The sequence below is a fragment of the Mustela nivalis genome (genome assembly GCF_964662115.1).
Source record: "Mustela nivalis genome assembly, chromosome: 1".
Classification (NCBI taxonomy): domain Eukaryota; kingdom Metazoa; phylum Chordata; class Mammalia; order Carnivora; family Mustelidae; genus Mustela; species Mustela nivalis.
Window position 1 is genome coordinate 11,205,408 of NC_139020.1, and position 144,179 is coordinate 11,349,586.

A 144,179-nucleotide genomic window follows, 5' to 3' on the forward strand; every position below is an offset into this window, starting at 1 on the left:
TTGAATTCAGCTGGGTGATACTGATTTTGGATTTTTGGCCTCTTGAACTGTGGGAGAATATGTTTCTGTTAAGTCATCACGTGTGTGGTACTTTGTGAGGGCAGCCCTAGGAAACAAATATGGTCGCAGGATGGGATTCATTTATTCCTAGTAGTCCTTACACAGAGGGGATGGCTCTTTGAATTTTCAGATTTATGAAGAGGGCTCCTTGAGACCCTGCCTTAGGTGAGAACTGGTCTTTGTCTTCGGTCCCCTCAGAACTTGTGAGAGACTGATACCCACAGGGTTTGTCAAATGCCCTCAAGGTGAATCGTGACACTTGGTCAGCTTCTGTAGATTTTGGCCTCTGGATATTCCTTCCTTCCTTGTTAGGAAATAACTACAATTTTTTTTTTAAGCATTACTCCAACATTTCAGTTGATTTCATCTAAGGGTCAGGAAGGTTGTCTAGTCAGCCATGTTGTGGGAAACGGAAGTCAAATCGGCATTCCTTATCATCAAGATTGCCAAAGGATAGACGTGTCCATTATTTACTGTGCTGAAGGCAAGAGCAGATCGCATCATTAAAGAGGTGGTTAAGAGATGAAAGGAGTACTTAGGGGGATGGGGAATACAAGGAGAGGGCGCTGCTTCTCAGCACTAAGAAAATGTCTGTCAGCAGTGGGAGTTGGGGAGGGTGGGCAGCGTGAGGGGAGCAGACAACAGTGCATTTCTCAGTGTGTTTTGAACCTTTGGTCGCTGAGGTGATCCTGGTTCCACCCTTACCACACAAAATACCTGGGGTCTTTCCCAGTAGGGCAAGGCATCAGTTGCCAGCTCTCGGCAGGGGAGGACCCATAGTTTTCTCTCCCTTTGTCTTTGCACCTCGTGTCTCCGATCCTCGGTAGGAGGCTGTTAGTCCCTCAGGCTCCAGTTAGCCAATCTTGGGCTTCAACTCCTTTTCCCTAAACCCTTCAGGACCTCCCACTTCTGAAGGGAAGGTGTTTCTGTCAACTCCTTCAAGTAGGAAACCAAGCAGAGAGATGTCTCATGCCCACCTTCCTCCTGCATGTGCTTTTTTAGGCCTGGGAAATCCACATCCATGCCGTTCCACTCTTGGTGGCCTGCTCAGGGTTTTATTTTTAATATTTAAAGATTTTATTTATTTGAGAGAGAGAAAGAGGGAGGTAGGGAAAGGGAGAGTGTGTGCACACGGACACATGAGTGGGGAGAGGGGAAAAAGAGGCATAGGCAGGAGAAGCAGACCCCCTGCTGAGCAGAGGGCCGAATGCGGGACTCGATCCCAGGACCCCAAGATCAAGAACTGACCCACAGGCAGACACTTAACTGATGGAGCCACCCAGGGGCCCCTGCTCAAGGTTTTAGATGCAAAGATGAGAACTGATCGGGGCTGATACAAGCAGAAAAGGAGTTTGGAGATGGACATGGAGAGGAGCTCACAGATTTTCTAGAAGAGTTGGAGGGAAATAGCTTTAGTGGGGATCCAAGCAGGAGCAATGTTCAAATCAGACCCCTTCTGGTGGGGACGTCAATGTGCTGGTGTGAGCCCCGGTTGGCCATTGGCTACTTCTCCCCAAGCTCCTGCTTCTGCTGCTGGTGCCCACCTTCTAAGTCAAAGCTGGGCTGGAGCCTCTAGGCCAGCAGTGAGGGGTCTGGGAAATGAGAATGCAACATTTGGAGCCCCCAGAGAGAGGGAGAGTTTCACATCTGCAAGGGGGGAGATTCCTCAGACACATGCAGGAGAGTCAGGTGCGAGGGGAGCAAAAGAATGCTGAGAGTCCACAGCGGGGAGAGGGTGGGTGATGGGGTGTCTCTTTTCTTCTCTCCTGAGCCAGATGCCTCCCCAAGTTGAGTGCCCCTCCCACGTCGATGCGTGTTTAGGAAGTAAGAGCTTAACTGGGGAAGAGAATCAATTTCTCTCCCCTGTCTCAAGATGAGCCCCAGACCCCAATTAAGATGTCTGGGGGCACAAAAAATTGAAAATATGGTGATCCCTCCCTCACAGTGTTACTGAAAATAATTTAAAAATACTGAAATGTAAAATGAGTGCAAGGAAGGTCAACGATCTTCTCGTCTCCAGCCCTACCCCCACCCCGCCTTTCCCCCACTTCCTGAGCCCATGACATTTCATTTTAAGAATGTCAAGTCATTCCAAGAAGTATTTTCCCCCATTTTTGTGGCCTTTGAGGAATCTGTTTTATTGGGCAATCTGACACAGAGGAAGGGACACTGGTTGCTGACCAGTGTGTGGGGTTAAGGTCATACCCATGAGATTGTATTGCTGATATGAAGAGCTACTGTTTGTTGAGTGCCTACTGAGTGCCTACTGGAGACAACACTTTTTTTTTTTTAAGATTTTATTTATTTACTTGACAGAGAGAGACACAGAGAGGGAGCACAAGCAAGGGGCTTGGAGAGGGAGAAGAGGCTTCCTGCTGAGCAGGGAGCCCAATGCAGGGTTTGATCCCGGGACTTTCGCCATCAAGATCCGAGCTGAAGGCAGACGCTTAATGACAGCCACCCAGAAGCCAATTTTTTTTTTTTTTTTTTAAGATTTATGTATTTTAGAAAGAGACAGAGAGAGCATGAAGGGGGAGGGGCAGAGGAAGATCAAGAGAGTGAATCCTCAGGCGGACTCCGCCCTGAGCGTGGAGCCCAGCACAGGGCTCGATCCCATGGCCCTGAGATCATGACCCCAGCCGACTGAGCCACCCAGGCGCCCCCGGGGGTGGTGCTTTTCATGGAATATGACTAATCCTTAGGTCTTTTGATTTCCATGTCCAGATGAGGAAGCTGAAGGATCACACGCTAGCAGGTGCCTGAGTGGAACCCAAGGCTTCCTGGACTGATCGCTCCCAGATACCATTAGACCCCCCCCCCCCCCCAGCATTGTTCCTGTGTGACGGAGGAAAGGACCAAGGAATACCTGTGGAATGGACACAGGAAATAGCAAATGAGAGCCTCACGCACTATCTGCCAAGTACCCAAACGTGGCACCGTTCACGCATACAGATGAACTAGAGAATAAAACTGTACTAGAGCACCAGCACTATAAAGAACACGTACAGGTAGCAAAATAAATCCAGTCCAAGTATCCCTGAGAATCCCAAAAATTCGCTCGCCACCGTGACTTGAGGCTGCTTTCCGGATCCGTCTCTTGGCCATCTGGCTGGATTTTGCCGCATCTCGTTTTTTTATCCCTCATTTTAAGTATTTTTGTTTCTTCTAATTAAAAATTGTTCCTCATAGTAGTGAGCAGAAGAGGCTGGAAATTATACTCCTCAGTGATCAAGAATTTTTTTTTTAATCATTGAGGCCATTATAAAGCAACACATTCCCACCGTGGAGTGTTTTTTTTTTTTTTGCCAAGCGAGCCTTTAAAATCTAGCTCTTTGGTTGTTCAGATCTTGTCCTGGAATCTGAGAGTTTTAGATGCGGGGTTTGCTCAGGTGGTTTCCTGCTGACCCTCACAGGTGGGCGAGAGGAGGAGGGGGGTGCTGTACCCCTCGGTGTGCACTCCCTCCTCGGGGACCAGCTCGGAGGACCCCTGCCCAGATGGGGCCTCGGGGGGGCTGCCATTGCCAGGATTCTGCCTGCTGTTTTCCGAGACTTGTGTAATGACACTCAGTTTGTCGAAGATTTCATTCTCATCAGCGGGCGGAAAGGAGAAAATCAGAAGCGTACTGTGATGAGGATGGCCTAAAAACTGTGAGAGGGATAAAAAAAAGAAAAGAAAAAAACCCACAAAGTCAGTGATCAAAATTTCCCCATTCCTTTTTCTGGGCTTACACAGATTTTATATGGAACTCCTGGCTGGAGAAGGCTGGCGTAAAGCATGTGACAATCACAGCATCAGAGTTCCTCAAAAGTTTAAAAATAGAATGGCCATACAGTGCAAAATTTCACTTCTGAATACATCCCCAGAAGAACAGAAAGCTGGGTCTCAAAGAAAGAACCGGAAGGTAAGGGCAACGCAGGTGTCCGTCAGTGCTGGCATGGACAAGGAAAATGTGACCTATCCATACTGTGGAAAACTATCCGGCCTTGAAAAAGAATGGATTTCTGACACCTGCTATGCAGGGTGTTATGCTAGGTGGAGTAAGTTAGACACGAAGGGACGAATGTTGTATGACTCTACTAAAGGTGAGGTCCCACAAGGAGTCAAATTCACGGACAGAAAGTAGGAAGGATGGGGGGTGCCGGGGGCTGCAGTGGGGGAAAGGGGGAGTTCTTGTTTAATGGGGACAGACTCTATTTGGGATGATGGAAAAGTTCCGGCGACGGACAGCGGCGCTGGCTGCCCACCAGTGTAACCCAGCATGAAGGCACTTAACACCACGGAACTACGCACTTAAAAATGGTCGAGATGGCAAATTTTACGTTCTGTGTGTTTTACCACAATTTCTAAAAATTCAACCATGAATCTGCACCTCAGGCCACCCTCTGATGATGCAATCAGGTCCCCCTCTGATAATTTTTCTTGTAAATTGGGAGGGACATTTTTTTAGACCGATCCCAATGTTGTGGCATAAATGTGGCCCGAGCGTCACCTCCTCTAGGAAGCAGCACGTTGCAGGCACGGGATGAACACGTCTTGGAAAAAGAACAGAATCTCCCACGTGTCCTCCGGCTGGTTTAAGGGTCCTCTTTGGGGCTCGCCAGCACCCGATGGGTCCGTAACCCTCAGTCCTGCACCGTGGAGAGCCACGAGTCACGTGTGGCTTACTCACCACCTAAAATGTGGCTAGTCAGAATCCAGATTCCGAAGGCTTTGTAGGAAAAGAGAAGGTCAGTATTTCAAGTATTAAAAAGGCTATTCATTACGTATTGAAATGATTATTTTGTATATACTGGGTTATATAAAATATATCATTAATGTTAATTTCGTCTTCCCTTATTTACTTAAAAAAAAAAAAAAACCCAGACATGGCTACTAGCCAATTTAAAACACACGTGGCTCGTGCTAAGTTTCTGTGTAGTGCATTTTATGGGTACGGCCTTGTCAGTTTCCCTCCCCGGAGCTGGGGGTTGGGGGCTGGTTACAGGCCAGAACCTGAGTCTAACCATCTGGGTCTCTCCCGCTCTTTGAACCATGAAAGATGCCCAGCTGTGTTTCCCCGAACATCTGCTGACTTCAAGTCTGCCAATTTCCCTCCTTGGAGCTCCACCAGTGTCTTCAGGACAAGGTGGAGACAGTCTCAGGGCACTGTGTCTTTCCTTCTCCCCTCCGCTGCTGACTTGTAGCTTCACCCCGACAGTCTGCTGCCCTCGTAATGTCATCTCCACACTCAGCCCTTTGATGGGACTTCATTTAAGCTGTTGGCAGTGGCACTGCCCCTGGTGTGGACCTGTCAGGATTTCCACCTCCCACCTTCTGGGTCTCCAGCAGCTGATGGAAGGGGGGGTGGTGGCAAGAGGAATTAGGTCCAAAGGAGGACACTGGGGGCAGAAGGAACTTCCCCAAATCCTTGGGTCCAGTGGATTCGTAAGAATGGACTAGAGCCATTCTCGATTCTCCAGGGCAAGGGGACAGGAAAGAAGAACAGAGGAAGACGTGTTGTAAGTCTTAGGAAAGCAAGGACCAGGCTGGTCTCCGGGTGGGAGACACACACACACACACACACACACACACACACACACACACACAGTCTCAATATATCCTATTGGATAAACCTCCCTATGGCTTCAGTGCAAAGTCTCCATCCCCACTAAGTCTCCCAGAACTTTCAAGTATTCTCTGGGCCATGGTGAGGGGACCCTTACATCGTGCCTCAGGCTAGTGAATTTCATGATGCAATGATCTCAGTCTACATAGTTTCCTGGCGCCTCCCTCGTTCTCACCACCCCCCTACCCCAACTCTCCCCTTCTCCAGCACCTGCCGGCATTTCTCAGATCGATCACAGTGGCTGGCTCTGCAGGTGGGTCTGCAAAGTCTTCTAGCCTCCGAGGGGGCTCATTCCAGCCAGCCCTTCGCTGTGCCCATCTCTGGCTTTGACTTGCCTGGACGCACGTAGTCCCATCTGTCCTTTCCTGTCTGACCCGTCTCTGTGATGGCGAGCCAGAAGCAGAAACAGCAAGTGACTTGCTGTGCTTCCTGCCCCATCTCAAGAGACTAGCTGTGTTTCCTGCTCCATCTCCACTTAAAACACTTTCCACCCAAACAATGGGTCTTTCCCCCTTTGTTCCCCCTGCTTCTCAAGAGCTCACAGAGGCCTCCTGGCTCATTCTGGCACCGCCATCCTGGTGAACACCTCTTGTTAAAAGGTCCCTAGCCACTCAGAAACACTTGCCTGGGGTCACGTGTCTCACTTGCCACCCACCGTGGCTGCTGCATGGCCCAGACCAGCCCTCACTGTGGAGGTGCTTGTGCCCTAGCCTCTGGGGAACCTGGGGCTGGCCTGGCTTGCAGCAGAGTAGTCTCAGAAACTGCGCTATAGAGAAGAGAGGGGCCTTGACCGTGCAACTGTGTCCTTCCCGGTGGTAGTCTATAGCCCCCAACTGGGTGGTCTGGGGACCAGGCCTGGCATCAGCTATCATGACAATGTGACCACGGGACCAGAAGGGATAGAAGTGACAAGGCTGTGGATGGGCACATGCATCTTGGAGCGTGGGACACTCCCTGGGACGCAGGGACCTGCCGTATCAGCAAAGTTGTAGGGGCTCCGTGGGGGATACGAGCTGGACGTCCTCTCCAAGGTAAAGAACCAACGATGCTCCCCCCCCACCCCCGCTAAGAACTAGCGTGACGCTAGGTGGGCCTCATGGGTCTGGAGGCAGCATGTTCTGCCCTGGGAATGCAACTCACAGAGTGACACAGGACAGCTGCCACGGGCAGGAGAGGGCCCTGCGGAAGGTATGGGCCACGGAGCAGGGTGCCCTAGCCACATCTTGTGGCTGGTTGGTGCAGGGCTATGAAGGCCCAGCATGATCCGCCAATGATGACACATCAATTGAACGTGAACTGGCTACGTGCTGTGGCAGGTCCCCAAAGGGTCTGTGGTGGGAAAAGATGCTGGCTGGAGTATCTGTCAAATCCTAAAAGTTGAATCACGGTGCAGATCACTACAGTTTGGGGACTAGGTGAGGCCATCACACAGCAGGGAATTAGACCCTGTTGGAAAAACAGCTCCAGGGAACTGGGAGAGACAGTCCAGGACACTGGGAGCCTGGGCCACCCAGAAGTGAGTCACCCTCATAAGGCCTGCTGAACCCACCGGGTCCTACAGCGAGGTCTCAGGAGACATAGGCATGGGGCCCAGCCTCCCACACTATGCACCCCTGCGGTACCAGCACGTCTGCCTCTGTTCACACCATGACCACAGGGGTGGGGGGCGGGCAGTTGAGGGAGTGGGAAAAGGTCAAACATGGTTCATGGGAAGTTGGGTACAGCACATGTGCGCAAACCCAAAATGGCCTGTGGTAGCACCAGGGGCTGAACTGGACGGCCCTGCATGGCAATGGAGAGGAGGAAGCCCTCCACTGGTGCTCTTCTTGTGTTGGAAGAAAAGTGGCCCAAGATTGGGCTCCTCCTGAACTCACAGGCAGAGGTTAATGGCTAGGCTGGTGCGGTCAGGGGACCAGAAGAAGAGAGACGGGAGGGTCAGGGAAGAGGAAGTCTGTGGGAGAGGCCTGTGTGTGGACTCAGGGAAGCGGCTCTGTGTTTCTGTGTCATTTCTGAACTCCGAGAAGGCCCCAGGGCCCCCGGGGCCAGTCAGACCTCAGTGGTGCTGACCAAGGGCCTGTGGAACCGGGACGGCATATCATTCCTCAAACAAGCTTCAGCTCCAGCCAAGGGGCTCTGCTGCCCCTCCCAGGGTCGCCAACTCAGAATGTGACTAATTTGGAGATAGCGTCTTTACAGAGGTAATTGAGGTAAAATGAACTCCTTTGGCCTCAAATCCAATATGGCTGGTGTCCTTAGAAGAAGAGGACATGGGACGCAGACACACACAGGAAGGACGTCACGTGAACACGAAGGCAGCGAGTGGGGTGATGTGTCCACGAGCCCAGGGATGCCAAAGAGGGCCAACAACCACCAGAAGCTTCCTCAGGGCAGACACAGGAGTGGCCCCGCTTACCAGCGTTCCCAGAGACCCAGTCGGGGAACCTGGTGCTCCCTGCGCTCGCAATTTTAGGCTCTGGGAGTCCGGAGCAGGGTCAGCAAACTATGGCGAAACCCAGGAATTCAGCACGGTTTTAAGAGTTTTAAATGCCTACATTTAAGCGGGTTTATAAGTACTTATACAGTATCTTGATTTTGCCTCTTGGGCTACGAGGCCTAAAATATTTGCTCTATCTGGCCCTTCAGGGGAGAGTTAGCCGACTGCCGGTCTAGAGGGTTCCCAGAGGGAGGGCCTTTCCCGCAGGAGTCCTGGTAGACTTTAAGTTCTGGTCGTCCCCTCTCACGTCAAGAGCTGGCTGGCAAGGAAAGGCCTCCTCTCCAGCCCCGGCCCATCCCAGGCCTACCTCCTTCAGGTGCTGCGGCAGGCAGTTCCCCGGGCAGAAGGCGTGTTTGGTCTTCTTGTACAAACACCACAGCAGGGCCGAGCAGCCGAGCAGCAAGAGGGCCGCGCACAAGGACGCTGCCAGGACCACGGCCACAGTCCAGGGTGGGGTTGTCTCTGTGGGGACAGCAGGGGGTGGGGTGCTGCGTTAGGCTGCAGTCAAGGACACCTGGGTCACCCGACCTCCGCACTCCGTCACCATGGCAATCCCTGAAAACGGGGCCAGACGCCCATCTCGGGAGGGGGCCGGTGAGGAGGAAACACGGGACACCTGCTCAAGGATCCAGGGGTTTCCAGCAAGTGCCCCCCCCACAACCCTCCACCCCCTTCCTGTCTTTTTCCAGCTTTGGTTTCGGGCACGACTGCTGACATACCCGAGGAGAACACTTAGCAGGGACTCTGAGCAATGAGCCTCCCCAGGTTTCTGGAGAAGCCTCTGCTGCCTGGACGCAGGAAACGGGAGCCCAGAGCCCCAAGGAAATGCATGCGCTGTGGGGCTTTGTACTGAGAAGGGCAAAAGCTCTTGGCATGACACCACCATCCGAGCCCTCCGGCCACTCAGACACCCACCTGAACTCCAGTGTGGCCTCTAGTGGCCTTGCGGCTGGCACGACCTAGCACCCACTGTGGGTTTCTGTCTGGAAAAAGTCACAAAAGAACTCGCCGCCTCTTCTGCCAACACCTGGCCTTCCTTTCCTAGAGCCTTTGCTATCCAAAGCTCATGCCTGTGAATCCTTCCTCCGCCCCTTCAAGATGCACCTGTGTCTCCTAAAACCCAGGGCTACCTTTCTCAAGGACCTGCAGCCATTCCTCTAAATTGCGATCTTCGTGAAGGAGACCCCCTGTCCCCCAGCCTTGGCGGGAAGGGGGAGCCTGACTTGATAAACGCCAGTTGGCATTCGACGCCGATGGAGCAGCGTGGACGCTGCCCTAGGCCCCTCTCAGCTGCTATGTGATGTGTCCGTTCCCCGAGCCCCTCTTCTCTGCCCCTCTCTTGCTCGTCCTTTAAAACACCCGGGTAGCTCTTTCCCTCCTGCAAGTCCTTACTGAATAAAATCTGTTTTTACTGCTCTACCCGCCAGCTTTGTCTCTGACCCGGGCGTTTGTGGTCCCGGCTCCCCGCATTCAGCACCAGGCGCCTTCTCCTGCTGCCCAGGGCCACCCACCCTCCCAACGCCAGGAGCCTGGCAACCGGCACCACCCTCCTGATTAAAACCCAAAGCTTCTGGGGCCCAGAGAGGACAAGCCAATGAACCCTGCCCTTTAAGAGTGAGTCTTTTTAGAAGGGAGTCCTTTTATTTGCGGAGAAAATGTCGATTCCTACTTGCCCAGGGCAGACCGAAGTTCGCCGGGGCTGGGTTGGCTGCCGGCCCCCCAAGCCCCACACTGAGCAGTGCGCGCCCACAGGCGTTGCATGTCTGAACCCATGTGGTGTTTGTGGTGAGGGGGTGGGAAGCAGGGGTTGGGATGGGCCTGCCCTCCTCCCTCGCCCCTCCTTGTTTCCATTCATGCTGGCAGTGGTCTGGTCATCACCATCTTTCCGGCCTGGGCCCTGAGCTCAAGGGACCTCCTCCCAGACCCCCTGCAAAGTCGCCTCACTTGCTAGAATTGAGGAGGGGCACCTGCCAGCCTATATTTTCAGCACATTCAACCCAAATGTGTCTGTTCTTGGTGAACGCAGGGTCACAAGGTGAGCGAGCCAGACGGAGGGGCCCCCCCACTCAGCGGACAAGGATTAAGCCCCTGAGCCCACCACAGTCGCTGGAGGGCCGCGCCCGGTCCCCTTGTGGTCCAGGCAGGACGTGTCGCCATCGCTGGTTTAAGGATGCTTCACAAGCACACCTGGTCAATGGCAACAAAGTTCAGACGATGCCTTTGTGAGTCACCCCAAGAGAGAACGGGTCATTGCTTCACAAGGGCTGGGCCTTAGGGGAGGACCTAGGTAGAGGACCTAGAGCTCCCCAGAAAGCTCTCTGACTTCCTTCAGTTCCACTTGATGGTGTGGCCCGGAGGACTGACTCTCCCTGTTTCACCCGCAGGGAAATTGTGCTCACCTGGGGAATGAGTCCAGGGGCAGTAAATTACGGGAAAGGTAACCTTCTCTGTCCCCATTCATTTACCAGCTGAGTGACGCTGGCCAAGTTGCTTCACCTCTCTGAACCTTGATTTTCCAGTCTGTGAAAGGGGTAGATCCTTACAAGGTTCTCACGGAAAAATGGGTTGTGAGGTTCAAACGAGCTATGTCTACACAAACCTAAAATGTTTGACAAAAGCAGGTTTTCCATGGGTTATGCTTTCCTTTTATAAAATGCTTGGGTTTTGTCAGTTCCTGGGTGATCGTTTAGAGTCACAAAATATTTGAAATATTTCTCTCATAGGCCAAATTGTAGCTCTCAAAGCATGTCTTGTGACATAAAGGTCTCAGGACCATTAGGGATCCTTCACAATGTGACTTTAAGAATGTCATTACTAATAATGACGGAGCCACCCAGGCACCCCACAAAAAGGATAATTCTAAGACCAGGGATTCTCACGATTCAAGCAGCTTGGGGGCTCCCAAGGTACAGAATTCTTTTTTTTTTTTTTTAAAGATTTTATTTATTCCTTTGACAGAGACAGATCAGAAGTAGGCAGAGAGGCAGGCAGAGAGAGGAGGAAGCAGGCTCCCTGCCAAGCAGAGAGCCCGATGCGGGACTCGATTCCAGGACCCTGAGATCATGACCTGAGTTGAAGGCAGAGGCTTTAACCCACTGAGCCACCCAGGCGCCCCAAGGTACAGAATTCTGATTCACGTAAGAATGATTCAAGAGAGGACTAAAATGAGAAAAAAAAAAAAAAAAACCCCAAAACACACAACAAAACAAAACCAGAGAGAAGTGCTGTAGAAATAACGTGTGGCCTGGAAAATAATGCAGCCCACGAAGGAAGGGCTTTCCATTATTTAAAGGCATTGCAGAGAGGCTCGGCCAGCCCAGACGTGGGCAGGTCCACTGGGACACTGACCTTGGCCTTCCAGATGATGCGAGGCACTGAACTGGGGGCCACAGAAAAAGAGAATGACAGAGAAGTCCCTCCAGGAGGACAGGAGGATTTTTTGTGTGGCTCTGTAGCCCTGAGAAAATGTACTACTATGATTACAGAAGATTCACGTGCCTGTGTCCGTGAGACGGGAAAGAATCCCGGATTCAGGCAAACACTTAGTGCATTTACAAAGCAAGGAAGCGACAACAGCATGATTCAGAGGGGCGCCTGGGTGGCTCAGTGGGTCAATCCTCTGCCTTCGCCTCAGGTCATGATCTCAGGGTCCTGGGATCGAGCCCCGCATGGGGCTCTCTGCTCAGCAGGGAGTCTGCTTCCTCCTCTCTCTCTCTGCCTGCCTCTCTGCCTACTTGTGATCTCTCTCTATCAAATAAATAAATAAAATCTTTAAAACAAACAAACAAACAAACAAAAAAACATGATTCAGAAAACTCCAGGCCAGTGACCTTGAAGCGGATCTCCAGAAAAAATAACAAACATCCTGGAACAGATAATTAAGTGGCTAATTACCAACACATAAAAAGGATAAGGATGATAACTGAAAACAACATTAGGGCTTTGAGAAGAAATGAGCTCAAAATGGCTGCTTCCCCCCTTTTTTTTGGACAGGGAGGATTCGTTGTGAGAGTATGGCATGTGAGGGGCTGGTTTTTCCCAGGCTGTGATCCTTGGAATGCTGATCCTCAAAAAAGGGTATTGAAACATCAGATATGCTAATGGGGCTCATATACGGGGGCGTTTTTCCGAGAGGCCCCATCATTTCTAAGCACACCTGATTACGGGGCTCTTATTTCGAGAAATATCCAGACGTCGTCTCGAACACAGTTGACACAGCTTTGCACTTGGCACTGGCTGTGTCCATTTTAGCTGGTATTTATCAGTTTTTTTACATTTACATTTACAGCGACTTTTCGGACAAAAAACCAGCACAGCTTATATAAAAGTCTGCTCTCTTCTGATGGGTCAGGGATCAGCAAGCGAGCAGCTGAACAGTATAATGGAAGCTGTATCCTGGAGCGCAAAGCAACGATGGGTAAAGATCCTCAAGCTCTTTCTGGCAAACGAGACGAGACAGAGCAAAGCTGGGCGAGAAATACGTTCAATGACAAAAAGCAACACTCAGGAACTTGCTAAGTGGAAATGACGAATCAGTGGAATCGGAGCGTTGCAATCTTCGCCGAACTGCACTGAGACACAGAGGACGAAAAGTTTTGTTCCCTCTGGAAGGAATTTCTGCAGCCCCTAGGTCTTGCTTCCAGGAGGGCCTCAGTAATGAAAAATGGCCAGGAGTGGGCCTGCGTGTATTCATCCTTCCACGGTCTGAGCTGGCTGAGTCTCCCGAGGATGTCTTTAAATAATAAAAAAGCCTGTTGTGGGGTGCCTGGGTGGCTCAGTCGGTTAAGTGTCTGCCTTCAGTTCAGGTCATGATCCCAGGGTCCTGGGATCGAGTCCCACATCAGGCTCCCTGCTCACCAGAGAGCCTGCTTGTCCCTCTCCATCTGTCTGCAGCTCTGCCTACTTGTGCTCTCTATCTCTCTGACAAATAAATAAATAAAATCTTAAAAAAAAAAAAAAGCCTGTTGTGTGGGTGCAGACATCCAGGGGGCAAGACCGTATCGTCCTGTGTGCAAATGCAGTATGTCTGTATGTAAATGATCGCACTGTATGGCCAATGGTACTCTTCCCACCTCTCTCTTTCTTCTTTTCCTCCTTCTCTCTCTCTCTTTTTAAGAAATAGGGAGCAGGGGCACCTCGGGGCACTCAGTCTGTTAAACGTCTGCCTTCAGCTCAGGTCATGATCCCAGGGTCCTGGGATCAAGTCTCACATCCAGCTTTCTGCTCAGTGAGGCACCTGCTTCTCCCTCTACCTCTGCCTCCTGCTCTACCTACTTGTGCTCTCTCTCTTTCTCTTTCTTTGCCAAATAAATAAATAAATAATCATTAAAAAAAAAAAAAAAGAACTAGGGAGGACTATGAGCAATTGTGTTGAGGTCCTGGAAGCCAAGACAAGTGGCCCTTGGCGGGGACAGTGATCAAGGCCTCTAAGCTCTCCCTCATGTGTCTGAGGGGCTGGAGACATGCAGCCCCGCGAAGGGAGTCTTCTGGGTAGTGTGGTGGGGCTCGACCTTGCTGGTGGTCTTGGAGGACTGATAAGATTTGCACCAGGAGAGCTGAGCGGACAGAATGAGCACAGCGCGGATGAGTGAGAGGAGGTAGAGCCCAATGAATGGAAAACACGTCCATCCATCCCTTTGGTCTAAGAGGGAACGAGCTGCCTCAGAAGGGGGTGGTCTCCTTCCAGCAGGAAGTTGATCAGTGAGAGCCGACCTGGCTTGCAGCTGGAGCCAGACGGGTTTCTAAGGGACCTTCCAACGCTCACCCTGGGTGGGGGTCTCCGGAACGATCTGAAAGGCTCGGAGGAGGCAGAATTACAGGTGGTGCGTCTCAAGACTCACCGTCGTCGGCTGTTCGCTCACACACAGGCTGGCTCCATTCCCCACTTTTGTTCCGATCAGGAAGAAACCCTTGAACTCGAACACAGTAAGTCGTCCATGGCTCAAGATCTCTGAGGACCTCAAAGTCATATTGACAGGTCTTCGGCCACTAGGAACAAAGACAAAAGTAAAAACAGGCCTCTGTACCTCCTCTCCCCGCCCAACCTTCCCAGTTATGATCTTTACTTTGGGCTCAAAATAGGAAGCTAAAGGAAGCAGGTGTTCCTCCCCGTTCATCTCCAGGGACCCTGAGATGACTCTGGTCTTCACAGACCACTTCGTTTCCTGAACTCTCTAGTTTAGATGCCATACAAGCCACCCCACTCCCTTTTGAAAAAGAATCAGGTTGTTCAGGTTGAGTTGGGTCCCCTCCCCCATTCATATGTGGAAGTCCTAATTAGTATTTGGAAAGGGACTTAGTTGGAGGGAATCATGTGAAAACAGGCTTGTGAGGATCAGCCCTAAACCAACATGGCTGGTGTCCTGGTGGGAAGAGGAGATCTGGACATGGACACATAACCCCCATAAAGACGAGGTGGAAATGGGGTTGTTGCTTCCAAGAGCCAAGAAGCCAAGAACTGCCAGGGACCCGGGAGCTAGGAGACAGGCATGGAACAGAGCCTTGCTCACAGCCCTTGGAAGGACTCTTGCTGCTGAACCCTGGATCTCAGATTTTGAGCCTCCGCGACCTTGAGACAACATGCTTTTGTTGGGTTTGGGGAAATCTGGTATAGCAGCCCCAGAATGGTGACTCCGGACCCTTGGCGTGGGGCTCCATGTGATTTCCCTCCTAGGTCAAAGGCAGGTTTTTGACCCTGGCAGCCCAGCTTTCTTCTTTGAATTGCTTTTCCACGTGAGCCCCTGAAATGTCCTCATCCGGCAGGATCCAGTCTCCTCTGCAAGGAACCCGCCACGGACTCCCTGACTCAGCTTAGTGGGATCCTAAGCCATCCTCACTGATGATCTGTTCCTGAGTTTAGAAAACCAAAACAGTTCCCGGCAAAGTAAAGGGAACTAGAAGAGTATATGCACCCACGTTTCCATCATGGTTCTTGGTTCTATTTTCTGATAGAAGGGTCCTATTTAAAATGTGTTACATGAGGGGCGCCCGGGTGGCTCAGTTGGTTAAGCATCTGCCTTCGGCTCAGGTCATGATCTCAGGGTCCTGGGATCGGGTCCCGCATCAGCCTCGCTGCTCAGCAGGAAGCCTGCTTCTCCCTCTCCCTCTGCTGCTACTCCCCTGCTCATGATCACTCGCAAATAAATAAATAAAATCTTCAAAAAATAAAATATGTTAGGTGAATAGGAATTTCAATGGAAAATGAGCACAAGCTTTTTTTTTTTTTTTACTTTAGTAATTGGTTATTTTCCTTTTGGCGTTGGGTTTGTTGACAGCTTGTCTCTCTCTATTCCTTTATTGTAGGAGAAAGCCAAGCTCATTGACAACAAGAATTTGATTATACCATTGACTGCATGAAGAGTATGGTATAACTTCCAATAATTAAAAATAAAAAATCCTGGCTTTCATTCCTAGGGACCCAATGCCCCTACAACCTTGCAGTGCTATTTTGTGCAGAGATTAAACTCAGGGTTGATCCACACTGGCAGGCAAGGAAGGACAGACGTGAAAAGCCCCATTCAAGTCCCCTCTGATTGCCTTTCTAGCCAGCTTTCACACCCTGGAGAATTTCTGATTTTATTTGCTCACATGCTCCCATCAGGAAGAAACAGCATTTCCTGAAGCCTTTTATGCTACGAGTTTACGAACTGGATACGGCAGCCTTTTAACACTGCATTCTAGAAGGGAACTCTATTGTCTTACTCTTTGCAGGCTGTTGTAACAGAACACCACAGAGCAGGCGGCTTCTAAATAAACATGTAATTTCTCACAGCTCTGGAGGCTGAGGGTCCAACACCAAGGCACCAGCACACCTGGGGTCTAGGGAGGGTGGCTTCCTGATTCTGAGCCAGCCGTCTACACGCTGTGTCCTTGGCACAAGGACCTGCCAAGGGATCTCTCTGGGGTCCCTTTTATAAGGCTGCTAATCCCATGGCTCCCAAAGGCCCCAACTCCTAACACCTGCACATTGGGGATTGGGTTCCCACATGTGAACTTGGTGGGTGACACAAACATTCAGTCCAGAGTGAATTTAAACCAGTCCTGGTGACTTTGCAGACACTCGAGAGGGAGGACCTGGGAAGCAGGTGGCCTTTCCAACACTTGGCATGCCACAACAAAGTCTTCCACACGACGGGCACAAGTGACAGGACCAATGTGTCACCAGATGCCTATCCTGTGGGCACATTCTAGATAAGAAGCTAAAGGTTAACTGGGTGTTGCCTTTCAGGTTTGGTGTGGGAGGCCCTCAGGCATGGTAGGCTATGGAGACAGAGCCTTAATAAAAGTACACAGCTAACCTTTGAGTGGGTCAAACCTGTCTTACCTTTGCATCCCAGAGCTTAGCGGAGATATCTGCATTTTGTAAGTGACTATAAAACTCATCGTTCTTTATTGTTTTCTAGGCCCCCCCCCCAGGGCTTGACTATAAGCTAAATCATCTATTTTGTGAAGGAGGCTGATATCCTGCATCATTTAATGGAGGCTTTTGGAGGGGGTGATTAACTTGAGATTTTGGGGGCCTCTGCAGTAGGTACACATACACTTATCACATCATTCCTATGACAACACACAAGGGTGACACTTTCCTCCCCAACTCTTGAGAATGAAGTGACAGAACCAACATTTAATATAGAGGAGGTAACATACATGTAACTTAACTTACGTAACATACATGGATGTATCTATGGACCATAGATGGCATTCAGCTCGGAAGCACTAAGTATAAGGAAAAGCCTCACCATGGATGAATAAAAACAGCCCAATTGTGTCTATATAAGGGAAAGGAAAACCCCTGTATCAACCACAAATGTTGTTCAGATAAAGGGTCAAGTTTATTTTTTTCATTGTCATTAAATCCCCCAAATCCTGGGAAGTAGGTAATTATTTCCACTTTATTAATGAAGTGGGTTAAAAAAAAAAAAGATTTTATTTATTTATTTATTTATTTATTTATTTATTTTAGAGAGAGAGAGAGAGAGAGAGGAGAGAGCATGCATGCATGTAGGGGGAGGGGTAGAGAGAGAGAGGGAGCATCTCAAGCAGACTCTGTGCTGAGTATGGAGCCCAACATGGGGCTTGATCCCTCGACCCTGAGATCATGACTTGAGCTGAAACCAAGAGTCAGACGCTTAACTGACTGAGCCGCCCAGGTGCCCCGCCAAGTGGGTTATTATGCCCATCTCGTAGACATGAGGAAGCTGAGGCTGAGAATGTGATTAAAGTCACAGTGGCAGAAGCGACATTCCAACAGGGTCTGACTCCTAGCTCAGGAAACATCCCCTGAAGAGGAGGAGAGCAAGGGGGAATAGTGGGGTCAGTGTGATACTGTTCATCCAGAATCCAGGGGAGGGGCTGCCTTGACCATGGGCTTGGCTGTTCTGTGGTGTTCATGGGGCATAGTGGTTTATACCATAAAACAGCAGTCATGCAGCTTGTCACCTGATTCAGTGGACCCCAAATTCTGCCAGCCAAATGTTGAGTCAGCTCTACCCACCTTCTCCTACAACTTCCCTTCAGGGAGGGAAAGGCCTGCTCTCACAGCTAAACACACTGGAAGTCTGCTCTGTGTATTTCCTATGGGGCCTGGGAAGCACGAGACAAATACCAGGTATACGTCAGACTGGGAAGCTTCTGGCACTCAGAGGATCTGGTCTTAAATCCTCTGGAACGTAAGGTGCTACCACCTTGTGAGATCCTGACTGGATGGCTTCCTAGCCTCCTTTCTCCATTGTCATGGCCTCAGACTAACACTAGGCAAAGAAGGGGAGCCTATGTCTGAAATGCATATGATTTGCTGAGCTTACCTTTTCATCAGAACCATTTTTCCAATATTGCACGTTATAAACCCATGAGTTATAAATATTCCTCATGGTCCATGTTTCAGGCTCATTCTCCATTTTAGGGGCTAAGAAACGCATGTGTAAAGAATTAGCAAGTACTTCTACTTGCATTTCAGGTGGTCCGATCATGGCTAAGAGGAAGAGAACAAAGCAAAATGACAGTCAAAAGTCACGCTTTAAAAACATCAACATTTATTTTTCATAATTGGGCAGACCTACTGGTTGACTGAAGCACCCTGCTCTTTGATGTAATTTTGCTATGACATTGATTGATGTGGTCAAGGAGGGTAGCTGGAGTTTGTTTCTTAAACAAACAAACAAACAAACAAACCTTGATAATATTTTATTTTATTAATCAAGTTTAGCCCATTTATATTTATTGTGATTTCTGATATATTTGTAATTATTCCAACTACATTATTTTGTGTTTTCTACGCAGGTGTGTGTGTGTGTGTTTCCTCTTTTTTCTTTCTATTGGGTTGAATTTTCTTTATCTCTTTTGCTGGGTTGGAAGCTATAGATGGTAATTCTACTACTTTTAGTGCCTAACATACATAATCATATATACTTTCCAACAAAGTCTGTAGCTGTTTCTGCCCAATGCTCTTTTACCGGATATTCATGTGGCTAGTCCCTTTGCTTTATTCGGGTCTCAGTTCAAATATCACCTCCTCAGAGAGACTCTTTTACGGCCCTATGTAAAGAGCAGCTCCCAACACATCCTACCCCAGAACCTTGCTTTATTTTCTTGAGAGCCACAGTCACATCTGTCATAAAATATGTATCTGTTGGTTTCCCTGTCTTCCCCTCCATTAGAGTGTAAGCTTCATGAGGGCTGAGATTCCATCTTGCTATTATAACTTCTGCACTAAGAATCTGCCTGTCTTATAGTAGATGCTCAATAATAATTGCACAATGAACAATAAATATCTCTGGGTGACTGCTGTTTGAGTTATATCCTGTTTTCTTCTCTGACTGCTGTTATTATTACTTTTTTCTGAAGTTGCTAATGGGCCTGCTTCCAGCATTCTGCCTTGTCTTTAATCTGCTGGTAGCTAAAAACCAGATAAGAATATTTATTAGATACCTTTTCAAAGTAAGTATAAACAGATTCTATGTGACTTCTTGCAGCACTTTCCTGTCATATGAACTTCAAGAGGCAAGGATCCAAAGTAGGGTAGCTGTTGCTAACAGCATGAGCACAGGGGCTTGGCTCGGAATCTTTACTGGGCCACTCCTTATCTGTGTGACCTTTGGGCAAGCTGCTTATCTATACGGTATTAATTTCTAAAGGGAATTTCTGCAGATGGGCCCAACATAGGAATTGGAACCAGGCAGGCCCTGGTAAGTCACTTAGCAACTACAGGAGCAGAAACCTGTACTATGTTTTGGAAAATTGACTACTGTGAAGCTGCTAGTATTCTTTTAATGTTGATTTTTCTTAGCTTTTGTAAAGATACCTTTAGAAAAGATAAAACACTTTGAGAATTTCTGACTCCAGAAATAAGAGTTTTGTTGTCCAAGCCTGGGACAGAATTGGGAAAGAAGGGAAGGATATCCTAGCTGCAGGCACCACCAGGAAAGGCGGAACTGTGGGAGCCATGAGGGTCCAGAGCCAGAAGCGGTATAAAGACCCTGCCCCACACAGACACAATCCTCGCAGCCCTTCTCCGGAGCTTCTCCTTGGAAGGATGCCCTCGAGCTTTGTTCATGAGGTTCTTGTCCCCCCTTATCCTCTTCCTGTCTCAATTGCTATCAGGTGGTTTAATCAGTTTCTAATTCCTGATGTTCTAATTATGTTCACCTCATGACCTCTGGTGAGCCCCCAGGACCCCCCAGATCTAACCTGGGAACACTCTGTTGGGTGCTTACCAGCCAGCCTGACCCAACGCATCTACCATTAGCTGAATCCATTGCTCTGTCCTTCATTCTGAGCAGGCTGGCTGTCTGTACCTGATCTTCCTGTCTCTACCCCTGCCCTGAATAACCTTTATTCTTCGGCCTGTCATGTCACATTCCCTTCCGGCCAATGTGCTACATCCATCCTTCCGGTTCTTCTTATTAACAACATTGGCCTCAACTCATTCTTACCCACAAGGCATTAACGTTAATAGAGTTACATTTAATTATTGTGTTAACTTTATGACCATCCCTTCCTGTCTTTCCAGCCATGACATCATTATATTGCCTAAGCTCCTTGAGCAAGGCCACCCACTCTGTGGGTGCTCAAAAAAAATTCCTCCATGACCAGGCTACCCCAGGGGGAAAGAAAACCAAGATGTGATGATAGCATCAGGACAAAATGGAAATCAAAGTGGCTTACTGTCATCCAGCGGACAGAAAGTGATGTTTATCCAATCAGAATGCTCATCGGCAAATTCAGCCCTGACTCTCAAGGTGTGATCACCATACTTGGAAAGACTTGAGAAATCACATTCCGTCAAGGTAGTCCTCGTGCACATATCTTGGAATTTCTTATAACTGTAAAACCAGAAAAATAAAACCATGAAAGTTCTCACTTCAGTCCCTCTGGGGCTCATGGGTGCTTTATAAATCCCTACTACCAAAGGTTAATGGAGGAATAGCATGTGTTATTTATGTGAGCACTTCCTCAATTGTGCTTCATGGGATTTTAGTGATTCTTGAGATATCATAAGTTGTTTAAAAAATAATCTGCCCCTGGGTGCCTGAGCGGCTCAATCAGTTAAGCCTCTGACTCTTGATTTTGGCTCACATCATGATCTCAGGGTCCTGAGATCGAGCCCCAGTTGGGCTCCCTGCTCAGTGGGAAGTCTGCTTCTCCCTCTCACTCTCAAATAAATAAATAAAATCTTAGAAAAAAAATCTGTCTGTGGTCAAACGATTTGGGGCAGAAACTAGTTTAAACATAAAGAAGAGTCTATCTTCATAACAGAACTTCCTCAGCAACATTTGTATCCTAGTGACCACATGTCTCTCCAAAATGGGCTTGAGTTTTCAATATATTCGACCAAGAAATCTTCCCTCCTTGATGATGCTATTTATGAAAGCGGAGGGACACAGTCTGTGAATACTGATATAACACAGATTGGCCAAAATAGGTCTGTTACAAGAATTTCAAACAGTGTTCCACAAATGATTTCTGCAATTACTCTGGAAAAACTACGCAATGATTCACTCTTTTTATTTTTTTAATAAACATATAAATGTATTATTAGCCCCAGGAGTACAGGTCTGTGAATCGCCAGGTTTACACACTTCACAGCACTCACCATAGCACAAACCCTCCTCAATGTCCATAATCCCACCCCCCTCTCCCTACCCACCTCCCCTCAGCCCCCCTCAGTTTGTTTTGTGACATTAAGAGTCTCTTATGGTTTGTCTCCCTCCCGATCCCATCTTGTTTCATTCATTCTTTTATTACCCCTAAACCACCCTCCCCCTCCACTGCATCTCCACTTCCTCATATCAGGGAGATCATATGATAGTTGTCTTTATCCAACTGACTTACTTTCCTAAGCATAATACCCTCTAGTTCCATCCACATCGTCACAAATTGCAAGATTTCATTTCTTTTGATGGCTGCATAGTACTCCATTATATATATATACACCACATCTTCTTTATCCATTCATCTTGCAACAATTCACTCTCACACAGATTTGTTTTATACAATGGGTTTAGAACAGCGCTGGAGCCCTGACACCCACCCTTGAAGGGAGGGTGGCAGACACGTGAAGTTGAAGAAGGAAAATGATGTCTGAGAAGCCTGACAGGTGTGAGTGACCGCCTCGTGGCCACCTGAGGAGGGCACCCGGGCTCTAGTCTCACAAAAAGGGGGGGTTTTGCCTAACTTGTTCCTCAGTGTATCTTCCTCTGATTTGGCTGTCCTTAGAGGGGATAACAAAGCTGATGATGATAAAATAGTAACAGCCCACTTGTCAAGCACATAGGTGTCAGGCGGGGCAGGAAGTGTTTTTACCTGTATGACCTCAAGTCCAGGAGGGCAGAACAGGGATCACTCCTATTTTAAAGATGGGGCGCAGGGATGGAGAACCTGAGAAACTTGCCCTACAGAGCTGGGATCAGCTTGACTTCAGAGCCCACAGTCTTAGGTACCACACCATACCTCATCACGTCCTTGGTGATGCCCAGAACAATTTCTGGCTAAAAGTAGGTAGAGATAATTGGGCTCAGAGTAGTCTACAATCTCCTCTTTTTTCGTACTATGCCACAAACATTCGTCAATCCAAACTCTTCATGGGCTGCCTAATATCCCACCGTTTGGAGACTCCAGAGGTCATAGCATAAAGGGGGCTCTCTCTCCTGAGGTCACTTCCTTCATTTAAACTAATGTATCAAATGGCTGGAACATGGAACATTCCAGAAGTTGTTTTGCAATAACTTCTCTCTCACCAGGTCATTTTTAGGGCATCTAGACATATTTTTCTCCCCGTTAAGTACGTCGTAGAACCCATTCCCCACATTTACATCTCCTTTTCAAAGATGTTGCCACATTCAAATCACCAATCCATTCTCCTGAAGTGTGCCGGCTCTGCTCACCCCACCCCGCACACACATGTAAGAGTCTGTGCTACCCAACCTCTCAAGCTGAATTCCAAACAAATCTTTCACAAGCCACGGAAAACAGCTATCAGATTTTTCAAGATCAAATTTCTTCCCCAGGGACACCCCAGCACACGCTTTGTTTGCCCCAGCATATCCCACGCTCAATCTGGATGTCCGTGCAAGGGACACGTGGCACCAGGTTGCTGGGAAGCCACTGGGAACTCATGCCTACAAGACTGAACATCCCAACCAAAGGCCTCTACTACAAGGGCACAGAATGGAATAACAAAGAATAAACGGGTGTGCAGGGAGAGAGAGATAGGGAGGAGGTTAATTTTGCAGAGTGAAATCTGTGGAGCTGTCAAGACCGCAGAAACAGACATGAAATTATCAAACCAAGGAGTGGTAGAAAATACACAGTGGGGAAAAATACTGGCCGAATCACCTGTCCTAAGTCCTTGAGGAAACCGACAAATTTGATGAAGGACTATAGGTCAGATGGAAGTCCAGCCCCAACATGAAAGGTGCCAATCTCAGCAGCTACACGGGGTGATGTAAGAGATCATCCTTGCTCTTAGGAAATTCTTCATGAAATATTAAGGGGCAAAGGCCATGATGTAAGACAAAGAGAGACAAAGGAAACATGGCAAACCTTAAAAACCGGTGAATCTGGATATAAGCTATTTGGAAGTTCTTTTGCACTGTACTTGAAATCTTAAAATCTTGAAATCTGATCTTAAAATGAAATCTTAAAATTCTGTTAGCGGGGAATTCCTTAGAACTAAGAAGTGCCCCCAAAAGTCAACAAAGACGATCTTATTCATCTTTCTATGTCTTCTCTGCTTCGACAGGCCTGGGATGTGTTTGTAAAAGAAATCTGGATGAGAAGGAGTGTGGGGTTAATGGGATCTGGGACTCTATGTTTCTTCCTGCTTCATCGAAGTGACTGTCTGTCTTTGTTTCTGAGTCACACTGGAAGCAGGTGTGTTGGTTCATCACCCTTTGGCCTTCTGCTGCTGTTTGCACTTGGTATCAAGGTGTGTCCCCTGCATGTAGCCCGTGGTGTATGATGGCAAATATGAGGGCGGGCTGGCAGAGGGAAAAACAGACAGGCGGGGCCGGTCCTGGGAGATCAGAGCACCCCTGAGATAACCGTCTCGGTGACACTCACCCTTCCTTCGTAAGCCTCTGCTGCTTTCGGAGGCTAGAGCTTTTCACAGTGAGTAGCTAGCTATCTTACCTTCTATTTCAGGACAGGGCCACAGAGTAATTGAGCACCCATTATGCAAATTATGTGCACCCCCGCAGCGTGTCAGTGTTCTGTTATCATCTGCTGGAGGGGATGGGTGATAGCATGGCAAGGACCCTCCTGTTTTGCATACCTCAGCTTTCCTGGATGCCTCCCACTTGCAAACTGTTGACTTCAAGAAATCCTGCTCTCATTAGTGGAGATGATCTCAGTGACGCTTTTTCTCTTAAAAAACATCAGTTTTGGGGCACCTGGGTGGCTAAGTTGGTTAAGCCACTGCCTTCGGCTCAGGTCATGATCCCCGAAGTCTGGGGATCGAGTCCCCCATCGGGCTTCTCCCTCTGACCTTCTCCCCTCTCATGCTCTCTCTCTCTCAAATAAGTAAACAAATAAATCTTTAAACAAACAAAAAATCAAGTGTGACAAATCCCATATGCTTGTGTGACAACAGGCTACTGCTCTGGCCAATGACATCCATAGCCACGTGATCAAATGTCCGTATCTACCTACCAGTGGCCCTGTGATCATCAAACGATAAGCTATTCCAACAAGAAAAAGTTAAAAAAGATTTTACTTGTCTCTTTTCAGAGAACAGAACTTTCACAAGAATCTCCCAGACAGAGAGAAAAAGGTCAGCAGGGAAGTTCCCTGTGGGTTGTCACGGTCATGTAGGCGATGGCAGTCAGACTCTTCTTTCCTGTGGTCCGGCCTAGTGACCAGCTCAGGGCCTTCCTCCCAAGAGCACCCCAGACTCACCTGTGGTACTGAGCTGTGAAAGTCAGATTCCCTTTGGGAAAAGCAGGCAACTCCCACTGTAGAATGTTCTTGAAATTAACTGAGTTCATTCTGACATTTTCAGGAGGTGGCACCATTCCTAATGCTATAAAAATAAAAGGGAAATGTCTGCATCTCTGTTCCTCAAAAAGGTTGCACTAGTAAACGGCTCTATCCAACACTCGGGTCTCCTGTATGGCTCCATGTCTTCGAATGGGCACGTGGGGAAGGAAAAAGACACATATGAGCTGTACTGAGGAGTCTGGATTTTACCTGAAGAACCACGGTGGGGGGGGGGGTCGGTGGTGTTGGAGGCAGGGGTAGGGCAGAGAGCAAGAGTGAAGTGGAGACAGAGCGGGGTGACCAGGATGTAGGTGGTGGGAAGAAGGTGTCAGGGGCGGGTAGATAGATTTCAGGTATATTTCCAGAGCTATAGATTCTAGACTTTCTGGTACATTTGGTGTGGAGAACTTAATATTCATTCCTGGCTTAAGCATCTGAAGCCCTGATTGGGGTTGGGGGCAAGGACACCAAGAGTCCCATTTCTGCTGCATTAGGTTTGAGATGGGGAGAGATATGCGCGCAGAAATGTCCCAGACAGCCGGAGAGAGGAGCCTGGTTCATAAGTGAGAGATCTGGGCTAACGGCAGAGATCATTTCTAAACTTTTTTTTTTTTATTTTTAAGATTTTGTTTATTTATTTGACACACAGAGAGAGATCACAAGTAGGCAGAGAGGCAGGCGGAGAGAGAGGAGGAAGCAGGCTCCCTGCTGAGCAGAGAGCCCAATGCCAGGCTCAATCCCAAGACCCTGGGATCATGACCTGAGCTGAAGGCAGAGGCTTTAACCAACTGTGTCACCCAGGCGCCTCATTTCTAAACTTTTTAATAGAAAATATCAAACATACAGAAAAGCAGACGGAAGAGCATGACAAACCATCGCCCGCCCAACCCCCGAGGGGACCAACAGAGATTCACATTTGAGTCACCGGCCTATAGCTGGTGTTCAATACCAGGGTTCTGCTGGTCTCCCCTACAGGGATAGCGGAGGGCCCGGGCAAGAACTGGGCTCTACAGAGATCTGGCAGAGGTGAAGGATCCCAGGGAGAAACAGCACGAGAGGTAGGAGGAAAACCAGGACCGAGTGGTATCCTGGAAGGCCGGGGATGAGTTCATCAGAAAGGAAGGAGGGGTCCACCGTGGTTTGAAGCCGGGCAGGAAATTGAGAGGAGGGCAGAAAAGGTTTCAGTGGATTTAGAGCTCCCAAGCCACAGAGCTGTGCTGTTGGGGGGCGGAGCACCTCTGCTGGTGTGCTGAGGACTGAATGGGAGGCCCTTGGTGGCCGGCCCTGGCACCCGATCACTTCCAGTGCGCCTCTGGGGTCCGTTCAGGGGTTACCCGGGGGCCACCGCCGCCGGCGTCCTAGCTCGGCCTCCAGTTCCCAAGCGAACGTCGGGCCGCGGAGCCCGGGAGGCGCGCGGCGCACCGACCGGCCGGTGCCCCGGGGACAGCCCGGCGCCCCCTCCCCGCGGACCCCTCACCTGACATTAGGAGGCAGCCGCCCAGCCAGCTCCGCAGGCTCCGCGGCATGGCCGCGCCGGGAGCCTGGAGGGCGCTCGGGGGGCCGTGCCCCGAAGAGCCTGCGGGTCCTCCCGGCCCCGCGCGGTGGCCGCTTCCTGGTACTGGATGGGCGGGGCTGCACGAGGCCACGCCCCTCCCTGGGCCCCGCCCCGGCAGGGACCAGGCGCCGCGCGTGTGTGTTGCGGGGGGAGGTTTGCTGGCGGGTGGAGGGGAGATGCGGAGCGAGGGGGACCTTGCTTCCCCCAGCGGGTGGGTGGAAAACGCCAGTAGTAAAACGGTTGGAAAATTGTCCGTAGAGTGTCCCGACTGGGGAGACATCTCCCCTAAAACTAAGTGCATGCCTTTCCGAGTTAAATAAATACACTGCAACTCCCACCCAGAGATTCTACCCGGGGTTGCGGGCGGTGGTGGTTTTTCTTGACACCATTCAATATTCCCCAAGTTTTCTGCCGTGAAAACTTTCTCCAAGTTTTCTCTCCTATCCCCTCTCCCTGCAAATAGCAGGGAGTCCCTCCATTAGCAAAGACAGGATCTTCTTCCCCCCTCTCACCCCCCTAGGGATAAACAGCACAAAACCAAGACATTTATGGAGCAAAAGCTTGTTACTTTCACAAGACCGCTTGAGAGAGGTTTAATTTCCTCTTCTGAAGCTTGGGCAGTGGTGAGGTTGGAAATCCCAGAGCAGGGTAATTACACGATGATGTAAGGCGCTGCTTGAGGTGACCACCAGCAACACAGCCCAGAGGATGAATGTTCCCTTACCCCTGCTGGCCGCTGCGCCCACAGGGACTTTTGTGTAACCCCAGAAATGTCAGCAGAACCACAAAGCGGCTGCCTTTTCACACTGTCTAATGAGAAACGACTCTGAAGACACTAGCAAGTTTGTATTAAAAAGTATTTATCCTTCACCAACTTCAGACCATTATACAAAATTTAAACACACACATACACATAAGAGCAGCTATAAAAAGGGCAATTTCATCAGGTCATTAAATAACTCCGTCTCCTCTCACATCTCTCTCCTTTGATACTTTAGAATGGTTGTAAAAATAATCTCGTCAAAGCCCTTGAATCAGAACTCATAATTGTTGTTGTCCTCCTTGTGAATGGATCTAGAAGAAAGGTCTGAGATGGACTGCTGCTCTTGGGGAGAGGGGAATGAGATAGGAGGTCCCACACCGTTGATTCTCCTTGGGGACCGCTCAGGGTTGTCACATCTCCGCCAGAGTCTTCATTCCTGTGTATTTTCTAATATTTCTCTTAGCACCATAGGATCTTGGAGATTACCTAGCCCAATGCCCTTATTTCCTAAATGAAGAACCTGAGGCTCAGAGAGGCAAAGCAAAGTACCCACAGTCACACAGGATCTTCTTCCCCCCTCTCACCCCCCTAGGGATAAACATCACAAAACCAAGACATTTATGGGGCAAAAGCTTGTTACTTTCACAAGACCGCTTGAGAGAGGTTTAATTAAAATAGCAGCAGAGTCAGACTCGAGTCCCAGTTCTTGTCTGGTTTGCTACATGATGTTCTAGAACGTTCCTTCCCCCATCCCCCCCTCCACAGGAACTTTGGTCACACATAGGACACCTGGAATCAGTGCACACAGCGCTTCTTAAATTGGTAAATAGGACCTCCAGAAATTCTGTGTCTTATTTCCTCTGAAGACCTTAAAATAATTTTGCATTTGTTCTCTCGCTTTTTTTTTTTAATTTTAAAATTTGGCACAGAGATTCTATCCCTCTCTCTCATGCAAATGTTTCCTATTAGTCACCTGCCTGACGCTGAAGGTATTTACGCATGAGTTTGTCTTCCTCACTCAAACTGAGGAGGGCTGGTCAAGCGTAGGTGACAGAATGTGGTATGTGGCAGGAACCCAAGACTGGGCTGGGTCTTCCCTCCTTCCAACATGGGCTTCTGTTTCTTTGTGGGGCCCTGCCTTCCCTTCCTTCTCTTTTCCTGTCTGCTTTCTGGCTTCTTCCTTGAGCCTGCTGGACTCACTCCTGCTGAGTGTCTTTCTTGTCTCGCCCCATTCCCACCCTGGCTAATTTCATTACTTCTCGGAAATCTCGCAGGGCCCTGGACCACCCCTGAAAACCACTTGGGACGTGTAAACAACGCACTGAAGGATCCGCTGGTCTGGTTCCGACCCCCCTCCCAGATTGGTAATTTGCATGGAATTTGCATAGATGACATCACCAGGCACCTCAAGGAGAAGCTGATTGCAGTCTCCCACACTGGCCCTCAGCCCTCCGGAACTTTGTGGACCACAGAGGAGAAAGTGACTGTGCAGGGAGGGAAACCCTGGAGGTATTGGTCAGTCCACGGTCATTAAATATTTGGGAATTCACCTCATTATATAGCCATCCCCGATGTCAACATTCGGCTCAGAACTGTCTCTTTTGTCAGAAAGCACATCTTCAGGCCAAGGGCACTCTGCAGAGGGAGTGGGAAAGGGTTGCTGTGTCCCTTCCCCGCCGGTGGCCAGAAAGCTTGGTTCCGGTGTGTGGGAATCCTCTTCTGGAAAACTTGGTAACACTGGAGGGACATCCGAATCGTCATCGAGGGTGCTCACATCGTCATCGAGGGTGCTCACGAATACAGAGCTCAGATTTACATTGAAGACGATTTTGTCCCCAGCCTCTTCCGTGGAGCTGCCGTCCTCGAAAAAGCAGTCCTGTAGCAGTTTCCCTCGCCCGAGGCTGGGCTCTGGTGCCATCAGTGGCTCCCCCTTCGGCTCGGACAGGTTAGGTTCCTCGGTGTACAGCTCCAGGCAGTCCTCCCCGGTGGCCGAGGAGGCAGAGGTGGGACCCGGGAGCCCCGTCAGCAGCCCGTGCTTGGTATAGCCCCCTGTGCTTGTCAGAGGGGCGGTGGCTTCATCGTTGCTGTCGCTTTCGTCGTCGTAATTGTAATTCCATTCCTTCTTCTTCCGGTTAATATGAATCACCTCCACGAAAGCCACTGCTTCCCATGGTGGCATCTCAGGGACTACCCAGGCTGACAAGTTATTAAAATTCTTAAAAAGAGAGAGAGAGAAAGTATCAATTCTGTTTGTTCTTTACTTTCCGACATAATAAAACTCAATGAGAGTAACTGCACAGGGTTGAGAAGGGTGACGATGACATCAGCAACAGCAGGAACAGGGCTAACAACAGGTGTGTACTGTTTGCTTCATATTTGCGGGGCGCTCGTCCTACTGCTTACGCATTATAATGCATTTTACCCTCACAACCCGGCCATGAAATAGGCTTACGCTGCTTCTTCCCATTTTACAGCTGAGAAAACAAGGCAGAGAGGTGAAGCAACTCACCCAAGGTTCATGAGTAGCAGGAGGGGAAGGCTGCATTTCAAGCTAGGTAGGGGGCGCGCCCCAGGAACCAGGCTCTGGCTTTCACTCCTTCCCACCTGCTCCCCTCGCTGCTTCTTCCATGTCAGGGGGGTCGATCCATTTAGATTCTGGATTGCCGAAGTATTCTTAAAGGATGTCAGGGGACTGTGGGAGAGGGGAGATGCTGGGGGTGGGGCGCGATTCCATCGGGGTCCCCTGGACCTTAAAGATGGGGGAAGACCCCCAAACAGGCAAGACTCACATTCTATTCCAGCTCTTCTTGGAAGACAGCACTGCCAGGATACAGCTGAGCTGGGTGAACTCTGGAGAATACAAGGCAGGCTGAGTCTTGCCCTGGAGGTGGATTCTGTCTCTAGGTTAAAACTAACAACGGGGAGGCTAATGGGGAGGAGGAAGCCCACCTGTGATGGTCACTGGCATCGTCCTCCTCTCTATTCTCCTGCGCCCACCTGGGCTGCCCAGTTTGACAAACCTGCTCTTCCCCTACTCTATGCAATCCAGCTTTGGGCTGAATTTTTCTATTGGGTCGTTCATCTTTTTTCTTATTGATTCATAGGAGGTCTTTATATAATTTGGATGCCAATTATTTGTTGATTATTTATATAATTATGATCATTTGTTACATATATTCTCCCTGAGTTCTTATTGCTTTACATCATCAATGACATCCGATGACAAGAAATTCTTAATGTTAATGTAAAAAAAAGAGTACCAATGTTCTTCTTTACGGTTCTGCTTTTTGTGTCTGAGAGAATCTTCTTTACCCCAAGGTCATATAGAATCTCCTGTTTTGTCTTCTAAAACTTGAACAGTTTTGCCTTTCATGTTAGTCTTTAATATACTTGGAACTGATATTTGTGAATGGTGTGAGGTAGAGATCCAACTTCATTTTCTCCCATATATTTACATTTATTGATCAGCCAATCCTTTCCCCATGGCAATATCTACTCATCATTAGTCATGTTTCCCTATGAGTGGGTCTGGTTCTGGGCTCTCTACTTGACCAAATCTTTGTTAATTAATGCCTTGCAATAAGGTTTTATGATTTTCTCCACAAAAGACCTGTACTGTCTTCTATTAGATTAACTTCTTAAAATGTGTGTGTTTTTTGTTTTTTTATTAATTTGACAGACAGAGATCACAAGTAGGGAGAGAGGCAGGCAGAGAGAGAGGGGGAAGCAGGGTCCTGGCTGAGCAGAGAGCCCAAAGCAGGGCTCGATCCCAGGACCCTGGGATCATGACCTGAGCCGAAAGCAGAGGCTTTAACCCACTGAGCCATCCAGGCGCCCCTCCTTAAAATGTTTTAAGAATATTTTTTATTACTAGTGTAATGGTAGTTTTGTTGTTATTTACTAAAAAATTTTCTTTTTAAGATTTTATTTATCCACTGGAAAGAGGCAGAGTGAATAAGCGAGCAAGAGAGCACAAGCAGGGGGGAAGGGCAGAGGGAGAGGGAGGCTCCCCACTGAGCAGGGAGCCTGATGTGGGGCTTGATCCCAGGACCCCGAGATCATGACATGAGCGAGCTGAAGGCAGATGCTTAACTGAATGAGCCACCCAGACGCTCCTGTAATGGTATTTTTAAAAAACTGTGATTCCACTTCACTGTAGGATTCCAAGTTCAAGACCAGGCAAAACTAATCTATGCTGTGAGTAATCAGGACAGTGGTTATTCTTGGTGGGTCCTTACTAGAAGGTGTCAGGAGAGATACTCTTGGGCAGGCTGATGATAGTCTCTTTCTCGATTTAGGCACGAGTTACATGGATGCACCGAGTTTGTGAAAATTCACAGAGCTTTACACTATGATTTGTATTGAATTGTATTACAATTGTATTACACTGTGATTTGTATTGAATTTCTTGGATGTTGAAAAGTGGTTTCATGTTTATTTTTATAATGACTATTTCGTAGATATCAACTCTGTCAAACTTATTAACCTTAATAGTTGATCTCTAGATTCATGTGAAGTTTTTAACTTCACCAGTTATATCACTTATAAGTTATCATCGTCTCTGCCCTGACTCCTCAGACTTTAAGATCCAGGAGGGCAAGATTTTCCATCTGTTTTGTTCACTTCTGTATCCCTAGTGCCTGGAGCATGTGGACACATGGTAGGTCCTCAGTAAATATTTGTTAAATACAAACGCCAAAAGAAACCAAAAACAAAAACAAAAATACCCCAAAAGAACAAAAGGAAAAAATTAAAAAAATGTAAAAAGATGTCATTAAAATTTTTTTAACATGTATTGTCGATTAAACACATATACACAAATACACGAGGTGTTGAGTGTTTTGTTTTGCCATTCCTAGAGTTTTTACTTAAACACAGAGTAACGATTTTTTTTAGCCATTTACTTTTTCTTAAAAAAATTTTTTTTCTTATGTTCACTTAGCCACTGTATAGCATATATTATTAGTTTTTGATATAGTGTTCAATGATTCCCTAGTTGCGTATAACACCCAGTGCTCATCCCAACACATGGCCTTCCTTAATACCTATCACCCAGCTACCCCCTTCCCCCCAAACCACCTCTCCTCTGAAACCCTCAGTTTGTTTCCTTGGGTTCAGAGAGAGGGTAACAATTTTTATTTTTAAAAAGATTGTATTTATTTATTTGACAGAGAGATCACAAGTAGGCAAAGAGGCAGTCAGAGAGAGGGGAGGAAGCAGGCTCCCCGCCAAGCAGAGAGCCAGACACAGGACTCGATCCCAGGACCCTGAGACCATGACCTGAGCTGAAGGCAGAGGCTTAACCCACTGAGCCACCCAGGCGCCTGAGGGTAACAATTTTTAATGGAGGAATACTAGAAAGACACAAGCTACTAACACCTCTTCTTAGTACTTGGGTCAACACAATAAATAATGGAGATATTTTATATATTATATATATATGCATATATATGTATATATGTCTTTTTAAAAAAATTTATTTATTTTTTTGGATGCATCTTAGGGAGGGGAGGAATCCCAGGGAGACCTGGGGGGAGGACTAGTAACCCAGGCAAAGAATTGTTCAAGGAGGAAATGGGTGTGGTGCTAAAGGCCTTTTTATCTCAAGTCTGCAATGAGAAATAGCAGTTAGAGTAGGATTTGCCCAAGACCTCAAGACCAAAGGAATAAACACAGCTCCGACAGGAGGAGGTGGATTAAGGTTGAGATAAGGAGGCAACTGGCTGCTGGCAGAAAAGACTTTGAAAAGTATTTTACACCGTGGGTAAAAAATGTCCATTCTTGGGGCCCCTGGGTGGCCCAGTGGGTTAAGTGTCTGACTCTTGGTTTCAGCCCAGGTCATGATTTAGGGTCCTGGGATGGAGCCCTGTGCTGGGGAGTCCGCTTGAGATCCTCCCTCTCCCTCTGCCCCTCCCCGCTCTGCACACTTGTGTGCATGCTCTGCACCACCCCCCCTTTCTCAAATAAATACATTAAAAAAATAATGTCCGTTCTTGAAAGGCAAGGATCACAGTGTGGGTGAAACGCAGTGCAGAGGCATCTAACCTCTCCTAAGGCGCAGCCGAATGCCGGCTGGGCTCAAACACCAGTTGTAACCAAAAATCTCCCAAAGCGCACCCCTCCCCATGAACAACCCCTCCCCCGGCCCGCACCGAAGAAATAAGACCAAGAGAAAGAAGAGTACAATTTTATCCACTGCGGAGGAATTTAAATATGTGGTTGTTTAAAAATGAGAAGAAAAAGGTGAAACGAGTTCAAACATAGAAACATGAGATCGTTTTGAACGAAAAACTATAAAACGAAGAGGGAAAGACAGCAACGGGATAGAGAAAGTCATCCATAATTTATGGGCACACGTGTCAAAAGACAGGAGGAGGTTTTGGAAAAGTTGTAAGATCAATACCCAGATTTGTCTGAGGGGTTGAAGGTTCTGAGTAGGAAGGGGGTACCCTGGGGAGCACAGATGGAAAAACAAAGACAAACGGGCTGGTTTCACTAATAATTAAAGTAACACAAATGAGAGCAACTGCGGGCGACCTTTATACACATAAAAATGATTAATCAATGTCAGCAGAGCTTTGGAGAAATGTATCCACCTACACGGTCGCACTTGGCAGCATAAATTAATTCTTTATCTTTTTAAAAGATAAATCCACCTGTGTACATATTCCACTGACATAATCCAAACGGAAAGATGATCTTTCCAAAAAATGTTAATGAAGCACGTTACATTATTCATACAGGCCAAAGAAGAAAAAGAAAAGCAAGGAAAAGAAATCATTGCAAATGCCCAATAGCTGGAAAATGATTAAAGGAAAGATAATACATTAATGAAAATGGAATACCAGGTGATCGTTAAAAATATTATGTGGGCAAAGTATAAACAGAGAACAGAAAATGGAAATACAGAGACATATATATTTGGGTATCATTCAGTGATAAAACAGCTTGCTGTTTTTAGAAAATGGGATTTTTTTCTGCTGTGAAAATATTTGAGAGTATAATAAAAATCCTTAAGTTAAAATAAAAATAAAGAAACTTAAAAAGAGACTACATACCAAAACTTTGGGGAAATTATTTCTTAAGCATATATAACCGACCCGTTTCAGTATTATTATGGTGCTTATGAAGACAGCAGCTATTAAAAACATAGCAATTATTCCTCCAATTCTGGCAGATTCTGATAACCCTGTTGATGGAAAATGAAATGATTTTATTTAGAAATAAATTCAGTAAATGATCACAGATGGGAATAAACACTCATTGGACTGATGGTGGAATGAGTTATCAGACAAGCAAATGTTACTATTATTAAACATAGAATGAAAAGTAATCCAAGTATACATAGTTTCCAAAGATAAAAGCGGCAGATTTAATTTTTCAAATTAAAATGTCTTCCAGCTACTTTCTTTCTTTTCTTTTTTTAAAAGATTTTATTTATTTATTTGAGAGAGAGAGAATACAAGCTAGGTTAGGGGCAGGGGGAGAAGGAGAAGCAGACTCCCTGCTGAGCAGGGAGCCCCCCCAACTCCAAGACCCTGAGATCATGATCTGAGCTGAAGGCATATGCTTAACTGACTGAGCCATCCGGTGACCCTGTCTTCCAGGTTTAATGATGGCTCTATGGCTACACTCTCCAACACAATAGCCATGAGCTGCACATGACTCTTTAAATTTAAATTACCAAAACTGAGGGGCACCTGGGTGGCTTGATTCTGGGATCAAGTCCTGCATCGGGTGGGGATGGTGGGGAGGGCGGTTTTCCTTACGCAGCAGGGAGCCTGCATCTCCCTCTGCCTGCCGCTCCCCCTACTTGTGCTCTCTTTCCTCTCTCCTTTTCTCTCTCTCTCTGTCAAATAAATAGATAAAACCTCCAAAAATTGAAATTAATTATCAAAGTTGAAGAGAAACTCCACCAAACTCAGTTTTTAGTCATCCTGGCCACATCTCAAATGCTCCATCGCCACCTGTTAGTATTGTTAAAAACAAAACAAAACAAAACAAAACAAAACAAAACAAAACGAAACGAAACGAAACTCTGGGTCCAAAATGGAGTCACTTATACCTAGTCCATAACACACAGGGTCTCAACACCTAACCTAATTGCGTTTTCACACCCCCCCCCCCCCCCGGACTGTAATCTTAACTGGTCATTCCAGAATTTCCTGCTCAGCACTGCCAGGCAATCCACCTGATATAATAACTTTCTGTCCCCCAAATAGAGGTGACTTCACTCGAAAATTCCTTTTTTCGGTGTGACTTCCTTGTCCTGATTTTAAAAACCTTTCCTTTTCTGTAGCCGTCTGGAGCTCCTCTCTATTTATTAGGTGGGATGCTCCCCAATTCCTGATTTCCGAATTGTTCAACAGAGCTCATTAGGTCTTTAAAATGTACTTGAATGTCTGTTATTTAACAGTATACCCTACAGGCAAAGAGAGGTGGAAAAGAAGAGTTTGTCTGAAAGAAACAACAAAACAAAAATCTTTTAAAAAAAATTCCTTTTGGAAAATTTCAACCTTCTGACTGCAAGTGGCTTTTTAAAGTTTTGTTTCTCCATCTCTGCTGCAATGTAAGCTCCATGAGATCAGGGATATTCAATTTTATTTGTGTGTGTGTGTGTGTGTGTGTGTTTTGTTGTTGTTTTGCTTTTTAAAGATTTTATTTATTTATTTGACAGGCAGAGATCACAAGTAGGGAGAGAGGCAGGCAGAGAGAGACAGAGGAGGAAGCAGGCTCCCCGCTGAGCAGAGAGCCCAATGGGGGGGCCTGATCCCAGGACCCCGGGATCATGACCTGAGCCGAAGGCAGAGGCTTTAACCCACTGAGCCACCCAGGCACCCCTCAATTTTATTTGTTTTGGTCACTGCCATCTCCCCAGCATCTATGAGAGAACCCAGCATACAGTAGGTCCCCAATAAATATTTGTCAAATGGATGGACACAGCTTTCCCTCAAGGCCTTCCTGAAGGAGCCAACCAGGTAATTTAGGACTTGACCGGAAGGGAGACATTTTCCTAGATCTCTGGTCTAAACTCCACCCAGATGAGTACTCCCCTAAGACAGCAGTGTTCACCCCCAAGGCTGAGGAAGTGAACACCTGTCCCAGGAGGTGTGTCAAGAATCTCCCACCATCTGAACCTGTCTGGTTCCCAGGTTGGGCTAGTTGAACGTAGTTCAGATGACAAGTCTGACAATAAGAATTGAGACATCCAATATTTGGATTGTGAAGGACACCTGTACTTGTGCTGTCTTGGGTAACGATACAAGAAGGGAGGCTGATTTAATATGCAAAATGATGTGCTCGCACCATGTAAAGACAAAATGACATGACAACATGCTATTGCATGACTGTTTCTTAGTGGGTAAAACAGAAAATTCAGGGGAGAAACTGAGTCATCACAAAGCATGTCAACCCCCAAAGAATGTGTGCCTTTGGTCTCAGACTTAACTTCATCTTCCAGGTGGGGACTGAGTTCCTGCAAACCACCGTCTGTCATGTCATACTACTAATTTGTGTGTTTATTGGTGAGATTGTGATTCACAATAATAATAATAAAAAAATCTATTTGGTCTTTGTCCCCGGTTCCTGGCATAGGGTTCTGAAATTTCCTAGGAATTTCCTAAGTGATAAGAGCAGGGAAGGTGAAGGAGTGTCTTTTGTTGTTCATATCCAAGCCCCTTTTGACCACACTTGAGTTTACTGTTAAGGAGATGACTTTGGGAAGCCCCTAAGGATGGAGGCTGGTTGCCAGGAGAACCAACTGGTGATCAGAAGGTTGGAACTTTCAACCCTACCCCTGGACCTCTGGGGGCAAGAGAGGGACTGGAGGTTGAATTAATTGCCAGTGGCAAAGGATTTAATCAATCCTACCTTTGTAATGAAGTCTGCATAAAACCCTTAAAAGACAGGGTTCTAAGGGCTTCTGGGTTGGGAAGTTGGGGTGTGAGGGTGACGTGCTCGCTTTAAGAGGACAGAGAAGCTCCCTGCCCTTCCCCCTCATACCTGGCCCTATGTAGCTCCCCACCCAGGCTGTGCCTGGGTCATATCCTTTGGAATCCACCAGGAACCCAGTAAAGAAATTGTTTTCCTGAGTTCTGGGAGTCATTCTAGTGAATGATCAAACCCAGGGAGAGGGCTGTGATTATCTCTAATTTATAGCTGGTCAGTCTGACACCCAGGTGACAACTTTGATCGCAACTCGCATTTGCAGTGGCAGTGGGACAGTCTTGTGAGATCGGGTATCTACCTCCAGGTAGACAGTGTTGAGATTGAGTGAAATCGTAAGACCCTGAACTGGTCTTACGTCGTAAGACCCTGAATTGGTCATCCAAGAGGATGACTTGGAGAGCAGATGGAATACGCAATGGAATACGCAAGTATTCCATGAGGAGAGGAGAAAATAGTTTCTCCAGTCCATTAGTTTCATTTGTTTATAAGGTCATGGTATAATACAAATAAAAATAAAAAAATAATAATACAATAAATCATCTGGTCTTTGCCCCTAGTTCCTGGCACAAAATACCAGTTTCAGGAGTGTCCTTTGGGGACCAAATCTGAGTTTATGCTGACGAGACAAGGCAAGGCAGGGTGCTGGAGAGCTCCAGGATGGGGGCTGGTCACCAGAAAAACCAACCTGGTGATTAGAAAGTGGAAACTTCTAGTCTCACTGACCTTAGGAAAGGGAGAGGGGCTGCCGATCGCATTTAGTCGCTAATGGATGATGGTTTAATCAATCACGCCTACGTAATGAAACCCAGTACAAACTCTGGTCAGCAAGGCTTGGAGAGGGTCCAAGTCGGTGGACACATGGAAGTATTGGGAGGTTGACGCCGCGTGACTCCGAGGGGACAGGAGCTCCTGCCCTATTTAAATGTGAAGGGGGGGTCATGGGAACCTCTGGATTTGTAGCCAGGCTGGACAGAAGTTTGGGTGGCCTGCACCAACTCCAGAGAGTGTCGGAAATGAACCAAATCGGTGGACAGTGAGCTGATGTTGGCGATTCGGTATGAGGACATAAGTATGTAACTTCACTTGGAGTTCACGTTTTTGTAAGAGCTACAGGCATAAAGAATTTATATGCAAGTTTAGATTCGCCTCTATTTGACTGACACTCTAATAATGATCGAAGCTAACACGTTTTCCCTTTAAAGATACATTAAAGGAGATATTTTTTCCTTTAAAATTGGTCTGTGTGTCATCTGACCCTGAGGAACACAGGAGAGTAAAATCACAAGGAGGAACTTCATGTGTCAGGCAGTGTGGACCGTAGGTCACTTAACCCACAAATAAGCCACACCCTTGACTGTTCCTTCCTCTCGTCTCACCTTAGGGTCTGAACTCTGGTAAATGAGCACGTTAAAGAAACTCTAATGGGGGCTGGGAAATTCTGAAAGGCTTCCTTGGTGGAGATGTTCACTTTTGGCAAAACAATCAGGGAACTTGTTACTTCCTGGGCTAATCAGCAGCAGCGAACTTTCCTAAGTCTGATTGGTCTCACTCAAATTTCTCCGTTTGGGGGAAGGCTTGGGAACTATGCTATTTACTGTTCTGATGCCTTTGCAACAGGACTTCTCCGTCTTCCTCAGGAACTATCTCAGCCACACTAGTGAGTATTCCTTCCATGTGCGAACAATAGCTCACCTTCCTGTGAGGCAGGCCACATGGATGAACCACACCCAACCTCCGTAATTTGACCCTTTGATATCTCTGCCTCTAATTGCTTCCAGAATCCCTCCCTTCTCCAGCCCTTGGCTTGAGTAATGGCCAAGCTAAGGGTGCCCAGAACTGAGTTTCATCCTGACTCCCTGAAATTGAAGCATTTCCATTTCAGGAGGACTTGACTTTATAAAGGTCGACACGGAACTGTCCCTCTGGTATGGTACCTTAAAGGGGACTCCATCACTTGGCTGCGACTGACCAAGAGAACACATCACTGTGATGGGCTTTCAGGGGAAGAGATAACTTCCATACTCCACGACTTTCAGATTCTTCTCATTAAATATGTTTTCCCACAGAGCAAAAGCCACACATGAATTTTTAAAAACTTATACCTGTGTCGCGTGCAGGTTGAAGGAGGGTACATTTTATTGGTGATCTGCGTATTGCTTCCAGATTTCTAGGCATAAAATAAACAGATATGCAGTAGTTTGTGTTTGGAAGTAATTTGTCGATGACGTAAGTGAAATTTCCAATGACGTTTTCATCTAGTGCGGGGTTATGCTGTGAAAAGAAGCCAAAAATCAGGAAGATTTTGAGGGAGAATTTCGTTTAGAGGCAGGTCTAAACAGTGTCTTTGGGGATTTGTTTTCAAATCTTAAACTGCCCTAAAATAAAAATATACTGGCTTGATGGGAAAAAGGATTTTTTAAATTATTAGGGACCAGGAATTGATCGTTCAACACACACTTTCAAACCACGAAATCTGGTCTAGAAACTTCATTTTATAAATGAGTAGAAAAAGTTTCAACAAGGAATAAAGATTTCCATGATGTCATTTTACAAGATTATTTTGTCTTGCATTGAGATAACCCAGCAAAAATGAGAAAATAAAAAAAGATTGTCTTTTTTCATTAATGATATGTATCTACCCTTCAGAAGTGCTTTCATATGCATTAATGAATGGGATTTTTAAAATGGTCTGCAAAGTTGGCATTATCTGCATTCTCCAGATGATGAAACTACCGCTCAGAGTGGTTAGGTAACTTTCCAAAGCCACACAGCTTGTCTGTGGCAGATCTGTGGGTGCTGTTTAATTTCTTATCTTTTCCCTTAAAACACCTTGCCTCGTCCTTCTCACGTAGTTCTGTTTCATTTTGGAATTAAAGAGATGATACAAAGGTTGTTCTTCCAAGAAAAAACAACTTCTGTGTAAAGTTTTACAGTTTTCAAAATACTAGCAGTTCTATGAATTAGGATTTCCAGCAGTTCAAATATGGCCTTCTGTAGTAATGTTCTTTTGCAAGTTTCTGCTTAGAAGGAGGAAGAAATAAGAAAAGAAAGAAAGGAAGAGAGAAAGAAAGAAAGAGTGGGTGAGCCCTAAAGAACTAAAATCCCATGCATGGCCAACAAGCAATGAAGAAGAAAAGGGGGAGAGAAGTAGAAACTTCCTGGAAGAGGAATAGCCAACGGTAGCTGAGAAGATCTAGGTCCCACACCTGGTGTTGCCATTATGTGATCTTGATGAAGTGTGAGACACTTGCTTCCTGTTTCCCTAAGCAGGCAGACATGCCCCTGAGCCTGACTATTTTGCCCCACCGTGCTTTGGATGCCCAGTCCCGCTCCAAGCCAAGGCCAACCCCTTCTTGTGCTCATTGATCCTCATCTCCTCTACAATGTCGCTCTGCCAGTCCCCTGGGACATTCCATCTGCACATGAACGTCCTGTAACTTCTTCCATTTTAAAGTGTTCCTCCCTTGACCCCAATTTCCATCACAGAGTATCTCTTCTTCTCTTGATAGAAAAACTCCTTAGAAGAATTAGCTCACCTCACTTTCTCCAATTTCTCACTCCCTTCTCTTTCTGGAATCTATTCCTACCAGATCCTCACCCCAACATTCCACCGAAGTCACTCTTATCAAGGTCACCGGGACTTCCATGTGGCGAAATCCAATAGTCAATCCATAGTCTTCCTCTAATGTGTCCTATTTATAGCATTTGACCCAGTAGATTACTTTCTCCTTCCAGAACTTTCTTCTCTCAGCCACCAGGACATCACTCTCACCTACTTCTCCTCCTACACTGCTGGTTGCTCCTTCCCAGCAAAAGAGTTTGCTGTTTCCTCAATTGCTAGATCTCTACATTTTTGAGTCCTCTGGGACTCTGACTTTGGACATCTTCTCTCTGCATATCTGCCTCTGGATGATTTTGTCTCTTCTCAAGGTATTAATACACACCAAGAAACTAAAGACTCCTGTGGACATCTCTCCAGCTAGAAGCTCTCTCCTGAACTCCAGACTTGGAGCCTTCAACTCCTGCTCAATATCTCCTCCTGGATGCCTTGTGGGCATCTCAAAATGGACATATACAATTCCAAGCTCTTGAGATCCAACCATCTACCTCCTCAGTCCGTAATTTACCCTATTTTAATGAATGGAAGCTCCATCTATCCAGGTGCTCCTGTCTTTTCCTTCACCATACCGCACATCCAACCCATGCAAAAATACTGTCAGCTCCACTTGCAATACATATGCAGAATTTGACCACTTCTCTTTACTGCAGAGAAGTCCAAGCCACCACCAGCTGTCACCTGGCTTCCACCAGGAGCCTCTTTTTTTCTTGATCTAATTTAGTCCAAAGACTATTTCTTTAATGAAGAAGATGCGAACCACCACCATTTTCCCCTTACAGTGTTGTCAATATCCTAATAAGCATGGCACTCTTATTTTAGAAATAATAATCTCAAACAGAATTAATAGCTCATGGGTTGAATATAAATTAAATGCAACTGGATTATGAGCTTTAAAGAAACTTGATACAGTCTCTGAGCTACATAAGCTTATTTCTTCCCTCTGTTATTTTTGTACCCTTCTCCTAATCAAAGGATTAGGGTGTTGATTATAATTCAAGTCGATATTAAAGGGAAAATTATAATTGTATAATTTGCTACTTCCTACTGAGAAGTAGCCATCATAATAGCCTCTTAACTGATCTTCCAAATTCTACCTTTGGCCCCTACGATCTACTCTCAATACACCAGGCAGGATAACCCTGGAAAAGCCTCGGGTCCTCCAGCATCTTCATGACACTCTGAAGCCCCACAAGATCTGAGCCCCATTGTCTCCATGACCTCACCTCCTTCTATTTTCCTGTCTTGGTCACTCTATTCCAGCTCCCCGCTGTTTCTCAAATCCACTGGGTCCGCTCCAGTACCTCAGGACCTTTGACTTCTGGTGCCCTCTACCTGAAAAGAATGTGCCCCTGTATCCTGCAGGTTGGTGTCATGTACAAGGGTTTACACTTGGCAAAGGGCTATGCCCATGTAAGTTGCTCAAGCAGAGGCCACCTTCATTCATTCCTCCATTTGGAATTTTGCCCCAGTTTATACTGAAATTAGTCTGTTCTCTTGGTCTACACCACACTCCTTTCTCTTTCCTGTGTGTCCCCTGATGTGTGTGCGATTTATTCTTTGAAGGAAGACCACACCACTAGGCTAAGTCAACATATTTCCACAATGAATGAACTATGGAGACTTCTTCTCTTAAGCCAGGCCCCATTGCTTCAGCCTCTTTACCCTTCATTGTTCTAGTCATTACAAATGTCTTTTTTTTAAAAAGAAAAACATATTCATGGCCAACTCAGAACTGTTTTGACCACTTACCTTCTTGACAATCTCCCCTGACTGTTCTTCGATGATAAGTGATAGGTGAAACTGTAATAGTTCTTCTAGTATCTTGGGAAGGACGGGTGGAAAATTCACATGGACGTTAATGTGGTCGGTAAAGTTAACAATATCAAACTCTGGTGGCTCCAAAGATACTGTTCAGAAAACAAAATCAGAAACAAATCCCAATATCTAACCGTACTGTTCCCAGTGCTGTAACATAACCTGATTTCTTGACAGCTATCTTTTCGTTAGCCTGCCTAGGGTTCTCGTTGAGGCATGGGTTGTCTTTGTTTTATTTTATTTTTATTTTTTTAGATTTTATTTACTTATTTGACAGAGAGAGAGAGATCACAAGAGAGGCAGGCAGAGAGAAAGGGAGAAGCAACCTTCCTGCTGAGCAGAGAGCCCAATGTGGAGCTGGACCCCTGGCCCCTGGGGTCATGACCTGAGCCAAAGGCAGAGGCTTAACCCTCTGAGCCACCCAGGCGCCCCATGTCTTTGATTTATTGGTGAAAAACTGAGAACAATAACAGTGATGTGATTTGCTTAATGGAGAAATGGAGGGCAGGTTTGGGGATGGAAGTCAGTCTTTCCCGATTTTCAGGCTGTATTCTAAACACGAAAGTACAAATGACTTCTTTTCGTATTGTAATGATATCCAACTGTTGCAGAAATAGCAGAAAACACAGTAGACAACTGTCCCTGAATGTGGTTAATCATTATTTGTCTACTGTGTGTCTATTGTGTATATGTATATAAACTGAACTAGTGTAGACACACACATGCATCTAAACTAAAATTAAATCATTCTTACCCGCAGTTTTGCATGGAATATATTGCACTTAACTCATCTCATAAACATATTAATGCCTATTTATCTCCATTGAGGGCTGGCCAAAAGGCTTGTGGATTGGGTTTCTGTACAGCCTGCCAGCTGTAGGGTGTTTTTAGTTCTGAAAGGGTTGTAAAACAGTGAAAGAAGAATTGGTGATACAGTGTATGATGTGTGACCCGTAAAGTCTGAAGTATTTCTTTCTTGGCCTTTTACAGAAAGCTGGATGACCCCGTTACTCATCGTGAATTTTCGTGGTTGCTTCTGTTCTGCTAAGTGCAGAGAGCCCTATGCGTGGCTCGATCCCAGGACCCTGAGATCATGACCTGAGCCGAAGGCAGAGGCTTAACCCACTGAGCCACTCAGGTGCTCCTGTGCTTTTCTTTCTTTTCTTTCTTTTTTTTTTTTTTTTATACACACAGATATGTATATTTCTACATACACATAAACATACACGCACCATTCCAGTGGATTGCCCATTCAGGATGTTTGTGGCCATGCGGACTCAGTTGTTTTCACTTTGGTAAGCACGTATGCGTGAGAGCACACTCACACAGCCTTTAACAGGGAGCTGAAATTGAATCTTTCTCTTGGAAACCGGTTGCACAGTAGGACACTGAGGAAATGCTGGAGTCTGGCTGAGGACCCACTGACCCTGCGACTGTTAAGGCAAGTGCCATAGGGAGCTGACTGCAGTCACAGGGGAAGAAGAGAGAGGCAGACCCACTCTTGGGCTCTGGTCTTCTCTGAGACCGGGCACTGGTGTAGGTAAGAGCTACTGGGTTATGATCTGGGGGAGAGGTTGCAGTATTAAGGAACACATTGGCCCAAAGAGTTGAGACAGCTCAGACACAGGCCATCTGGACCTCACTCTACTTCCCGTCGGGTTCTGAAATATACCAGAAAGTAGCGGCCATTGCTGCCAGGATGCCTGCCTCACTCGGGCACAGAGGAATCCTCTCCAAAGTATAGATCATCATCCCACTTTTTGGCTACAAAAACTGAAGCTCGGAGAGGCCAAGTAAATACTTCACAGTTCCAGAGCTAGGAAAAGTGCCAGGGTCAGGCATGCCCTGAGTCTGAGCCACGCTTTGCCGACCTTTCTGCTTCACGATCGAAGCAAATATTGATGATGACGGAGATGATAAAGGGAGATCTACTCACTGTCTGCTGCCAGGAAGAAATCGGTGAAGCACGTGACCAGCGTCGTGTTCCCTCTGAACCCGTCAACCGTGACGGCGTATGTCTCGGGCAGGACCTCCCACACATCCGTTAGGTCACAGAATGATGCTGTGATATTTGAACAGTGCTCCACAATCTTCACACCATCTGGTCTACTTTGAAAGGAAAATAAAGGACAAAAGGAGAATTTCAGTGTTTATGTGATAAGAACCCACTAACTGTACGCCCAGCTTCTTCGTTGTGCTATGGCTCTGCCCAAGTATCACTGTATCAAGTCGTCTTCCTTAACCACCTTATTTAAAATGGAAATACACCTCACCCCACAGTGTCCACCCATTCTCTCCTAATCCCTCTAGCCCGTGTTTATTTTTCTGCACACTGTTTACCAGCACCTACCACATTATGTCTTTATTTGTTGATTGAAATCCATGCCTACTTTCAGAGTATCTGCTCTAGGCCTTAGGAGGTCAAGGACTTGGGTTCACGGTTCAACCCCTGGCATGCAGGAGATACTCAGTAAATATTTGCTGGATGAATGAATGAGCAAACCCTTATGCTGTTGTGGGAGAGGCCCCAGATGTCCCTTGCCCACACAACAATCACGAGCGTCCTCCCTGAAACCCTCTCTCCCTCCGAGGATCACATGGTCCAGTCCCAAGTCAGCCCGTGCTATGTAGGGACAGCAGAGACATCTGATTTCTTGAGCTTCAGAAAGGTAAGTGGGTGGCACACGTGACCGCCTAACGCAGAGAGAAACTAAGACTTTGGCAGGCAGCAGAGAGACTTGCAAGAGGCCTTCTACTGGGTCAGTGAGTGGTAGTAACAGCTGTTAGCCAAATAAAGAGCAAATAAAAGAACACTGGGAGGGGCGACTGGATCAAAGCAACCACTTAGAAGGGTGACATCAGACATCGGAAGAAGAGAGCCATTGAGGGCTCTTTCCATTATGTTATTCATCTTTGGACACTCGGCTCAGAGAAGCTGAGCTCTGTGCCCCAAGATGACGGCCCATCAGTGATCAAGCCAGACTGTAGACCTGGGCCTCTCCTGGTCTGGGCCAGACAGCTTTCTGATGTGCCACACGGTTCCCCGAGTAAAGAAACATGAACCCAATATCAATACGGTCGCCAGGTCTTTGGACTCCTGTCCTCAGAAAACAGCGTATTCATTTATTCATTGACTGTCCAATGAGTTAGAGAAATAATTGTGAAAACCATACACAGTGATTATTTTGCTTCTGCGGCTCTGACATGTAGAGATGATTATAAATACAAGTTTTGTCAAAACCAGTTTGAAACTGTTAAAGTACTCAATTTAATTAAAAGCAGACTTGGACTTTGAGAGCTCTGAACTCAGAGAGAGAGTTCTAACACAAGGAAGATCACGACCCTTCCCCATCCCCATCCCCCAGTTAATATAAAGAGAATGTATTTAGCAAGGAAAAAATGAAATGCTAAACCAACCTTATAACCGTGTACTGTAATGTATAGCGATCTGGTACAATCGAACGGTTTTTCAATTCCCAAGATAAGATGACCCGGAAATTGCGTAATGTCACCTTGAAAGTGCAAGATTTGTCTGACAAATCTAGAGGAAACAGGAGGAAAAAAAAAAAGAAACGCTGAAATCTGGAACCCAAGGTTGTCCAATCGGTCCCTTGGGATCTGGAGCCCACATGGTCTTGGGAACACCGGAAGGACACGGTTTTAGTGTGAGACATGAGAAATGAAGTAACATAACTAATTCATGAGCAACACGTCATTAGGGCAAGGATCCGTGTCCACCTAATTCTCTCAACTCAACTCCAATGCCTCCTGTAGTCCCCCTAAGCGGCTCGGCACACTGCCTACTTTCCCTCCTCTGAATTTCCCATCGCACTTACTCTCCAGTTACGGAAGTAAGGGACAGACAATGAGCGCTCAGACTGGCCCTTTCCAGGCACTTAATCTGAGCAAAAACGCTGAAGTCGGTGCCAGGAAGAGACCCATTCTACAGATTGTGAAACCGAGCAGTTGAGTTATATAGTGTTACGCAGCTGGGATGAGGCGGTAGCAAGGGAGACTTGAAAGCTACACTGGTCAAATTCCGTTTAAATTTAAGTCTTTTCGGGGTGCAGCGGGTAGGGAGAGGGAGGTGTTATGTGTTATGGACACTGGGGAGGGTATGTGCTATGGTGAGTGCTGTGAAATGTGTAAGCCTGATGATTCACAGAACTGTTCCCCTGGGGCAAATAATACATTATAGGTTAATAAAAAAAAAAAAATTCAAGTCTTTTTTTTCCAAATTCAATTTTTATGATCCTCTAAGTTGTCTGTGGTTCAGACTTAGGACTTTGCTTCTTGGCTGGAAACTCTTCCTCTCCTGTGCTCAGCCCAAGCTTGGACACAGAGTTAATGCACAGTGACATTATATGGACAGATTTATAGATGTAGGCAAGATGTTTGGTTTAAAACAATTATTTTCTTTTATCTGGCACCAGGTACCAGGCAGCATGTGGAAGAGCGAGATGAAGGGGAGATTATTCGGATCATTTCCTGTTTGACATGGTCTGTACCTCTTTGTTCTTCGATTAAGGGGCTTGAAATTGCATATTCTTTTCAGGAGTTTTAAAATGACTTCTGGTGTTCTCTCTCTCCCTCTCTCTCTCTCTCTTCTTTTTTGGGGGGGTGCATTAATTTCTTATAAGTGTTTTGAGAGACAAATGTACAAATCTGGCTAATTTTTGTCCCTTTGACAGAGGAAAGAAAAGAGTATTTGAGAAAATCAAAGAAAACCGATACAAACAACGTGGGCAACAAATCTGGGATCAGAGATCAAATTCCCCACATTTTAAACTTCTGAAGAGTCACCCCAGTACCCTGACCCTTCCACAAAATTCAGTCAAGCCAAGAAAATCTCTTACCAGGCAGCGAAGATAACACACCAGACAGGAGGCTGATATACACTAGGAAGAAGAAAAAAAAATTAGACAAGCAAAAACACTCTCTGCAGGCTCAATTTGTAATTCTAGCTCTGAGTCTGGCATTCTTTTAGACATGTCTTTTCTTTTTAAATTAATTAACTAATTAATTAATTTTTGTTTTATTTCTTTCTTTGATAGAGAGATCACAAGTAGGCAGAGAGGCAGGCACAGAGAAAGGGAGATGCAGGCTCCCGCAGAGCAGAGAGCCAGATGGGGGCTCAATCTCAGGACTCTGGGATCAGGACCTAAGCTGAAGGCAGAGGCTTTAACCCACTGAGTCACCCAGGCACCCCTGGACACATGTCTTAACCCTGGATTGAGACTTCCTTGTGCTTAAAAAAAATATCCTCAAGCAAATGGTTCTTGGAAGATCGATGTTGCTATCGGTGGGTCACGGTTCAAGGGTTCCAACCTGAGTGAATCCAAAATAAGATCTGTCTGGGAATTGCTGCGAATAACAGGGCTGATGGGTTGGGAGAGAGTGCCGAGACGCAGCTAGCTAGGTGTCTGGAAGAAGTCTCAGAATACGAATGCGCATGTTGTCAGCTGATACAGTTTGAAGGTTAAGACTTTTGTCAAGGGTGGCGTAGGAAGAAAATCGCCAGTGATGGGAGCTGGGGACTCTCCTTTGCTTTCTGGCGGTCACAGTGACTTGCAGGAGAGGTTACAGGCAAGGGCAGCTCTGCACAGGGGAGAAGTGTCCCCCTCATGGATGCCCTACAGGTAAGCTCTAGAAGAGATGACACAGTGACACTGAAATAGAATCAAAAGAAAGGTAGAGAAAGAGCAGCATTGGACTATAGGGAAAAAAGTCAAGAATAAATGAAGCCCAGAAACCAAAGTTCAGGGCTGACTTTTCAGTCTGGTGACCGAGAGGAGATAAGGGGGTTTGGCCTCGTCCTCCGTAGGGGAGTAGAGTGAGAAACTCCGCCTCGGATTAGAACGAGGGAATTAAGAGGAATTCCTCTTCAAAGTGCCTAGGAGGGTACTCTCCATCATTACGGAGTCATTCTTGTTTCTTTTCCTAAAATGAATAGCAGGGTGGAAACTCAAGACCCTGAATCCAGGCTTCCTGTCTACGTTCCATCTGGCTCTTGGCATTGGACAGGCTGATGCTGGGCCCCTGGTTGGGGACATCCATTTGCTAATGCTCAGCAGGGCTCCGGGGCATGGTGACTTGGCTGGCTTGCTCCTACAAGAGCTCCAACAAAAGTTAACACTCACCCACGAGACACAGATTCCGTGAGCTAAGTGGGGAAGCATCCTGGCTCCAAAGCATCTTGGTTATTGAGTCTTTTCTTTACGTTCACATCTGAAAGGAAATCAGCATTAGGTGATTCCCCACGCTGAAGCATGTAATTAAATGACAAAGACCAAGATGGACAAAGACAGGACAGCGAGGGTTTCCGCGTCCAGGCTTCCACTGCCCTCCTGGGAGCCGGACCTGGTACCAATTCCTGGTCTATCAGGGAGAAGTTTTATCTATTTATTTTTATTTTGAAGATTTTATTTATTTATTTGAGAGAGAGATCTAGCGAGCGGGAGCACCAGCAGGGCGGAGAGGGAAAAGCAGGCTTCCCATTGGGCAAGGAGCCGGAGGTGGGGCTCAATCCCAGGAGTCAGGGATTGAGAGCTGAGTCCAAGGCAGACGCTTTACCAACTAAGCCACCCAGAGGCCCCCAGGGACAGGTTTTAAATTTAACTTTGGAATAGGCGACGGGATTATCTGTTTCCAGAAACACACAGAAGTAAATAGCAAAGGGTCTTGCTTCCTTCAGAAAACTACTTTTATTCATTCTCTGGTGAGTCCTTCAGAATATCTCTATGCACCAGCAAAATCAAATATATATTATTTCTCCCCCCCCCTTTTTTTTTTAACACAAGAGATGGGATGTACAATCCTTGTCCTACTTCTGCTTTTTCTACTTGAAGATACATAGTTGGGAGATCTTTCTACATCAGCACCCAAGAGAATTTCTTTTTTTTTTCTTTCTTTCTTTTTTTTTTTTTTTTTTTTAACCAGTTAAGCTGTCCAGTTTATGGACACACTACCATGGAGGGAATTAGGCCCCATGAGAGATGTCTGAGTTGCTCCCGGTCTTTTCTGCAACAGATTATCTTGGACACGTGTCCTTCCACACGTGTGCGAGTCTAAGTGTAGGAAAACTTCCCAGAAGTAGGATGGCAGGCAAAAGGTGATGCCGCTCAGGGTCTCAGCAGGAAAAAGATATTCAAATGAGGACATCTGGACAAAGACTTTAATCAGTTACAAATGCGTGAGCAGGATGTAGGCAAACAGTAAGGAAGCAAGTAGTACCTGGAGCTAACAGCTGCGGGGCTGTTACCCTCCTGGGCTGGGGCGCAAAGGGAAGGTGCTAGAATCTGGTAGTAGAAAATCCTGCGGGAATCCAATGTGATAGTAGTGCAGGGGGGCGGCATGTGATGGGAGGGTGAGTAGCCCTCACGGTCTTTCTTCCGTCCTCTTACTTGGGGCTCATCCCTGGCTGATTCCAGTCGGAAGGACCAGGGTGCTGGTGACTGTGCCTGTGCAAGACAGGATCGCAGGACAAAGTAAGGGGTGAATGTGGGGAGGCTGGGTCTGGGGGCGTCGATGATGGACACCTGACCCAGAGGGGCGCTGCACTCGTAATTCAAATAGAAACGGCCACCCTCTTGCCCTGGTGGCTGTGTGACGTACACAGCCACCTGTGATGTGTGACAATTTTTCCTTTGGCCACAAGCTCTTCAGGGAGGCTTCATCAAGTTCTTAGACTTGTTACTTACTTTATTCTTTTTAAAGTTATTTACTTATTTATTTCAGAGACAGACAGAGCATGAGCAGGGCAAGTGGCAGGCAGAGGAAGAGGGAGAAGCAGGCTCCCCGCTAAGCAGAAAGCCTGATGTGGGGCTCGATCCCAGGATCCTGGGATCATGACCTGAGCTGAAGGCAGACTATTAACAACTGAGCCACTCATATGCCCCACCCCTGGACTTTTTCAAATCAGATTCATAAATAAAAATGATCTTCAGACGAATATAAATTTGCATTTCTCTTATTCTGAGTTGAGTATCCATTTTTTATACACGTAAGAGGTATTTGCATTTTCTTTCTTGTTAACTCTATCTTTGCTCATTTTTCTACTGAGTTGTAGCTTTTTTTTCTTATTGGTTTGTTTGTCAGAACTTTTAATTATGAGCTAAACTGGCCCTTTGTCTTTGATACAAATCACATCTTTCCCCCTCTGTTGTCACCTTGCCCTTTGATTTGCTCATGTCGGCCTTATTTATTTTATATTTTATTTGTAAGTTTTAAAAAATATGAATCAGAAAACTGATTCTTTCCTTTAAAAAATATTTTATTTATTTATTTGTCAGGGAGATAGAGAGAGAGAGCACAAACAGAGGGAGTAGCAGGCAGAGGGAGAAGCAGAGCTGAGCAAGGAGCCTGATGGGGGAGTTGATCCCAGGAACTTGGGATCACGACCTGGGTTGACCCGTGTCCCTCATCCTGTCTTAAAAAAGAAAAAATCATTATGTTTTCAGATTTAAAGCTTCCTTGGCATTTGCCTTTTGAGTCATAGTCCGAAATCGTTCCATGGAGAGAAATTCTTCGTGAGTTTTAAGGAAACACTCCCCCCCACCCCGCCCGGCAATGGATGGCGTTCCTTTTCTGCCTCAGGGCTTTTGCCTCTACCCAAGCAACTGGGCTTTACCAATTCTGGGTATTCTCTCCCCCCACCCCCCAACACTGTAGCAGCATCAGGCCCCAAGTTGGAACTGAATAAGGACCACAGAACACCAGACTTGAGTTGAAGTTCAAAACTAATTTAAAATGTCCTCTGGACTGCCAGGGTAACACGTCCCACCCAAGGTACTGTCCTGGAGGAATCCAAGAGATTCCAGGTTAAAACTGCCATCCCTGCTGAAGACATACCCAGGCTCCTCTGCCTCCAGCTATCCCGCCATATCGTGCCCATTTCGAAGGTCTACAGAGAGCACTGTGATGTGTGACGCCATCTCCCACCCTCACTGCCGGCGGAGGGTCTGCACGGGTATGGACATTCCCTAAGACGCTGGGCGCACCTAGAGTATAGAATGCCACGGGCGGGGAGGGGGGTGGTGGTGACACTACCTTGCACTGACCATCTGCCCTGTGGCCCCTTGCCCCTCTTTCTTGTCTTTTTTTTTTTAAAGATTTTATTTATTCGACAGAGATCACAAGTAGGCAGAGAGGCAGGCACGGAGAGAGGAGGAAGCAGGCTCCCCGCTGAGCAGAGAGCCCGATTTGGGGCTTGATCCCAGGACCCTGAGATCATGACCTGAGCCGAAGGCAGAGGCTTAACCCACTGAGCCACCCAGGCACCCCCACCCCTTTGTCTTTTCTTGATGGTGGTAAAATCTTCACCTTTGTTCTACAGAACACTTGGTTTCTTCCACAGCGGACACCCACACACAACTACACAATTAAAAGTCCCTCATCCTCTGTGGGCCAGGCGATGTCTCCTCCCCTTCTTTGTTTCTGATGACCCATACCCCAATTCCAGCCTAATGTCCAGTAATGAGATTCCTGGTTGTTTGGAAAATCTAATTTCCTGTCTCTTGGCATCCTGCCCGCAGTTGTTTAATGAGGCGCCTGGAAACCCTCCCTGACTACCAATCAGCTTTCCTAAAGCAAAGCTATTGTCCGTCTCTTCTCTGCGGCCAGCCAGGGCGGGCTTCGCTCCTTCCCCCACCTCGCGCCCTGGGTCCCCCAGGTGGAAGGGATCCACACTTGTTTTATGCTCTCCCGAGGCTGTCCTGAAATTCTTAGTCATTTTGTCTTTGAACTTGGGTTTTGTTAGTGAAGTCTGATGGGACAGCGGGACACACGGGGAGCTGGTAGCCTCAGCTCACACTTGGTCTCGCCCCCCTGCCCCCGCTGGAGGTGGTCCCAGGCCCATGCCTGGCCTCTCCCTCTACCCTGGGGACCGCTGATGCACTTAGTGCGGTGGTGCAGCTATGTCACATCGCCCGAGTGGCAGTTGCCCCCCCCTCCAGGCTGGCAGTAACCCACCTGGGGGGGTGCAGCTAGCTGGACCAGTAGGGGTGAGCATCGAGGTCAGCCTTGATCCAGGTACCTAGCATGTCCATGGGCAGGGGTTTAAAGACCTTCGGACATTGCTTCTATGTGGTGGGTTGAGATAGAAGGTCTTCCAGTGGGAGGGATTTGGGGCTGAGCTTCTCCAGAACCCGTCCCGGACCTGCGGGGTGGGGTATCTAGCAGGAGGGGGATCCCAGCATTCCTCAGGCCCCAGTGCATGTGTGCCCAGAGTCGCAAGGGGTGGGGTGGCATTGGGCACCTGCGGGGAGCTGCACTGGCCGGGACCGTACCCCCGGCATGAGGGAATGCGTCTGGGGCTGTGTGCCTGGGGGACCCCTCTTCTCCTTCCTGAGTCTGGCCTGCGATTGCTCCTACCAGCTAGTTCGAGGTACCCTTGAGGTACCCTGTAAGATGCCAATTGTGTAATTCAATGATTCCCCATGGGAATGAAGTGCTCTTAGATCTGGCTTTGCACAGTATAAAGTCGAATGGGAAAATTCCTGCTAATAATGTAATTTTTTTTTTTTAAATTCAGGAAGACATCAAACAGTAAATACAAAAGCCACAAGTTGAGAGACAGAGACAATGAGAGAAAAGAAAAAGCTTTATAGTTTAAGGCCTTCAGTGGTACTTCTTGCTCTGTAAACATAGGGGTCCTGCATTTCTGTTTTGCTCTGGGCTCCCCACAATCTGCAGCTTGCTGTCACCTAACAAGGCATCAAGCGCCTTGGGTGGAATTCAAGGTTGTCCTCAGCCTTCGAAGTTTTCCCAGGAGCCACTGCCCTGCACAGGGGCCCGGCTCGGGCTGTCCCTCACCCTGCTCTGGTTCTCCCCTCCATTCCTCTGGGAGCGACCCTAGCCTCTGACCTCTCAACACGGCTGGTTTTCAGGGCCCCACTCAAGTGGACATTGTGGGGTGAAGAGACTCTTCCCTGAATTCCAGCTCCTCTTAAATAGCCAGCCAGCCAGCCAGCCCTCAAGGAGCCTCCTGGTCCCCTGGTGGAGAACATAAGGGTTTTTCCTTGCATCTGGCCTGATGCCTGGCATAGCATTGGTCGTCAATGAGTAATGAATGGACTAGATTTGGAAATACTGCACAAATGCGATTACGTAATTTTTTCCCCTGGAAATTAGGGAAAAAGTAGAAAGAAGCAAGTAACAAGCATCCTTATTTCTACCACCCAGCATCAACCATTGCTAATATCGCGGCATGTTTGTTTCCAGTTGATGTTTCAAATGTCTGTTTTGCTTCTGTAGCACTTCTTTCCTGTGCTCATTAGAAAAATTAAGAATGTATAAAAGTACAAATTCCAGCATCCAGATATTTCCATTATTTACAGGTGAACATAATCCCAGAGATCTTTCTATGCATGAGTATACACACACATACGTACACACACACAGCACTTCCGTCTAAATTTAACTGTACTTGGGGGAAAAAAGTCTGAAGGAAAGACCAAAGGAATTGTTGCAATTTGAATTATTTTTCTCTTTAGGAAAGAATAACTTTCTAAGATAGTCCACTAATTAAAAAAAAAAAAAGTTACGGAAGAAATTCGGAAGGTTAGGGTTTTATATGTTCACAGCATCTTTTGCGTTAAACCATATTTATTGACCCAGGCTTTCAAACTAGAGAACTTTACTATTCCCCTTTTCCTCCCATTTTCCTCCCTACCTCCTTATATCTTTTTTTGCTTTATTGTATTTTTGTGTCTAAATTGATAGAACAATCACCTTTTATTCTACCTACAATTGTCAAAGCTGTCTGGTATTAATTCCACATTTAGATAAATACCCACGAACACTCCTTTCAAGCATGAGTTCTCTATGCTTGGGTTCTTTCTTTATTTTTTCATTCCTTTTTTCAATTTTATTTATTTATTATTATCATTATTTTTATTCTTTTATTTTAACTCTTACTTTGCTAATTCACTGGATTCTTCTAATCCAGCAGTTTTTTCCCCAAAGAGGGCTCACTGGGTCTTGAATTCCTTTGGCTCTTTCATATATGAGAAGACCTGCCAATTGACTTTTACCTCGAATGACGTCTTAGCTGGATAAAATGTCTTCCTGGGGACAGTGTCCTCCATTCAGAACACTTCTTAGCAACCCCATATTCTCGGTAGACAGTCTGAGGTCAGCTTGACTTTGTTTGCCCCTCTTTTGTTTACTTCTTTTTGGATTCCTAAATAATTCTTTTCTTTTAAAATTTTTTTAAATTGCTTTCGACTTCTTGGTGCTGGGCATTCCCATATGGAAATTTCCTGGAAGGTGGCAATTTCCCGGAAAATGTTCTTTTGGCCTACAGACCATTTTTTTCGTCATTTCAAGAAAATTTCTTTTCTCTTATCTTTATATGCTTTTTCAATCCCATTTGTGGGTTTCCTACATCAGGAACCCCAGTTATCCAAATGCTTGGTCATGCTTTATCTTCCACATCAGAGTCTTACTAACTGACTTGATCTTTCTTTTCATTAGCATTCACTGACTTGAATCAAGCCTTTCCTCTATTAAAAATGCTTTTACTTTCTGCAGTATCTATTCATACTTCTGACTTCTGTGATCATGTTTCCATGATGCTCAATTTATCCCCTAAAGTCTGCGATCTCCCATTCCAGCCCAGTTTAAAATATTATAGTCTCTGAGTTTATCCTTTTGAAGTCATATTTTTATCAGGTTGTAGAATATAAGGCTATTGGAAGAAATTTTCTCCTAACCCAGGAGTAATAGTAATTTTGTAGTAAGACTCTTGGCAAGCTATGTTGGTTTTTTTCCCCCTTCTTACCACTCCCCTCCCCCACCACTTCCAGTCACCTTGCTGGCACTTAGGTGGCTTTGTCTTCTGTTACTGTGATACAGCAGTGAAATCTTAACCTCCTTGTCTCCTTAACTTCCACACCTGTTTCCAGCTTGTTCTGTAAGGACTGGGCTGTTTCCTGAGCTCACAGGACTGGCCCTGGGATCAGGTGAGCTCAGTCAAGGGAGAGAAAGATGTCAGGCTACCCCAGCCCTGCTTTTTCCTGGAAGATTCTGTTCATTGTCTCTGGAGGAGAGGTAAGGGAGAGTCCACCACTGGGCCTCTGGCTGGTTCTCTGGATTCTGGCACTGGCTTTTGCTGCTCCCACTCGCCCAGCTGATTTTCCCCATCTCACGTCCTCTGACCACTGCTCCTCTCTCAAAGAACTAGAAGGTCAAGTACAGTCAAGGCACTGTTATCTTCTTTCCTGTTTATTAGGCTTTTTACAATCGTTGTTGACTTACTGGTATAGTTTCTGGTGGTCAGGTACAACTCAAATTTTAAGTATATTTAAAGATGTTTATTTATTTGAGAGAGAGGGAGGGCGGGCCCCAGGGAGAGGAAGAGGGAGAGAATCCCATGGAGAGTCTGTGCTGAGCTTGAAGCCCCAGATGAGGCTTGCACGACCCTGAGATTAGGACCTGACCTGAAACCAAGACTTAGATGCTCAACCCACAGAGCCACCAGGGGCCCCAAATTTTAACTATATTAAAGAAAAAACCCTCAAAATTAAAACAGCAAGAACAAAGACAATGCTTAAGATTCTCTCTCCCGTGTCCCCGGGCTTACGGGGAAACTAAGTGTCCTCATTTTCCTGCCTGCTCTGGAGAAAACGTTTAGTGGCTCTCAACTACTCCCACCTCTCCCTCTTTCTTCCTCCCTTCTCTTGAATTCTGTCAATTTCTGGACTCTCACTTCAGCTCTCCAGCTCTCTCAAAGAACTAGTTTTCCTTTATACTTCTTGAATTATTTTTTTAAAGATTTCTAAAAATTTATTTATTCGACAGAGAGAGAGAGAGTGACAGCAGGAACACAGCAAGGGGAGTGGGAGAGAGAGAAGCAGGCTCCCCACTGAGCAGGCAGCCCCATATGGGGCTGGATCCCAGCACCCTGGGATCAGGATCTGAGCGGAAGGCAGACACTTAAGAACTGAGCCACCCAGGCGCCCCAGAATTGCATACCAATCAGTTTCACTCTCGGAAGGAATGAAGAATCCTCAGGGAAAATACTGTCAGGCTCCTCTTCTGCTCAGATTACATTTTACAGATTATAAACCGCACATTTCTTTCTTACATCCAAACAGCTCTGAAATCAGAATGTGTGTTTTTCTCACTTGATTACATAATATACAAGTGCATCTTAGACTCCATGACATTGTAGTTTTGGTGACATATGATGACGGAGAGTCAAAGAAGATAGAGGCCATGTTCTTCAATCATTTGAAGGTTTATAAATGTAACAGGAAAATGAGTTAGTTCAGCTCTGAGCGCAAGTGGGAGGGATGAAATATATATTTTAATAAACGTTTTACTCCTAATACTATCTCCCGGGATGTGGTTCTAATTTTGTTTTAAGATTTTATTTATTTATTTATTTGTCAGAATGAGAGGGGGAAGAGCACAAGTGGGAGAGTGGGATTTGATCCCAGGACTCGGGGATCATGACCTGAGCTGAAGGTAGATGCTTAACCTAGTGAGCCACTCAAGCGTCCCTCTAATTTTTTTTTTTTTAGACTAATTACCATTTGTCAAATCACAGGAACCAAATTTCAGGGAGATTTTAACTTTTCAATAAATACATGAAGAACTTCAGAGGAAATATGGGTAAGAATAAAAGAGCCAGGCAGATTTTTTGATGTTTTAAAGTGGAAAGCCAGCTTGTGAACAAGAGAACTTAAAAGTTCAAGCCTTTTCCTGGAACAAACAGGTCAAACCTTATCAAGGAAGCCCATACCGCTAGGAGAGTTTAAAAGATGTTTTCTTTAGTGCAGATTTTGGTGTGACCTCCGCTTCCGCCCATTTGGTTCCCTAAACCTGAACTGCAAGTGGCGGGTACTTAGAAACCGTGCCAAGGTGTGGGACAGGGGACGGCCTGGGCGTCGCAGCCCCCAGGCTCAGTGAGTAGGACGGCGGCGGAGCGGGGCCCCGACTCCAGGTTCCCAGAGCGCGGCTCTGCACGTCCCCGCACAGCGGGCTCAGATCGGACCCCTCTGGCCTGTTACACTGTCTTCTAGACCTCCTCCCAAACAAATGCAAGGAAGTCAAACAAATACTAAAAGAAAGAAATGAGGGGCGCCAGGGCGGCCCAGCCCCTGCTGAGCTCAGGTCATGATCCCAGGTTCCTGAGATCGAACCCCGACTGCGGCTCCCTGCTCCCTGGGGAGCCTGCTTCCCCTACTCTCTCTGCCTGCCGCTCCCCCTGCTTGTGCTCTCGTTCTCTCTCTGTCAAATGGATAAATAAAATCTTAAAAATAAATAAATAAATAGAAAAAAAATGACCTGGGATTCCTAGCGTTGTTCAATAAAGCCACCGCTCACCACCTAAGCCTGCCGATGGATGGAACTGGTGACAGCTTTGAACAGGCTGATTTCTCCCGGTGGAAACTCCAGCCTCGACTGGCACCCGGTTCCCCTCGTGCCCCGGCCCGGGAGCAGGGCCGCTCTTCGGTCTCCCCGCCCTCTCCCCTCAACCCTCCCCTCTGCCTCCTAGCGAGGCGTCTGGAAGGACGCCGGACACCCCAGCCGCCATCGCCCCTTGGGGACCCTCTCCGCACGCCCGCCAAGGCTGGTGAACTCCGGGCGTTCCCGCAGAGGGCCGGCCGCGGACCCCGACCCCGAGGCCCGAGCCGGTAGCCCCGTTTTGCAAGGCCCAGTGGATCTTGAGGCATTTGACTCTCACACTCGTGGCGGCTCACATCTCGCAGCCGCCGGTGCCCGGGTGTCCGGGGCATCGCTGGTGGGAACGGGGGGGAGGGGGCGCGGGAGCGGGTGCAAAGACCGAGGGCTCCCGGGGCGGCGAGGAGCGGAGCACGCGGGGGACAGCCGGGGACAGCGGAGGACGCCCGGGCCGCGCCGCCCTGCGGCCGGGGGAGGGCGGGGGAGGCGGGGGACGGGGGTCGGAGGGAGTGTGGGGGGCGGAGGGAGAGTGGGGAGCGGGAGGGCGGGAGCCCAGCGGGGAGGGAGCCGCGCGGGCGGAGGCGGAGTCCGCGGGAGGCTCGGAGCCTGCGGGGGATTCCGGGAAGCGGGCGCGGGGAGGCGGCGTTTGCCGAGAGGTTAGGCGCCCTAGCTGTCCCCACGCCCCGACCCCGTCAGCCCTTTACCTCGGCAAGGTCGCTTCGCCGCTGCCCGCAGGGGTGCTCGGCTCCGGGCCGCCGCCTGCGCCCCCGCCGTTCCGCCTCCGGCTGGGGCGCCCACGGCCCGGATACGCGCTGCGGGCGGCCCCGGCCTTGGCGGCGGGCGCGGGCGGGCGGAGCGGGCGGTGGGCCCCGGGGCGGACCGCAGACTCAGCCGGGAGACGACACCAGGGCGATCCGCGGGACTTTCTCCCCGCGGGGTGGCTGGAGTGCGCGACGGGGGTGCGCGCGCTGAGCGCGGGCCTCCGGCAGCTGGTGGACAGCCCGGGCGCGGGCCGGGGGCGGAGCCCCGACTCGTCCCTCTACTGACGTCGATGGAGCCGCCTCTTACCACTCCCCTCGCACCCTCCCCTCGGGAGCTCTGTAGGGGAAGGGGCCCGGGGTTTGGGCTTTTCGTTTACTGCGGGGTCCTCAGGGGCTGGAACAGCGCGTGGCGTCTGGAACCACGCCGAGTACCTTTCATGCACTCAGTAAAAATACACTGAATGAATGAATGAATGAATGAGCGAATGGGTTCTCTCCTGGCTCCCCCACTTACGAGTTCTATAAAACGCTCTGATTCTAATTCTCCAGTCAATGAAACGGGGATAAATATAGCCACCACTGAGTTGGTACCAAAGGCTTGGTACAGTTCCAGGTTCCGGCAGGCCTTCGCAAGTGCGGTCAACTCACTTCCCCCTCCTCATCTGTGGGTCTTTCCCTCCGTCTGTTCAGGGCAGGTAAAGAGGGAGGACAGATAGTCCCTCAATATTTTATTTGTTGTTTATATCCTGTCAATTTCCAAAAATGTATGTGTATTTTAAACGTTAAGGCTACTCATATGGGAATGTTAAAAATCCTTTCGAAAGAGAAGGAAAAGAAATACACTAAACCCTGAATTATTCTCATTGAGCATTCAATCTCACCGTCAGCTTTCCCGCCTCTGAGGAAGAGGGGGAGAGGATGTTTCGTACTTTTTGTAGCTAGAAAAGGGAACATTTTCATACATTCAGTCAACTAGTATTTGCTGACCCCTCTTTACAACAGGCACAGAGATGATCATAAGAGGATGTCTGTCGGCTTCCTGTCTTTCAGAGAAGCAGAATTTCCAGCAGTCCTGTAAGACCTGAAGGGAAATCATCACCGGGTTCGTGTCCTCATAAAAGACATTCAACACTGATAATATCTTCAGCAGCAGTTTTGGAGAAGCTGCAGAAATAGTCCTTGACAGTGGGAGAAGGCCAATACTCCATCGTATGCGTCCTTTAAAAAAATTTTTTTTTAAATTTTTAAAAAATAAACATATAATGTATTACTAGCCCCAGGACTACTGGTCTGTGAATCGCCAGGTTTGCACACTTCATAGCACTCACCATAGCACATGCCCTCCCCAATGTCCATAACCCCACCCCCCTCTCCCAACCAACCCCCCTCCCCCCAGCAACCCTCAGTTTGTTTTGTGAGATTAAGAGTCTCTTATGGTTTGTCTCCCTCTCAATCCCATCTTGTTTCATTTATTCTTTTACTACCCCCCAAACCTCCCACGTTGCCTCTCCACTTCCTCATATCAAGGAGACATATGACAATTGTCTTTCTCCTATTGACTTATTTCACTAAGCATAATACCCTCTAGTTCCATCCATGTCATTGCAAATGGCAGGATTTCATTTCTTTTGATGGCTGCATAGTATTCCATTATATATATATATATATATATATACATATATATATATATATATATCACATCTTCTTTATTCATTCATCTGTTGATGGACATCTAGGTTCTTTCCATAGTTTGCCTATTGTGGTCATTGCTGCTATATATATTTGGGTACATGCACCCCTTCGGATCACTGCGAAGTATCTTTAGGGTAAATACTCAGTAGTTGTATGCATCCTTTTATATAAGTAAATAAAACTAAGGATGCAAATGGAAATACAATAGATAGAAATAGATTAAAATGATAACAAGGATTAATTGCAGATTGGGTTATCAGAGGTGATTTTTATTTTCTTCTTTTTTACTTTCCAAATTTCTAAGTATTTTTACTTGCATGATGAGGGAAAAGATTTTAAAAAATAAACACAGTATGTTCCACGATGTCAGGAGCTTAGAAATTGTTACTCCACGTCCCACAAGAGAAATTCCGAACCAACTGAAAATCTCTCCTTAGGTCCACCAGTGAATAGGGGTCCCAGGGAAAATTGTAGCCTGAAAACTGGAGAGACAGGCTGATGTAGACAATCAGTGTACAGGGAGTGGAAATCTCTGAAACCTTAAGAAAACTTAAACTGCTTTCGACTCACTGCTGAAGACTGAGCATGGACTAACTCGAGAATTAAAAACTCCTGAGAGCCTAGTCTTAGTGGGGTCCTCCGGTTTCTTGATCTTTCCACCAGGTGCTCTGCCAGCTTCTCCTGGTGAACATGAAATTCCTCTCCTGTTTGGGAGGAAGAGACTAACCATTTTGGAATACACCCAGAATGTTCTGTATGAAAGCCTGCCTTCAAAGGGAACCAGTCATTCTACCAGAACCCAATCTGATCCTGCTCAAGAGGAATTAGACAGCTCAGTCCCCTTGAACCTTCCTGTCTATCATCATAGGAGAGAAAATAAAGGGGTAGGGATTCCAAGAAACTCCTCTGTAGGTCACAGTCCAGTCTCAGACCCATCAGAAAGGAAAACAAGCCCTGAGATTTAATCATAGTATCATGGAATGTTTCCCCTTCACAGTATGTCACCACCACATCCACACAACTCTAGAACAGTAACAGTAGATTACAACTCTATTTAAGAGGGAGTTTCTAGGGAAACCCAAAAACCACAGGGGAGGCAAAAATGAAGGCACTAGATCAAATAAAATTCTCTGACAAGTACAGAAAATGTCAAACACAGACTTTTAGCCAGGTAAACAGCATCTCACACTAAAAGGATTATTTAGGTCAGCTCCTGTTATCTGATACATCCTGTCTGGCTTTCAGTGAAAAGTACAAAGCTTGCTAAAAGGCCAGGAAAAAACACAATCTGAAGAAGCAAAATAAGTTTGAGAACAAGGCTAAGATGTGGCAGGGAATTGGGAATGATGAAACTAGGAATTTAAAAGCCATGTGATTAATATAGTAAGGGTTCTTTATTATCATAGAAAGATATTTGATCTTTATTTTTAATCCCAGACCCTAAATCCCTTATAATTTCCTGAGTGGTAGGGTGAGAGGAATGTGTTTGTTCCACTGAAGTGACACTAAGAGGCCCAAGGTAGTTTTAGGATGGGTCACCAGAAAGACCAAGCCTTGTCACAAATGAAGTCTGGAACTTTCAACTCAGCCCCCGCAACCTCTGAGGAAGGGAGAAGGGCTGAAGATTGCGTTAATAATCATCATTCTTACATGATGAAACCTCCACAAAAGCCCATCAGTGACAGGTTTTGGAGAGCTTCTGGGTTGGCAAGGAATCGGAAGAGTGAACAACTTGCTGAGGGCATGGAAGGTCTGTGTCTTCCCCTGCCCCCCAACCCCGTCCCCCATACCTTGCCCTATGCATTCTTCTCCTTGGCTGTTCCTGGGGTGTGGCCTTTATAATAAACCAGTAACAATAAGGAAAGCACTTTGATGTGTTCTGTGAGTCATTTTACTAAATGACCAAACCTGAGGGGGTGGTCATGGAAACCCCTGACTCTGTAGCCAAGTCAGAGAGAATTGTGGGTAAACTGGGGGCCCCGTTCTTGTGGCTGGTATCTGAAATGAGGGTGGTCTTGCAGGACTGAGCTTTGAACCTGTGGAAGTCTGGTGCCGATTCTGCGTAGTCAGTGTCAGAATAGAACTGACTTCTAGGACACCAGCCGGTGCTAGACTGGGTTGGTGTTTGGGAAGAGACATAACTCCTCAGGCTTTAACAGAGATGTGGACAACAAGAAAGAACAGACGAGTGATGTAAGGAGAGAGACAAAAATCCTAAGAAAGAATTGAAGGGAAATGCTAGAAATTTAACCAAAACAAAACATAACACTAACAGAAATGAAGAATACTTTGGATGAGCTCATCAGTAGACTGGACACAGCCAAGGAAAGAATCAGTGAGTGTGAAGATATGTCATTAGAAACTTCCCAAATGATAAAGTAAACATAAATAAATAAATAAATAATTAGGAACAGGCTGTCCAAGAACTGTGGGACAATTACAAAAGGTATAGCATATACATAGTAGGACTATCAGAAGGAGAAGAAAGAGAGAAAGGAGCAGAAGAAATATTTGAAATAATAATGGCTGAGAATTTTTTAAAATTAATGAGACACCAAACCATAGATCCAGGAAGCTCAGAGATTAGTAAAAATAAATACCAAAAAATTTATACCTTGGCATTTCATATTCAAACCAGAGAAAGTCAAAGAGAAAAAGAAAACCTTGAAAGAATCCATAAGTATGAAACATCTTACCTTATAGAGGAGCAAGGATAAGATTTCCATCTTATTTTGCTTCAGAAACTGCAAGCAAGAAGACAGTGATATAAAATTTAAAAAACAACAACAACCACCCAGCAACCTAAAATTCTATATCCAGCAAAACTATCCTTCTAACAATAAAGAAGGATACAAAGACTTTCTCAGGCAGACAAAAATGGAAGGATTTTGCCACCAGTATACCTGCCTTGAAAGGAATGTTAGAAGTTCTTCAGAAAGAAAAAAGTTAATATAGTTTGGAAACTTATCCTATATGAGAATTGGAAGAGTGTTAGAGAAGGAATCACTAAAAGTAAGAACTAAAAGTAAGATAAAATAATTTATTTTTCTTATTCTAAATTGATCTAATAGATTACTGTTCAAAATAAGAATAGCAGCATTGTACTGGATGATTATAGCTTATAGATAAATGAAATATATAATAGTAAGGTTGTAAGGGGTGGGAGGGAGGAATTGGGAATATATTGTGAAACGGTACCTACATTACTCATGAAGTGGTCTAGTGTTATCTGAAAGTGGATTTAGATTAGTTGTAGATGCATATTGGGCAACCACGCCAGCTATGTTTAAAAGAAGTGTAAGTGATATACTCACCAGGGAAAGAAAATGGAATTATATAAGACAATTAAAACTAGAAGACTAGGGGTGCCTGGGTGGCTCAGTGCGTTGGGGCCTCTGTCTTCAGCTCAGGTCATGATCCCAGGGTCCTGGGATCGAGCCCCGCATCGGGTTCTCTGCTCAGCAGGGAGCCTGCTTCTCCCCTCTCTCTGCCTGTCTCTCTGCCTAGTTGTGATCTCTGTCTGTCAAATAAATAAATAAAATCTTAAAACAAAAACAAAACCAAAAAAAAAAAAAAAACCTAGAAGACTACCCAGAAAAGAGTAGAAGATTAAAAAAAGACGCAAAGAACAAGTGCAATGAATTCAAAGCCATTACAAATATGGTAGATTTTTATGACTGACAGAGTGGGTTAAAAAGTAAGACCGAGCTACATGTTATCCAGACGAAGTCTCCTTTAAATATAAGACACATTTAGATTAAATATAAAGGATTGGGGGAATATGTGACATGCTAACGTTATATGACATACATATTATATGACATACATAACAATAAATGACATGCTAACATTAATCAAAGGAAAGTTTGATTTCCTTTGAAAGGTGTAGCTGTGTCAATTTCAGACCAGTAGATTTCTGAACAAAGAAAATTATCAGGGATAAAGAGAGCATTACATGATGATAAAGGGATTAATTCTCTAAGAAAATATAATAATCTTTAGGATGTGAATGTCTAACAACAAAGTGTCAAAGTACATGAGGCAAAATCTGATAGAATTGCAACAAGAAATAGACAAATTCATGATTATAGAGGCTTCAGTACCCCTTTAGCAGTAATTGACAGATCCAGCACTCAGAGAATCAGTAGGGATAGAGTTGAGCTTAGGAACACCACAAATCAACTGGATCTAACTGCCATTGATAGAGTATTTCATCCAACAACAGCAGAATATACATTCTTCTTTATCTCACATGGAACGTTTGCCAAAATAGACCACTTTGTGGGCCATAAAATACACCTTAGCAAACTTGAAAAAAATGGAAATCACACAGAATATGCTGTCAGGTCACAGTGAAATTAAACTAGAAATCAGTAATAGAAAGATTGCGGGAAACCTTCAAATACTTGAAGATTAAACAACACACTTCTAAATAATACAGGGGCCAAGGAAGAAGCCTTAGGAGATATTTAAAAAAATTTTAGCTAAATGAAAGTGAAAATGCAACTTACCAAAATTTGTGGGTGTTTAGAGGAAAATTTATAACATTAAAAAATATGTATTGAAGAATAATATCCAATCTATAATTTAAGCTTCTACCTTAGGAAGCCAGAGAAAGAAGAGCAACATAAACTTAAGCAAGTAGAAATGAAAGAATAAATAAATACAGGGATGAGATTAATGAAACTGAAAATAGGAAATCAGTAAAGACAATCAACAAAACCAAAACTGGCTCTTTGAAAAAATAAATGAAACTGATAAACTTCTAGCTGGACTAAACAAGAAAAAAAAGCAACGAGACACTGATTATTATTATTGGAAATGAGAGAGGCGCCATCACTACTAATCTAATGGATATTAAGAGGATAATACAGGAATATTATGAATAATTTGCTGTGCCCATAAATCTGGTAACTTCAATGAAATGGACCAATGTTTTGAAAGACACAATCTACCAAAAGTCGCACAAGGAGAAATAGATAATTGAGATCATTCTATAGCTATTAAAGAAATTGAATTAACAATTGATAATCTTCCGGAACGAAGGCACCAGGCCCACATGATTTCACTGTGCATTTTATGAAATAGTTAAGGAAAAAAAGACAACAATTTCCTTCGATCTCTTCCAGATAAGTGAAGTAGAGGGAATACTCCCTAACTTATTCTGTGAGGCCAGCATTACCCACCCTAATACCAAAACTAAATAAAAACAATACAAGAAAAGGAAACTGTGGACCAATAACTTTCATAAATATAAAAGTACAAATTCTCAACAGAATATTAGCAAATCAAGTCCCACTGTGTATCAAAAGAATTATAGACCATGACCAAGGAGATTTATCCTAGTTAGGCAAAGCTTGTTCAACCTTCAAAAATCAATGAATATTGATCAACAGGCTGAAAAAGAATAATCACATGAGTACATCAGTAGATGCAGAAAAAACATTTAACAAAATCCAAAATTCATTCCTGACAAAAACTCCTATCAAACTCAGAATAAAGAATATCTACCAAAAAGTTCACAGCCATTATAATAAAAACTGAATGCATTCTCCCCTGATCAGGAACAAGACAAGAACGTCTCCTCTTCTCCCTCCTATTCAATATTGTACTAGAAGTCCTATGAATATGGGAGTAGAAGATGTAAAGATTGGGAAGGGAGAAATAAAATGTCGTTTGCAGATGGCATGATTATGTACGAAATCACAAAGAACTGACCCCAAAACCCACCAAAACAAACCAAAAAACCCTCCTGAGAGCAGTAAGGGATTATAACAAGGCTACAGGATATTAGGTTAATATACAAAAGTCCATTGCTTTCCTATATACAATGAACAGTTGGAATTTGAAATTAAAAGCACAGTACCATTTATATTAGCATCCCCAGCTTAAATACTTAGGTATAAATCTAACAAAATAAGTAGAGGATATGCATAAGGAAAACTACAAAATTTTGATGTAATTTTTAAAAATCTAAATAAAGAGATTTCCATATTCATGGATAGGAAGAATCATTTTGTTAAAATGTTAATTCTTCCCTATTGGGTTCATATTCAAAGCAATCCTAATCAAAATCTCAGCAGGTTATTTTGTGGATATCAATAAAGTGATATTCAAGTTTATGTGCAAAGGCAAAAGACCCAGCTAGCCAACAAAAGGAGAACGAATTCAGAAGACTAAAACTAACTGACTTCAAGGCTTAATATAAAATTACTATAATCAAGACAGTGTGGTATTGGTGAAAAAATAGACAAGTTGATCAAAGAAACAGCATAAAGAGTCTAGAAATAGACCCACACAAATACAGTCTCATGACCTTTGCCAAAGCAGCAGAGACTGTTCGGTGGAGAAAGGATAGTCTTTCCAACAGATGGTGCTGACACGAGTGAGTACACAGAACAAAACAAAACAAAAAATAAAAAAAGAAAAGGAAAGGGAAGGAAAAGAAAAGAAAATAGAAGCTAGATACAGACCTTGCACCTTTCACAAAAATTAACTCAGTTGATCACAGACCTATATATGTAAAATGCAAACTAAACTAGTTAGACTTTGCACTAGTCTAGACTTTTAGACTTTTAGTGACTTTTAGACCAAAGACACAATCCGAGAAAGAAAAGATAGATAAGTTGGACTTCATTCAAAGAAAAACTTCTGCACTGTGAAAGACACTAGTAAGATAATGAAGAGACCAGGTACAGACTGGGAGAAAATATTTGCAAAACGTATCTTAAAGGACTTGTGTCTGAAAGAACAAAGAACTCTCAAAGCTCAATTAATAAGAAGACAATTGAATTAAGAAGTGGATGAAAGATCTGAACACCTCACCCAAAAAAGATATACAGAGGACAAGTAAGCATGTAAAATGTTCAAAATCATAGGCTACCAATGCATTGTAAATTAAAACAGTGAAGTACTGCTGTGTTCCTATTGGAATGGCTAAGATCCCAAACACTGTCAACACCAAATGCTGGTGAAGATGTGGAGCAGTGGTACTCTCATTCCTTGTTGATGGAAATGCATAATAGTCTAACCACTTTGGAAGACAGTTTGACAGTTGCTTACAAAGCTAGAAATACTCTTTCCATAGGACCCACCAACCATGCGCTTGCTGCAATGAGTTGAAAGCTTGTATTCACCCAAAAACCTCGGGCAGCTTTATTTGTAATTGCCCAAATCTGGAAGCAACCAAGATTTCCTTCAACAGGTGAATGTATTCACGAACTGGCACATCCATACAGTGAGATATTATTCAGTAATAAAAAGAAACACTCTACTAAGACACAAAAAGTCATGGAGGAATCAAAAATTAAAAGAAGTCAGCCTGAAAAGACTACATACTCTGTGATTTTAATGACCTGACATTCTGGAAAAAGCAAAAGGGTAGACAGAGTAAAAAGATCAGTGGTTTCTAGTGTATGAAGGGGCTTGGGATGAATAAGTGGATTATAGAGGATTTTCAGGGAGATCAAACTATCTTATGATACGGTAATGGTGGATACATGACCCTTATATGTTTGTCAAAATCCACAGAACTGCAGAACCCAAGGAGGGAATCCTAATGTAAACCACAGACTTTAGTTATCAATGGGTTCATCAGTTGTAACAGGTATATCACGTTAATGTAAGATGTTAACAATCTTGCATTGTTAACAGAGGATTTATTGGGCATCCACCCATGCCAAGTGCTGTTCTGTGTTTTGGAGCTAGTGCTGTATCTGACACAGGCCAAGTTTCTGCTCTCCGGTGGGGCTTCTATACTAGCGGATCGGGGGCGGTTGTGCAGACATGAACCATTAGCAAACGAGATCATTTCAGAGGGACATAAGGAGAAAGCAACAGGTGGTAAGCTGGAGGGTGTCTGGGAGAGCTCCTTGGCACAAGTTGGTCTGGGAGGGATTCCCTCAGCTCAGGACATGTAGGCTGAGAGCTAGACAATGGCAAGTCTGAGGCCAAGAGTTCCAAGAGAGCCAGGCTGGAAGAAGAGCTAAGTCCAAAAGCCCACAGGGCAGGAATCAGCCAGAGAAGGAAAGGGAAGAGCCAGTCTAGCATGGAGTCATGGATGACCACATTGAGGGCTGGGGCAAGGGGCGCCTGGCTAGTGGGATCATGAATCGACTTGGAAGAGAGAGAGATGGTCAGGGGTAGAGGACAGAAATCCACCATTCTGTTTTGAAGTGTTACACTTGAGAGGCCTACTGATATCCAGGCAGATAGAGTCCTAAAGCTGTTAGGTAGGGCAAAGCAAGACCGGGGCCATGCCGGTGAGGGATAGGGGAGTCATGGAGAGCCATCAAGGGTGTCAGATTCTAAACAGGGTCAGGGGACAGATATGGGGGCAATCTTGTATGAGGTGTCAGAGCATGCCAGAGAATGAGGGTTACATTCACACTGGGGTCGGGGGCAGTAGGAAGCACCAAAGGGGTAAAGAAGAAATTTTCCTGGGGACAGGCTGGAGTGGGGTCTTGGGGCCCAGTTGGGTTGAGGAGGGCATCCATGGTGTGAAGGCAGTGGCAGGGGAGATCAGAGATTGGGGGAGAACAATCACACTCTTTCATTGTTGGAGAAAGAAGTTACAAGTTTTCTTTCTTCTTCTTCTTCTTCTTCTTCTTCTTCTTCTTCTTCTTCTTCTTCTTCTTCTTCTTCTTCTTCTTCTTCTTTTTTAGTTTATTTATAAAGAGAGAGAGAGAAAGTGAGTACAAGCAGGGGGAGTTGCAGGCAGAGGGAGAGGGAGAAGCAGAATCCCCACAGAGCAGGAGGAGCCTAATATGGGACTCGATCCCAGGACCCTGGCATCATGACCTGAGCTGAAGGTAGATGCTTAACTGACTGAGCCACCCAGATGTCCCAAGATGTTATAAGTATTGAGAGGGAGAAACTAGAACCAACTTTGTGGTGTTGGACTGGAATTGGAGGTGTTGAAGTGAACTTTCGGTTTTCTCTAAAAAAATAGACTCATAGAAAGAAAGATAGACACGTAGACTATAAAGAGATATAATAATATAATATATTAAATAATTAGATGTTGTGTATAACTACCATAAATATTATAATATATAAAATACATATATAGATATAAATGCACACATGTGAATGTACATATTTTTATATAATATAAATATATGTGTGAATGTATATTTTATATATAATATAAATATGTATTATAATAAAATAGTTACATATTTTTTCCCTTTAACTCTGCCCTCTAAGGTATATATGTATGCACGTATGTGTGTATTTTCCTCCCTAGCTCTGCCTTCAGAGGGGCCTGGTGACATTCTAAGAGTGATAGGCATACCTGGTTCCCGAGTCTTTGATTCTGAGTATAATTATCTGGTTAAAGAAGCTCGGTTTCTTGGAGAAATGACTGATTCCAGGGTGTGGTAAGGGGGAAAGCATAAGGTAGGTCTTATGCTTATTCAGGAAAGCAAGGCAGTTCTCTATGAATGATAAGGGCAATTTAAAAGGACTGGTCCAATCAGGACAATGAGAGTATCGAAATAAATAATGTTAGTAATGGGTTATGACATACTGAATAAGAAGGGAAATCACAAGTTCTCACTGGTAGTTTCCTTATTTTATATTGAAAAGATTGAAGGTTTGATAAAGAGCAGGATGTTTGCCAAGTTTCAAAGCATCTCTCCACAAAAAATGCTTATTAATTGCAAAAGTGCAGGGAGCCACTCCATAGTGGCAAATATTGGCAGAGGTCTTCTTAATCAAATGATATAATCGAATATCCTCAATGTTGGGATGAAGCAAAATGGCACACCATTCAACTGGGAGTAATGGGAAGAAGATAGCAGTATCTCATTGGTGACACTCCTGCCAAAGAAGCATAACCAAATACAATGGTATTCTAGAAAATAACTGGCCAGTCATCTCCCAAAGTCATGATGGTCAAAGTCATGAAGCTCAAAGGCTGCAGGAGATTAAAGAGACTTGACAACTAAATACACCTTGTGACTCTGAACTGGATCCTTTTACTGAGAGGACATGACTGGTGGCCTTGAAGGGGGGGCGGGGGATTAGATGGTATTAATTCAACAAAGTGAATTTCCTGATTGTGAAGTCTGTATTGTAAGTTCTGTGGAAGTTTCCTTGCTCATAAGAAATAAACAGGAAAGTATTTATGGGTGATGTGACACCAGGAAATGGCTTAGCAAAAAGTCCTTTGTATCATAGCTTTACTTTTCTGTAAGTTGATGATTGTTTAAAAAATTGTGGAAGACAAACAAAGAAAGAGGTAGTGAGATTTACAGTTTTTGACTTCGGTGGAAAGGTATGAGCTGGAAGTATGACACTGCACATCATTGGCATAGAGCTGGAATGTTAAGTCATCAGATGTGTTGGGTCACCTAGAGAACAGGTGGAGAAGAGGCTGATGACTGAGACTCTCCAGTGTTTAGACATCCAGGAGAGAAGTGAGGCAAGGGAACTGTCATGCGTGGTCAGTTGGATGGGAGAAAACCAAGAGATTGGATGTCATGGCAGCAGAGAGAAGAGAATTTCTCAGTCAACTCTGTTGAATGTGGCTGATGGATGGAATAAGATGGAGTGACCTGACCAGTGGGCTTTGCAACTCAGAGACTGTCAGGAACCTCTTGACAACAGCAGTCTCAGTGGAGTCCAGTTAGAGAGTGTAGCAGGTTGAATAATGCCCATCCTCCAATCCATCCATTTCCTGATCTCCAGAATCTGTGACTACATTACCTTAGATGGTAAAAAGGATTTTGCAGATGTGACTAAGGTTCTGAGATGGGAAGATGGTCCTGGATTATTTGCATGAGCCACAGGTAATCACAAAATCCCTATAAGAGAAAGGCAGAAGGGTCAGAGTCAGAGAAAGAAGATTTAAGTACAGTGGAGGGGCCAGACTTTGGAAGAGGCTGCACTGCTGACTTTGAAGATGGAGGTGTGGAACCAGTGCATGCAGGGGGCCTTCAGAAGTTAGAAAAAGCAAGGAAATTGATTTCCCCTTACAGTCTCCAGAAGGAATGTAACCCTGTCTGATGTTAGGACTCCTGACCTCCAAAACTGTAGGGTAATACATTTACATTGTCTTTAGCCACAAAGATCATGACGTTTCTTCTAGTAGCAAGAGAAAACCAAGAGAGGAATACAGAGAAAGAGAGACAAGGTTGTGAACAATCCCAGCAGGTGAGAAAGGAGAGAGAAAGCAGCTTTGAAAACGTTTTGGTTTCAAAGTGAGCAGAGAAATGAGGTAGGAACCAGGGTGGACCTTGGGACACAAGTGAATAGTTTTATTTTATTTTATTTAAGTAAGTAGATTTTTTTAAAGAGCAGCTTTAGATTCACAGAAAAAATGAGTAGAAAGTAGAGTGTTCCTATATTACCCTTTCCTCAAGTCTCTGATATAAACATCTTGTATTAGTGTGGGTGCATTTGTTACAACTGAGCAATATTGAGTTGTAATTATCTACTAAAGTCTATCTTTCACACTAGGGGTTTACTCTTGGTGTTGTGCATTCCATGAGTTCTGACAAATGAATAAGGACAGGGATTCACCATTATACCATCATACAGAGTATGATACCCTGTGCTGCTCTTACTCATCCCTCTTTTTCTCCTCTCGACCCCTGACAACCATTTATCTTTTTACTGTCTCCATAGTTTTGCTTTATTCAGCATGACATATACTGGGGATCATACAGCCCCTAGCCCTTTCAGATTGGTTTCTTTCTTTTAGCAATGCTCTCTCTAAGTTTTCGTGCCTTCTCATGACTCAAGAGCTCCTTTCTTTTCAGTGCTGAATAACAGTCCATGGTCTGCCCATTTCAGTTTTCTCATCCATTCGCTTGTCGAAGGACTTCTTAGCTGCTTCCAAGTTCTGGCAATTGTGAGTAAAGCCTCTATAAACACTCGAGTGTAGGTTTTTGTATAAACATGTTTTCAAATCAATTGGGTTTATATCAAGGAGTGCAATCTCTAGATCATATTTTAAGAATATGTTTAGTTTTGTAAGAAACTACCAAACTGTCTTCCACGGTGGGTGTATACCATTCTGCAGTCCCATCACAGGACTGAATGTTCCATATCCCTGCCAGCGTTTGGTGGTACCGGTGTTTGGAACTTTTGTCATTCCGATAGGTGTGTGGTTGTATCTCGCCAGTGTTTTAAGGGGTGGGTACTTCTTTTCTTTTTTTTTAAAGTTTTCATTTAAATTCCAGTTAGTTCACAAACAGTGTAATATTAGTTTCAGGTGTACAATTTAGTGATTCAACATTTCCAGACAACTTCTGGTCCTCATTATAATAAGTGCCCTCCTAATCCCCATCACCTATTTCACCCATCCCCCCCACCCACCTTCCCTTTGGTAAAAGGGTGGGTATTTATTTATTATCTATTTATTTTTATTTTTTGAAGATTTTATTTATTTATTTAAGGAGAGAGAGCGAGCACAAGCAGGTGGGGCAGAAGAGAGGGAAAAAAGACTCACTGCTGCTCAAGGAGACCAACCCCGGGGTCTATGCCAGAACCCTGGGATCATGACCAGAGCCGAAGGCAGACTTAACTGACTGAGCCACGCAGGTGCCCTCAGGGTCAGTATTTTTTTTTTTTTTAAGATTTATTTATTTATTTGAGAGGGAGAGAGAGCGTGTGTGCGTGAGCGCATACAAGTGGGGGAAGGCGCAGAGGGTGAGAATCTCAAGCAGACTCCCCACGGAGCACAGAGCCCGATGGGGGGCTTCATCCCACCACCCATGAGATCATGACCCTTGAGTGGGATGCTTAAACCACTGAGCCGCCCAGGTGCCCCAGGGTGAGTATTTTTAAGATGGGAGTTTATTAGGCATGTTCATAGTCTATTGAAGAAGATCCTTTAGAGTGATAGATTGATAATGAGGAAAAGAGGAGATAAAGGCAAGAGTGAAGTTGTTGAGAGGGGAGGCAAATGCAGAACACCGAGGGGGCTAGTGTTAGGTAGGAGCAGGGACCTTTTCCCCTTTGTAACAGGAGAAGGAAAGGCAGAAAGAGTGGGCAGATTTGAAGGCAGAAGGTAAGAGTTTATCTGACAGGAAGTATGTGGCTTTTTGTAGGAAGTATGTGACAACTTCCACTAATGCGATAAGCAGAAAGGTTCATAAAGGAGTTTTATGTAGAAAGACCATTCTAGATGTGAAACACCCTCAGAGAACAAAGGTTTCATGATGAAAGGTGACCCAGTGAAGCCACTTCTCTGGGCCAGAGAGAGTCCTACTGAGTTCGATCCTTCCCTTCGTAAGGTCCATACTCCTATACCTTTCTACTCTTCCGGTGGTCACTGGAAAGAAGACCAAATTGGAAGCCCAGAGAGCAGGATCTGGTCTCAAGTCAGGCATGAATGTGTCATTAGCCAAGGTTATTTCTGAGGCCAAGTGTTCAGCTCTAGCTTCCTCTTGACAGGTCCAGGCTGAGGTTGGTGATGGCTGTGCCCATTATAAGCCACGAGCTCTTGCTCAGACTTGCATGTGTGAGGACAGTGAGGGCCAATCCACCCCACGCCACCCCCCCTGAAACTCTGACCGAATCCCTAAACCATGGTTTGACCACACTTCGTTTCTCTCTTTATGCATACAGCTGTCTCCTGCGGCCCAGGCAAGTGGAAAGAAACAGGGCACAGCGGGACTGCTGCTTCCGGCTCAGGTGCAAAATCTCTCAGCTAATGGTTCAGGGTGTTGCAGCCTTAGCGTTCTGGCATTTTCTGGCCCTCTGTGACAAAGAGGCCCTGCCTCCTTCACACCCAACCTCAGCTCTGAGACTGAGCCATATGCACATGACTTTTCATCCCCACCTCCAGTTCTCAGAATGAGTCATTTCCTTCCTCTTTTACTCTCTTCTTAGGCTAGAATCATTCTCTAGGGCTTGGCTCTGTCCTTTCTTCATGCTACCAGGCTCTTTATGAGTGAGGTACCAGGGTCCTGGGGCAACTGCAGTCCTGTGGAGCCCAGACCATCCCCCAAACTTGCTTGAGAAATGGATGCCACCAGGGCTTGAAAGGAAAGACAAAAGGAAGTGAGGGCATTTGAGGCAGCTTTCTTATCCAGAGCGTGCTGATGGACCAAGTGCTTCCTAAAGGCTGTTGAGATCATACTATAGCAAGGACTCATTTTGCATGTATGTTATTGGATCTCATCTAGTGAGCTACTATGCAAATGCGGATTCATTTTTTTTTTTTTAATCCCTCAACCTCGCTGTTGTCTCACATACCTTGACTCTCCCAATGTCACACAGCCATTCCATGGGAGGGCTATGCCCGTGGGGACCTGAGGGTGTTCCCAGGAAACCCTGTTCTTCTAGGGGAGTGGCCAGCTCATAGGAGGCTGACAAGAGCCTATTGAACTGCCTGGACTTGACCCTCGGTCCTGGTGAGTGCTGGGGAACAATAGATAGTAGTACCATTTTCCAAGGTGTTGTGTGTGATGGGTAGTTTCCTTGGGCACCTTGGCTGGGCTATGTCTTTGGGTATGGCAGCTCTCCAAGGTTCCTGATCTCATTGGGGAAGATTCAGTGTCCCCCAGAATGAACACTGCGAGGAATTACGGAGCCCTCATGATGGGATGCGTGCCCTCATAGAAGAAGAGACTCTCGCCAGAAACTGACTGGCCGGCACATTGATCTTGGACTTCTGGCCTCCACGCCCATGAAAAATAAACACCCATTGAGTAAGCTACCCAGTTTAGGGTATTTTGTTGTAGCAGCCCAAGCAGACTTAGATAGTACAGTTTTCAAATACTTGAATTTTCTAGAAATATAATTGTTGTGTAAATCGAGGAAAGATGGTACCCTGTTTCATGCAGAACTTTACTACCCGTTCTGCATTCTGGAAAAGCACACACCAATAACACCACTCATGGTATCTGAGTCAACACGGGATTACATTTGTATCAGACTTTGGGGCAGCTGGTGACTCTGACACCGGAAATCAGCACCAATGTACAGATGAGCAAATTCACTCCTCACTGTGTCTAGCAAGGGCTGGAGGAAGGCGAAGCCTGAAGGGCAGAGCGCATGCCCGAGACTCTGGTAGGAGCTCAAATGTGTTGGGGCCCTGGGCCAGGACGTCTGTGGCAGGGATGGGTTAGAAATATGTCAGAAGATGAGTGGGGAGGAGTCAAGATGGCGGAGAAGTAGCAGGCTGAGACTGCTTCAGCTAGCCGGAGATCAACTAGATAGCTTATCTAAAGATTGCAAACACCTGAAAATCCATCGGCAGATCGAAGAGAAGAAGAACAGCAATTCTGGAAACAGAAAAACAACCACTTTCTGAAAGGTAGGACCGGCGGAGAAGTGAATCCAAAGCGACGGGAAGATAGACCCCGGGGGGGAGGGGCCGGCTCCCGGCAAACAGCGGAGCAACCGCGCACAAAATCAGGACTTTTAAAAGTCTGTTCCGCTGAGGGACATCGCTCCAGAGGCTAAACCGGGGCGAAGCCCACGCGGGGTCAGCGTGGCCTCAGGTCCCGCAGGGTCACAGAAGGATCGGGGGTGTCTGAGTGTCGCAGAGCTAGCGGGTATTGGAACGGGAAAGCCGGCTACAGAGACAGAGCCGACAGTAAGCTCGCAGCTCGGTGTTACCTTGAACCGGTCGCAGGCTCGGTGAGCTCGGAGCACGGCCGGAGGTCAGGCAGACGGGAGTAACTGGGCGCGGTTCTCTGAGGGCGCACTGAGGAGTGGGGCCCTGGGCTCTCGGCTCCTCCGGGCCGGAGACCAGGAGGCCGCCATTTGTATTCCCGTCCTCCGGAACTCTACGGAAAGCGCTCAGGGAACAAAAGCTCCTGAAAGCAAACCCGAGCGGATTACTCACCCCGGCCCGGGTAAGGGCGGTGTGATTCCGCCTGGGGCAAAGACACTTGAGAATCACTACAACAGGCCCCTCCCCCAGAAGATCAACAAGAAATACAGCGGAGACCAAGTTCACCTACCAAGGAGTGCGGTTTCAATACCAAGGAGAGCAGCAGAATTCCAGAGGAGGAGAAAGCCAAGCACGGAACTCATGGCTTTTTTCCTGTGATTTTTTTTAGTCTTGCAGTTAATTTAATTTTTTCTTTTTCTTTTTCTTTTCTTTTTTTTTTTTTTTTCTCTCGCCTTCGGGTAAAAAAATTTTTTTTTTAACTGTTACCTTTTTCTTTTTTAACGATTTTTTACTAGTTTATCTAATATATATATTTTTTCTTTTTTACATTTTTCTTAGGTGTTTTCTTTTTTAAAAAATTCTTTTTTTTTTCTTTTTGCTTTTTTTTTCTTTCTTCCTTTTTGAACCTCTTTTTATCCCCTTTCTCCCCACTCACGATTTTGGATCTCTTCTAATTTGGTTAAAGCATATTTTCCTGGGGTTGTTGCCACCCTTTTAGTATTTTACTTGCCCCTTCATTTACTCTTATCTGGACAAAATGACAAGACGTAAAAATTCAACACAAAAAAAAGAACAAGAGGCAGTACCGAAGGCTAGGGACCTAATCAATACAGACATCGGTAATATGTCAGATCTAGAGTTCAGAATGACAATTCTCAAGGTTCTAGCTGGGCTTGAAAAAGGCATGGAAGATATTAGAGAAACCCTCTCGAGAGATATAAAAGCCCTTTCTGGAGAAATAAAAGAACTAAAATCTAACCAAGTTGAAATAAAAAAAGCTATTAATGAGGTGCAATCAAAAATGGAAGCTCTAACTGCTAGGATAAATGAGGCAGAAGAAAGAATTAGTGATATAGAAGACCAAATGACAGAGAATAAAGAAGCTGAGCAAAAGAGGGACAAACAGCTACTGGACCACGAGGGGAGAATTCGAGAGATAAGTGACACCATAAGACGAAACAACATTAGAATAATTGGGATTCCAGAAGAAGAAGAAAGAGAGAGGGGAGCAGAAGGTATACTGGAGAGAATTATTGGGGAGAATTTCCCCAATATGGCAAAGGGAATGAGCATCAAAATTCAGGAGGTTCAGAGAACGCCCCTCAAAATCAATAAGAATAGGCCCACACCCCGTCACCTAATAGTAAAATTTACAAGTCTCAGTGACAAAGAGAAAATCCTGAAAGCAGCCCGGGAAAAGAAGTCTATAACATACAATGGTAAAAATATTAGATTGGCAGCTGACTTATCCACAGAGACCTGGCAGGCCAGAAAGAGCTGGCATGATATTTTCAGAGCACTAAACGAGAAAAACATGCAGCCAAGAATACTATATCCAGCTAGGCTATCATTGAAAATAGAAGGAGAGATTAAAAGCTTCCAGGACAAACAAAAACTGAAAGAATTTGCAAATACCAAACCAGCTCTACAGGAAATATTGAAAGGGGTCCTCTAAGCAAAGAGAGAGCCTACAAGTGGTAGATAAGAAAGGAACAGAGACCATATACAGTAACAGTCACCTTACAGGCAATACAATGGCACTAAATTCATATCTCTCAATAGTTACCCTGAATGTTAATGGGCTAAATGCCCCTGTCAAAAGACACAGGCTATCAGAATGGATAAAAAAACAAAACCCATCTATATGTTGCCTCCAAGAAACTCATTTTAAGCCCGAAGACACCTCCAGATTTAAAGTGAGAGGGTGGAAAAGAATTTACCATGCTAATGGACATCAGAAGAAAGCAGGAGTGGCAATCCTTATATCAGATCAATTAGATTTTAAGCCAAAGACTATAATAAGAGATGAGGAAGGACACTATATCATACTCAAAGGGTCTGTCCAACAAGAAGATTTAACAATTTTAAATATCTATGCCCCCAATGTGGGAGCAGCCAACTATATAAACCAATTAATAACAAAATCAAAGAAACACATCAACAATAATACAATAATAGTAGGGGACTTTAACACTCCCCTCACTGAAATGGACAGGTCATCCAAGCAAAAGATCAGCAAGGAAATAAAGGCCTTAAACAACACACTGGACCAGATGGACATCACAGATATATTCAGAATATTTCATCCCAAAGCAACAGAATACACATTCTTCTCTAGTGCACATGGAACATTCTCCAGAATAGATCACATCCTCGGTCCTAAATCAGGACTCAACCGGTATCAAAAGATTGGGATCATTCCCTGCATATTTTCAGACCACAATGCTCTAAAGCTAGAACTCAACCACAAAAGGAAGTTTGGAAAGAACCCAAATACATGGAGACTAAACAGCATCCTTCTAAAGAATGAATGGGTCAACCGGGAAATTAAGGAAGAATTGAAAAAAATCATGGAAACAAATGATAATGAAAATACAACGGTTCAAAATCTGTGGGACACAACAAAGGCAGTCCTGAGAGGAAAATATATAGCGGTACAAGCCTTTCTCAAGAAACAAGAAAGGTCTCAGGTACACCACCTAAGCCTACACCTAAAGGAGCTGGAGAAAGAACAAGAAAGAAACCCTAAGCCCAGCAGGAGAAGAGAAATCATAAAGATCAGAGCAGAAATCAATGAAATAGAAACCAAAAAAACAATAGAACAAATCAACAAAACTAGGAGCTGGTTCTTTGAAAGAATTAATAAAATTGATAAACCCCTGGCCCGACTTATCAAAAAGAAAAGAGAAAGGACCCAAATAAATAAAATCATGAATGAAAGAGGAGAGATCACAACTAACACCAAAGAAATACAAACTATTATAAGAACATACTATGAGCAACTCTACGGCAATAAATTTGACAATCTGGAAGAAATGGATGCATTCCTAGAAACATATAAACTACCACAACTGAACCAGGAAGAAATAGAAAGCCTGAACAGACCCATAACCAGTAAGGAGATTGAAACAGTCATTAAAAATCTCCTAACAAACAAAAGCCCAGGGCCAGACGGCTTCCCGGGGGAATTCTACCAAACATTTAAAGAAGAACTAATTCCTATTCTCCTGAAACTGTTCCAAAAAATAGAAATGGAAGAAAAACTTCCAAACTCATTTTATGAGGCCAGCATCACCTTGATCCCAAAACCAGACAAGGATCCCACCAAAAAAGAGAGCTATAGACCAATATCCTTGATGAACACAGATGCGAAAATACTCAACAAAATACTAGCCAATAGGATTCAACCATTAAAAAGATTATTCACCACGACCAAGTGGGATTTATTCCAGGGCTGCAAGGTTGGTTCAACATCCGCAAATCAGTCAATGTGATACAACACATCAATAAAAGAAAGAACAAGAACCATATGATACTCTCCATAGATGCTGAAAAAGCATTTGACAAAGTACAGCATCCCTTCCTGATCAAAACTCTTCAAAGTGTAGGAATAGAGGGCACATACCTCAATATCATCAAAGCCATTTATGAAAAACCCATCGCAAATATCATTCTCAATGGAGAAAAACTGAAAGCTTTTCCGCTAAGGTCAGGAACACGGCAGGGATGTCCATTATCACCACTGCTATTCAACATAGTACTAGAGGTCCTAGCCTCAGCAATCAGACAACAAAAGGAAATTAAAGGCATCCAAATCGGCAAAGAAGAAGTCAAATTATCACTCTTCGCAGATGATATGATACTATATGTGGAAAACCCAAAAGACTCCACTCCAAAACTGCTAGAACTTATACAGGAATTCAGTAAAGTGTCAGGATATAAAATCAATGCACAGAAATCAGTTGCATTTCTCTACACCAACAGCAAGACAGAAGAAAGAGATATTAAGGAGTCAATCCCATTTACAATTGCATCCAAAACCATAAGATACCTAGGGATAAACCTAACCAAAGAGACACAGAATCTATACTCAGAAAACTATAAAGTACTCATGAAAGAAATTGAGGAAGACACAAAGAAATGGAAAAATGTTCCATGCTCCTGGATTGGAAGAATAAATATTGTGAAAATGTCTATGCTACCTAAAGCAATCTACACATTTAATGCAATTCCTATCAAAGTACCATCCATCTTTTTCAAAGAAATGGAACAAATAATGCTAAAATTTATATGGAACCAGAAAAGACCTCGAATAGCCAAAGGGATATTGAAAAAGAAAGCCAACGTTGGTGGCATCACAATTCCGGACTTCAAGCTCTATTACAAAGCTGTCATCATCAAGACAGCATGGTACTGGCACAAAAACAGACACATAGATCAATGGAACAGAATAGAGAGCCCAGAAATAGACCCTCAAATCTATGGTCAACTAATCTTCGACAAAGCAGGAAAGAATGTCCAATGGAAAAAAGACAGCCTCTTCAATAAATGGTGCTGGGAAAATTGGACAGCCACATGCAGAAAAATGAAATTGGACCATTTCCTTACACCACACACAAAAATAGACTCAAAATGGATGAAGGACCTCAATGTGCGAAAGGAATCCATCAAAATCCTTGAGGAGAACACAGGCAGCAACCTCTTCAACCTCTGCCGCAGCAACATCTTCCTAGGAACAACGCAAAAGGCAAGGGAAGCAAGGGAAAAAATGAACTATTGGGATTTCATCAAGATCAAAAGCTTTTGCACAGCAAAGGAAACAGTTAACAAAATCAAAAGACAACTGACAGAATGGGAGAAGATATTTGCAAACGACATATCAGATAAAGGACTAGTGTCCAGAATCTATAAAGAACTTAGCAAACTCAACACCCAAAGAACAGATAATCCAATCAAGAAATGGGCAGAGGACATGAACAGACATTTCTGCAAAGAAGACATCCAGATGGCGAACAGACACATGAAAAAGTGCTCCATATCACTCGGCATCAGGGAAATACAAATCAAAACCACAATTCGATATCACCTCACACCAGTCAGAATGGCTAAAATCAACAAGTCAGGAAATGACAGATGCTGGTGAGGATGCGGAGAAAGGGGAACCCTCCTACACTGTTGGTGGGAATGCAAGCTGGTGCAGCCACTCTGGAAAACAGCATGGAGGTTCCTCAAAATGTTGAAAATAGAACTGCCCTATGACCCAGCAATTGCACTATTGGGTATTTACCCTAAAGATACATATGTAGTGATCCAAAGGGGCACATGCGCCCGAATGTTTATAGCAGCAATGTCCACAATAGCCAAACTATGGAAAGAACCTAGATGTCCATCAACAGATGAATGGATCAAGAAGATGTGGTATATATACACAATGGAATACTATGCAGCCATCAAAAGAAATGAAATCTTGCCATTTGCAACAACATGGATGGAACTAGAGCGTATCATGCTTAGCGAAATAAGTCATGCAGAGAAAGACAACTATCATATGATCTCCCTGATATGAGGAAGTGGTGATGCAACATGGAGGCTTAAGTGGGTAGGAGAAGAATAAATGAAACAAGATGGGATTGGGAGGGAGACAAACCATCAGTGACTCTTAATCTCACAAAACAAACTGAGGGTTGCTGGGGGGAGGGGGTTTGGGAGAAGGGGGTGGGATTATGGACATTGGGGAGGGTATGTGCTTTGGTGAGTGCTGTGAAGTGTGTAAACCTGGTGATTCACAGACCTGTACCCCTGGGGATAAAAATATATGTTTATAAAAAATGAAAATTTAAATAAATTAAAAAAAAAAAAAAAGAAGATGAGTAAGCGGGACTTGGTGAGGACTTATGGTTACTGAAGCAGCCAGAGCAAATTCCCAGGATCCTGGGTTAGGTATCAGTCAGATAGTGGTTCCATTTTCCAAAGTGTTATGTGGGGAGAGTAATTTCCTCTGGCAACTTGGCTAGACCATGGTACCTGGATTTGGGCTTAATGCCAGTCTAGATATTGCTGTAAAGCTGACCTCCCTCCATACCGTAGGTGGGGTCTCACCCCGTCACTTGAAGGTGGTAAGAAAAGAGACTTGAGGTCCGTTGAGGAAGAAGGAGTTCTGTCTCCAGACTACTTTGGACACAAGCTGCAACGTCAACTCTTCCCTACGTCTCTGGCTTGCTGGTCTCCACAATCATGTGATTGTGAACTAGTTCCTGAAAACAAATCTCTCTCTCTCTTCATATCCCATTGGTTCTGTTTCTCTGGACAGCCCTGACTAATATAGTATATAACAAGGAAGGAGCAGACGCTGGGTCAGGGGCGGAGGAGGAAATGGTGAGCTCAGTTTGAGGCATAGAGGACTCAAGGTACAAGGGCTCTGAAGACGTTTCCAGAAGGTAGTTGGTTCTAGGCAGCCAGAGCAAGGGAGAGCGAGCACAGGGGAGGGCTTGGAGACCAGCAGAGTACAAACAGTGACTGCCACATTGAGTGCCAACAAGCTACTCCAGAGAGCCTGGAGAGCAGGACCTGGGAATGTGGGGACAGATTTACCAGCAACCTCAACCTCTGGGGAACAGTGGAGGAAGAAAACCGGCCGATGAAACAGGAAAGGACCAGTCAGGGAGGTGACAGAAAAACCACAGCTACCAAGGGAAAAGGGTTCATGGAGGAAGTGGTTGATAATCTAAAGGTGCCAAAATGTCAGGAAAATTAAATGCTTAGCCGTGGTGGGTGACATGGTGGTGTGCAGGTTTTTATGTGGTGGGGAGGGGGAAAGCCAGGTGGCCGTGGGTAGCCTGAGGGCCAAAAGGCAGAAGACTTGTTTGTAACAGATTTTTGCCAGGAAAGTGTGGGAGGAGATAGTGTTGCTTTTTGGGGGGTGGTTGGGGGGGGGTCCTGCTTCATTCCCCACCCCCCCACAGGGGAGAGCCTTGGATGTGTTTAATTTTTAATTTTTTTTTTTTTTTGAGAGAAAACGTATGAGAGCACGAGTGGGGAAAGGGACAGAGAGAAGGAGAGAAAATCTTTTTTTAAAGATTTATTTAAGAATTACAAATTCTTGAGAAACTTAAGAATTAAGATTAGAGAGAGAGGGAGAGAAAGAAAGAGAGAGGGGAGGGGCAGAGGGAGAGTGAGGGAGTCTCAGGCAGACTGGGCGCTGAGCTCAGAGCTGACTAGGGTCTCGATCTCACGACCCTGAGATCATGACCTGAGCCCTGAGTGGAAATGAAAAGCTGGACCCTTAACCGACTGAACCACCCGGGCTTCCCCTTGGGATTGTTTAAATGCTGGTGCCCAGGAACCATGGCGTTTGGCGTTCAGGAGGAGAGGAAACAGACAGGGCTGAGACAGTTCAAGGTCTGAGCAGGTCAGAGTGGTACCTGATCATCACAGATATTTTCAGAGGAGGCTTTTCTAACAAATGGTAATTTCTGCTTGCATGCTGGAAGTTTCCCAGGCTGGAAATAAGTCACTGCCTTTTTGGTGCTTTCTGGAACCCAACTGCTTCCCCTGCCACCGAGGGAACACGCTTTTTAATTCCATAATATATTCTTTCATTTAACAATTCTTTTTTTTTCCTTCAATTTTGATCACACCTCAGGTATGCAGAATCGGAATCACCGTAAGGCTTCATGACATTTTCACGACATGTTCCCATCATTGAACTGTATCTGTCCTGCTTTAGATCAGTTATTTCAAATAATACAGTACCATTTATGAACCCACTTACCTGCTCTATGCCCCCTACAGTAAGCTGCATCTAACCCTCCTGATTCCCCCAAACCCGGGCCTATCATTTCCCTGCTTTCTCTGTCTTACAGTGCTCTGTTACGTGACTGTGTATCCCTTAAAAGAACTTAACGATTTTTAGTTGTTTCTAATTTAGGGTGTTGGGACTGTACTTTTCCACATACTATTAAATTGCTAAGGGTCATCTCAACAGTGGCAGGTGATTCAACATCTCATTCCATTTGGCTGCGGCATAAGGTTCATCATGGGGAGACCCCCACGGTGGAAGGCAGGATTCTAACGTGGCCACCTAGGCCCCCGTGTCCACACACTTCATTAATTCAAATACTAATGAATGCTGCTGTGATGGGATTCCGTGTATATAACTCAAGTCCCACATCGGTGGATCTTAAGAAAGGGACTTGACCTAATCCTATGAGCCCTTTAAATCTGGGGCTAAAGCCCGACTAGGAAGCAGAGAACTCAGCTCCAACTTATCCAGACTCTTAACCTGTAGAACGTGGAGGTAATAAATCAGTGTCGTTTTAAGCCACTCAATCTGTGCTAATTTGTTATGCAGCAGGACAAAAAAACACGATGATAATCTAATCTGCTACTTTCCCTTGATAAGTAACTGGGGTGTTCACAGGTTTTTTCCTTTTTTCTTCCTTTCTTTCTTTCTTTCTTTTTTTTTTTTTTTCAAGATTTAGGTAATCTCTCTACCCAACATAAGGCTCGAACTCACAGCCCCAGATCCAGAGTCACGTGCTCTACCGACTGAGCCCTCCGGGCTCTGCCACAGTTTCTGAGTTGAGAGCAGTCCTGCTCCAAACATCCTTGTGTATTTTGCCTGCTTTGCAAGGGCACGAGTTTCGGGGATGTTTCTGAGAGTGAAAGTGTTGAACTGTAAGGTGTATTAATACCTCACTTTAGAAGGACATGCCAAACGTTCCACAGAGATGAGTTTATTAACCATTTCTGTTTATATGAGTTTTGAGCTTGGTTGTGTTTGGTCAAGAAGGTCTGGTTGGTGCGGTAGCTATACTTTGAAATTTGTCTGGGGCTCCTTTATGGCCCTAGTGTATGGGTAGGTTTTGTAGATGTCTCATATCTGCTGGAAAAACTGTGTTTTTAAAATTTTGGATGCATAACCTTCTTTATTTTTTAGGTGATACTCAAATCTTTTATATTTTTGCTTATTTTTTTGTTCTTTTCCTTGACCCGTCATTCCCTGAGAATAGTGTGTTAAAATCTCCTATTGTGAAGGTGGATTTGATCAATTTCTCCTTGTATTTCTATCAAAAAAATTTTTTTATTGAAGTACAATTAACATACAGTGTTATGTCAGTTTCGGGTGTACAATATAATGATTCAGCCATTCTGTGCATGACTCAGTGCTCACCACAGAAAGTGCAGTCACCACCTGTCACTATATATTATTACAGTATTATTGACTATATTGCTTATGCTGTACTGTTCATCTCTGTGGCCTGTTTTGTCTGTGGAAGATTGTACCTCTTAATCCCCTTTATCTATTCCACCCATCCCCCCACCGACCTCTCCTCTGGTGACCACCTGTTTGTTGTCTGCATTTAAGAGTTTTTTTGTTTGTCTCTTTTTCTTCTGTTTATCAATTGTTTTGCTTCATATATTATTGGGGCATTAAAATGTTCATGATTTTGAGAAACCTTCCTCATCCTGAATAATACTTTCTGGTTTATTTTATACTGCATGGTTGACCATGATTTGCTTAAGACAGTCCTGATTTGTTTCTCTTTTCCTGCTGTAACTTTTTTTAAAAAATTATTTATTTTTAGATAAAGAGAGAGAGAGAGAACAGGGAGAAAGCAGGGAGAGGGGCTGAGGCAGAGAATCTGAAGCAGACTCCCTGCTGAGCACGGAGCCCGATACAGGGCTCGATCGCATGACCGTGAGATCATGACCTGAGCTGAAACCAAGAGTCAGATTTTTTTCCTTTGGGTAAAATATATTTTCCTCTAGAAGACTTTGGAATTTTGTCTTTGAGAGTTCCATATTTTAAAAAATTATTTTAATTAAATCTCAACTCTTGCATACTTTTTAAAAAGTATAATTAACATACAGTGTCATATTCATTGAAATGTACAATATAGTGAGCCAACAATTCTATGTTACTCAATGCTCATCATGATGAAAGTGTTCTTTTTTTTTTTTTTTTAAGAGATTTCTTTTTTTTTTTTTTAAGATTTTTATTTATTTGTTAGAGAGAGAGAGAGATACAGAGCGCAAGCACAGGCAGACAGAGTGGCAGGCTAGAGGCAGAGGGAGAAGCAGGCTCCCTGCCAAGCAAGGAGCCCGATGTGGGACTCGATCCCAGGACGCTGGGATCATGACCTGAGCCGAAGGCAGCGGCTTAACCAACTGAGCCACCCAGGCGTCCCATGATGAAAGTGTTCTTAATCCCTTTGATTTATTTCACCTATTCCCCCCACCCACTTCTGCTCTGGCAACCACCAGTTTTTTTCCTCTGTATTTAAGTTTTGTTTTGTATTAAGTTTGTTTTTTCGTTTCTCTCTTGTTTTCTTGTTCATTTATTTTGTTTCTTAAATTCCACATAGGAGTGGAATCACATAGTGTTTGTCTTTCCCTATCAGGCTTATTTCACTTAGCATTATATCCCCTAGGTCCACCCGTGTTGTCCCAAATGGCAAGACATTGTTCTTTTTTATGGTTGAGTAATAGTCCACTGTGTGTGTGTGTGTGTGTGTGTGTGTGTGTGTACATATAGTATCAGGTATACAGTACCATGCGTACACACGCACACGCATCTTCTTTATACATTCATCTATCAGTGGACACTTGGGTTACTTTCAGGTGTTGGCTATGGTAAATGATGCTGCAATAATCATAGGGCTGCATATAGTTTTTGAATTAGCATTTTTGTTTTCTTTGGGCAAATACCCAGTAGTGAAATGACTGGATCATAGGGTAGTTCTATTTTCAAATTTTTGAGGAACCTCCATATTGTTTTCCACAGTAGCTGCACCAGTTTGCAATCCACCAACAGTGCACAAAATTTCCTTTTTCTCCATATCCTCACCAACACTTGTTGTTTCTTGTATTTTTTATTTTATCCGTGCGGACAGGTATGAGATGGTATCTCATTGTGGTTTTGATTTGCTTCTCCCTGGTGGTGAGGAATGTTGAGCATCTTTTCATGTATCTGTTGGCCATTTGTCTTCTTTGGAAAAATGCCTATTCAGGTCCTCTGCCCATTTTTTTACTTGAATTATTTATTATTTGGGTGTTGAGTTGTGGAACTTCTTTATATACATTGAGTAATAACCTCTTTAGTATTTAATTTGCAAATATATTCTCTTATTTAGTAGGGTATCTTGTTGTTTTGCTGATGGTTTTCTTCACTGTGGAAAAGCTTTTTATTTTGGTGTAGTTCCAATAGTTTAATTTTGTCTTTATCTCTTTTGCCTCAGGAGACCTATCTAGAAAAACATTTCTATGGCTAATATCAAAGAAATTACTGCTGATGTTTTCTTCTAGGAGTGTTATGGTTTCAGGTCTCAAATTTAGGTCTTTAATCCATTTTGAGTTTATTTTTGTGTATGCTGTAAGAAAGTGGTCTATTTCATTCTTTTGCTTATAACTATCCAGTTTTCCCAATATCATTTGTTGAAGAAACTGTCTTGTTCCCGTTGGATATTCTTGTCTTTTTTGTTGTAGATTCATTGACAATGTAAATATGGTCAGTGTAAATATGGACCATGTAAATATGGTTTATTTGTAGACTCTGTACTCTTTTTTAAAGATTTTATTTACTTATTGACAGACAGATCACAAGTAAGCAGGGAGGTAGGGAGAGAGGGGAAAGCAGGCTCCCTGCTGTGTAGACAGCCTGATATGGGGCTTGGTCCTAGGAACTTGAGATCATGACCTGAGTCGAAGGCAGAGGCTTAACCCACTGAGCCACCCAGGTGCCCCTGGACTCTCTATTCTTTTTCTTTTTTAATTTTTTTAATTAACATATAATGTATTATTAGCCTCAGGGGTACAGGTCTGTGAATCACCAAGTTTACACACTTCACAGCACCATAGCACATACCTTCCCCAACGTCCATAACCCCACCACCCTAACCCTCCCCCCCACTCCCCCCAGCAACTCTCAGTTTGTTTTGTGAGATTTAGAGTCTCTTATGGTTTGTCTCCCTCCTGATCCAATCTTGTTTTATTTATTCTTTTAATTTTTTATTTTATTTTATTTTTTTAGATTTTATTTATTTATTTGACAGACAGAGATCACAAGTAGGCAGAGAGATAGGCAGACAGGAGGAAGCAGGCTTCCTGCTGAGCAGAGAGCCTGATATGGGGCTCCATCCTAGGATCCTGGGATCATAACCTGAGCTGAAGGCAGAGGCTTTAATCCACTGAGCCACCCAGGTGCCGCCTATTTTATTTTTAAAAATTTTTTTATAAACATATACTGTATTATTAGCCCCAGGGATACAGTTCTGTGAATCACCAGGTTTACACACTTCACAGCACTCACCATAACCATACCCTCCCCAATGTCTATAACCTCACCACCCTCTCCCAACACCCCTCCTCCCAGCAACCCTCAGTTTGTTTTGTGAGATTAAGAGTCTCTTATGGTTTGTCTCCCTCCAGATCCCATCTTGTTTCATTTATTCTTTTCCTACCCCCCAAGCTCCCACATTGCATCTCCACTTCCTCATATCAGGGAGATCATATAATAATTATCTTTCTCGACTGACTTGTTTCACTAAGCAATAATTCCCTCTAGTTCCATCCGCTGGACTCTCTATTCTATTCCATTTATCTAAACATCTACGTTTGCCAATGACATACTGTTTTGATTACTATAGCTTTGTAGTATATCTTGAAATCTGAAATCGTGAAATCTTGAAAACCTCCAGGTTTGTTCTTTTTTCTCAAGATTGCTTTGGCTATTTGGGGTCTTTTATGGTTCCATACAAATTTTAGAATGAGTGTTCTAGTTCTATGAAAAATGTTTGTATATTGATAAGGATTGCATTAAATCTGTAGATTGTTTTGGGTCACATGGACATTGTTGGTTCTTCCAATCCATGAACATGGAATATTTTTCCATTTATTTGTGTCACCTTCAATTTCTTTCATTGGTGTTTTGTAGTTTTCAGAGTACAGGTCTTTTGCCTCCTTGATTATGTTTATTCCTAGATATTTTATTCTTTTTGGTGCAACCATAAATAGGATTATTTCCTTAATTTCCTTTTTCTTACTTCTATTATTAGTTTAAATAAGTGCAACAGATTTATGTATATTAATTTTTTATCCTATGATTTTACTGAATTCATTTATAAATTCTAGTAGTTTTTTGGTGGCATCTTTAGGGCTTTCAATGTAGAGTAACATGTTATCTGGAATTAGTGAAAGTTTAACTTCTTTCTTGAGCATTAGGATGTCTTGTTTTTTTTTTTTTTCCCTTGCCTCAGTGCTGTGGTTAGGACTTTTAGTACTATGTGGAATAGAAATGATGAGAGTGGACATCCCTGTTTTGTTCATGATCTTAGAGGAAAAGCTCTCAGTTCTTCCCCATTAAGGATGATGTAAGGTGTGGGTTTTTCACATATGGCTTTTAACAATAGTTCCCTGTTTTATTTAAGGTGTCTAGGTGTGATTCCTGCTATCCCTTATTTTTCCTCTTTCTCATCGAACAGGCCCTTTAATTCTGAGATATTTCAATTTTTTAAGAAAAATTAGGAAATCTAACTCCATTATTCCTTCAACCATTTCCTTCTTTTCATTTCATTCCTCTGTCTTTCTAGGTCTCATTATTGGGATATTAGTGCTTACACATACATCACTCATATTTCTTTACTTTTCTCTAATATATTCTATTTTTTCTTGTCCTTCTTCTAAGAGAGCTCCTCAGTACGGATTTCCAGCTTACCAACATGTTCTTAACTTGCATTCAGTCTGCTCTTTATTTCCATCAATGTGCTCTGTACTTCGACTATTTATATTTTTTCTTATGCTCAGTTCCCTTTTTATGTTGCCTTATTATTGTTTCACTTCTTTCTTTTGTTTTAAATTCTCTTTATTTGAGACAGAGGGAGAGCAAGCATGAGAGCGCAAGCAGGGGGAACAGCGGAGGGAGAGGGAGGAGCAGGCTTCTTGCTTCCCAAACCCCGAGATCATGACCTGAGCAGAAGGCAGAAGCTTGCTTAATCCGCTGAGCCCCCCAGGTGCACCACTTCTCCTTATTTCTTAATAATTTATAAGGCTAATTTTAACATCTTCCCTTAAACAACATTTCCACTTCTGATGGAATCTGTAATCCAGTATTTGTTGTTATTTGCTTGCTTGTTTGTTTTGAAAAGGGTTATGCTTCTCAAATGTTTTGTGCTATTTTGACCTGTGAGCTCCTTGTCCATGGGGACGACTGTGGGGGATTGATGTCTCCCTCTGGCAATACCTGTGAAGATTGGCCTCCAGTGTACATGGGCCCCAGGGAGAGAGGTGGAAATGGATCCATCCCTACACTCCACACTCAATGCAACGAACTCCTCAGGTTAGCTCTCCAACCTTTGCCCCAGGCAGAAACAATTTAGGAAGAGTTTTGGATTGTGATTCCTCTGGCATGGAGGTTTAAAAAGGGAGCTGTCAGAGAAGGGCATCAACTGTGTGTATTTCCCCACCTGTTTTTCTTAACTCCTTATAAACACGGGACTACTGAGATGCCCTGATTTTTCTCCTGGAGATAACTGGACCACAGCTCTGGGTCGGGATGGGTGTAAGGAAGTCACTGTTTCCCCCTTGACATTGGCTGTGGAGGAACAAGCACAGACGCGTGGTTTCTTTTCTGAGTGAGCCTTTTCAGAGCCAGCCTACCAATGCCTTCTGCCTTCTGGCCAAAGCCCCTCATGCTTTCACAACCACATTCTCCAGGAGTTTCTCATATTTTTATCAGTTTTCTCCTTAAAGTTTCCCCTGGCTTTATCTTGGGTGAAGCAGATCTCTTGCTGAGTCAGTGTCTGAAACTGGAACTGGAACGCACTTATTAGCTATTTCCCGAGTGTCCACTCTGCTAGACACTGCGCCAGGAGCCACAGGACCCTCAGGGAGGGAGGCTGGCTCATTCCTCATCTCACGCAGCTGTTTCCAGAGCCACGAAGAAAGACATTCACTAGAGTGTGATGCCACTAGATAATTCACGACACTTAGGATTTGTTCCAGAAAGGAGACAGACCAGGAGCCATGAGAATGTATGGCGGCAGGCACTTATCTTCGGGAATTAGGGAAGATGTGACCATTGAACCGATCCTGGGACACCAGAGAAATGTTAGCATTAGCTCCTGGGAAGAGGATAAGAGAAAGGACATTTGCGAAGGTGGCGGTATTTGTGATTTGTTTTGGGCTTGTGTAACTCTGGAGAAAAGGTTTGGCTGACATAATAAAATGTTCTTTGTTAAAAAAAAAAAGAGTGATGATAGTTTATTTATTTATTTATTTAAGGATCAGAAGCAGTAAATATTTTTTAGCTGTTAAGTCTCCAGCATATTTCTTGTCACCCAAATTGTTATTTTAAGTGATAAAAAAGAGTGATTACAGTAGCTAGCATGTATAGTGCGCTCGAGGAGCTGGCACGAGGTGGCTGGAGCGCCAGTGACTCAAGAGGTGAGCAATGCTGGAGAAGCCGGCAGGGTTTTCCTCACAGGCTGTGGGAAGGAGCTGGGGCTGGATGCTGAGAGCAATGGGAAGCCATCGGTGAGTCAGAGCAGGAGAGTGCACGGACTAGAGCTGCTGTTCTAGAAGGCGGCTCTGGTTGCTGTGAGGACAGGGACTTGGGAGCAGGGAGATGTATGAGGAGGCTACTGCAGTGGTCCTGGCAGAGACGACGAGGGCCGGGCTCACCACTGGCCCTGTGAGGGGGTGGGGACGCAGATGGGACTGGCAGGTGTTTAGGAGCCGGGCGAAGTCGGGCATGGTGATTGCACTGGGGAGAGGGGGCCAAGGGGTGATGCCAAGGGGCGAGGAAGCACATTCTGGAGAAGCAGCTTTGCGGGGAAAATGGAGTTGACTTTGGTCATATTGTCTTTGACATGCCTGTTAGATACACGCTTGCTTCATACCACACACACCATTCACCGCACACACACACACACACACACACACAGGTCACTGCACATTCACACACTCACACATACACACACCACTCATCACATACCCACCCACATACCACTCACCCCAACCCCCGCACAACTCACTACACTTACACACACACGTACCACTCACTACGCATCGTCACCCTCATGCACACACCACACACATGCTACTCACCACACACACACACACACACACATACCACTAACCACACACTCACACCATTCATTGCACATATACACACTCACACACACCTCTTGCTACACATATTCACATTCACACACAGACACACCACTCACCATACACACACCATTCATTGCACACCCATGCCACACAGCACACATACTTACACACACCACTCACTACATACCTACCCATGTATCACTTACCACACACCCCTGCACAACTCACGACACATACACATGCTCACACGCCCCACCGCTCACTACCCGCACGTACCTCCACACATATACCACTCACTATACATGCACACATCCCACACCATTCACCACATGCATACACGCATGAACACACACACGCCATAAGAAACACCAGAGCTTAGGGACGAGGTCTGGCTGGGGAGTCATCGGGCTGCAGATGGTAACGGAACCCACGGGCATGGATGCGGCTGCTGTGTCTCTCAATGGGGGCTGAGTAGTGGCCTTGGGGAGGGCTAATTCTTTGGTGGCACTGTCCTCTGTTTCTGGGACAGAACAGAAACAGACTTTCTGGGCCCCACCCACCCCACCCACCAAATGCTGGGAATGCAGCCTCCACTCTATCCCTGTGACAGCCCCGATCTGCGCTCCCGCCCTCCCCGCGGGCCTCGTCGTGATGGCTTATAGCCTAGAGAGAAAATATATGAAAAGAGAAAAGGACCCAGGACAGAATGTGCACACTCACATTTTGCAGAGGGGGAGGAGCTGGCAAAGGAAGCTGAGAAGTGGCCAGAGGGGCAGAAGAAATGCCCGGAGTGTGTGGTGTCAGGTGGAAGCCGAGAGAAGAGAAGGTTTTGAGGAGAGAGAAGTGAATTGTGTTGAATGCTGGGGAGAGATCGAGCAGAGAACCAAGTGTGCCCCCTGCATTTTAGAGCCCCTTCAACGAGGATCTCCAATGCTGGGTCAGTGGAGTGTGGGGGAGGGGTGCAAGCTGGAGTGGGGAGCGAGGGGGAGCGAGGGGGATAAAAACAGCCCCGGCGGGGTGGGGATGGGGGGCTCTGCCTGCACTCTGATGTGTGTGCACATACACATGTCCGGATTCTCATAGCTCCACATTCTGGATTTTTCTAGGACAGCACCACTTAAAATATTTATTTCTCAACAAAAGCAATTAACTAAAAATATACTTAAGTAGAATTTCATTTTGTAATCTTCATATAACTCAAATCAGGAAATTGATCAAATGAAGTCCCCTTGTCACGGTTTTTAGTTGACAAACTGTTAACTTTTTAATTTTGTGAATTGTGAATAATAGTCCAGTAATGTTGCCATTTCTCAGAAAGGACTGAGTTGCAACTTTGTGGGAAATTTCCAAAGCCGGTGCCCACAGGTTTCGAGGTTCTCACATGTTCTGCCCGTTGCTGGCAGAGGCATCTATGAAGGATAGCAAGGAATGATCTTGGCCTGGGGCCTTCTTAAGGGACTCTCAGGAGGGTGAGTCACTCCATTACTACAGGCCCCGTCTTACTCAGGCCCACTGGAAGCAGGAGGAAAGAGCAGCCAGACTGAACATCAACGAGGAAAGAAAGTTGGCCTGGGAAGAAACGACTCTGCTCTCACTGGGGTATCATCTGGCAGATTCAGTCAGGGGCCGTGGGCGCTGGATGTTTTCTTTATTTTTCATTCTGTAGTTTCCTGAGTTGCTCCATTCTGTAAATTCTGTGTCTGAATCACTGGACATGATTGATTTTCTCTTCTCTGTATTTACAGTTTTACTTATTAATGGCTGGTTTGAGGTAAAAGTTACATACACACACGTGCACGCACTCACAGACACAGATACAAATCCCAAACAAGCCAGTACTTATCCGTACTATGTGCCACGAAATGCACCTATTCTATTCTTTTTTTTTTTAAGATTTTATTTATTTATTTGACAGAGAGAGATCACAAGTAGGCAGAGAGAGAGAGAGAGAGAGAGAGGAGGAGGAAGCAGGTTCCCTGCCGAGCAGAGAGCCCGATGTGGGACTCGATCCCAGGACCCTGAGATCATGACCTGAGCCGAAGGCAGAGGCTTAACCCACCGAGCCACCCAGGCGCCCTATTCTATTCTAATTAATTCCATCCCATTCCACTGCACTCTGTTCCATTCTACTGCACTCCATTGTATTCCATTCCTTTCTATTTTGTTCTATTACACTCCAATCCATTCCATTGTATTCTATTCCTTTTTTTTTTTTTAAAGATTTTATTTATTTATTTGTCAGAGAGAGAGTGAGCGAGAGCGAGCACAGGCAGACAGAGTGGAAGGCAGAGTCAGAGGGAGAAGCAGGCTCCCTGCCGAGCAAGGAGCCCGATGTGGGACTCGATCCCAGGACGCTGGGATCATGACCTGAGCCGAAGGCAGCTGCTTAACCAACTGAGCCACCCAGGCGTCCCCATTGTATTCTATTCCACTCCATTCCTTTCCATTCCCCTTCCTTCCACTCTCTGCCGGTTCACTCCACTCCACGCCATTCCACGCCACTCTATTCCATTCCTTCTTTTTATTCAGTGGTCTGAGACTTGCTGAAGTGATTTCATGACCCATGAGTAGGCTCCAAAGTGCAGTTTGGAAAACACTGATTTGGAAGGAGGCACAGGAAACCATAGGCCATTGTAAGCAAAGTGCAATTAAAAATCAAACCTTAAGTTCTTTATAGATTTTGGATACTAGCCCTTTATTTGGTAAGACATTTGCAAATATCTTCTCCCATTGCCTTTTGGTTTTGTCGACTTTTTAAAAAAATATTTTATTTATTTATTTGACAGGGAGATAGAGAACCAAAGTAGGCAGAGAAGCAGGCAGAGGGAGAGGGAGAAGCAGGCTCTCTGCGGAGCAGGGAGCTTGATCCCAGGACCCTGGGTTCATGACCTGAGCTGAAGGCAGCCGCTTAACTGACTGAGCCACCCAGGTGCCCCTGTCAACTGTTTCCTTTGCTGTGCCAAAGCTTTTTATCTTGATGAAATCCCAATAGTTCATTTTTGCTTTTGTTTCCCTTGCCTTTGAAGACATGTCTAACAGGAGTTGCTTAACTAAGGTGGAAGAAGTTGCTGCCTGTGTTCTCTTCAAACTCAACACCAAAAAACTCCAAATAATCCAGTCAAGAAATGGGCAGAAGACACGAACAGACATTTCTCCAAAGAAGACATCCAAATGGCCAAGAGACACATGAAAAAATACTCAACATCACTCGGCATCAGGAAAGTACAACTGAAAACTAGAATGAGATAGCACCTTATACCAGTCAGAATAACTTAAAATGAACAACTCAGGAAGCAAGAGATGTTGGTGAAGCTGCGGTGAAAGAGGAACCCGCTTACACTGCTGATGGGAATGCAAACTGGTGTAGCCACTGTGGAAAACAGCACAGAGGTTCCTCAAAAAGTTAAAAATAGAGCTACCCTATGATCCAGCAATTGCACTACTGGGTGTTTATCTGAAGGATACATAGTGATTTGAGGGGGCACATGCACCCCAATGTTTACAGCAGCAATGTCTACAGTAGTCAAGATCCGGAAGGAGTCCAGATGTCTCAGTCTCTCAACAGATGAATGGATTAAAAAAAAAAATATATATATATATATGTATATATTTTTTATATATATATTTATATATATATATTTTATATATACATATATATATATATTTTAAAGCAAACCTTGAGGTCATATTAGCCACACAAGTGCAGAAAGGGCCCTTTCCTGTCAGTACCCCCAGCAGGCTATGAGGCCCTGTGTCCCCCTATCCATACCCCACTGCGGCAGGTGGCTGTGTGTCAGAGCTGGGGCCCAGGCCAGGGCCCTCACTATGCCTAGAGCACACCCTATGGCCCACTCTACTTCAAAGCCCCATCCACAGCGGCCTGTGGGCTTCCCATGCCTCCCTCTAAGTCAGTGTTTCCCAAACCGAAGCTTGGGATCTATGAGTAATTCATGAAACCAATTTAGTGAGGCTTAGACATCATTAGGGGGACAAAAAGGAAAGGAATAGAATGGGAAGAAGAAAAAAAGTAGACTAGAACATAGCACAGCGCATTGCACATAATAATGCTAAACGTCGAACTGTTTCAAGTGTGTATATACACACATGGTGTATGTGTGGTGTGTGCAGAGAGTGGCATGTGTGTTATGTGGGGTGTGTGTGTGTGTTTGTGTGTGTGTGTGTGGCGAGAGGCAGAGGGAGAAGCAGACTCCCTGCTGAGCACAGAGCCCAGTGTAGAGCTCCATCCCAGGACCCTGACATCATGATCTGAGTCAAAATAAGACACTTAATTGAGCCATCCAGGCACCCCTCATACTGTTTTTCTTCAAGATGAATATGCTTCATTCCCCTCAAACCCTGGGCCTCTTTCTGGTTGTGGGGCAGCAGGCTTCACTTCCTACAGGTCTCGGGCAAACATGAAAAATACAAAATCTCATGTTCCCAGGCTTCACTCACTTCCCACCCAGCAGCCAGCACCTTCTTGCTAAAATGCAAATTCCATCCCTTGGTCCTTTGCATAGGACTTCTGGGGCTCCCATCATCCTTGAAATGAAATGCGGACTCTTCCACTGGGCCAAAGGCCACCTCTTCCTGTCCCTACTTCCTGCTCCAGTCTTTCGGGGCCATAGCCCAACCCATTATCTGCCCTGTGAGGCTTAATTCATGTCTGACCTTGACCTGGTTTCCCTTGTCCCTATGGGCTGGGCATGCAAATGCTCTTCCTTATCTCCAGAAGACCCTCAGCCTCCTCTCTTCTGGTCCCTCCTTCCTTTCCTGGACTCAGCTTAGCTGTCCCTGTCCCCAGATATGGGCAGGATGACCCTCCCATCAAACCCCCAGCACCTTGCACTTCACCCATCACGGCACGGTGACATCACGTCGGTGGGGGGTGGGCTACATGCCCCTGGGCTGTGTTTCCCTGACTCGTCCTGCATCTACCACACAATGCCACCAAAGCTCTTAACCCGTGCTGACGCTGTTGCGAGCTTCTGACATACCAGGTAATGTGTTCATGTCAACCCCGGGAGCCAGGAGCCACTAACACCTTCCTCCTACAGGCGAGACAACAGAGGCCCAGAGAGGACAAGTAACTTGCCCAAAGTCACACAGGAAGTGGTGAATCTAGGACCCTAACCTTGGAGTCTGGGTCCAGAGCCCTAGTTGTGACCACAATGTAGAAGGCATTCAATGAGAACAGGTCACGTGGGTTGTTAAGAGAAAGAGAAAACTTAAAAGTTCTGCTGACCTTTAAAGACGGCAGATCTTGTTAAAAAGAAGGTTCAGGGGAGCCCCTAGACGGGGTTGGAGGTAACCCGTGGCATGGGGGCTGGAGCGAGCTGGATTTTTCTGTATATGTCCACCATGGTGCTCTGTGGACTGGAGGTGGCCCTGGGAGCGGGGAGGTCCAGGGTTGAGGAGGCACTCGGGTGAGGCGGGCATGATGTGGGAGAAGGAACAGAGCACTCAGCTACGAGAGAGCTACTGTCCCCCACACCACCCCCACCACCGGCCCTTTCAGGGCACAGGAAGAGCCAGAATATTGAAGCATATTAAGCATTAATATGTTTCATTTTTACTAAAATAATATCCTATTTTATAATATTTTAGTAATATTTGATCTATATTTTATTAAGATTAATTTTAAATTGATAATAGTCATTTATACTATTAATATTTCATTAATACTAAAATATTTTAATGAGATTTTATTTTATTTAATAAAAAGCATATTAAAACATTAAAGTATTCTGTGAGGTGGTTTGCTGTGGATTATGTGATGCAATCCCCGAGCACAGTACATTTTCCAGAGGGCTTATCATGTTTTGTGTGACTGTGCGTGCATTCCTTTGGCAGAGCTTAAAGAAGTCCTGAGATCATACTGGGGTGAAGTGAGGGAGCTTCTAAGAACACAGGTCCAGCGAGCTCGTGTCCTGGGTCATGATAAAGAGACCTGAGCCAATCACACTTTGATCTCCAAAGAGAAAGGGGCCCCAGCTGACTTCTGGGATCTAGATGGAATGACTGAGTGCATCAGCGTTGCCTCAGAACTCTTATTTTATTAGAACTGTGCCTGTCCCCCCCGGGGGGAGACCTGAGGGGTATGGAAAGGCTTGCTGACCTCTGGATCCAGGCTCTGGCTTTTAATCTCTTTAAAAAATTAAACTTCACCTCAAACGTCCTGACCTGCCCAGTAAGTACAAGCGCACCTTGAGCAAAGACTCCCACTTTAAGCAAATACTTGTCCTTCCCTCAGCCCATCTACTGTACTGTTGGTGGTAACGGGGTATTTTGCATAAAATCTCCAATGCATGAATGCATAAGGAAGTACATATGATAATTTTCTAATGATATTTACTTGCAATGAATTGGTTATAGGGTAAGACAACTGGTTTCTGTTCAGATGCATTCGTTCATCCTTAAGACAACCTTTAGACTGGGCAGACCACATTTTAGGAGCGCTGGGTGAGATGCGTAGTGAGTCAAGGGCCAGTAAGCTGGACCCCGCGAGAACTCTCCCTGCCTTTGTCTCAGCTCTGAGGCTCTGAGTCGGGTATAGCAGACAAGGCTCCATTTGCCCTGGGAGCAGAGAGTGTTCCCCTGTAGTCAGATTGCTAGTGTCTAGCTCAAAGATTAATGAGGCTCACCAGACCTGGAAGGTTTCCTTGCACGACTCCGGGCTAGCTGAGCAGCAGAGCTGCCCCGGCATTGAGGCATTGAGGCTGCAGCAAGAGAAGGGGAAAACCAGGAGGGAGGAGAGAGTTTTTGAGACTGACATGAGGAGGTCTGGGGCAACTCTTACTATCATGGCCATCATCTGCGACTCTCCACTCCACACCTCAGGAACCCGACTTGGCCTCTGTAGGTGGCCGCCAGCCACTCTGCTTATGTCTTGACCTCACTCACGTCCTTCTGTGTCTTTAGATATGTGAACTCGCATGACTCCCCCAAGGGGTGCCTGTGTCCGTGCCCTCTGTCAATCTGAGCGAACCATCCGTGTGTGCCAATATGGCAGTGGGACAAGACCTTTGAACTACGTGTTGATCACCATGGGAGTAAAAACAGCGTAGGTTAGCAAATTTTTAAAAAAGATCTTTTATTTATTTATGAGAAAGAGAGAGAGCACGTGCGCACAAGTGGGGAAAGGGGCAGAGAAGAGAAAGAAGTAGACTCCCCTCTGAGCAGGGAGCCTGATAGGGGGCTGCATCCCAGGACCCCGGGATCATGACCTGAGCTGAAGGCAGACGCTTAACTGACTGAGCCACCCAGGCGCCCCTGATGAGGGGACAGAAGGCAAGCTGAGGACAAAGCTGAAGCTGACACACCACAATCCACCCCCCCCCCCCCCAGTGGGCTATATGTGACATTCCTCAGGCATTCCTGGCTGCCCTAAAGGAAAAACAAATAGTTAATTTGTGGAGATCACAATCCTGCAAGACCTGAGCCTCCCTCCGTTTACAAATGTCCTAGTGATTTATAAGGAAGAAGCTTTCTTATTAACAGCCTAATTTCCAGAGACCCATCACTCAGTTTCCCAAAGCCCTAACATCACCCTTTCCTCCATGAAATTGAGGGAGGCTGAGGCAGAAAGAAATGTAGATGAAACTGAATTTCTTTTAAACCTGCAGGCCATTGATAAGGACGTGTGATAGGAGGACTGTAACAACTGTAACATTCCTCCAGGAACCTCCCAACTATCCTACTGTTAAGGCCTTACTAGAGAGGTAAATAACCTCAACCTGACCATACCAAGTCCTCTGGCATCCTGTGAGCCTTCTTTAATATACGAAACTTCTTTCTTGAAACCTCTCTTTTTCCTTACCTCCCCCAACCACATAGCCATCTTTCACAACCCCGGGGCTGCAACGCTTCCTGCCCACGGGTCCTGTCCCCGCACTTCAATAAACCACCATTTTGCACCAAAGATGTCTCAAGAATTCTTTCTTGGTTGTCGGCTCCGGACCCCACCCCACCAAACCTCACCTATATTCCAAAACCACATCACTCCAAGATGAGCACATTTCTAGAAAACAGTGGAGCAAACATTTAAAAAATATACATGGTTGGCTCAGTCGTTAAGCGTCTGCCTTCGGCTCAGGTCATGATCCCAAGGTCCTGGGATCGAGCTTCACATCAGGCTCCCTGCTCAGCGGGAAGCCTGCTTCTCCCTCTCCCACTCCTCTGCTTGTGTTCCCTTTCTGTGTGTGTCTCTCTGTCAAATAAATGAATAAAATCTTTAAAAAAATATATATGTAAATTATACACACACACACACACACACACCTTTAAAAAAGTTAACTAAATAGAAAACATGGTGACTGTTCCGGGCTGAATTGCATCCACCCGAACTCCATATGTTGAAGTCCTAACCCCCAGTATCTTAGAAAGTGACCGTAATTGAAATAGGGCCTTACAGAGATTTAAGGGCCGTGTTACTGGGTGGTTCAGTTGGTTAAGTGTCTGCCTTTTGCTCAGGTTATGAGCCCAGGATCCTGGCACAAAGTCCCACATCAGGCTCCCTTCTCAGCGGGGAGCCTGCTTCTTCCTCTGCCTGCTGCTCCCCTGCTTGCACTGGCGTCAAATAGATAAAGTCTTTAAAAAAAAAAAATGGGGTAATTAAGTGTCCTTAGAAGAAGAGATGGGGACAGGAGGTACACCGCACCGAGGGCGGACCAGAAAGACAGAGAGAAGTTTGCCATCTACAAGCCAGGGAGACAGGCCCAAAAGGAATCAACCCTGCTCACCCCTGGCCTCCAGAAGCGCGAGACAACACATTTCCCTGGTTTGAGCCCTTGGCGGTGTCTGTGGCACTTGGTTACAGGCCCTAACACAGCGGCCATCTTGGGTTTTGTAGCCACTTTTCTGCTGGGAAATGGTTCCCTCTGCTGGCCTTCGTGTTACAGGCCAGCCGCTCTGAAAGCCACGACTTCCTGCTCCCACCCTGCATCATTAAACACAAAGTACTTAGATGCTCCCTGACAGAATCCTTTCTAGAATCTTTATGGAATAGACTGTAGGATCTTTATAGAATTCTTCCCCTGGAATCAGGGTTGATATTAAAAATACTCAGCACCTGGGGCGGCTCCCTATTGCGCCAAGAGGGTAGGGGCAGGTGGGGAGGGGTGCTGCGGGGCTGTGAGGAGGGCTGGAGGGGGAGGAAGGGCTACATGGCCAGAGCAGTGTGGGGAGGGCTGGCGGGGGCTCAGGGGTAGAGACACTGACCTCTACGGAAGGTGAAGCTGTGCTGGGCGTCAGGCAGAAGGTCACTTTATAATCTATACAAATAGCTTCCTATCTCCGCCTTATAAAGCTGCAGATCTTTAACCTGGTCTAGAGCTCCCGGAAAGAGTCCACAGGCAGGTACCCTTTTCAAAGCAGGAAGTCACGGTCCTGCTGTGGTTTGTGGCTCTTCCCTTATAAATCAGATTAATGCTATCAGCTGCCCTCTCCGCGCCGCGGTCCAGCTGGGAACGGGAGAGCAAGTCTGGACCAAGTCTGCGGAGTTGCAGTCAGAATGGCAAACTTTCCACCACTCTCCGCCCGTGGCAGCGCAATGAAACAGAGGGCAACCCGCGCCGCTTGTGCTCCCAACAGCTATCCTGAGATTAGAAAAATCAGCCCCTAGAATTGTGCTGGGTGCGCTTAGTAGGTACCCCATAAACACTTTTCAAAGGAGTAAACGCTGACAGGGCATCATGAAAACACTGGCAGCCTATGTGTTCTGAACTTGGGTGGTCTCTTGACTTCTAGGTTGCCTGGATGATGTGAGGAATTTGCTTCTGTTTTAAGTCCGGGGAAGCACGTTTTTGTAACGTGCGCCCAGTGCATGTCTTCTGGATGCGAATGAGAAAGATGGGGTGTACGCGCAGAGGAGGCTGGCCCATTCCGCCTCAGCTTCCATGACCCAGTCCTATCAGAGGACCCAGCATTTGACATAGGGACTGTCCTGGCGTGTCCAGGCTACACAGAGGGCAGAGTGTGGACCAACTACTTCCCTTAGAAGGATCAGGTAGCTTCTGATGACTCCTGAGTCGAACATTCCATTTGTTCCATCATTCACGTCTTCTGGGAGACAGACAATGCCACAGGTGCTGTGATCGAGTTGAGGCTAATTATGGGGGAGGACAGGGTGACATGAGAGTGGACAACGAGCAAGGTCAGCTGTGAGGGGCTGTGCAGGCTAACCTGAAAAGTCACCTCTAAGGTAAGACTTGAAGACAGAAGAGCCCAAGTAGATGCCCAAGGCAGCATGCGCCATCAGAGCATTGGAAGGGGGGAGAGTGATGGTGCGTGGGGGCTCAGATCCAGCTGCGGTGCTGTTTGACCCAATCCCATGAATGCATCCTCTGCCTGCCAAGCCCACGCCTGGGCTGCAGTGGTCCAGAGAGTATGTCTTTCCCAGACTTCCCAACGTTGCTGTATGGGCGGACAGGTCCCGGAGCCTGGCTCATTCAGGGGATGGAAAGTACACCCAATCACCAAGAGCTAACCAGTCACTTGCTGCTCCTCATAGATAACGGTCCTCATCTTTACCTCTTTATTTACGTATACTGGTCTCTCCACTTGGGTTAAACCAGTTTCCATGGGTTCACTTTGCCCCTCAGGGAGCTACGCACTGATTTCCCTGTTGTTCTCGCCTCCTGCAGAGCAGAAATTTTTTAAAAAGGAGGCAGGGGTGACTGAGGGTAAGGTGGAAAGAAGACAAACAGAAAGCGAGTGGGATGAGAAACATGGATAGCTTTGACCGGTGACAACGGATTGTGAAGCTACTGTCACAAGTGGGTCTGGAGAAGGGTCCAACCAGGTTCCAATCGGGATCAGCTGAGCCACTGCTATTGTTGGGGCTTGGTGCACCCCATTCTTTCAGGGACACATGCCATGTAGATATTTCTGCTTTTCTGCTCAGGTTCATGCTCGCTGGTTGCCTTTGTGATGGGACGCTCGGCCCCGGGCCAGGCTGGCTCTCTTCTATTTCCTCTGACTTCCTCCCAGAATCCACAGTTCATAGGCACTTCTTCCCATCCCCCTGGCAGCTGGGTTCCTCCCTTGGGCTCTGTCCTCAAATAACTCAGCTGTCATCTCAGATAGATCTGGTCACCCCGAGAGTGTACTTCCTATCTTCTGCATGGAGAACATACATTCTTTCCTTAATGCATCAGCAAACATTTCTGTGCCTAGTATTCTGTACTATTCTGTGCTACAAGTGTAGCAGGGGATACAAAGACTGAAAACCAGTATTGTCAACTAAAATCATAGGAACATAGGAAACATAGGAATATGTAGGAAAGTGTGAGATCCGCAGCCCAAAGTGCAGTGGCCCCCTGCCTCTCTCCCTCAGTGCTGCCCAAGGCATGGATTTTCGTATGTGATGCATTCTCTGGGGCGGCACTTTTTCTGTCCTTTGCCCAACCAAGAAAACCTCTGGAATTTAGGGAATGATGAGATATTGTCAAAGGAACAATCTTAAACTTTTTTCTATTCTATTTCTCGGGAGTGTCATCATTTAGACATGGTGATACTTAGTAACAATTCACCATCGAACGCCCTCTCCTGGGCCCCATCCATCAGTGGCTTGGGTGATTGCAGCTGAGCACAGCTGGCAAAGACGACGCTCTATTCTGCATACAGATACTCTTCAAAGGAATAAACCATGTCCTTAAACTGCCTTGGCTTCCAAACTGCTGACCACAGTTGGCGGAGCAACACTGTGCCCTAGAGATAAGCTCTTGGGAAGGGGCAGCTGCTCTCATGTTCTTTGTTGCCTGGGGTCCGTCCTCGCTCAGAGGACCGTGTGAAGGCATGTGTCTCATGTGTCTGCGTGTTCTGGTTGGAGGCCGGAACTGTCACCCTGGGCCTCTCTGACTCTCAAATTCTTTGTGTCGAAACACATGGACCTTAATGCCTATCTTGCAAGGGCTGTTGTGGGAATTTGATAAAATTAATTTTGTAAGAGCCCTCAGCACTGCGTTGGCATTAAGCCATTGCTCAATAAATATTTACTGTGCAAAAAAAAAGAGAAAGGTATTTACTTAAAGAGTCCTTTATGTCATTGTTCTTAATAAAGGTAAGTAAGAGATCTCTCTAAATGACATCGTCCTAAGATAAGAGCAGGTGGAAACTGTCTCAAGTGGAATTGCCTAGATGGTTATCATTGTTCCATAGGCTTCAGTTAATCCACTGTTCCTTGGTGCCTTTCCTTCCACTAGGACTTGTTCTGTGGGTGAGCCCTATTGGCGGGGGGCTCTGGTAATTAGACTAAGGTCGTGCGTCTGTCCCCGGCGGGCCAGTTAGCTCAGCTTGGCTCCGTGTCCATACACATTGATCTTAACCCAGCTGGCAGACTCACAAATGTGTGACCACGTCCCAGAGGACCCCAGGGGGACGCTTTCTGTGAATACCTCCTCAGGCTGCTGGAACAGCAAGAACACAACCTCCCTGTTATGGTCACTGTAACCTGAAGGTGGCGCTGTTTCTCAACGAAGAAGGGCTCTGGGTCGGAGGCCGACACCTCATTTTAAAGGGAGTGTGGCTGGTGGCAGCCTTGGAGAGAATCTTCAAAGTAATTTGATTTATTTCTCTCACTTTCTAGGCAAAGAAATGGAGACCTGGAGATTTTTTTAAAAAAATCAAACTCTTTCCTCAAGCCAAGCCACGGAGGTGAGGCTAAACAGGGGTCTCCCACATTATAAACTTCTGCTGTTTTCACTCCGCTGAACGTGTCCTGGTCCTCCAGGGCACTAAGAGAGTAATTACGTTAAGAACCAAATCAAATCAATCATGGGTACTTAATTGGTGATATTTCCAGAGATTTAAACTGTCATTGAATTTTGAATGCCTGTTACTCCTAACCACAGGCCAGATTTAAATTGTGGGTTTTTGTTAGTTTGTTTGTTTTCAGATTTTATTTATTTGAAAGAAATACAGCAAGAGAGAGTGTGAGTGGGAGGGAGAGGTTGCTTGGACCTCCTGCTGAGCCAGAAGCCCAAAAGAGAAATAACCAATTACTAAGGGGAAAAAAAAAAAGAAAAGAAAAAGAGCTTGTGCTCACTTTCTGTTGAAGTTCCTGTTCACCTAACACCTTTTGTTTTTTGAAGATTTTATCTATTTATTTGAGAGCGAGCATGAGCAGGGGAAGCAGCAGAGGGAGAAGCAGTTTCTCTGTTGAGCAGGGAGCCCGAAGTAGGACTTGATCCCAGGACCCTGGGACTGTGACCTGAGCTAGAAGGCAGATGCTTAACCAACTGAGCCACCCAAGTGCCTCGTTCAGCCTCTCCTCTCATGCCAGAGTTCTGTTTTTCCCACGGGGTCCTCCTTAGTCGTGCAGAGCCGCAGATGTTTACTGAGGCCACGGTGTGGCTGACACTCGTCTAAGGTTTGAGAGTAAAGATGAAAGTCTTGGCCTTTTGGAGCTTATGGGGTAGGCAGAACATAAACCTTCTTGTCTAGGATATGTGGTATGTCCTTTAGTGATAAGCTGCAGGAAGGAGGCAGCAGGGTGAGGGAGCAGAGCGTGGGAAAGGAGACAGTGGTCTGCAGATGGTTAGGAAGGCCTCTCCGGTGGTGGTCGGGGGGCTCTGAGCAGGGAGGGGCCACAGAGAGGGCTTGAAGCACCTCCCCCCACCGCCCCGCAAATCGCCATGTGCCACGGTTTCCAGATTTAGCAAATAAGAATACAGGACACCCTCTATTTTTGCATTTGACTTTGATGTTGCCTTTCAGACCATAATAAATAAGATTTTGGTAGAATAGACTTATGTGTCATATTGGAATATGTCTGATTTAGAAGACGGGCTAGAATGCAGGGCATGTACTAATGTAGAGTGTAATTTTTTAATATTCGGGACATTTTTACAACTAAAAACTTACACCATTTATCTGAAGTTCCAATTTAACTGGGTGTTCTGGATTCTGTCTGGGGAGTCTCTGTGTGACCAGACAGGCCGTGGCTGGAGGAGGTGGCTTTCTCTGCGCAATCACCACTTCCCTTCTCCACGGACCTTCGCCTGGCCCCCTGGGCCCTGGGCAGGGGCACCGGGACACAATGGCTGTCTGTGGACGTCTTGTGTTATCCCCTCAGATGACGTCTGGATGGAGTTGTCAGGTTAGAATTTCCTGAGCTAAATACTCCTTAAAAAATCATTTTCAAGTAAACAACCTCACATCTCTAGGTGTACGTTGCACTGTGAGTGTATCACACATCTACCCCTGGGGGAAGAAAAGCTGTTCGTCCCTCGGTCGGTCTAATCTGTCTGGGAGAAGCCCATCATTTATTTCTCAGGCAACGTCAACCCAAGGCAGTGTTTGCAGTTTTCCAAGTGCTGTTTTTGATGTGGGATGAGCAGCTCCTCCCGCCTCTTCCCAGAAGAGTCTCTGGCATAACATCTGTGGGTCTGTGCTTGGTTTCAAGCCGTTAACCTTCCAAATTTAAATAAGGGGAAATCCTTCTTGTCTTCATCCTCCTCTGCTTTATTTATTTTTACAAAACCACACCAGCTGGCAAGGATGGGGCTGCTGACTTAACGCCCAGGTTACATCACTTTTTGGTAATTGACCTCTTGCAAAGCCCAGGCAGGAAGGGAAGGTTCTAGAACTTGAAGGTTTTGTGTTTTCTAATTAGGGTAAAGAGACGACCTGACTGAGCTGAGACAACCTGAGGGGCCACTTTGCTGTCTTCCCTCCGGTACTTCCGGACACCTGCTGTTAAGAGTTAAAATAATCAATAACACCCAACAAAGCCAAGTTTCCGCTGCATTTCAGGAAAGCAAGCCCCACCAAGGAGAGAGAGGTGCCCTTGCAGCTGAGTTTAGGAACAGAGCTTCCTCGCTCCCTCCTGGCTTGGGACCTCCCAGGGTGGCAGCGGGTGGCAGGCAGCAGGGACGCAAGCCAGCCTGTCGCCGTGAGTCTGTGGGTCCGGAACTGCAAATGGGACAGTTCTTGGATGGGGCTGGAATGGGCCAAACTGCCCGAGGTCAAGCTCTGTAGAAATATTTTGTACAAGTAACAGCAACACGGCGAACTCCACTTCAAAACGGTTTTAAATGAGTCGATTCTAAAGTACCCCTGAAGCTAGCCGGGTTTTCCCCCAAGTAATTAGGAATACACTCTTTTGGGGCACCTGGATGGCTCGGTCGGTTAAGCGTCTAACTCGATTTCAGCTCAGGTCGTGATCTCAGGGTCCTAGGATCGAGCCCTGCATTGGGCTCCGTGCTCGCCGGGGCATCTGCTTACGATCCTCTTCCTCCACCCCTGCCCCCGACTCGTGCTCTCTCTCTCTCAAATAAATAAATAAAATCTTCTTCTTTTTTTTTTTTTTTAAGATTTATTTATTTATTTGACAGACAGAGAACACAAGTAGGCAGAGAGGCAGACAGAGAGAGAGGAGGAAGCAGGCTCCCTGCTGAGCAGAGAGCCCGATGTGGGGCTCGATCCCAGGACCCTGGGATCATGACCTGAACCGAAAGCAGAGGCTTTAACCCACTGAGCCACCCAGGCGCCCCAATAAATAAATAAAATCTTCTTAATAAAACAAAAGGATTTTCTTTCTCCCTCTGCTCCTCTCACCACACACTCTTTCTCTAAAATAAATAAATGAATCTTTAAAAAAATAAAGGAATACACTTTATCTTGGTTTCTTACGCTCTATTTTCTTTTTCTTTTTTTTTTTTTTTAAAGATTTTATTTAATATTTGACAGAGAGAAATCACAAGTAGTCGGAGAGGCAGGCAGAGAGAGAGAGAGGGAAGCAGGCTCCCTGTGGAGCAGAGAGCCCGATGCAGGACTCGATCCCAGAACCCCGAGATCACGACCTGAGCCGAAGGCAGCGGCTTAACCCACTGAGCCACCCAGGCGCCCCTCTTACGCTCTATTTTCGATAAAAAAGTGAAACGGCCTGTGTGAAAAGAAATTTAGTTGCTGTTCACATTAATTCGTGGCTCTAGGGGAGAATAAGTGAACGGAGACTTCTCTGCTGTTCTCTAGTGCACTAGGAGCTTGCTCAGTTTGTAATTTAAAAAAAAACATTTTCAAAATTTGGGTTCATGAAATAAATCATGCCTACTGTGTGTGTGTGTGTCTTGCATTTGTATTTTTCACATTCTACGGGCTTTCCAACTCATTAGTTATGACTTGGATTTGTGCAATCGGGACCTTTGTTAGAAATTTCAAGATCATGATAAAGGGAAATGCTCAATAAAAGTGAAAAACAGGAAAACCTACCACCAAAGATCAAATGAAACCAACCAACAGAGCAGTCAACCAATAAGTACATAAAAAGAAGAAAGGACAGTTCCATTTTAATTACTCACTGGGCTATATCGGGGTGAATCTGAAAAAATGTAACACGAAAGCAAATTTTAACACGTACAATGTCAGTAGGAAGATTGATGACAATATTAAGTATTTTGCTTATAAATATATTTGTCACATTAAATAAGGTAAAGTGAAATTACATGGAATTTGCACATGAACTACAGAAGTCATGCTACTTGTCCCAGTTGCATTTTTTAAAACAATTGTTTCTATATTGCAATCACGATACATATTGTAGGAAACTGAAGACACAGAGACAAGCAAAAAGAAAACAATTAAAATCACAGGTAATCCTAGTAGGCAGAGAGGCCCTCTGGGAATTTCGGTGTACATCTTTCCAGTTTTTCTCTGTATGCATGTGTTTTTAAAAAGTGGTATTGCTCAGATTATTTAATTTGTGTACGAGATGGCAAAGGGAGGACCCTGAAGAGAGAGGAAGAAAGATGAGATGAGCAACAACTGATAATAACACAGGAAATAATAACAACACAGGAAACAGAGAGCCGCTGGGCAAGCAGCAGCGTGCCATAGTTCTCTGCAGCTTTTATCTGTGTCCTGAAATTTCCAGCCTTACAGCCACTTAGATGTTTTGTGTGGGTTAAGAGCACATCTCTGCATGATTTAAGAAAGAATGAGTAGGAGTTCTTTCTTAGCTGTGATTAATTGCAGAAACAGGTGAAAGTTCCATCCTTGTCCTGTTCTGCACCTTGCAATGGTAATCACATGGATTTAGTGGTTAAGAGCCTAGCACATTTTCTTCTCTGTTTTTCCCAGACGAAGGCACTTGTCAGGAAACGTCTCGCCTCTACCCTTCTGCGTTAAAGGTGTGCATGATGAAGGAGAAGCTAATGCAAGAGCCGAGCATGTACACCCACGCCAGAGGCCACCGCGAGAGACTTTCTAGGTTAAAGACCGGTGGGAAAAAAACTGTGTGACAGAAGAAAATGAAAAACCTCACACATTTGCCCAAATCCTGAAAATACATAGGCAATAAACGGACTTGGGCTGCATCATTAGGAAACTCTGCAGTGGGGTGCCGGTGCACAGAAGCCAGTGTTAACAACAGAACCCAAATAGGTGTGTGTTTCAGCCGGGCGTGGCACCATATTGCTGGCGACATGAGGATGTTAATTTCACAGTCTTCACAGATAAGTTTAAACATAGGAACATGTCACAAATAAGCAGCAGTCTCCGCGAGGCCACATCAGCTGGGATTTCAGCCTGCCGTTTTTAAATTCAGCCGGGTCCCCGAGGACCAATCAATATTGGTGGCAATTATTCTTAGTACACAGTCCAAATGAAATGGGTGTGTGTGTGTGTGTGTGTGTGTGTTTTCTTTTTTATCAAGGTGGGAGACTGTGATATAGAAGTAAGCAAATTCCCTGGTGGATGGCAATTGGGCCTCTAACAGCTGCCACAAGTCGGCTGTGGATGTCTTCTGCCTGGTCCTCGGGAATAGTCCCATAATGACCACATTATATTAACCCTTCGACGTGAGCTGTGTTTGCAAGCACAGCTCAGGAGAAACCTAGCACGTGTCAAACAAAGAGAGGCTGAAAAAAACAAATAAATAAACAAGCCGGGAGCATCTCCCAAAGCAGCTGCTGGGAGCATTACCTTATGCACATGTTTTATTTACACGCCGGTTTCTAAGCCGCAACCTCTAGAGGGCCAGTGCTTGGGACATAGGGATGTTTTCACGAAACAGAGTCAGTTTACATTCTGTAGGGAAAGATGGTGAAAACCTTTCTTTCTTTCTTTCTTTCTTTCTTTCTTTCTTTCTTTCTTTCTTTCTTTTCTTCCTTTTTAATTTCTAAAAGGCTGACATTGAATTATGCAAACTCCTAGATTTTACTCTTAGAAAAGTTAGTTTTTCATGAAAGAATTTTTGTCTACAGCGGGTTGCTTTGAGGAGGTGTAGTGGAAATGAAGTGGGGAATGAGAAGCAGAGTAACGGGGGAGAAATGGACCTCAGCACGGCAACTGAAGTTCTTTCTCCTGGTGGTGCCCAAGTTTGAATTCGTTGGCACTAACCTTAAGGGATCTGGCTAGCAATCCTGATAAAACTCAAGTCATCAACGGAGGGAAGAGGGGACAGAAAAACACCCTATGTTAAGACAAATAAAGATGGTGTTTGAATTTCCAAGTCCTTGGAGGAGGATTTTTTGGTCTTCAGCCTGCTCCCGTATTGAGGTTTTCATCCAATTTGGGGTTTTGATCTAATTAATCACTTAAAACGTCATAGTGCTAGGAATCTAAAATTATTCCAAGATCATTTTACTTTAGCTTTTAAAAACAGAACAGATCAGGACTGCGTGCTCTGTTTTTCCCTGCGTTTTCAAACCAGCAATTCTCCTTAAAAAATGCAGCAGAAAATGAAAAATTCTGGAAAAGAGACCAAGAGGCAAGTAGGAAAAGCCCATAATAAAAACAACCCTTGTGGTTCTTTCTAGAGACTCAGTAGTCCACTCGCCATCTTGGAATGAGGGATTTTTCTTGTGGAATTTGATTATTTTTCTCACACTGAAATGAAAACAGTAAGGAAGGAAAGGGAACTATTGGTAGAGTTTCAAGAGCATAAAAATCGATCTACCCCCCAAAAGTATCAGGCGCACGTGGATCCTTCTCTCTAACTTGGGGAGGATTCCAGAAGGGAGGTGGGGGTCAACGTAGGAACAGAAGTTGAGCCTATCGAATCTACAATGGTATTTCTTTCTTTCTTGCCTGAAATAAGGGTGTGGATGAGGTCTTTATGCACTTATAATTCTCCATTGCCTTGTCAATCATGATTCTTTCCGTTTGAGAGAGCGGATCAAGGTTGCTGGGAATTGGTGGTTAGAAGTCAGTATTCTAAAGCTCAAAACTACTCTGCTTTCGCCTCCTCCTCCCCCACTTTGAAAATGTTTTAGAAGAAAGGTTCCCGATTGCAGTGGTGATTTGTGGTTAATATCATTAGACTTCTGGTTTGGATTAATGCAGCTAATTAGTTTCTGTCCTTGACTTTTTCCAATTAAAGCACAGAGGCCTTGGTGCTAAACACCTGGGCAGATTACCTAATTAGATGACAGAAACATAGACAATTGTTCCTAGGTAATTATTTTAACTTTCACTGCTTGTTTGGTACTAAACACACTGATGAAAAGGGCATCCTTTCTACCCCATGAATGACAAGACAGCAGCTCCTGGGCTAGAAAAACCGGTTCTGCCTACTATACAGAAAACATCGAGTCCTTTTTTGGTGACCATGTGCAGAAGAGACAGATTTGTGACTTTTTGTGGTTGTGTGTGTGTCTTTTGTTTTGTTTTGTTTTGTTTTATCCAGACATGGGTGCACTATGCTCTTGGGTGTTCTGGGGATCATGCCTGTCTTTCCCAATGCTAAATAACATTTGGGGAGCCCCATTGCCCTAAAGGTGGAACGTATTCTCTAAGAATTCAGAAGTGAAAACCTGGCTTCTACGTTCTTAAAACACATGCGTGCGCGCACACACACACGTAAAGCTACTGGGATCTTTTCAACCACGAGTGTGGCCCCACAGATCATTCCCAGCTCAAGCACGCTCCAGGGAAGGGTCAGGTCCAGATGTCACCGAGCAGGAGGGACCTGCTGCCAATCCTCCTGGGACCCAGAGAACATTTTACCCTTTGAAGCGCACACCGAAAGCTTGTCGCCACCAGCCTGTGTAATCTCAGCCTCGGCCAATCCCTACTGAGCAGCCCGAGGATGCTAGTAGACACCTGCTAAACTCCTGCTCTTACTAATTCCGCCCCATCCAGCCACACCTTCCACCTCATCTCTATCCCTTGGGACACTCCTCCTCATTGAGACCCCTCTCCTAAGAGAGGGGTCTTCTTCTCTTCTTTTCTTCTTCTCCAAAACCTTTCCTGGAACTCTCCATTGATTTCCTTTCTCTTTCCTTTGAAGCCCGGTAGCTCTGCGAACCGGCCCAGCAAGTCCTCCTGTGTTGTGTTTTGTGTCAACATTGTTCAAGCCCCTCTCTCAGGTCTCTGATATTAGCAGCCTCTGCATTTGTTGCTAAGCAACGGCTTGACCTGTGCCAGGCGGGCACTCTTCTAGGCCGTGGCGATTCGGGGAAGATGGAACAAGTTCCTTGCCCACACTGAGCTTCCAGCAACAGGGACAAAAGAGGGCAGACAGCAAATGAGCCAACCAACCACAGATGTAGTCAGGTCAGACAGTGATGAGAGCTGGGAAAGAAAGGGTGTCACTCGATAGGATGAGGAAGGAGCTAACTCAGAGGGTAATGAGGAACACTCACCGAGCACACTCTGAGGTCGTGATTTCTACCTTCCATTTGTCTAATCCTCACAATAATGCCGGGACTTAAGTGCCACTGGTGGTCCCATTCTAGAGAAGAGAAGCCGAGGCCCAGAGTAGTTGGGGAGCTTGCCTGATGTCACACTGCTAAGTCAACAGCAGAGCCCAGGGGTTCTGGCTTCTGGGTCACCCTCTCAGCCTGCACTCGTGCTCCCAAGGTCGCCTTCCTTCCCTCTCCTCACGTCACGGCCGCAGTGGTGCCTACAGGGTGGGGCCTTGGATGTGAAAGGCCCTTGACTCTGTGGGTCACAGGTGTGCAGACTTCTTCCACTAAAATGACTCCTGCATCTGACCCTTCCTCTCCCCCATCCTCCTTGCCCTAGTTCAAGCCTGTAGGATCGTGGATTGGGACACCCAGCTTCCTACTTTCTCACTCCGGTCTTCCTAGTGTCTAGTCATTGGGCAGCTCCCGGGGCCTTGAAAGGATGCGGTTCTGATGAGGAGATGAGAACTCATGAGATACCCACCCCCACACCCTCCAGCTGACTCTAGAGAACGCCTTTGAGGGGGCAGGGGTCTGGCCAGAGGGGGGCAGGCTGGGGGCAGCACAGGAAGGCCCAGCCACCCCTCAGATACAGGCAAAAGGCTGGAGGTCCTATCTGTGCCTGGGAAGCTCCTGGGCTCCGGGAAGTCAGCCAGCCCATGGAATCAGGCTCTCCTGTGTCCCTTGGACTCCATGGCTGCCATCTTGGACCCAAGCGCCATCTGACCCCACCTTCTCTTACCACGTGTTTTCGTCCTGTCCCAGCTCACCTAGAGGATCTTGAGTCTTCCCAGTTTCTGCCACGCACTAACATGGAAAGATCACCTGAGGACCAGACAAGGGGTAAGGTTCCTCTGGGGCCAGTGGTTCCCCGGTCCAAGTCTCAGTTTACTGACCAGGGAACTAGGCTAATAATAAGTTGCCATAAAGATCCTACCCAGGGACACTGTATTTAAGCACCGAGCTGGAGGCCTGGGCCCCAGTAGGTGCTCAGTAAATGCTAATTGCCTTTGCTCCTGGAGTTCCCGCATCTGCACGGGTTTCTAAGCCAGTCCTCCTGATTCAAGCTCTAATCCTGGCCACCCTTGCTTCAAACCCTTTTCTGGCCCCTGTACACTTAAGAGGATACGCAAATACTGCCCCTGAAGTTTCCCATGACCTGCCTCCAGCCTGACTGTGGTTTCACTTCCACCACATCAATCCCCTTGTCACCGCCTCATTGTGCCCGCTCACAGGCGGTGTGTACTTCGGTCCCATGCTGCTCCCCCAGCAACGGGCTTCTTCCCACTCCCTCCTAAAGGGGTCTCACCTGCCTACAGCAGACACTGGAGCTATCTGCCTCACTTCCAACAGCCCACCTCTTTCCGGTGCCGCGCAGTCCCGGGAGCTGATTCGGATGGGTGGAGGCTGGGAGCCTCCTGCGCAGGGGAGCACGTGACTCAGGGGGGCCAATCAGATTTGCTCTTCCAGGAAATTGGTGTTGGCTGAGTCAGACCCTGTGCCTGGCTGCACCTGACCCTGGCCGTGGCTGCTGGACGGTCGTGGCCTGCGTGGGCTAGACAAACCCAGCCTGGACAGACTGCTCTCTCTTCTTCCTTGAGTGCACAAAGAAGAGCTCAGGTAAGCAGAGAGCAAGATGGTAGTCACTTACAAGTCAAGGGAAGAGGCCTAGGTCGTCTGCTTTATTTCCTGGCCTCCAGAACTGTGAGAAATGCATCTCCACGGGTTAAGTCACTCAGTCCGTGGTAGTGGTTACAGCGACCCGAGCTAAGGACTGCCTGGTGTTACTCTGAATCGTTACACCGCATCATTCAGGCCATGGGTCAGGCCCCACTTTGCACACACTGGAAATGACCACATCAGAACCGGGGGTGAGTCGCAGGGCACAGCTCCTGTGAGGCAAAGACAGCTCGGCTTCCCAGCCTCTCACTAGCCGGCCCACCAGCCTTGTACTTCGTTGTTGGAGAGCCAAGTCACTAGCCCTGCCCAACTTGAGCAAGGACACTCGGAGTTTTTGCCTTATATCTGAACTTGTTCCCGCAAGTGATAGTCTGGGACCAGTGCATATTCTGGCAAAGCAGAATTCAGCCATCCTCTGCAGTGTCCTGCCTGCAGTAACTTACACATGCTCCCAGTAGCAGAGTCAAGGAGAAACAGGGAGACATGCTGGGGAGGCGGGGTGTCTAGCTAAAGGTCTGCAGCCAACATAAGACCTTCAATTCTCACATAGAGCTGCCTCTTTCAAGCTGTCCATCCAAAGGCTTGCTGATTGTTCCCCTTCAGTGTGAAGAAATGCTGATGCTTTGGGGCTTCCACAACAAGAAGACGGTGGGCTGGCTTCCCTGTTACAGCCAAGACGGTGATGCCTGAGTAGCTTGATGGCACCTGTGACTCTGGCCATCTAGCATTTGTCACCACCCTGCTGGCATGAATTTAACACCTCCTTCTGACCACAGGGTGATTAGAGTGGTTGAGAAGACAGGAGCACCCCCTAACAGGTTACAGAGAACACACAGGGCCAGGCCAGCTGTTCTTTCATCAGAGTGTGTTGGGATGGGCTTGGAATGTAGGAGGCCATCAAATAATTATCAGCGGAATGAATGAATGGGCATCAATGCAGGCAGTTTTATATACCCTCATATAATTTTTTTAATACTTGGGATTTAAAGGTAGGCCCCTGACTTTATCAAATAATTCTACTTTGTCTGTAAGTATTTCTGATGTCCCACATTGTGGTTGTCCTTAAATTAAGTGACTGGGTACTGAAGTTGTTCCCAACTCATATCCTCAGCTTCATGTCTCTTTTCTTTCTCCTCCACTCATGGTGCTCCAGCCACATAAAACTCCCTTCATTCCTGTTGAGGTGGGGAAGGGCAGGCCTTTCTCTGCCCCAGGGTCTTTGCACCTCCCGCTCGCTCTGTTGGAGCTTTCTTTAACCACTACGACTATCACCACCACTGCTACTCATTCTTCAGATCCCAGATTTGATGTCATATCCCTAGGACTACTTCCTTAATCTCCAATTCCTCTGGATTAGGGGCATCACCTGTGTTTTGGAAGCAAGCTCTCTGGTGTCTTTTCCTCTTCTTGTAAAGGTGCTAATACAATCATGAGGGCCTCCTCCTCATGACCTCATCTGACCCTAATTCCCTCCTGAAGACCTCATCTCCAAATACCATCACATTGGGGGTTAGGACTTTAACATATGAACTATGGGGGGTTATGAACATTTAGTTCATTTCAGCAGTGGACATGCTACCTTGCATGGCTAGATACCTAGCCTGCTACTGTTACTGTCTCTTTCCATATTTGATCAATCATCTGAAAATTTGAGAGGATAATGTGAAATGCAGGAGTATATATTTGGCTTTACTGAGTTCAAGAGGTTGTATAGATTTCATGGGGAAGCCTCAGGGTCTTTGGTGAAGTGGGCAGAGTTCAGAGGTGGCAAATAGGACAGCAAAAAAAAGCAAGTCAACATTTAAATATTACAGGGTTTCCCATAAAATTTTAGATTTATGACTTCTCTTGAAACATGGCAAGATCTAGCACAGTCATGACAAGTGACAAAGGCTGAGCAGTAATTGCCCACGGCTAGTCATTTTAATTGTCATCTGGTTTGGATGGAGTTTCCTGGGAGCTGACTCTCAGATGGGGATTTGCAGTCAGGAGTTTTTTTTGGAGAATGGAGAGGTGGTGGGGAGGAGGGGGGGCAGGACTGGATGGAGAAGCCGTATAGCGTTGGGGTAGATCAGTCACAACCAAGTGTTCAGCCCATCCCACAGAAGGTAGGAGGATCTGTCTGTGTTGTTCTGCCTAAGGAAGGAAGCCATACATTTATATCCCCCATCAAACATTACTGGATGGGGGCTGCCCTGGGAAGGGGCATGACCTTAGGCAAGATAGCTACTTTTTGTTGAGGGAAGTCCCCAGAGAGTGACCCTGCCAAGGCACACCAGCTGAGAGCCACACCAGAGAGCAGTGTGTGTCAGCCTTGCAGGGGGATCTGAGCAGCACACCACAGCATCTCCCATTCTACCACAGGGGTCTGGCCTTCCAGATCCTGGACCAAATGCTCCTTGTTATGCATAGTTAACTCCCTGCTATTGTCTGTCTCATGGTTGAGATTGTTTCCCTTCACCTTTGTCTCTAGCCTGTCTCAAGAAAAATGAGAGAATACATCGGTCCTTTTGGAATTGAAGAATATTCATTCCTACATGATCAATTTGCAAACACCGCACCTATATGACTTGTCTAGCCTGTGGGAGTAGGTGGGTGATGACCCTTAGGAAGGCTGGAACAGAGCCCGGGGCACTATTTAACTCATGGTCTTCTCCTAGGAGGGGCTTTTCCAACAAGAACCAGGGTTCCTCTGACTTCACTGTTCTTCTTTGCGCATGTGTCCAGGATGGACCAGGCCCGGTGGAAGGGCTTTTGAATGGAGTTCCTCTAGATCCATTGATTCTGCAGAGTCCTGCAGTAGGGCCTCTCATCCACTCCAACAGAGCAATAATGCAGTTGGGTACTTCTGCAATAACATATCACTCCAAAATTCCATGACTGGAAACAGTAATAATGTATTCCTTCTTAGGATTCCACCATTTAGGAGATTGGACAGGGCTCCACTCTGCAGCTCCAAGTGATGTCAGCTGGGATCATGCGTGTGGCTACATTCACTTGGGAACTCGACTGCGCTGAGATGTCCATGTGGCCATTCGTCTTGTGGGTCTTCTCTGTGTAGCTTCCTGCAGGAATCTGGCTTAGGGCAAGGTATCTGAGCAATAAGAGCAAAAGCAGAAACTTCAAGACCCTTAATTTTTTTAAAAAGAACTTATTGATTTATTCATGAGCCGGGGTAGGCAGAGGCAGAGGGAGAAGCAGGCTCCCCTTAGAGCAGGGAGCCCAAAGCAGAATTCGATCCCAGCACCCCAGGATCACAACCCAAGCTGAAGAGGGATGCCCAACCAACTGAGCCACCCAGGAGCCCAACCCTTTAAAATCTATATCTGGAATTGGCACAGGGTAACTTCTGCCACATGGTATTGGTTGAAGCAGCTCATAAGGCTAATTCTGAGTCCAGGGGAGGCAGAACAGACCCTTCAGTGGAGGAGCAGGAGGAACGAATGGCCAGCTGAAATCACTGTAGCCACGGTGCTCCCTTCTACACATTTCTGATGAGTCACTATTAGAAGCAGATAAAAACAGACACAAAGCCAGTCCCTGGGTCTGGAAGCACACTTTGGAAAGCCTTTCCCGTGTTTAGTGATACTGGCTATAAATGCCCTCCCATAGATATAGAAAGACAGGCTGGCTGTCCTCAGGGAGGAATTTTTCAAGCAAACCCGAGGGAGGAGTCAGCAATTCTGTAAATTTCAGCATCAGGAGATTTTGACGTTTAGCTTCGCATTCCCTCTGCATAATTTCATTCAATTGCTCCCAGTTGTGATGCTCACCACAGGTGTCCCATCATCATTACCGTCATCAGCAGCGCCGAGCCTTTCTTTATTAGGCACCTAATTGCATGCGGCGCGGTGTTGAGAGATGAAGACCAGATACAGGAAAGCTCAGCACAGGTCTGCATGGCCGGTGCCTGAGGTCGGAACGGAGGAACCAAAACTCTGGAGGGACACTGGGGCAGGCTAGGGCTGGAAGCGTGAATGAGCATCCGAAAGCCCGGTGGGGCGGTGAAGGGCTCACGTGATGGGAGACTCAGTGAAGGTGACTTAGCATTGGAGAACCACTGCCTGGCATTCTGAGTTTAAGTTCTCCTGCTTCTGCCCAATACCGAGGTTCACGGTCAGCTTGCAGAAAATTAACTCAGAGAACAACTCATTTGCTGAAATAGGTCTGAGCAGATTCTGCTTTTGCTGCAAGAAGCAGAAGCAGGGGCAGCACAGAGTCTGCAGAAAGAGGATGGTGAAATTCACACATGGCCCAGCTCACGCATCCACACAGAAACATGATAGAACTGGCAATGGCTTGAGCCCAGAAATGCGAAAACACAAGTGCCAGCCTACAGCTATGCCAGACCCACACATTTTGGGCAAACCAACAGCAGTATTTTTACTGGAGTGAAGCTATAATAAATCTACAGGGAAACAAAGTATTCCAGAAATCATCTGCAAATTCAGGAAATTATAGCGTGAGCGTCCAGGGAGGTGGTCCATCAGCCAATGGTTGATGCAGTGAGTTGATTTCCAGGGACTTCTATGTATAACTCTATGACTGTGAGCTCATTTTCTCCCTGGTAAAGTGGAGATGACCATGTAGTTTCTATCTTACAAGATAAGATAATGTATAAGAAAGTGCTTGGAGAAGTGTAAAGCAAATAGAAATATTAGTCTTCAGGGCGCCTGGGTGGCTCAGTGGTTTAAGCCTCTGCCTTCGGCTTGGGTCATGATCTCAGGATCCTGGGATTGAGTCCTGCAATGGGCTCTCTGCTTGACAGGGAGCCTGTTTCCTCCTCTCTTGCTCTGCCTGCCTCTTTGCCTACTTGTGATCTCTCTCTGTCAAATAAATAAAATCTTAAAAAAAAAGAAATATTAGTCTTCAAAGGGAAGAGTGAGTACATGTTAGTGGCAGTTGCCGACAGAGAAACAGGGGTGAATCACGTTCACCTCTGTAGAGTGTGAAACTGTCCACAAGCTTCTTGTCCTCTCGGGCTTCCTGCACAGATGTAGTTTCTGTTCCTCATCGGGAAATTTCAGGATAGAAACAGATTTTCAGAAACTTCCATTGCACTCAAAATGTTCTTTCTTCCCAAGTTCACTTCATTTCCATTGACCTTCCATCTATCTCTTGAGTACTTGAGTCTACCTTAATATGGGCTGGAAAGTAGAGGAGGTGGCCATGCTGTACGTAGATGGAAATTTTACCTGAGTTACAGTTTGCCTGGGAGTCACGAGGTGTTGAGAATGCCAAGTGGATCTTGCCCATATGTCCCTAAATTGAAGGAATGACCATGTCGGCCACAGACCAGTCCCAGGAACTCCTAAACTTCACTTTCTTCACTCCCATCTTTGGTGCAGGCAGGAAATCACCTACTATGACTCTTGCACTAATCCCCTCTGTTAAACTTTCAGAGAAGCCCATAAAGCATGGGTCAGTGGGCTAGCCATTGTGCTAGATGCAATGGCATTTAAGAACAGTTCCAGAAAGAAGTGAAAAACACAAAACCCAGAAGAGTAGTGAACATAAGTCTGGGCCAGTCTTCCATATCAGATAGAGCTTCTCATATTTCTCATGGACAGATCAGCCTGGTGATGCCCTCAGACATGCTTGGCCCCATCAGAATCTGTCTTTGCCTATGAGGCAAGAGGAATGAGGTCTGAAGGGCTTGAGGCAGCTGGGGACAGAGGAGACTCCACTCAGATTAAACCCTTGGTGGGGAAACCAGTTGGCCCACTTGCTTTCAAGCCACTCAGCAGCCCAGCCAGATGCTTGGCACCCAACTCCATAACGTCAGAGGGACCAGCCTCAGGTGATCTCTCTGTTGTGTCCTGGAAAAAGTCCCTCTTCACTCATGTAAGGACACCTGCCACATAGTCACCTTCCTCAGGACTGTCAGCTTCTCAGAAACAGACAAGTGCAGGACAAGGGGTTGTGGCATCCTCCCGGGGCTAGCATAGGTTTGGTGCTGTGTGGGGGAGGTGAGAGGAGTTTGTGGGAGGGATGAGTACATGGATCACAGTAAATAATTCCTGCCTATTTGAAAGATGGCAGAGAAAAAGGAAGTGAAATACAGTTGAGTTGCCCCTGGGGCTGGCCTGAGTCAGGCATGACCTCTCCCTGTTAATGGGAGAGCTCCTTAAAGCATCCCTTAACTGGGTCAGCAGCTCACTTGCCTCCAGGTAGGGCAACTGGAAGTTTCCTCATGCTCCAGAGCTCCCCTGCACCATCAGGCTGTAGGACCTCAGAGGCTCACTCTAGCTTGGCTGTTTCTCCACTTCCTTCCCAGTTTGTGGTAGGAGTACATCTCCTCCCCTCCCTTCCCCACTCAGGCTGCAGATTAGCCTCACCATTATCAGAGAGACAGATGTCAGCAGAAAGTAAAGAAATCAGGCATCTTTCAGTAATAAAAATTTAAATTATACCCAATAGTGAGAAAATAGTACGGTAAATGCCATACCGCCATCACATACATCTGATAGTTGCCAACATTTTGCCACCCACTGGGGAAGCCTTGGAAGATGAAGGAAATGTTCTCTATCTGTATTGTGGTGGTGGTTACGTCAAAACTAATGAAACTTTAAGAGGGAGAACTTTATTGGTTATAAATTGTACATCCATGAAACTGCTCTTTTTAAGATGTTGTGCCACTTTAATTTTATTCATCCTCTTTTAATATGCTACCGTATTTTAAAGCAGATCCCAGACATCCCATGAATTCAACACTTAATAATAGTTCAGTATTTATAACTCTAAGAACTGAATATTTTCTCCTATCACCACATGCAATTATTTCACCTTGCAAAATGGAGACCAGCTCTTTGGTAATAGGCTGGGTGCCTCATCCAGTCAATAAAACCAGGCAATAATCGAATTTCCCTTTCCTGTCTCCAAAGTGTCTTTTTGTTGTTGGTTTGTACAAATCAAGGTCCAGACGAGGCCTCCACCTGCCATTTGGTGGTTATGACTCTGAAGTGGCTTTTCATCTAGAGCAGCCCTCATTGTTCTTCTTCTTCTAATCTCCTTCCCCTTGATTTGTTGTACAACCCAGATTAGTGGCCCCAGAGAATGTCCCACATTCTGCACTTGTCTGTTGGCTTCCTCACAAGAACATTTACTTGTCTCATTGTCGGTACGGGGGCGTTTGATGGAGGCTTGATTAGACTCAGGTTCATTTTTTTTTTTTTAAGATTTTATTTATTCTTCAGAGAGAGAGAGCACAGGCAGACAGAATGGCAGGCAGAGGCTGAGGGAGAAGCAGGCTCCCTGCTGAGCAAGGAGCCCAATGTGGGACTCAATCCCAGGACACTGGGATCATGACCTGAGCCGAAGGCAGCTGCTTAACCAACTGAGCCACCCAGGCGTCCTGACTCAGGTTCATTTTTTGTAGCAAGGATATTTCATGGAAGGTGTGTGTGCATTTGGGTTTCATGGTGGGGGAGGGAGGCACCCAATATCTGATTGAAAATAGACCTTTGGATTTCTAAAGCCAGTCCTTGGTGAGGACCAGAACACATGGAGGCATAGCTCCCAGATAGAGGAAAAAGCAACATGATGTAAGAACAGGTTCTCTGTTTCTGAAATAAAAAGGATGTTCCAGGCTGTGGGGGAGCAGGTAATTGGAGAAATGGGTGCCCAAGTATCTGTGGTTCCAGAGAGAAAAGGGCTCTGGGCCCCTCTCTCCTGCCAGTGGAATCTGGGTGGGGGTTAAGAAAATGTTTGTGGAATAAAAGAGTCCAGGAAGCTTGGACCATGCTCTAGAAAGGTCCTAGACAGGTGGCAAGAGCCCATGCAGAACATGAGATGCTAGGGTCCTGGGGGGCTTGGCCTCAAAAGCCTTGCAGACAACCCTGCAGGCTGCTGACCAATGACCAGATGCATATTCTCCCCTTCCCTGTCACCTTGGATCCACATGAGGCCCCTGTCCTCCTGGAAACAGAACTTAATCCTGGAGACAATTTAGCCAAGAAATGGACTGGGGTGCCTTTCTGCCAGTTGAATGGAGACTTGAAAGAGAGTTTAGATGATGTGGTGTTACTGTTGTTATCATAAATAATTTGACTGGTTTTTCTTTCTGGTTGCAAGAGGGAGCCTCTAAACCCTTGGTATTTCCCAAGTAACAGGAGTGGTTTGTTATTAACAAGCCTCTTGGGTCACACTTGAGTTTATACTAAAGAGATGGAGTGATTCAGGATGGTGGTTGATCACCAGAAAGACCAGTCATGGAGTTAGAAAGTTGGGTTTTGGGCCAACCTGACCTCTGGAGGTGGAAAGGAGGCTGGGGATTGAGCTCAAGCCTGGCCAATGAGTCCTTCAATTGTGCTTATGCAATGAAATTCCAATGCACAGCTCTGGATGTTGAGGTTGGGTGGAGTTTGCTTGTTGGTGAATGCATCCATGTGCTGGGAGCATGGCACACCTGATTCGATGGGGAGAGAGCACAGAAGTCCTGCATTTAGGACCTCTCAGACTTTGGCCTCCATGTGTATTGATTTCGAGGCTCTGATTGTATCTTTTACAACAAAACTGTAATTCTAAGTATAGCCCTTTCCTGAGTTCAGAGAGTTCTTCTAGGAGTTATCAAACCTGGTGAGGCCCCAGGAGGGCTTGCTTCTGTAGCCAATCAGTCAGAAGTGCAGCTAGTCTGGGAACCACCTCCACCCCCTGAAGTGTGGCTGGTGTCTGAAGCCAGGGAAGTCCCATGGAAGACAGAGCCTTTGGCTTGTGGTAACTATGGGTGGTTGTGTCAGAACTGCATTGTAAGACACCAGCTGGTGTCAGAAGAGCTACCACAAACACAAAGGAGACCCAGGTACCTCAGAGACTGGGTTTCATGAAGCAGAGTTAGATACTGCAGTTTTCACAGGGTTGAGACGTAGGAGATTCTTGGTAAGTGTCCACTTTCATGTTTTACTATTAATATAGTTTTGGGCAAAGTCTTGATGATTGACCTTTTCCTCAGGGTAGTTTGAGGCCTTTCATTCTACCAAGTCAACTTCCTTTTCCCAGTAAGAGCAAAAGTGGGACAGGAGACAGGAAAGATTCATCTTCTGGGATGCTAGGGTGGCTCAGTCGGTTAAGTGTCCAACTCTTGGTTTTGGTTCAATTCATGATCTCAGGGTCCTGAGATCAGGCCCTTCATTGGGGTCGGCACTCAACATGGAGTCTGCCTGAGATTCACTCCCTCTCCTCTGCCCCTCCCCAACCAGTGCCCTCTCTCTCTCTCAATAAATTAAATCTTTAAAAAAGATTCATCTTAAGATTTTGCCTTTCTTTCTTAGACCATCCATTCATTTAGTTAATTTATTTACAGATTATGTCTCCTGTGTACCTGGTAACATCCTAAGCTCTGGGATGTAAAAGGTACTGTCTTCCTGGCACTTACCTACTTACTGTGAGGGTGTCGGGCATGGGGAGAGGAGACCAGTATGCATGATATCCTCAGTAAGAAGGTGGTACATGTCAATGGGATAAAGTGGTACAGGGCCTGGGGATGGGAGTGCTGATTGGAAGTCACAATTTTAAGTGGGGGAGGCTCATTGAGAAAGCATCTTTTGACCAAAGATGGAAGGAGGTGTGGGAGTGAGTCACGAGGATGTCCTGGTATGTGGGCTCCAGGCAGGAAAGAGCCCTGGTACCTTTGAGGAACACAGGTGACAGGTGTTCAGGAAACAGAGGCAGCTGGGGGAGAGTTGTAGGCACCAGATGAGGTCCAAGAGGAACTGGGAATGGGAGGTGGATGGGGCAGATCTTGTAGGGTTTCAGGGCATTGCAAAGACTTTGGCTTTGACTCTGAATCCTCTCGGGGAATCTCTGGAAGGTTCAGAGTAGAGCTGACTTGAGCTGACTAGGTTTTTTAGGAATAACAGGCCTGGGAGACCAGGTCAGGCAACTCTAAGAGTCCAGACATCTGGTGGCACTGGCATAGATGGTAAAAGGGGAGGTGGGAGAAGCAGTCATATTCTGGATAGACTTTGCAGTTTAGGATTTGTGGGCAGTTGGATGCAAGGGAAGAGAAAGGAGTCAAAGGTGCCCCAGGTTTGGGCCTGGCTCCCAACTGTCCCCGCTGAGAAGGGGAAGACCACAGTGACCTCTTAGGGACCATCTGCTAGTCCCGTGAAGTGTCTGCCTGTTTGATCATCCCCAGGTAGGTTTATCACTTTTTATTTCTTCCAGAACAGTCCTATTGGTTCCAGCCTTTGGTAGAACTTCCCACAAAGAGCTCTGGCTTTCATCATACAGATCAATCAGCTGCTTTCAGAAGGACATATTTGATTTGTTTGTGGAGAGTTTCCTCAGAAATCATTCTTTTTGGGGTCCTGTTTAAGAAAGCGGGAAAGTAGACTTAGGAAAAGGTGGGAGATGGTGAACATCCTCAAATGCACAACTAGATCTAGATATTTCTGAAAAGAACACCTGGGGGTAGGCGCCTGGGTGGCTCAGTGGGTTAAGCCTCTGCCTTTGGCTCAGGTCATGATCTCAGGGGCCTGGGATGGAGCCCCGCATCGGGCTCTCTGCTCAGTGGAGAGCCTGTTTCCCCCTCTCTCTCTGCCTGCCTCTCTCTACCTACTTGTGATCTCTCTCTATGTGTGTCAAATAAATAAATAAAGTCTTTAAAAACAAAGAATGCTGGGAAAACCATTATTTCTCTTGACAACTTTTTTAATACAACAGCGCACTTCAAATATGGGAAAATGGCGCGGGGTGGCGGGATTCAGTGGCTGTATGACTTTGGTTACATTATGTGACCGTCCCATTCTACAGCTATAAAATGGGGATAATACCAATTACTGTCTGAGGAAGTGACTATGAGGATTTTATGAATAATTTGTAATTTTTCTCTATCAATGATCCTTACAACAGGCAAAATAATATTTATTATTTTACGTGACTCTTTCTGCCTTGCCCTGGACAATGGTTCCTCCCTTTCATATGTATGTATATGTAGACACACACATATATTTACATGTGCATATGCATATACACCTGAGCACACATTTAATGTATACATGAAATGTATATGTAAAAACTACTTCTAATTTTCCATCCTTCAGAGTTGAGCTCTCTCCTTTTCCATTGATTTTTCTTAGTTATAAATATGGATGTGCTGTCTTTCCTTCTTAAAATTGAAATACATTTGTCCTATAACATGGCATAAGTTTAAGATTAATTTGATACATTTATTTATTTATTCATTTTAAGATTTTATTTATTTATTTTATTTTAGAGAGAGAGAGAGAGCATGTAAGAGCAGGGGGTGGGGAAGAGAGAACCTCCAGCAGACTCTGTCCTGAGCATGGAGCCCAACATGGGGCTCGATCTCACCACCCTGAGATCATGACCTGAGCTGAAACCCAGAGTTGGTCACTCGACCGACTGACCCACCCAGGTGCCCCAGATTCGGTGCATTTTAATATGGTAATATGATTGCCGTCATAGCGATAACTAACTCCTTATCATGTCACGTATTTGTTGTTTCTTTTTTGTGGTGGGAATAATTCATATCCAGTCTCTTAGCAAGTTGGATGTTGGTAATACAATGTTACTGTCCATAACCATTCTGCTGTGCATTAGATTTCCAGCACGTGTTTATCTGCAAGTTGTAAGTTTGCACAGTCCAGTGACACCCCTTCTGTTCCCCACCCCCAGTCCCTGTGGGCTATTTTTCTCTTAATTCTGTGCCTCCTAACTCCAAAAATATTATATTCATTGCACTGGATTTCCAAGGTCATTTTGGAAATGCATTTAGAAATACCAGTCTCAGCATTTGTGAAATGGTTTTGCTTGCTCAAATCCCAGGCTTAAGATGGGTTATGTGACATTGCTGGATGCTTCCTTTGGGGAATCTGCTGATGATCCCTTTAACAGGACAAGCTAAGTCTTTCAGAGAACATTTGGGAACCCACTACAAAGGCCCAGGCACAGGGACTTATTCTACTATTCAGATCATTGGCACTTATTTGGATGAATTTACATAGTAGATAGTAGATATTTAGGTACTGAAGTGTCTTTTGAAATTACAATAAAGATTAACATTTCCAGATGCTTTAAAATTGTTTTTTAATAATGGGATCTCCAAACTGCACAGAAAAGATGTAGACTGAACACCTTAATAAATGGCCAAAGTTGAAGACATCCTACAAACCAAACATGGAAGGTGAGAGTTACGCATTAACACCAGTCCAGCATCATTGAAAGTAAGAGCACCTGTGTTGACCCTCCCTGCTTCACGTTTTGTGTACAGACTTCTTGATGTAATGGAACTTGGCTAGAAATTGGCTATGAATGTCTCCTCTTACACTGGTTTCTGAGAACGATTTTCCAAGAAGGTAAGTTATTTCCCGCAGTGTGGAGCCACAGATGGAAACCTGTCTTTGGGATGGTTGGCTTTTTAAACAGTAGAAGAAGTCATTGAAATAGTCATGGAATGTATAACTACTCACCTTCAGTGGCTTGGAGTTTGTATTTGCAGAATATCAGGGAAGCAGCAAAGGTGCTAAACATAGAATGTTTTCTCGGCTGGGAGATGTGGGGGTGCATCTGTGTCCCAAAAGGATATGATGCCAACTTTGTGAATTGTGTGCCTGTTTTTTTCTAAAATTTCTATTTGTTTCAATTGCATTTTTTCTAGGAGAGGGCAAAATGTATTTAAATATGTTCATAAATATATGCAAAGCAGTGGAAAATTTCAAATATATTTTTGAAATTTAGCTTCAGAAGTAGAGAGAATAGTTTTAGGAGTTCCTGTGTTCCCATCGGCCAGCTCCAGCAAATATCCACACCCGGCTGCTCTGATTCTGTCCCTCTCCCAGCCTGCTGAGTGTTTTGAAGCAAATCCAGACATGAGATTATTTTTCCATAATACTCTAGGATAGAAACAGGAAGAACTTTTAAAAACACACAGACAATGATCTAGGACAAAGGTAATATATTTTGGATCCTGGCTTGTGGACTGAGGCTAATTCCTGCACTATTTAATCACTCACTGTTGACTTGCTTCTTGGGACATGCTTGCCCCATTCAGTAAAAGTGGACATATTAACTCTTTTTTTTTATAAAGATTTTATTTTATTATTTATTTGACAGAGAGAGAGAGAGAGGGATCACAAATAGGCAGAGAGTTAGGCAGAAAGAGAAGGGGAAGCAGGCTCCCCGCTGAGCAGAGAGCCCGATGTGGGGCTTGATTCCGGGACCCTGAGATCATGATCTGAGCCGAACGTAGAGGCTTTAACCCATTGAGCTACCCAGGCGCCCCAATATATTAACTCTTGTTTGTAAATTTGGGGACTGGAGTTTGAGAAGAGGATTTATTTATTGAACAAAAATGTACTAATTCCTACTATGAGCTACGGATGTGGTGTGTCCGGAGGTCTCAGAGACAGAACACCGGGAGTTGGGAGAGAATCCGACAGATCAACTCTTGAGGCAGAGGTGGCGTGGGTTGCTTTGTGTCTGGGAGAATCTTGCTTACAGTTTAAAGATGCCCCTTGACCCTGGTCACACCTCAAGTGTTGATTATTAATTAATTGATATTCATAATACACAGCCCATTTCCTGTATCTGTGGGTTCATTACACACACACACACACACACACACACACACAACCCAAAGGTATCTTTCTTGGCACATGAAACTCCAATGAAAAGGCTGAACTACTTCCCTTCCGCTTCCTCCCCAAGCAGCAAAAGTTATCTCTGGTTTGGTAGCAGAGACACTGAAAATGAATTCTGTCCTTGGAAGTGAGGGAAGAGCCAGAAAGGGAACACATGGGGGAAAGGCTGAGAGGAGGCAGGGGCTTCCCTGAGTGCTGGGCAGTGGGGTGGGGGCTGCCACCTGCCTCAGGGGTTTGGAGATGGAGTGACTGAGAAGTTGTCAAATGCCTCTCTCTCTCTCTCTCTCTCTCTCTCATGCACACACCCGTGCACACAGACATACAGTCTCTGAGAGTTCCATTTTTATCACGTGGGCCCACTGGGCTAGTGGGGGTGGGTGGCGACAGGAACCCCCTTAGGCAAGGGTCCCCCACTTTGACCCCTGATTCCTTCCCCTCTCTTCCTTCCCGTAGGTCCCCAGCGCCTGTGGACTAAGAAGAGCAGACCCGTGTTAGAAGCTGCTGCTCCCTGGCCTGGGGAATGGAGACATGACCAGCTCCTGGGCCTTCCGCTCTCCCTCCTCCTTCTCCTCATCTCTGGGCCAGGGTATCAGGGCTTGGTGGGCTCCCGCCTGTGTGCATGGCCGCATGTGTTCAGCCCCCAGAGGCCTCGGGCAATATGCTTGGGCCCAGGGCCCCGAGCTGCTGAGCCGGTTAATTAGCACTGGTACCCAGAAAGCCCCATCTGTTCCCAGCACAATGTGCTGCCCCAATCCCCTACCTCCCTGACTCCCAGACCAGGCAGGATTCCTGTCCTACCACCCCACCATCCCTGGAGACGTTCCCTCCCTCAGCACCTTGTCATGGGGCCACAATCAGCTGTCACGAGTCTAGTTAAGCCCCGCTCTCTAGCCTGCCTGCAGGATAGTTAGGGACCGGTAGGGTGGGGGGGAGGGACAAGGGGACATGCAGCTCTCTCTCTGGTGATTGCTGGACCCTCCCTAGGCGACCCTTGGACCCTGGAGCCACTTCCCTCTCCGTGAAGAGGACAGCCCCCAAGAGGACAGTTTTGTGGCAGTCCTATAGTCTCAGTCCCCCCCCCCCCTCCGCCCAAGGTGGAGCCTGAGGCGAGGGCTTAGGTGTAGGTGGTTTATTTGGGGTTGGGAGATGGGAACTCCAGGAAGCAGGGGTGAGGCAGAAGGGGTCGCCAAACAGAGGAGGAGGTCCATTACTGAGATTGCTGGTGGCCACAGCAGGGATCCCGAAGGGGAGGAGGAGGTCTTTAACAAAGCCCTCTCCCAGGGTTCACAAGGTGTGAAGTCTTTCTGGGCATGCCCATCACCAAACGGGTGAACAGGTGAGGATGGGGGAGGGTCGGGGGACTGTAGAGAATCCCTGAGTTGCATCATGGTGGATTCTAATCCAGATAGTGGGTCTAGATTCTCTCTCTTACTTAAAGTGACCTAAACTCATCCAGTTCAGCAGATATTGGGTGAACAGCTCCTACTCTATTTAATGGAGTCATGAGGGATCCGTAAGGCATGTCGCTATTTTATAAAACACTAAGAAAAAAAGCTGCCAATTAAACCACGATACCCTATTAAATGTCAGACATTTTCATAGTTCAGAGATGAGAAAGTTATGAAAGGAAGGTGGATTGGGATAGGGACGGTGTCCACTACACCATCGCCGTAGGGGTATCGTGATACAGAAAATGCCTTTGCTCCTGGGAAAGGAAAAACGCCAGGCCCCATCTGGGGAAAGAGTAATAACAGTAAGGTAGAATGGGGGCAGAGGGTAAAAATCAAGTTCCTCAGAGCACAGGGGAGGGAGGAATTCCTCCAGAGAGTAATTCTGGTGGGGAGGAGTCAGGGAGGCTTTCTGCTCTGTTTCTCTTCTGTTCTCATGTCTTACATTAGCTTCTCTGCACTGGTAGCCTGCAGGTAGCTGAGGGTCCCACCTTGGGATCAGGAGGCTCCTGGCTTTGTCCACACCCTTTCTGGGGGTTCTCATTCATCCCCTGAGCTCCACCTCTGGCCGGACCTCTCTGCAGAGTTCTTCACCCATTGTGTGAGGGTCCCATAGAGCTCTCCACTTAACATTTCCCGAAGGAAGCCCCTCATGGCCTTCCTTCCTCTCTGTGTCTGTCTGTCTCCCACTTATCTTTTCCTTATAAGGATGCCTGACGTTAGATTTAGGGCCCACTCTGCAACTCCAGTAGGACCCCATCTCACCTTGATCACACCTGCAATGATCCTATTGCCAAATAAGATCACATTCACAGAGGCCAGGGTTGGGACTCCAACATATCTTTTTGGAGGGACACCATTCAACCCACAACTACAATTCACTGAACACCTTTTATGAATCAAGGACTGTTTTAGGTGTATTTCCCATAGAATCATGCTTAAGGGCCCCCACAACCCTTTGGTAGTCCACATTATCACCCTGATTCCTGCACAAAGACACTGAGGCTCGGAGAGGCTGCCCAGCTAGTTAAGAAATGAGACCACGCTGTGGTGTACATCACATATCAGCAGCTCCACCGGAGTGTGAATGTGAGAATTCGCCAGGAATACAGAAAGAGGGGTACAGGCAAGCTTATGTTTGATGGCAGAGTCAGGGTCCAAAATCCTGAAGAAAAACGGATAATCTATCTGTATGAAGAAAATAGATAGGCAATTATGAATAAAGTATCTTAGAATTAGAGGTTAAGTGAAGCTCCCTGTATTTCCTGAAGGTCCTAACATATTGGGGGAGGGGAGAAAGGGTGCCAAAATGGGGTTACATAATGAATGGGATATTTTAAACGTTTATGTTGAACAACTGGTAATTTGTCATGTCAAAAACACAATGTGAGGGTGTTTAGCCTCGCTTGGAGATAAAATCAAAAGGAGAAGTGAGGCCTTATGGGAATGTGAGCTTCCTTCCGGTTTGGGGCTGTATATGGGACCACAGAGAGGAGAATGTGTCGGTCATGCAATGAGCAAGGGTAAGCATTGCCAGGCACAATTCTGCTGGAAGGACAGACAATGCATAATGATCAGCGGGGACAGGCATACATAGGAGCGTCAGGAAGGGGAGGGGTCCGTATAGAGCAGGCCGGTGGAACAGTTGGTGACCCCGTTTTCCTAGCTTTCAGCCAAAGATGTCCCAGATGTCCTTGGAGAGCCGTTGGATGCTCTCAACTCTGTGTTTTCATGTCTTTGCCCACTTAGCACCAGATAGTGGTCTCTATACAAGAAAAAATTTCCAGGAAAAATGTTTTCCTGGGGGACCTAATATTTGTGCTTTCAGAATTAGTCCAGAAAAAGATCCCTGCTGTGAGGGGAAAGGGAGCTGCCAGGCATTTGAAGATTGGATTCAAGCACATTCCCTTCTGCTTTCTGATCTTCTTGAGATAGACTTCTCCTTCTGCAATCTGATGTACCTGGCTCCCATCTGAACCCACCAAATCAGAATCTGGGTGGAAGCAGGGAGGGGCGAGAGGTAGAGCAGATGATTGTTATATGCACTGCAGCGTGTATGTAATTCATCACTCGGAGCTTTGGGGTAGAAGTAGGCTAGGGAAGATAGCATAAGGTGCAAGTTCCTGAGGAGCAGGAGAGACAGTTGCAGCGGCTGAGAAGGAGGAGGCCCACAGGCTAGGTTGGATGGAGGGTGTGCCATTGTGTTAGTGGCTGTTTGGAGAAGACTGCTAGGCACCATCCCCTGAGCCTCAGTCACTAAATATCTCTGGCCCTGATACCAAACTTCTGTCTTGCCACTTATGGTCACCATTGCCAAGCAGCACGTCACCCCCAAAACCAAGCGGTTTCAATAGCAATCCTTTCATTTTCTCTCACAGTTTCCATGGGTCATGAATTCAAGAAGGGTTCAGGTGGGTAGTTTCGTCTTGGAGTCAGTTATGTTCTTGTCATCAGGTAGTGGTTAGAACTAGACCATCAAGTATCTGGAATGGTTGGGAGCAGTGTCTACAACTCTTGCTGTCTCTTTGAGTATGTGTTTTCACATGCTTCTCTAGGAACTCTTTCTGTGTGAGAGCCTTTGGGTTTCCTTACAAAATGACCACCTCGTGGGTCTTTTCACAACATGGCGGCTCAGGGCCTGCACAAGTGTTCCACTGGACAGAATGGAACTCAGCCTTCTGTCACATTCTGTTGTTACAAGTGAGTTACAAGCCTGTTTGGATTCAAGGAGAGTGAGCACTGACCCCTGCCTCCTAATGCAAGGACTATCAAAGTAACAGACTATAGAGAGATGACAGAAGATCATGTGGGATAGGAGATACTCTTACAGCCATCTTGGAAATTTTACATATATAAAATATGCCACACCATGAATCAAAATACTGTTTCAAAAATAGGAAGTTTGGGGGGTGCCTGGGTGGCTCAGCGGGTTAAAGCCTCTGCCTTCAGCTCAGGTCAAGATCTCAGGGTCCTGGGATCGAGCCTCACATCGGGCTCTGCTTGGTGGAGAGCCTTCTTCCCCCTCTCTCTGCCTGTCTCTCTGCCTACTTGTGATCTCTGTCTGTCAAATAAATAAATAAAAATCTTTTTTAAAAAATAGGAAGTTTGTCTGTCAGTCAGTCCATCAGTGAAGCTACCTTTCCTTGGACAATTTTCAAGGAGTCAGAGCCTTCCATTTTGAAAACGAGGAGCTAGAAATTCTCTCTTCTGGAAATATGTCAAGCGATTTTTGAGGCCTAAGCCATAAATAGCATTTCTTCAGATCTCACTTTTAAAATATATCGCTTGGTTGAGCATGGGTGGAGGCCTAAGAAACACTTCTTCTCATTTTACCGATGAGGAGACTGAGGTTCACAGAAGAGACTCAAGGCCCAACATAACAAAACTGAGTAAGTTAAGTAAGATTAAGTAATTACAATGAAGGATTTCTGATTTCCTTGTGAACAATAACACTACTGAACCGTACACTTGAAAATGGCTGAGATGGCAAATTTAGTGTTATTTGGTTTTTTACCATAATAAAAAAAAAAAAAAAGAAGAAGAATTTCTGGTTCCCATGGCTGAATCTTCCTTCAGGTGACCCCATGGGTGTGGGGAAGCTGTTTGCAGTTTTCAGGAGCCTTTTTGCTGATGACGCTTCAGAGCTTGAATGAGCCCGAGAGCAGTCTGCGCCCTCACTCAGACATCCTCAGTGGCTCTCAGGACCGACAGATCAGGTCTAGGCATTTTTGCAGGATGCTCAAGGCCCTCCATCAACCGAAGTACTCCCCTAAGCATCTCCCTGTGAAGGAGGAGACCCAACAGGAGGACTGGGCTCCCTGCTGACCACCCACACCTTCCAGAAAACCATGGGACAAAATGGTCAGATTTCCCCTAGGTATCAGTTCTCAAAATTCATGCATATTAGTGGAGGCTGGCAGGCATGCAATAAAAATTACAGTCTCTGGAAAAGCTACTGCCTCATGGCTCCCCCTGCCCACCATCCCTCCCACCCCCCCCACCCCTGCACCCACCCACTCTTCCTCAAAGACCTCTTGCGGGTGTTAACAAAGGAGAGAGACCCACTTTGAAATTTCTTTTGTTCCATGTGAGGCATGAAGCTGAAAGAAAATCAGCTTCACCGTCTGGACTGACAGAGGAGTGAGGGGGGTGGGGACATGGGCTGCAGAGGACGCTGGAGAAGTCTTGGGGAAGTTTCCATATGCCAAGGAGCCGGCGGAAGAACCTGAAGCCAACAGCGCTCTTTTGAACAGTGCTTGTTCTGCGCTGATCCAATATGTCTCTAGTGGCCCATAAAAATTTTACTACATTTTGTCCACCCGTGGATTCTGTGACCTAATGTGACCCAATCAGAATTCTGTTTTGGCAATGTTTTCAGAGGGGATTGGAGCTGCCCGGCCTGTGGCCGAATTGACAGTGTTTGCTTTAATCAGGAATGATGGCTTCTGGTGGGAGAGGAAGGCAGGTGGTATGGGGAGCCGTGAACTTTGTCACAGAGCAGTGACTTCTGTGAAATTCACGGCAGTTCCTTCCAATTCTGTCTGAATGAGCTGGAGCAACCACAAGTGTGTCCTGTGGGCTTCAAGAAATGGTGCGGATGGAGTCTTATTTCAGTCTTGAACTTGTAGGACAGAAGCTTAAGTGTATGCAACATGAATTGTTTTATTTGGAAGTATTTCATCCTATTCTTTGATACTAATAGCTCAGATTAAATACATGGAAATAAATGAAAAATATGAGCCCTATTTTTCCAGTCTATGACAGTTGATCTGTTTGGGAAATGTGTCTTCTAAATTGTCACTGAACCCCCATGACTGGCTAAGATGTCCCTAAGGAATAGAGGGGCCATGGGGAAATGCCTGGCTTCCAAAATGATGGCTGGTTTTACTTTGTAATGCCTAAATACCTTGAGACTTTTCTCAGTGTTTCTCATAAATGTGGGATAGTATTAACGTGTTCCTCCTCATTTCACTCAACACGAGGATACCTTTGAGCCAGCATTCAATCGTCTGTTTTTAGGACTGTTCTGGTATTAGCTTGTATTTATAGCTATTCTGGTATGATCTTTAAACTTTATGCTTCTCAGCACTTGTCAATTTCTTGTTAATCTGTCAGATGAGATCCAGAAATCACAACCGTGCTAACAATGCTGTTTCTGGCGAGAGTAACACAACCTTGGGGGCAATTCCACCTGATTCTAACTGAGTCTATGTGACCTGGATAGATAGGGAGGCAAAAAAAATTTCATTGATTTTGATGAAAACATACACAGTGCAAAACCTCAAAGTGGTAGAAGGGCTTTGCAGACATAGTATTTGAAAAAAAAAAATCACTACAAATGCCACCACTGTCACCAGGACCACTGCCATCACTGGAACCCCGAGTCGGGACTGTCTGGAAATACTGACCCTGCACTGGGCAGCTCAGTGATGGCTTTGGTTTTTTCCTGATTCTACTATTTTTGCAGAGCTCTGGCCTTGGCAAATTATGCCTTTTCTAAGACTGCCTTCTGCCTTCCTTTAGTTTGTTTCAATGCTACAGCAAAAACAAAACAAAACAAAACAAAAAAAACACAGGTGGCTAAATTAAAATTCACACACACACACACACACACACACACACACACACACAAAAGCAAAATAATCACCAGAAATTTTTAAAGCAGAGATTTAATTTAGGCAGGCTTATGGCATTTGGGTGAACAACCAAAACAAATTTGACTTCCCTTGGAGCTGTGATTCCTACCATCATGGAACTGTCACCCTCAATTATTGGTTATTTGGGTTGGTGTCCCCCCATTTTAAAAAAAGTTCTATTACAATATGTATATAGTGTACATGTGTGTGTTGATGCATGTGTATATTTCAATTTAAGCAACATGGATGTAATTTTCTTTGAAAAATGTTTTATTGATTTTACTATACTGCTTAAAGAATTTTGGGGATGCTTTGGGTTTTATAAAGCCAAGGCTGAGAATGGCCATATTAGATAGGTCAGCAGAACTCTTCCAGCAAATAACTTTCACCAATCCCAGAGTTTGGGAAACTTGGCTTAATGCTGGTTTTGGTTGGCATTGGTAAGTGAGAACCTGGGATTTAGAGGTTCATTAGAATTGTAACCCTGCCCTATGTCTCCTGCTTTGAACCTTAACAGACACTTTCCTGGTCACATTGACAGTGGTTATGAGTTGACAAGCCCACAAACCTTGCTCTCCTCTTAGAATTCCTGATTCTCAGAAGGTACCTGATTACTGGAATTAAGACCACTTTCCAGCTTCTCTTGCTGATAATTGTGGTCATAAGGCAAATTTCTGCCCCATTTGTCAGGATGTCAATGGAAGAGTAACATAGAGGCTTCTAAGGACGTTACTTGAGAGTTAACTGATCCCTCATCCCTTCTCCCCCCACCCAACCATGAAGATGATGTCCATGCCCTACAGTGGCAGAGTAGGAAATTGGGAGACGCTACACCAGTACTGGGATGTCTGAATCCAGAGTCTTACATGACAGAAAGAAACTGGTATGTCCTCCAAGCCATTCTCCCCACCCCTCCCGCTGAGGCTTCTTACTGGGAAAGAAACCCAATTTTAATTTTTAAATATATTTTATCCCTTCAAAATTTACCTGCTTGTGTTAATTGCCCCAGACCAGAGACACTCTTCTTGCAAGGTGGAGGCTACCCGATACATTTGGCTAATTCAAAGTTTACTGGCGCCTTTAGTCTTCTGAACCAGTTGTTTAAGTAAAAAGAACTCTCTTTCAAAAGAAATGCAGTCCCCTTCTCATTGTTTCTGAGGATTCCTGGTGTGTGTGTGTATGTGATGGAGCCGGGATCAAGCTTACATCCTACAGGTCAATGCCTGTCACCTCTTTCTCTGACCAGGGTCCTTGTTTTTTTTTTTTTTTTCCTTCCATCATGTCTGATGGTTTCCTCACTGTTACTCTGTCTACTGCCTTGTCTCCATGGCTCCACAAGCATGGACATGGCTTTCTTCCTCTACTTCCCAAGGTGTCTCTAACATGATGTTAATGAACTTCGATGGATTTTTATTGAAGGTTTTGGACTACTACAGTATAATTCTAGTACAGGCAAACGGAAAACTTAAAACTAGATTTCCGTCACCACTGTTGTTGAAGCTGTTCACTTATATGTACTCAGTGTTAGAGTGGCTTGAATGCTGTGGGCCGGCGTCATCTAAAAGCCCACTCCTTGCTGGCCATCACTCCTGGATTCCTGGGATTGTTGCTCCCAGTGAGCTTCCTGTTCACTGCCACTGTTCTCAGATTATTCCTCTTAATAAACTTCCATTATTTGTGCCAATCCAGAGAAAAACTGAAAGCCCCCACTTTTTTATTATTATGCAGAACTATTTGGTTCTTATTGTCTCTCTCTCTCTCCCCATTTCCAGCTTTGCTCTTGACCTTACCTTTCATAACCAAGAGTCTCCTTAGAGTATTTCTTAAAACTGAAGATTGGTTCTCTTCTAAAGCAAAATGGTCATAAATAGCAGACACTTTAAAAAATAGTCTTTTGCTTTCTTCCTCATGCATCCCTGACACTTTTAGGCACCGATCCATGTGCAGTCAGTAACTTTTGAGGGGATATGGAGTTTGGAATAGACAGAACAGACGAGAATTCTTTTTAACTGTGTGGTCTTGGGCAGGTTACTTGGCTGTTTCTGTCTTTGTCTCCTCACCTGTAAAGATAAGAATAATTTTCTCTACATTATAGGGTGGCTGTTAGAACTAATATGAGGGTGTGTGAGGAGGGCTTAACACTATGGAGAAGGTCTCAGAAGTGAAAACTCTGGATCCTGAGGCACGCGTGGGGGGTTGGGAGAAAGGAATAAGTTTTGTAAGTTGTTAATTTATAATAAATCCCCGAAGAGATATTCCTTCAAGCCCATACTTATTAAAAAATTTATCAGCAGGGGAAAACTTAGGAAGAAAATGGAAAAATTCTTAGCATTAGGCTGATTTCCTAATATTTGAGCAACGTTTGGAAGGAGTGGTCAATGGAAAACAGTTCCTCGTCCCTGGACTCGGAAAATCCCGCTATCTTGACAAAGCTCCATCTCATCATTTGTGAAATGAAGAGTACCGACCACCCTCTGAAGTTCCATATACCTTGATGTCTGAGCCTTTTACAGTGTACAATTAATGAAAATATTTTACTAGTTGTTTGCCAAGAATAGATTATATTTAAGACACATTTTTTTTCCTTGTCTGAATGTCACTTCAGTGGGAGTAGGCTGGAATCATGCTGGGGCCAGATACATTTCCTGGTGAGCTATTTTCTTGGTGGTCTTTAGACCAAAGCTCTCATTTTACCATAACTGTCCTAGTGGTTCCCCAAAGCATGGGAGGTGTCCTTGGTGCTGAACCACAGGCCATGAATCCGGTAAACACCCAAGATGAACATCTCTGCTTTTGATGAGAGATAGAGAAAGAGAGAGAGCGCATGCGCGACAGAGCAGAAATCAGACATGACGTTTCCTGGGTTGCTCATTTTGTTTTGTTTTGTTTTGAAGGAGTGAGGGAGAGAAGGTGCTGATCAGAGAAAGTCTTAGAAAGAACAAGATTCTTAAAAATAAAGCTGTGGTGATACCCATGGGGTGTGTGCTGCCCAGAGCTTTTCAGGGCTTCCCTGTGTTGTCATGGGGATTAATTAGTCAGTGTTTGTGTCACTCTGAGCTAAGCGTGTGTGGGGAAATATGACTCAGATGTTAAACTATTTTCAGAAGGATCATGTCGTGTTAGGGTCTCTCAGTGGTGGGGTCCCCATCGTTTGATATCGCACCTCAAGAGCACTCTTTTGAACTCCATGCATGACACTTTGCCTAAATATGTTGACTTTTTTTCCTCTAAAACATTTTAAGCTAAAATTAAATTTGCAAAGTGACGTTTCAGAAGAATACGTTGGAAATGTAGGGAGAATTGTTTCTGTGTCCTTCTTCTCTTTTTTCCCCACACAGCTCCTTTTACGTTCTTACACTAAGTCTCCATAAGAAAAATAGACCTTTCCATGATAAAACGTCTTTATTGGCAGATTGTCTATTTAACTGTCATTTATTCGTATCTGCTCCATTCAGAGCACTAGATGTGACTTATTTTTCTTCATAGCCATCAGAGCAGTCTAGAATTGCACTGCATTCATTTATTCAACATTCATTGGCCACTCACTCCGTGCCAGCCCCTGAGCACAGAGTGATGTCTTGTGGAGCTTAATGTCAATGCTCCCATGGAGTAGGGGCCCCCTACCAGTGGGTTGGTTTCTTGAATCAAAAAAAATGTAAACTAAAAAAAATTTAAAAATGTAAAATTCTTAGATTCTTTTATATGGTCCAGGTACATGCATCTATTTCTATTAATTCAAAGTAGGTCTTCATGGCCATCATTGTTTCTGTTTATATGTAATATAAGTTATCTTGCCCTTGTTTCTAGTTAGCTTTTGCAGGTTAGTTTTATCTTTCCGAGAGAAAAAGAAGCTTCCTTGTCTTCCTGTCTTGCTCTGAAGAAGCAGATTTGTTTCCTGGTTGAGGATGGTCCCAGGTAATCATCAGGATACAGGGCATTGAAGGCCTGAAGAAGTAGTTCATTGAAGATGCTGTTGGTCATTCAAAAATTCTCCTGGTCTGAAGGAAGATTTGGGGGCTAAAAAATAATACCTACATTGAGTATTTAAAATTATTGCTATTACTGATAGTGTCTAGTTTGGAAAATAACATTATATGAAACGTTTATAAATTGGACTGTATGAGCTCAAATAAACCAATCCATACACTTCTTTAGTTCACTGAGCACGTATGTATGTATGTACTCCATGCATGATAAATATTATTTGAATATTTGGGTTATGCATTTAGTCTCTGGATCTTTTTTGTTTTCTGTGGCATGCATACCAGTTCTTAGGAATCTTGAAGGACAACACGTGGCAAAGTATAGGTCTGTACTCGACATTCATGTTTAGGCAACTGCTCAGTTACCCAGGAAAACCTCATTCAAAACCCCATTAAATCACCACGTGGCATTCACAGAGTATTTCTCTACAGAAGTACCATCATGCCCACTTTCTACAAATGTCAGAAGGCTCACTGGAGGCAGGGAGAGAGTCTTACTCACTTTTTTGGGTCTCTGGCATTCACCACCATGTTTGCTTGTGGTACGTGCTCAGTAGGGGAAAGAATGACACAACCTCTGTCTTTCTGAATGTCCCCTTCCATCCCATTACCTCCCATTTTCCTTTGAACTCTTCAAGATTCAGTTCAAATGTCACAATGTCAGTGAAGCCTTTCTCCAGTGAACACACCCCCACCCCAGAACTTCCTTGTTCCTTTCTCAACATCCCACGTTCAACAGGTGTCTCCTATCACATTTCACTTCCGTGAATTGGTGACATTCTTCCGGTGGCCCTGTGAACTTCTTGAGGGCAGAGGCCCTGATCCGCCTACCTGTGTATGCCTGCTACCTAGTCAAATACCTGAAGTCTGATTGTATCTCAATACAATTTTTTTCTAAAGATTTTATTTATTTATTTGAGAGAGAGAGGGAGAAAGTATGTGCATGAGTTTGGGGGCGGGGAGAAGCAGACTTCCGGAGGAGCAGGGAGCCTAATGCTGGGACTCTATCCCAGGACACTGGGCTCATGACCTGAGCTGAAGGTAGACGCTTAATTGACTGAGCCACCCAGGTGTCCCACCGTGATGTGATTTAGTTGAACAAATCCGTATTTGTCTGAGTTGCATGCCACTCCAGAAAAAATCAGTATAGCCCATGATGTCGCTGAGCTCTAATGGCCATAAAACCTACCACCACTGTGGGTGATACAATTTCTGGGTGGAAACGCTTTCTGAAGTTCAGTGTTGAAAAGAGAAATGTTCAGATGGGGACGGCCAGGGGCGATACAAGGGGTATGGGGTACAATGAGCAGTGAGACGGCTAAACAAATCCCAGGCACTTCCAAGAGTCCTAACAATGACCAGGGCAATGAGTTTCAGGACCCGAGATGAGGATGTGTAACCTCAAAAAGGCTAACCGTTGACATGCCACCACATTTGGAAACCAGAGCACTTGTAGGTGCAAACCCCACTGGTCTCCCTCTCTGCTGGGCGTGTGGGGTTTTGAGGAGCCAGGGAATGGTGGGCTGGGCACCCCGTTGGAGACTCTAGGACTCCAGCCGGGCTCCCTGGGCCTGCAGGGTGGGCAGCCCGGGAAGCAGCCTCTGGACGCCTGGTTTGCTCTGCGCCCAGGGGAAGGATAACTCTGTGTACTCAGTTCACCAAGTCAGGAAGGGATGTCCGGATGGTCCTCTGTGTGTCATGTGCCTTAGTCTGAATGAGAGAAAAAGGGTGACACGTGTGTGCCCTGGACGACTGAGTCACAGTGCAAAATCAATCTCCTCTTGAGGGCCTTCAAGAAATGGCAGCTGGCTGCCGACTTCAAGTCTGTGGCTGTTTCCCGAAGCCTCTGACTTGTCGCCCGACAGGTCAGTTTTGCTGAAAAGGCTGCGCACAGGCCTCGCATGCTGGTTCTTTGGAGTGATATTCCTAAATGGCCAGAAGTCATGGTGAGGCAGAGTGGGGTACTGGGGGTGTCCCGTTTGGACCCCCTCCACACTCCAGGCTGTCCCACCCCGTGGCAGAGACCCACATCGTCCTGGGGAGCCCTTCTTCCTGTTCTGTTCTATTGGGTCAAACTTAAGAAAGAGAAATACCTCATCCGGGGGTGGGGGGAGGAGGTGGGGAGACAGAGAGGAGTGGAGGAAAGAATAGATATGGAAAGACAAGATTGAGGGGACAGATGAAGTCCAGTGATGGCTGGCGGCTCTGTCTTGCGGCCGTCCGGCAGAAGGCCGGGAGGAGGGAGCATAAACAGAGGCATCTGGTCCCCCAGCATGGAGCGGCGGGTCCGTGAACCGCGGCAGATGCAGCCTCAGCTGTGACTGGGCACGCGGCCTCGGTGTCCAAGCCTGGGTCACGCGCAGGGCCCGTTTTCCCTGTGACAGTGCAGTGTCAAACTGCCATTCTTTCTTCCTGGGGTGGGTTTTTTTCCCCCCCCCTCTAAAATCTGCCAGCTCACGGAAGCAGCATCGACTAGGCCCCTTGGGTTCACGGGCTGGAGGAAGCAGGCAGGGACAAGCCGTGAGTGACATGCAGAGAGGGACTCCGGAGGGGGAGCTGCAAAGCCAGGAGCAGGCAGGGAGAGATGGGGGACAGCGTGGGCAGAATTAAGGACGGACGAGGCACCTGTGAGCACATTCTGCAGAAGGGGCATTTTCAGGCTTTGCCTGTGAGATGGAGGCTACCCCCTGTACCCCTAAAGACGGCAGGTGTTCTTTACCCTAACTTAGGGAGAAGACCTGTGGTGTCAAGTTTCTGGAAAAAAAAAAAAAATCACTTGACATATTCAAGAAGGAAACCGGAAGAATCAGTAGGTTTGAGGAAGAGACTCTGTGTTCTGGCAACAATGTAACTTCATTCTCCTGGTGCTTTGGGGTGCTGCAGAGCTATGACCGCCTTTACCCGGAGGTGTGTGTACGGGGAGGTGGAAATGGACCCCTCTCCTGAAGGCGGGGACTCTGCCCTTAACCGTTCTAAAATCTTTCTCCTCTTCAGGGTTTGCTCAGTTTCTCTCTCTCTCTCTCTCCTTAGGAAGGAGAGTATTGCTACTTTAAAAAAATTATTTATTTATTTGAGAGGGTGGAGGGAAGAGCAGAGAGGGACAAGCAAACTCTGAGCTGAGTGCGGAGGCTGATGTGGGACTTGATCTCACAACCCTGAGACCATGATCAGAGCCGACGCCCAGAGTCGAACACTTCACAGACGGCCCCACCCACGCACCCCGGAGGGAGGGAACTATTGCTCTAGACTTGCTTTATGTAAAACACCAGGCGACCAGGTTGGACTGTTTTCCATTTGTTGCTGAAAGCCTAGAGATGGGGGTTGCGGAGATGTTGCCGCCGTCTGGCTCTCAGAAGAGTATTTCTTATCCGTTGGTGGAGTCTGTGTGGGGAAGGCCAAGTGTCTCACGAACCTTCCATTCTATACTTTTGTGTTTCAGTTTTCTTGTTCCTTTTTTTTTCCTCCTTTAGTGTCCTCCCCCTTGTGGCGTTCTTTCTGGGTTTTTCTTATTTCCTCATCCAGCTGGGAGAGAATAATAAGACAGACATGTGTTAGAAATCTCTAGGCAAAAACGACTTCCCAGTTCCGGGCGAAGAGACCCTGATAAACACCCTGGGGAGGGGGGTCCTGAGGGACCTCGTCTCAGAGCCCCAGGAATGTGCTGAGGTTGTGCCTGTAACTGAAAAACAAACAAGCAAACAAACAAACAAAACCCTACTCCTAGTTCTTACTGTAGTCTGATTTCTTTTCTTTTTTTTTAAGATTTCATTTATTTGTCAGATAGAGAGCACAAGCAGGGGGAGCAGCAGAAGCAGAGGGAGAAGCAGGCTCCCCGCTGAGCAGGGAGCCCGATGTGGGACTCGATCCCAGGACCCTGGGATCAGGACCAGAGCAAAAGGCAGACGCTTCACCAGCTGTGCCACACAGGCATCCCTGATTTCTGTTTAGCCCAGATTGATTCCTTACAAGCCTGGATTCCTGGCCTCCCAAATCCTAGAATTTCCTGTCCTGAGGCAGCCTGCCCCCTTTCCCTTTTCCCAGATTTTCTTCCTTTATACGCAGTCCTCACGCCCACTGTCTTGGACTTCGCCTCCGTACGTATCCCAGACCTGCTCCAAAGTCCGGCTCTTCAGCTCGGGGACACTTTCCCCATCTCTCTTTTCGTCTGTCTGTTTCACACTTGCCCTCTGGTCTCCTTCCCTACTTCTCTCTCTATTCCTAAGAGGCTGGGTCAGCTTTTGGTACTCCCCTCTGCACCTTTTCCCACTCGGATTCTTTGGAAATGGAACATGGGACAGTGCTCCGACACCCCAGACATTTCTTGGTCTCTGAATAGGCGGAAACAAACAAACGCATGGGCTTGAACTGCGCAGGGACGAGCCGCTCTGTTTCTGAATGCCGTGCCGTCGGTGCCTGAGCCATTTGCTCTCAGTGGAGTCCTGCCTGTCCGGATGAGGGCTTCTACTTGCCCTCAGTGAAGTCTTCCATCTCTGCACTTCTTATCCCGGGGAGTGTAATAAACAGCAAACGTTCACACTGTCGTTGGTGCAAGGTGCCTTTCCTCGCCGCACATCTGGCCCCTTGGTAAATTGTTACAGTGCTCCTGGACCAGCAAGGAGCCTGCACGCGCTGCTCGGGATCTGTTCTCAAGTTGTTGCAGGGACCCCGCCGTATGATGACAATTAGGAGCTGTTAGTGTGCAGATGAGGCCCACGAGTGGCAGGTGGCGGGAACGGGCCTCAATTAACTAACAGGCACCAAATCCCTGCCTAATGAGGCTGGGCCACCCAGATGAGCCAGGAGGCATGTGTCAGTGACAGCAACAGAGGATTTGAACTGGATGGGGTGGGGGGGTTTGGCGGGGGGGAGTGCTGGTCAACAGGTACCTGGTTCAGCCACGGAAACAGCCCTTTCAGATTTGCGGCTCAGCCATCCGGGAGAGTGGAGGGTCGGGAGCCGGAAGCCAGGGGCGGGGTGCGGGCTGGGCTCAGTTTTGTACATTGCATCTCCCTGGGTGGCCCCCCTGGTCCGGTCAGCTCTTAAGTGGGGATGGGTGAAGAGCGAGCCCATCTCCCAAGATACGCGGTGCGTGAGATGCGACCAGCCAGCCGGCAAGGTAATGACTGTCAGGAACTTCATAAAGGGCCATTGTCTTGAGTGGCATATGAATTCCAAATCAGACCCCATAATAATAATGCTGTGAGCGTCACATCGGATTCTGTAGTTAAGGACGGGGCGCCACTTCCATTGCAAATCTTCTGGGGCT

The 144,179-nt window shown here is 45.8% G+C and overlaps 1 protein-coding gene and 3 long non-coding RNA genes across 4 annotated transcripts; 1 reads left to right on the forward strand and 3 right to left on the reverse strand.

Moving 5' to 3' along the window:
• Nucleotides 1–3,285: 3,285 nt before the first annotated feature.
• On the reverse strand, nt 3,286–58,784 carry LOC309847690 (uncharacterized protein). The gene is made up of 17 exons (XM_082698360.1): nt 58,446–58,784; nt 49,567–49,793; nt 48,474–48,561; nt 47,190–47,231; nt 45,751–45,874; nt 44,270–44,442; nt 42,268–42,425; nt 39,002–39,170; nt 34,010–34,140; nt 28,502–29,166; nt 26,111–26,661; nt 24,553–24,676; nt 20,323–20,480; nt 17,964–18,130; nt 14,001–14,148; nt 8,468–8,622; nt 3,286–3,706 (listed from the first exon to the last, which is right to left on the reverse strand). Exons 3-17 carry the CDS (start codon nt 48,526–48,528, stop codon nt 3,446–3,448), a joined length of 3,081 nt encoding a protein of 1,026 aa, XP_082554486.1. The 5' UTR covers nt 48,529–48,561; nt 49,567–49,793; nt 58,446–58,784; the 3' UTR covers nt 3,286–3,445.
• Nucleotides 27,126–27,877, forward strand: LOC309861305. The gene is made up of 2 exons (XR_014309854.1): nt 27,126–27,505; nt 27,613–27,877. It is a non-coding gene; the product is annotated as an uncharacterized lncRNA (long non-coding RNA).
• A 572-nt stretch (nt 58,785–59,356) lies between the features above and the next one.
• On the reverse strand, nt 59,357–64,843 carry LOC309861348. The gene is made up of 4 exons (XR_014309890.1): nt 64,706–64,843; nt 63,509–63,714; nt 62,891–62,938; nt 59,357–59,720 (listed from the first exon to the last, which is right to left on the reverse strand). It is a non-coding gene; the product is annotated as an uncharacterized lncRNA (long non-coding RNA).
• A 43,360-nt stretch (nt 64,844–108,203) lies between these two features.
• LOC309844478 lies at nt 108,204–113,967 on the reverse strand. The gene is made up of 3 exons (XR_014300727.1): nt 113,875–113,967; nt 113,308–113,390; nt 108,204–108,666 (listed from the first exon to the last, which is right to left on the reverse strand). It is a non-coding gene; the product is annotated as an uncharacterized lncRNA (long non-coding RNA).
• Between the last annotated feature and the right edge of the window lie 30,212 nt (nt 113,968–144,179).

What these genes read in the sequence shown, in the direction of transcription:
- LOC309847690 (XM_082698360.1), bottom strand. Translation starts at nt 48,528, where the DNA reads ATGCTTTGGAGCCAGGATGCTTCCCCACTTAGCTCACGGAATCTGTGT. An exon ending in CGGCTGCCTCCTAATGTCAG is followed by an intron (nt 24,677 to 26,110) that starts GTGAGGGGTCCG and finishes TTATTTTTATAG; the next exon opens with CATTAGGAATGGTGCCACCT. An exon ending in TGAGCGAACAGCCGACGACG is followed by an intron (nt 8,623 to 14,000) that starts GTGAGTCTTGAG and finishes CTGTCCCCACAG; the next exon opens with AGACAACCCCACCCTGGACT.